General features: G+C 43.4%; 1 protein-coding gene across 1 annotated transcript; it reads right to left on the bottom strand.

Annotated features, from left to right (window-relative positions):
• Positions 1 to 4669: 4669 nt before the first annotated feature.
• C1QL1 (complement C1q like 1) lies at positions 4670 to 117596 on the bottom strand. Its single transcript, XM_083147457.1, has 2 exons — positions 116271 to 117596; positions 4670 to 6877 (listed from the first exon to the last, which is right to left on the bottom strand). Exons 1-2 carry the CDS (start codon positions 116877 to 116879, stop codon positions 6698 to 6700), a joined length of 789 nt encoding a protein of 262 aa, XP_083003583.1. The 5' UTR covers positions 116880 to 117596; the 3' UTR covers positions 4670 to 6697.
• Between the last annotated feature and the right edge of the window lie 26583 nt (positions 117597 to 144179).

Here is a 144179-nt window from a genome sequence, read left to right on the forward strand (position 1 = left end):
GAAGAGCATACCATTTCATCTCGGATGTTATCTATCTTGTCCTTAAAGTAGGAGGCAAGTTCTTGTGCATTGATGGTAGCCGGTGGGGGAGGAGGGGGAGGGTATAGTAGAGTCTTAAATGTGTTAAAAAGTCACTTAGGGTTGGTGGCATGAGAAGAGATGAGAGATTGGTAGTATGTTGTTTGACAGTGTCCAAAGCATTGCAGTAGGAGTGGTAGCTAGTCTTATATATGTGAGGAAATCAGTCATACTCTATTACGGCATTTACGCCATTGATGTTCTACTTTACATGACTGATTTTGTAGTTGTCTTGGAGTGCCACGTTTTGGAGTGCCACGGTTGGCATCTAAGCCTACGTGGGGTGTAATGGGTAGCTGGAGCCACTTAATCAAGAGTCTGGTAGAGGTGGAAAACAGCAGAGTTAGGAGAGGTAAATGTAGAAATTAGTGAGAGCTGTTGTTGCAGGGAGGTGGAAAGTTGTGGAAAATTAATAGCATTAGTATTTCTGCGGGCTAGGGTAGGCTTGCATGATTTCAGTGTCAGTGAGCTTGGGGTAATGGAGGAGAGCGAGAGGGTATTGAGATTGTGATCAGAGAGAGGGAAGGGAGTGTTAGTAAAATCAGAGACTGAGCACAGCCTGGTGAAGACAAGGTCAAGGCAGTGGCCTTCCTCATGAGTAGATAATGGAAATGCTGTAGATGTGATTTTCCTAGATATCGCTAAAGCATTTGATACTGTCCCACACAAGAAATTGATTAATAAAATGGAGAACCTAGGATTGGGTGAAAATATCTGCAGATGGGTAGGGAATTGGCTATGTAATAGAGAACAAAGAGTGGTTGTGAATGGTGCCGTATCAGATATGATACCGGTACTAAGTGGAGTGCCCCAGGGTTCGGTTTTGGGGCCCATTTGGTTTAAAATTTTTATTAACGATATTGGGATAGGGTTACTCAGCAATGTATCCATCTTTGCGGACGATACAAAACTTAGCAAAGTCATCAAATCATCAGAAGATGTCACCATGCTTCAAAATGATCTTGCAATTCTAGATGAGTGGGCAAAAAAATGGAAGATGAGGTTCAATGTAAGGTTATGCACCTTGGGAGACACAACCAGTGTGCAAGTTACAACCTTAGCGGAGAGGAACTGGGTAATTCCATACTTGAAAAGGATCTAGGAGTCCAAATAGACAGCAAACTGGGATGTATTGCCCATTGTAATGTAGCTACAAAAAAGGCCAACAAAATTCTGGCATGTATTAAGAGGGGAATGGAAACTAGGGACTCAAGGGTAATTATGCCACTGTATAAAGCATTGGTGAGACCTCACCTCGAGTACGGAGTGCAGTTCTGGGCCCCACACTATAAAAAGGACATCATAGAATTAGAAAAAGTCCAAAGGCGAGCAACAAAGCTTATTAGGGGAATGGAGAATTTAAGCTATGGGGAGAGATTAAGCAATTTGGGACTATTTACATTAGAAAAGAGACGTTTAAGGGGGGACATGCTCAACATGTACAAGTATATCAAGGGCCAATATAAGGAACTGTCACACACCCTCTTTTCTACTAGAAAGGAATCTAGGACACGAGGGCATGAGTATAGATTAGAAGAAAAAAGATTTCATTCAGCTAGTAGAAAGAATTTCTTTACGGTCAGAACAGTCAAACTCTGGAACTCTCTTCCCAGAGAGGTGGTAACGGCTGGCTCATTAAATGCGTTCAAGGCAAAGTAGGACAAACATTTACTGGAGAAAAACATCCATGGGTAAAATAAGAAATATAATTTGTCTGTAAAATATCAGAACTTACCAAATCAGCAATGGATATCTATACCAGGTTGAACTAGATGGACGCAAGTCTTTTTTCAGCCTTACCTACTATGTAACTATGTAACTATGTAGAGGAGCGGAGCACTGGGAGAGGCCAAGAGATGAGATTAGAGAGAGGAGTTTGGAAGCATGCAAAGATGGTGGACTGTCAATAGCAATATTGAAGTCACCCAGGATGATAGTGGAGATTTCAGAGGATAAGAAATGGGGGAGCCAGGCAGAGAAATCTTCTAGAAATTGAGTTTTGGGAACCCCAGGTGGGCGATAGATAGCAGCAACACGCAGAGAGAAACGGGAAAAACCCCTAATAGAGTGAACTTCAAATAATGTAAACATTTAAGTTGTTTGGTGTGTGGCGGGAGGCATGTAATATTTATGAGGTTAGCTGAATTTCTAAGCTTAGAACCAATTAAATCTGAGTGGGACAGGTGGTTGGGGCCTGGGTTTGGTGATATGTCACCAGCTAATAAGATTAGAAAGGAGAGATAGATATAGGTGGATGTTCGTGTTTTTTGTATTGGTGGTGGGATGTGGATGTGAAAGTACAAGTAGAGACGTAAGTACAGAGCACATGAGTGTTTAGAAGAGGGGAGTGAATAATAGAAGAGGCAATGTGCACTGAGTGTTGAGTGTCAGGGAGATTATAGGATGGTTGGTGAGTATTCCATGTAATGAAATGAAAAGTAGCAGTTTGGTGAGCATGATGTGATTGTGTGTATGTTTCAGACAGGGTTAAGTAGAGTCAATAATTATAGTAATAACGTGTAATAAGTATTGTATTTACCTTGCTTGATGTTTTTCAATGTTTTTTTTAACTGTTCTTTATGAGTAATTTCTACTTCGTATATTTCTAACTTATAGAACTGCCCTGGCAGATAACTGCCCTCTATGTGAAGAGTATACTGTACCATGTCTAATTAGGAGAGCCTACAGCTGAGGTCACATGACCAGCTAATCAAAGGACATAAATTAGCTTGTGTTAAATAAACACTAGCCAAAAGATATACTCAAATAATTATGCCTCACTGAACACAGCTTAAACAAATTGCTTTATTTTACACTGTAATTTATTTGTTGTAATCATCCTGATTTATTATTAACCATTTCCCACTGACTACAGATTCATTGAGCACTCTTCAATAGATGTTTAGAACTTGTGTGATCAGTTTTTCTCTGGCATATCTGTATGTGAGCATGCGTGACTGTGTTGTTATTTTTGCATGCAGCACCATATGGCTCAGCATGAGTGCATGCTTACTATATAAGTGCAGGCCAGGCAGCTACTCCTTGCCAGTTTCAGTGTACACTTCAGGAACAGAGATCACTCTTGTACAGTTGTTCCAAGTGTGGCAGGGACATTATACCTCCACATGAAGGTAATGTGGAGAATTTGGCCCAGGTTTTAGAGCAGCAGCAGCAGCAGCAGCAGCAGGAAAACTGATGTGAGCAGGGTTGGGCTTATTAGCAGCACTTTTGCTTTCTTGATATAAGTGTTTCCAGGGTGGCGGTTCAGGGTTCCTTATGGTGGAATAGCCGCAGAGGTGATAGGACGGGGGTGTGGGCTACAGTAGGGACCACTGGAACATACTGAGGAGTTTGTACTATGCTGTGGCACCTGCATTCTGCAATGCTGTAACCATCCCTGCTTATGTTGTTTACCTGGTATGCTGAATACCTGCTACAAAATAAAGACCAAGACTTCCTCTTACCCAGTGTATGTGATTCCTTGCCAAACAACCTTCTTGTTATCCTCTGCCCATTTTCCATATTTCTTGTGATTTCTACAGAAATATAGTGCAAGTGCCATACTTTTCAAGGAGTCGTTGAAAAAATGTCACTGGCATCAGCTCGATTGGACCTAGTTTTGGGATACAGAGTTTGCGGGCCGGGGCTCTTTTGACACAGCCTGTGTGAACCACACAATACTGTACATACATTATAGATACCCCCTTGCTTATAGCATGTTGTGGCCCATATTTACATTTGTTGTAGCAGTGACATCAGTGTAAATTAAGCTAAGTACATTCATGGTCAACGGATTGTTCCTCTCTCTGGGTCATCCACCAACCAATCTAATAACTGGTATGGTTTATACAAAACAATGCCTGACCACAGTGATCTTACTGTCAGCAGTTCCTGATGCCCGTATATGGGTCAATTTTGGGTAAGCCCAATATATATATAGAATGTAAGCTTACGAACAGGGACTTTGTACCTTTTGACTGTCTGTAAATACCCAGTTTGTTGTATCACGGTCTCCTATTGTAAAACGCAACGGAATATGCTGCGCAATATAAGAAAATGTTAATAAATAAATATATATATATATATATATATCTGCAAAAAGAACCAGCAAATGTGTATCCAACATTAGTTTTTGTTGCTAATAAGCAAACATTTAACTTTTATGAGAGGTCATCAGTTTACTGACAGTATGATTGTAGTTACGTTTTCTAACAGGTGCAACCATGACCTTACCACAGTGGTTCCCAATCTGTGTGCCTAGGCACCCTGGGGTTCCTCAGCACACTTGCAGGGGTGCCTTGGGTTGGTGGACCAGGATCAATTCATATTATTTATTGTCAATGTACCAGGCAAAACCAGTGCTTGTGGCTGCCAATCATAATATTTGTGGACAGACAGAAGCAAATCCTGTCCCTCACAACACAATGCACTTCATTTAATATTTTTTTCTGAATTTCTCGATAAGAAGCATTTGGCCTAGGGGTGCCTTAAAAATATTTTGATGCTCTAGGGTGCCGTGATTAAAAAAAGTTTGGGAACCACTGCGTTACCACTACATGTTACATTGCCAACAAAAGAGAAAAGTCACACATTTTACAATTCCTGGAAGGATTTTATATTTACAATAAATATTTCTTAGATATCCCACATATTCATTACAGGACAAAAGAAAGACACAGCTTCTGACATAGGAAATTCCCAGGAAATACATAGCAGGAAGAACTTGTAGGATCTCAGTAGACAGGGCACATATCTCCTATCTTAATGTAAGATCAGGTATTATTTAATTCTTCAGGTAAAAAATAAATAAGTCTACACTTAAACATGCAACCCATTCTCCATTTACACTGGCAAAACTTCAAACTTCCAACAAAAACAAAATGGCAGCTAGACTGAAGTAAAGTGTTCATGCCAGTCTCTCATTATTATATGACAGAGTCAACTAGGAAAGCAACTGAGTTGATAAGCCTGTCAGAACAGTTTACAGCCGATAGGCTTTTCAATGCAGACTATTTGAGGCATGTGACTGCTAATGACTAGTTCATTTCAGGTCAGTCTGTTATTTCAAGTCTAGCTGAACCCCTTCCTTCCTTGCACCTGTGATGGACCAATAAATTGATTTCAGCTGCTATCATTCTGTGTATTGCAGGTCATTCTGACGCTCAACAGGGTTGCATCTTTAATACAGAGAGATACCTGGAGATGCTGTACTTCACAGATCTAAATGAATTGAGATTTGCAGAATGTAGAAATAAAGTGCAGAAAAAAAACATTATTTTAGCATTACAGTGTTACTGTTTTTTAATCAGCAAGTCTCTAAGTGCGCCTTTGGATGCTGCTGTTAACACTGATTGATTCTGCCTTCAAATGAAGAAAGTCACAATAAAACAGGCCTGTGTGGATAACGAAAAACTTGATTTATGGAAAGATTCTCCTGTATACTGTACGTTATATGGTTCTAGTCTGATGAGTAGATTTCTTTCTTTCTTTAACTCTCTTTCTATATATATATATATAATTACAATATTTATTTGGGAGTGCTAGAAATACATAAAGTGAGGTAGAAGGGAGGAATAAAGCTTGGGAATTAAGGGCGTTCGTCACCATAAACCGATGCAGGAAACTGGAGGAGCCATACTGTAGCAACATCAGTTTGGGGATACAATTAATAGATCTGATAGTTAACTGTAAACATCATAAATAATAAAACTTAATAGGAGCATGTTCTGTATGGTTTAGGGGGAGTACAAATTAGGTGGCATGAAATGTAGTGGGGGAATCAGGCAGGAAGCTTGGCATGAGGTTGATTGAGTGATTCTGAATGAGATTTGGTCAATAAATAAAAGTATTTGGCTTAGTGGAAGGATACACCAAGGTTGTTGTTACAGAGATATGAGGTTCTGCAGTAGGGTGTTGACATGATATTTTGTTAAAGGATACATGGATGAGACTTGGTTAAGGAAAAAAAGCATGATGCTTGTAGGGAAATAGAGCCTAGAGGCATGGGATATGATGAAAATGTACATACATGTGCTTAGCAATATGAATTGAGGAAGTATAACGAGACTGAGTGGGAACAAACCCAGATGGACATAATAAATGTAAGAGTAAGGATTGAAAAATGTATTTGGATTATTGGAAACAATATTATTAAATATTGATGCTGGGGCATAGAGCTGTTTGGCTTATGAAATTAAATCTATTGGTAAGAGACAGAAATGGTGCTCATCGAATTTTCATGGAGCATATCAAGTGTAATGGTTACAAGAGGAATGGAATTACATAGACAAATATGAGAGTGTAGGCTCAATCATAGAAGGGGAAAAAGGCGGTCAGCAATGCAGTACAGGGACGGATAGTGGGAAGAGCAAGGATAGGGCAGGATTACATTAGTAAGGCTTTACAGAACAACAACACAGTGAAGCATGGGAGAAGGTACATAAGTACCAAGGACACGAGAGATGTTTGCTAAAAGATGGGGGCGCGGCTACACAATCCCAAGCACAATGTGCAATCATGGGGTCATGAGTGTTCTAGGAAGCCACCCCATGCTTCTCTCTTGGGCTCCCTGCTCCTTGGCAGGGCAGGCAAAGCAGGGGGCAGTCCAGTTAAAGGGTTCTCAGTCTGAATATATGATGAAGCCAGAGAAGGTACTGTACTTGTTGCTATTTCCCCCATGAGCTTTGCCGCCATCCAGTTTAATGTAGACTTCATCACCTGCATCCAGATGAAGGATAACACTGTTACTGGCATAGTCGTAATTTTGATCTGCATCCTGAGCAATGGCGCTGGCACGAACCTAGGAGGATATAGAGAAGCAGGTTATAATTTTGGAAGGAAGAGCAATTGGAGTAGAAGAGGAGAAATAATGTGAAGAAAAATGTGACATTATTATTATTATTATTATTATTATTATTATTAATAAAAATAATAATAATAAATTATGTAAATTGTCCAAAAACATTTATAAATCAATCTATAAAGGCGTAATAAAAATGTAAAGTCAATATGGTACGGTAACCTTTTTTTTTTTTTATAAAGCCTGCCCTCTTGTGGAAAAATATGTGTTTACAGCTGCCATAATTTCTTTGATCTACAGTAGTTGGATCCCCTGGTATGTGGGATTGCTACAGATTTTTCAAGGGAGCAAGAGCTGAGAGAAATGAAGACATAATTTGCTAGTGTAAAAGGTAATACGTGTGTGCGTGTTGGTGGTGGGGCTCCGTGAATCATTGGTGTGTGGTTAGATGGCAGGAATGGAGATATTTGGTTTGGAGTATTAGTTATACACACAGTATCAAAATTATGTGTGAGGAGACAAATAGATCTAACTCTGCTATATCAATTTGCTCTAAATGTATTGATGGAGCATGGAGACCACCAAAGCAATTTACTTACAATTACCGAAAAATCTTTCAATATTTATTCTTGATTTCTTTATTACAGCAGTGAGCTAAACAATGTAAATGCAATGATTGCACAAAGTATGACATAGATTGAGTAAATAATATCACACATAATCAGTTAATTTATGATCACAAAATAATAAAGAAGATATCAGATGAATTTAACCATCATAAAGTTGTACAAAAAGAATATGGTCTCATTGGAGAAGGGGGAAAGCGAATCAGCAGTGGGGTTTCCACATTAGTGTAATAAAACCACGGGCTTCACACCTTAGGAAAGTAGGTATTGAGTTAGTTATGGTATTAGAATGTATTTTATTGAGTAAAGGAATAATGTTTATGAGAGTTGCATGCTATTCAGTATGGGTCATTAGGTCGACATGGTCTAGATCATGCATGTCCAAACTGTGGCCCTCCAGCTGATGTGAAACTACACATCCCAGCATGCCTTGCCATAGTTTTAGCATTCCCTAATAGCAAAACTGTGGCAAAGCATGATGGGACTTGTAGTTTCACAACAGCTGGAGGGCCATAGTTTGGACATGCCTGGTCTAGATCAACAGTCAAACTGTTGACCACTATTGGTTAACAGTCAAAAGGTTTACATATGGTGTAATGTGTTCAAAAGGTTGACACAAGCAAAAGTTAGACATGAAAAAGATTGATGTGGTCATAAGCGATTTTCATAATTTATTTTTAGAAACCCGACTGTTCATCCTTTACCATACCAGCGGGCATAGAGGGAGATTATAATAGTGTGCCGAACGCAACAAGGCACCGCGCCCAAAGCATGGCAAGCGGACACATGGCCTTTTGACTGTCGATGTAGACACTGTCAACCTAATGACATATACCCCTGCCACCAGGTGTGTACCACTGGACCATCTACAGCCTTTATGCTGTTCTATCTTGCATGTATGCAGGGCCATCTTAACGGCATTGTGTGCCCTAGGCAGAGCAATGCACTGGGGCCCCTACTAAAGTAAAAAATGTCATAGCTTCCAGCGGTGTCTCTCCACCTGCTATTATCATGCTTACAGCCAATAACTGTTTGGCTGCAGGCCAGTAGGGAATGTTTCCCAGCAGCTCTGATATTGTGTAATTCATAAAGCAGCCGGGCAGCAATCTCTACTAGCCTCACAAGAAACTCCTGAGGCACCAGCAAACCCCAGCACAAAGGCCCCTAGAATTGTGGGGCCCTAGGGAAGCTGACCAGTAAGCCCATGGGTTAAGATGGCCCTGTGTGTGTGTACGTTTCTGTATGTGTCACGTAAAAGTTTTTTTTTTTTTAGTACCAGGTGTATGAATGCAAATATTGGTTTTATTAGTGTTATGCTGGGAATATACTAGCGCAGAAAATGCCTGTCAGACCGACAAGTGAAAAAGTGGTGATTTCAGCTAAAAGTTTGACATTGTTCTTTTTCTCTCTGACTTATATCCTAACCATAGATATTATCAACCAAATACCTATATTTCATTTATAATAACCAAGCTATGTAGTAAGTGATTTCTTAACAGCGCAAACAAAAAGCATTTTTACGTTTAATTTAACAACATGCTTAATGTATAAAAGCATATAATACAATCATATACAATTATCCAAATGAGTTTCTTATAATAAAATGGACAATTACTAAGACAGAAAAAAACAATTCACACAAGCTCCGATTAATCTTTTGATCTTTTGCCAGAGGCAGTAGAAACAGGGATCATATTGCCAATAGCAGATTGACCTTAAGAAAAAAAAAAGACCGTTTTTATCCCATAGGTTGACCATTGAAAACATGTTCTTCCAGCTCCCAATCCTGTGAGGTCACTGATAAAAGGCAGGGTAACTGACTGGATTTACATTTCAGTTTTGGGCTTGTCCCAACATCACATTTTATTGAGAAATTCTTTTATACTTTAAATTATTTTTGTTTTAAATCTCACATAATGACACATTTAATCAAAAGAACATTACTTGACACACACACATGTATAATATCATCTATATACTGTATATGTCTAGTGTCCGCGAATCTTCGAAACACTGCCATCTGATAAATGGGGTCAGTTGGTTGATCTTTACAACCTTTCTAAATGTTGAGAATATTATAGCCCGGAGGTGTATTTGAACAAATTAAAAGTGTTTAGGGTTTTTGGAACATGTTTAATTGCCTATATAGCTATTATTAAAATATATGTATAGCAGTACATGAAAACTTTAAAACCCCCTAAATATCTCCATTTATCTCCACTTGTGACCCATGTTAACTCTTGTTGCATAGACTGTATTGTAATAGCAGTTGCCATTCAAATCCCAATGTCCATTTAAGTCTATAAAAATACTGATAACATTTTGCATCAGATGCTAAAGTATTAACATATTAAATGATAAGGAATCAAAGTATTTTGGTGCATGAGATATTATGCATTATGTAGAAAAATGAAAAATGACTAAACTGCCTTTTTATAGGATTACTAAGGGCCTCATTTGTCTACTGGGATACAGTGGAAAAATGCAATGGATCATACAGGGTTAATTTAATGCAAATTTCTAACTGAATAGCAAAAAACAATTATTAACTCATGTTTAGCTCTTTTTGATAATTTAATCTGCCCCTTTATCTTAGTAGTTACAGCAGCAGTGGCTGTGTCATCAAACGGTACTACACAGGCTGTTCTTAGCTGGTGGAGATATTGAGGAGATGTAGGATGATAAGGGAGGAGAAGTGATAAAGTGGCTGTTACTTTATCACCGGCCAATCAGCTCCTGACTGTCCCTTTTAAAACCCAGCCTGCAACTTAACAGTCAGGAGCTGATTGGCCGATGATAAAGTACCAACCACTTTATCACTTCTCCTCCCTTATCACTGCTTCATACATCTACCCCTCGGTGGCAAATTAAATAAACTACAAGATGAAGACAACAGCGCAATACCAGGAAATTTTTTTGCGGGAAAGCAAATTGTCTACGCTGTCTACGCTGCAATGCTCTTGTTTTGGGTACATGGGAATAAATGTATACACTTGCATTTCTACTTCTTCATCATCATCATCTTAATCATCATCATCAGTCTAAGCTGGGTCTAAATGTCAGCATTGCCAGCTCTCCCAGGAAAGTTTTGTGAAACAAAGCAAATAAGCTACAGCAGCTAACACCATTTTCAGATGACGTTAGCTGCTTGGGTTAAACTTAATATATATGACAGCTTTGCAGCCCTCATAGAGACCTGTGTGGGCTGTGGCTGCTGTTGAAAGTGGAGGGACAGCAGCATATATGAAGATATCAGCTACAGTTTCTTCATATTATGTTGGGGTGATACATTGGGCAGTATTCAATGCTCCCATTTCGCTTTTGTTTCTGGCGAGGTATGCTTTCTTTTGGTGAGAAGGCCAGTCCTCTCTCTCCATAAATGTTCCTCGTCCTATTCAGCGCTCCCGGTTCACCCAAAAAAAGCTTTGCCCTGTTTGACGCTTGGTCACCGCCTTTGCTTTCTTGGGGGGTGAACTGAACATATGTACTTATAACACAAATTATCTTATTTTCTCTTTGGTGTCTGCAAGTGTATTTTTTTATTATTTGAAAGATATATATTATTTTTTTTACTTTAGAAGCGCCACATTTATATTTTTTCTTTTTTTTTTGGTAATCACCCACCCCACCATGGTGCATTTTTTTCTCACTGTATATTCTACCCATGATTCCCCTCTCTTTCCTCACTCCTTTCTTTTGAGATACACAGCTTTTCACACAGATTTAGCTGCATTGGAATAGTTTTCTTAAGGCAAATTTGCGTTTTTCTGTATATCTCTGCAATATTTAAACCCTGCCTACAAATGGAGTCATTAACTCCTCGTCCGCCACATTGGTTAATGCTCGCCATCAGGGGTGGTGAGCAGCTGACACGTTGAATAGAGTGAGCAGGAGGCATGGCGAGGGGTAGAAAAAATGGACAGTGCACAGTGAACAAAAAACTCTGTACTGTGCCCCGTTCACAGGAGCATTGAATAGTGCTATTAATGTCCCCCTGAAAATGGGTGTTTTAGGGGTAAGTGCCACAAATATTAAATGATACAATGTGCCCTTATTGCTGTGATAGAAGTAGCCACCCATCAACACGCACAGCATTTCCCTTATATACAGTACATATAGCAGTCCCTCTATTAGCACTGTTCATTTATTCCAGAAAACTGGAGTGCTTATTGAAAAGGCACAAAATGAAACTTGATTTCCTATAAGAATTAATCAAATTAATTTATCCCCAAGGTGCTGGAAACTGTATAAAATATGTTGTAGACTATGTGATCTTTCCACATCTTCGCTATATGTGCCCTCTTCATCTCCGCTCCTCCAAACTACCAGCATTCCTTTGTGTGTGTTGGGTGCCGGATGACTGCCCGACAGGGGGGATTTTAGCAGTCAATATCCTGACATTGGAATCCCAACTGCCGGGGCTCCGACAGGGGGGCTCCCGACTTACAGGGACTATTCTCCCTTGTGGGGGTCCACCTAGCCTGCAGCATGGCGAGCGCAGCGAGCCCGCAAAGGGGCTTCTTTGCACTCGCCCCCCCTGTCGGAACACCGGCAGTCGGGATTCTGATGTCGGGATACTGACCTTCGTGATTCCCTCTGTCGAACCGCCATACCAAACCCATTGTGTTATACCATGTTTTTCTGACACCTTCATATAAGTTTTTCCACAGCAACAACTATAGTACTAGCAGCGGTGGAGCTTGTGAGTGGTGGACCAAGATGCAAAAACATACTTTGGGCCCCCCCTCCTCCGTCCCATCACAAGTTAATAATATATCACATGCGAGTGGGTGACAGGGAGAGACAGGTGAATTCAATACTGTCTGAATTAAAGGCAGTACACCGCTGTGATCAATGCTGATAGGTAGCAGGACTCTACTGTTAGCAGTGCCAGATTAAGGTCTAAATGGGCCTGGAGCTGAAAATTATCAATGGCCTATTATGCGCAATAAAAAGGGTTGGGCCAGCACCTAATAATGTGGGGGGCGTGACCAATGTTCTGTTTCGGTGGTCTGCTCATGGGTGTGTCTCTATTTGTGTGAATACTTTCAACTAATTATATATGCCTGGAAAAGACAGGTGGTTGGCATAAGAAAAATGCAGGGCGATATATTGGCGGGTGCCTTCCAAAGGTGCCTGCTGCATGGCGAGTGCAGGGAGCCCGCAAGGGGCTTTGTTGCACTTGCCCCGCTGTCTGAGTCCGGCCAGTCGGGATCCTGACATCGGGCTAATGACTGGCGGGATCCCGACTGTCGGGACCAAATACCACACCCTCATCCTGTACTTGCCTCTTACACATTATGCCACATGGAATGAGCCAAAATTCACACTATGGTACACTGATTGAGTCAAAATTCACATTTTGCCACATGGATTGAGCCAAAATACACACTATACCAAACAGATTGAGCAATAATGCACAATATGCTTCATAAACAGGGGCATTGCGTGCCAAAGGTTCACATTTACACCATAATGCCCATTACATGTTAAGCCACAAACCATAATGTCCATTACGTATTATGCCAAACACCATAATGCGTATTCAAATTTATGCTACATAAGTGCTGCTTACCTACATGCTCATTGCCATGGGTTCCGTGCTCATTGCCAGGGGTTCCATTCTCATTGCCAAGGGGGAATACATGCTCACGGTAACTTCCGGGCAGAAATGACAGCTATTGACAGCCGGGCAGAGAGCAGGGGGCTGCCCGGCTATATTCAGAGCACTGCAAGTTCTGGCTATTTGAAATAATACCCCTTTCACACTAGAAAATGCAGGGACTTACCCGGGAATATGGTCCCAGGATAATGCAAAGACATCCCCGGCTGGCCCCTTTTACACCAGCCTAGTTCCTGTATTTTCTGGTTTGAGAGGGAGAGAAAACAACCCCCATCCCTTTAAACAACCAGCTATATCTTCTGAACCAACTGACCCATTTACATGTGGGCTTCGAATGATTTTGGTCCTGTGAAACTGCCATAGAAATCTGTCCTCAAACAACATGAACAGCCAGGAAATTACATTTCAGAAATGATAAAATTGGTTTACCCGCAATATCTCTAGTACCAATAAACCCATATGGACCAGCCTGGTATCAGACTCAAGGCCCAGCGATTTGGGTTGGACTGAGATCAACCTCGAGCTTGGCTGGGTGGGGGTCGGAATTAGCAGGTCCCATGTTATCCTATGGGGAAAACGTTCCAGGGTTGCCTGGCAGTATCTCCGGTTCCCGGGAGGCTAGTGACACGGGGTTGGGCTCGTTGGAAAGCCCTGGCCCTCAGCTACAAAATGGGCCTATTTGGAGAGTGGGCCTGGAGCTGTAGCTCCACCAGGCCCATTGTTAATCCGGCCCTGACTGTTAGTCCAACTCAGAAGGTACACTGATGTAACTAAGGGGTAGATGTATGAAGCAGTTCTTCTCTGGCTCACTTCTCGTCCCTTATCACTGCTTCATACTGTACATCTACCCTGCCTCAGTCACATGAGGTGAGCCGTGCCTCCATAAGGTAAGAGGCAGGTTTCTTAGGAAGTGGTCATCCCACATTGTTCAAAATATTCTGATTACCAGCTGTCTTCAATCTAAGGCAATTTTTAAAGTGTACAACAGTTATATGGCATAAAAAAGAGTTTACTGTAAGGTTGGAAAATATTGAAATGAAATAATCCAAGGAATGACTGCGTTTGTGTGCCTAAGAAGTCATTAAACAAGTAAAGCCTAAATAGAATAGCTTTCTCTCCCTTGTAAGTGGGCTAGGACAGACTGATGAGTCACTCCGCATGTCCAGCTTTGGCTGGCATCCAAGTCCTTTAATCAAGACGGTACCCTTTTCCATTGTATTAAATGTTAGAAGTTTTTAAGTCATATAGGATTTTACTTTTCATATTTAAGTTCGCCTTCAATAATGAATGGGAAGGATGCGAAAAAGAAACTAATGATATAGAGGAAGTACCAATTTTAATAAAAAATTAAATAATAAAATGGAACAAATTAGGACTTCTGAGTGATTTTGGTGGAAAGAGTCAAAATGAGAAAAGGTTGAACTTTTCTGTATTTATATTGTACAGTATGTGCTCCTTTTGCATATGATATATCATATGCATTGTCATACCCCGCTGCCAGAAGGCTGCCCGAGTCGGAGGTAGGACATGCTGCACATCCGATCTCCAACCTAATGCACGCGATCGTACATTGGATCGAATGTCAAACACATGCGATTTGGTCACTTTTCACCTGATTTCTTGTCCCGATTCGTCGGAATGAGGTCTAAAGTGGCCAGATCGCACCAGTGTATGTCCATCTTTCGAGACTGATGCTAAGTTTTATGCAAGTGCATTATGTGGATGAATTTTGTGATTTTTCACACAGCATCCTACTGTATGTAGCTAAAAAGAAATAACTAAGGGCAAGTTTAGAGATGCTTCTCAGTACTTGCAGCTGAGCGGTAAAACTGTGCACGTTGGGTAAGGTGGGTAAAGGAGTGCGGTGTCAGATAGGATTTAGCGAGGGTGGAGCTGGCACCACACTTGCTGCCCGCCAGTCTGCCCACGGAATGCCGCCCATCCGCAGTGGAGGTGCAGAATCTCTGACAGCAGTGGCGTAACTAGATATCCGTAGGCCCCATAGCAAAAGTTTGTAAGGGCCCCTATTTAGCAACTGATGGTGATAAATGTATGCAAAACATTAGTTTGACAGCAAAGATGGGCCCCCTTCAGCTCTGGGCCCCATAGCAGCTGCACCCCCTGCACCTATGGTAGTTACGCCCCTGTCTGACAGCATTACAGACACCCTGTAGTGGTGTAAACTCTGTGCCTCCCCAGGTTGATGGGTAGGCGGGCGGCAATTTAATTCCCCCCTGGGCAATGCGCATTTAAGTCCCCCTGGGCAACGAGCATTAGCTCCCCCCTGGGCAATGCTTATTTAACTCCCCCTGGGCAACGAGCATGTAATCCCCCTATGGTAACAAGCATGTAATCCCCCTGGCTCCGAGAATGGAACTCCTGGCAATGAGCATGTAACCCACTATGGCAACAGGCAACGGCATGTAATCCCCCTTGGCAACAGGCATGTAATTCCCCCTTGGCAACGAGCATGGAACCCCTGGGAACCAGAATATAGGTAAGCAGCACTTCAGGGGCATTATGCATTTAAGCAGCACTAGTGGGGACTTTATATGTGTATGCAGCACTAGTGTGGGCATTATGTGTGTAACGCAATGGCACCACAGGGGGACATTATATGTGAAAGCGGCACTACTGGGACCATTATGGGAGCATTATGTGTATTATGGGGCACTACTGGGGGCACTACCTATCCTCCAGTGTTAGGGGTGTTAGGGGTGCTATGAACGGAAGCTTTGATGTCCCGCGGGTGGTAGGGGGTATTATATCAGCCACTCAGCATGTAGGGCCTGGATCAGTAATTTCCACTAATTACCCCTTTACTGCACAGATGGTGGGAGATGAGGTGGGAGAAGAGGGCACTGGGCTGAATGAAGGGGCCCTGATACATAACTTCCAGGGTGGTAGAAGATGTTTAATATGCAGAAGAGGGGTGTATAGTGGAGTGGGCTTATTATTCATAATTTTCTGGTGGGAGGACAGCTTGCTTGGCTGCAGATATCTCCATTTTCCGGAACTAGATTTCTTAGCTTTTAATTAAAAACTAGAGAATCTCACCTACCAAATGGTATTGGGGACTAGGAGATCAGAGTTCAGGAGGCAGAGCAATCCGCCAATGAGTATATAAAACTACATACCAGGTGTGTGGAGCTGGAGCAGTAACCAGCTGCTGGAAGGCTGATATCTCTGGTTCTGGGCACAGTAGAGACAAGTTACTAGTGTCTACCAAAGTGGAAGAGTCACAGCTTTTGGAATATACCCTCAAAAAAACTCTAAGTCAGACAGAACCTGAAATATCTGACTGGGAATAGCAATTAACAGGCTTGGATGGGGACCACTGCTTTGAATATTGTCAGATATTTCCGGTTCCCCAGGGCCGATTTTTTTAATTCTTGTACCCATGGAAAGGAGAGACCCTCAACTTTCAGGCTGGGGCCCATAGGTTCCTGGGGGGTTTCTGGGTACTCAGAAACCCCCCTGAATGCACCACTGGGAAGATTCTTCATGGGTTTGATGTTGCCCATTCATTATTACTATACAATGGCCCAATACAAATTATGTAACTAATTCAGCACAATTTGTGGCATCAGACAGAATTCCCCTGGAGCACTTCAGTAATGCTCTGAAGCTGTTGTAGATGCTCCAAAACGCAGCTGTTCCCTGATCTACAACAGTCACACTCCACCACCACTAAATAATAGTGGTGAATAGTTATACTTCTGGGCAGTGTTACTGAGCATCTATTAGTTTAGGTCACACATGTGCACAGTGAGGGCCATATGAAACAAATTGATCCGAATGGATCCCTCTTTGCACTTTAGATCTCCTTCCAATATGGCTTAGCAATCTTACACTGGGCCAGAGATACTAAGCTTCAAAAGTGATAGAATGGAGAGTGATCAAACACCAGCCAATCAGCTCCTACCTGTCACAGACTGTGTTTGAAAAATGTCAGATGATTGGTTGATGGTTTATCACTCTCCATTTTATCACTTTTGAAGCTTATTGCATCTGGCCCACTATGTGAAGGTGGCATCTGTTCCTGCAGTCAAGCTCTGGAAATGTTTCGTTTTTGGAACTGGATGAATGGATGGAGTGCCACACTGGGACAGTAATGATAAATGGGTTTATTAGAAGTGGAAACTACTGTTGCAGTTTGTATAACAGGCCCATTCACCATGATGAATAGGCCCATAAGTCTATTGGCTGTTTTGTTATTTACGGAAAACTCTTACAGTTAGTATATACAGTGATGGGGACTGTTCCTGAGTCACAAGCTTCTGATGCTGCTTTTCCTTACACCCACAGTATTTTACTTATTTTCCTATACTATTGCAGCTATCGGCCATAACAAGTCTGGTTATCTGACAGTGCATCTACATTAGTATTGGCACTTGCACTAACACCATGCCAGATGCAAGAGGTCCATCAAAGTCAGGCATTTCTCATGACACTCCCCTCAGAAATTGTCCCGCTGAGTGTCTCACTGCCCAGAATCGCCTATTTCATGCAGGACTTAATTCCCACACCTACAGTACTTGCCACTTCAAACACATCACATGTCTGTGTTCACAGATGTTTCCACCTCATATCTCTGATTAACTCCTTGGTAAAATTCTCCACAGAAATCTGAGAAAGCATGTTAGTGGGCTCGGGAAACATTGAAAGGACACGGTAGCAAATTGTACAGAATTCATACTGCGTTTATGGGCTTATGACATTAAAGCTAAGGGTAACCACAGTGTAATACTGTATATTTCAAAGTGAATCAAACCAATAACTAGTAACATCAGAATTTTCACTCATCTGAAGAACATATTTACACTAATATTTAGACACTTTTTATTTTTAAAAAACAGAAGAAACAAATAATGTGCCACCTGTACCACAATCTAGATGGGGTTGCTATAGGTCAGTGTTCCCCAAACCTGATCCTCATGGTTCATTTACAGTTGATATATTAGGGATATCTCTGCTTTAGCACAGTTACGTAAAGGAAAGTGGCTGAGGTAATAATTAAGCCACCTGTGCTCATCAGTACCTGAACTGTGAGTGTGCCATGAGGACCAGATTTGGGAAACACTGATATGTGTGAATACCTCTTCCTTCAAGTGTATGTAGTTTTATGACAATGGGGCAGATGTACTAACCAGCGTTAAGTGCATTTCTGCACTTAAAGCTGCTTATCTGGGGGGCCAGGCTGCCCTGGAGATCTTGAGGTAATAGTGAGATCTTGTGCATGCCCATTAGAGCCGGCCGGGGGAACCAATAAGGAGAGCTGTTAATGCTGGGAATAATGGCTCTCCTTATCTTTTTTTTGGGGGGGGGGGGGGGGGGAGGGGGGGATACATCTGCCCATAACAGATGCCCTGTTCTCCACGTTATGCTAGATAAGCAGGACCTGTTATTTTTAAAATGAAAAAGGCAGGTTAATACATCTCCCCAAATCTGCCAGTCATTGCAGAGTGACTTTTGCTCAGCTGAAGCCTTTCAATTAGCCTCCTATTCATTATCATCCCTACAGCTGGAGGTCTCTAAAGTGAGGCCGCGACTTGCCGGGAGCAATTAATAAAGAAGCTCTCTGTACAGTATGGAAGGGGAGTGTTGCAGATGTTGATGGGTGGAATTTTGAACACACATGTATAGGACAAAATGTTGTATGAAGATGAAAAGAGAACAATGCTGTAGCTGTTTGTATTCGCCACTGGGCTTGATTCAGTCCGGGATGCAGTTCCAATTCAGTTGCTGCTGACCAACGTTTTCAGGACTGTGCATACGCCGGAACCAGAGTGTGCATTTGTCGCGATGGTGCCTAATTGACGGGCTGCATGTGTTTGGGGTGGAAATGGGAAAGGTTGCAGAATATAGACATTTGTCAGCTCAATTTTCAGAGCGTGCCGAAGCTAGCAGCTGCATCTTCGAACACAGATCTACTGGCCTTGGCAGTGTAGTTGGGTCGGCCATTCTCAGTAAGTTGAGGGTTGCTCAGATGTACGATGCTGCGACCAATGGATGTTGATCCTATGATACCTCTTCTGACACAGGTAGCGGATCAGAGAAGCCGTTAGTTTGCATCTTTTTACACAAGATACTTTCTGTGGCATTTGCATATTTTTACACGCAGTGGTGCCAACATTTGCATCCACCTCTGAATCATACGCACCGTCACAAGATGTACAGAAAACCTGTACATTTTTTTTTAATTCCATTATATAAGTCATATCTAAAATCGGGATCAGTTTCTTTGTTTATAACTGTTTCCAATCAGCTGTGCTAGACAAGGGATTTTAATTGCTGCACAGTACAATGAGCTCCTTAAGTTTCCAACTGCGCTTGAGCTTTAGGTGATTAATTTTATACATACAGTTTAATAAAACAGGCAATGGATACATTTTATGATTAAATAAAAACAACCAGTGCAGTTCACTGCAATTTTCTGTGATTTATTTCATGATATTAATTGCCTAAATACAAAACCTTTTCTATACTCTCTATTTGAATTAAGAGTTTCCTGCCTAGAATTTATTATTTATTCTGTTATTTTTAGAGGCAAGATCAATCTCCTAAAACTCATGTGAGGATATTAAATTGTAACATTGAGTGACTGAAGGAAATCATTGACCTAGATAGCGATTAAAACTCTTGTATGTAGCACACCTAACTAGAAACAATAGGCTATAAATCAAACTATTACTTCTAAAACAGTAATCTCTTACCAGGACAAATTAAAAATTGTCCTTGTAGTCTAGCCCTTATGTGATTCATTTCTCAACATTGCATGACTAAAGTATACAAATGTAACATGTCTCAGCACCCAGTCACAAATGTATTTGTGTATACTGATCATTACTGGATGATTTTGCCATGTTTCATGACAACTTTGCAGATTTCATTGCCACAATTTATAAACCTTGCTGAGAAAGGACTGCTTCTAGGGAAGACGCGCCTTGGTGTCCAAATTAATTTAAATGTCCCAATAACATTTTAGGCATAAACTGTATATAATACTGCATAGAGATGGGCAGTCTTGCGAATAGTGCCCTCATTCAGATGTGGGTGGAGGAGCTATCCTAAGACGCAGTATCGGATCATCTCTGACACCATCGGCCACCTGTGTGACTCATGTTGTCACACAAGTCAGCCATTGCAGCTGCTAACTAGAGGCCAGGAAATCTCTTCCTCTAACAAAGATTCTGGTCAATCTTACCTTGTCTGCAACAGTGGCCCTGACAACACACATTTGAATGGAGAAATGGAGGCTGTTGCCACCCCTCCCTGCCCCCAAACAGCATCAGACTGTCAATCATTGACAATCTGGTGGCGTTCTGTGTCTTTAGTTGTAGGACCCATTCATGCATGTGGAGAACAGATCTTACCTTGAGACAAACAAAGCTACGCCAATGAAATCTGAATAACCCCCAATTTGTGTACAGATTATGGACAGGCATCAGAAGCCCATCATCATATGGTGGATGAAGTTCCAATTTGGGGCCAAATGTATTAAAATGTGATTTTTGGTAATGTCTGAATTTTAGGTAAAAAACTACCGAAATCGCACGTTTTCTGAAAATTGCACATGTAGTAACGTACGAATTGCGGTAAAATTGCACCTGTCAAAAAAGTCATATTCATAATCGTATCCAGATGCTTTCGCATAGAAAACATAAAAATCGTAAATTTACAAATGTGTGATTTTTCATATCGCATCCTTAACTTGACCAAAAATTTGAAAATAAATAGACCAGGTTAGCCTGGTGAATTGACAGATCCATGCAATGAGCCCCGGGCTTAAGGAGCCAGTCCTGGTTCCCCAAATATATGCGATTCCCCAAATACTGTATGTGTGATTTTTGAAAAAAGTGGGATTTCTGAGGATTTTTGCCCAAAAAATTGCACATTACCAAAAATTGCGGTACTTGTTTCCAAGCACGGCCACAATCGCGCCCATGGTGTACCTTAAAGTTAAGGTACACCATGGACGCGATGGACCCGATTTCCTTTTAAATCAGGTCCATTTTGCCGGCAAAGGCAAAATCGGGGGCATCGCGTCGGTCGCGTGCATTAACATGACCCCCGACGCGACCAACGCGATGGACGCGATTTTGCCATAGGCTTCAATGTTAAAATATTTTTAACATTGAAATCGGGAGCATTGAGCCGGTCTTGTGCCATTATAATGGCACAAGATGAGATGGACTTGATTAAGTCCATTTTACATAGGAAACAATGTGAAATGGGCCAATATGACCCATTTCACATTGTATATGGCCCCGTCATGGTGAAAAAGTAACGCAACCCCATTGTGAGCGTCACCCCACGATTGACGCCAACCCGAAGCGTGGCGAGTGCAGCGAGCCCACGAGGGGCGGCGGTGTGCGTCCTTCGACCTTTTCATACCCCTACTATCCACGTCGGCGTGGAGTTGAGAATATAAAGTGTGGCGAGCCCGAAACGTGGCGAGTGCAACGAGCCCCGCGAGGCTCGCCACACTTTATATTCTCAACTCCAAGCCGATGTGGATAGTAGGGGTATGAAAAGGTCGGAGGACGCGCACCGCCGCCCCACGCGGGTTCGCTGCGCTCGCCACGCTTCGGGTTGGCGTCAATCGTGGGGTGACGTTGAGGGGGTAAAATTGGGGGTCAAGGGAATACTTTACATTGAATCCAATGTAAAATAGGGTCCCAGGGGCCCTATTCACATTTGATTCAATGTAAAAATCGCGTCAGTCGCATCGCATGCGATTTGGTCGCATGCGATGCGACCGATGCGATTTTTCCGACACGATCACCCCGATACAAATCGGTGTGGCCGTGCTAGGAAACAAGTACCAAAATTGCAATTTACTACATTTAGCATATGCGCTATAGAAACACTCAAACTAGATTTTTAATAATGTATTCAGTTGTAGTTTACATAGGAAAAGCATCACTTAAACACCATTTGACAAGCAAACATTGATGGTTGTAATTCAGCAACTATCGATGTCATCCATAGTGCAGATGGGAATGAAAGCTCTGTGTACAGATATAGCATTGTGTGATGATGAGTGCTATGTGTACACCTAAACCTAAGCCAGGGGTTTAAGTTTTGCCAGCAGTAATTCCAAACTTAAGACAATTAGATGAGATTCATGAATGTAGCTGTTCCGATGTAGGCATGCAGCATGGATCTGAGCTAATTGCAATACAGTACAGCATTGTATTTCATGGGTGCCCTGATTCCTATGGCTCAGCTGGCAACCTACCTACAGACTGCAGCTAGCGAAATAGAGTAATTAGGTGTGTTTGTTTATTTGTCAACAATGGTCAAAGAAGCACTGCAGAGTATGAATAAGAACAAATACAATAAGAAAATAATAAACTAATTAGGCAAAATTGCAAAATGTAGCTTTCACTGTCCTTTAATCTTGTAAAAATCCATCAAAAAATCCTTAAAATTACAGCAATACAGAGAAATCTGATTGCACTTTATAAACCAGAAAGCCAATATTTCTCGCTGCATTATAAAGCATATTGTCTCGCATTTAGACAGACCCTTGACACTTCAGCTTCTGATTCCCACAGATCACTATCGGAAATCAATTACAGTACATAGAGCAGCCTGCTCTCAAGGGGTTAATCACTAATCCCTCTATTTCCACTGGAAGCGCCGAGCCTTACTGACAGGACAAATGCACACGTGAGGCAAGACAAAGACTCATAACACACAACCACCAGCACAGGTGTGTTAATAAGGAGAATAAACAGCACACTGTGCTAGTAATTAATGTCTCAAGTCACCGGCTCGGCTGCCAAGAACTAAGAAGAGATTGGGGAGCGAGAAAGAGAGAGAGAGAGAGGGAGAGAGAAAGAAGAGGAGTATGTGACTCATTAAAAGTGCCAATCCCCCCTGCAGGATAATAAAATACATCCTTGTTGTTTCACTAGACAACTAACAATCCTTCTCTCTCTCTCTCGGGCAGATCCAGGGTTAATTTAGCAGGCTGTTCCCCTCTATTTAGGCTGGCAACATATCCATCTTATTAAATAAAAACCTCTACCTGCATATTTCTACATTGTAGCAAAATACTGTACTATTTTGATGCGCCTGTGTTTAGAATATATATGAAATTTTTCTATGGTTTTGATGTGTCCACATCATAGCTCCCATATTCCCAAAATAAAATGTTTTGTTAAGTCTATTTATCTTATAGGTCAATAATGTAAAAACCATAATCTTGACTAAAGCCATATATACACTAACAGATATGCTCTATCCACTAAATGGGCAGTGTTTCCCTGTGAACTCCCAGGCAAGCGATATTGAGTGTACACACTGAACGATATTGGTAAATGATATCGTTCAGTGAGATCAACTGGACCTGCTGGGTCATTGGCTATATCGCTGAAATTAACCTGCATGTTCAACAGACAGACGGGGGTCATCATTAACGATATTGAGTGTACACACTAGACGAGAATGTAAAATATATCCCTTAGAAGGGCCCTTCTGAGTGATAGATTTTATATTCTTTTCCAGTGTGTATGGGGGTTTAGCAGGGGAGGCTCCAGAAGTGGGGCTGCTGTACAGTTCAAAATTCAAATAGGGAAGGCACACCAACTGCTACCAACTGCCATTCAAAACTAACTGAGCAGTGGGTGTGGTTGCCCTATTTGAATTTGGAACTGTGCTGCAGCTCCCACTGGAGCCCCCACTGGGCTTCAAGCTCCATACACACTGGGAGGTATTGCCCAGCTTATATGGTGCCCAATGATGGGGAAAATCGCTGGGCTGAAAAACGCTCAGTGGTTTTCACCCTGCCCAGCGATTTTCCCCAAGGGTGGGTGGCTTTCCATAGAAGGATGCTATGGAAAGCCGTCCACTCGCTCGCTCATGTGCTGGTAATCCCAGCAAAGGAGCGGCGGCCGGCAGTGATGATGCGGGAGCGCTTTTAACGCTCACCGCTAGTTGCTGCACCGTACACACTAGGCGGCTTTCAACTGACCAGGTTTCAGGTAAAAGTCGACCATTGCATACAGGGCTGTATATACTTATATACTTATGGGCAGTCCTGCATAAGCCTGTGGGGTTACATTGGAGAATCAGCAAGATGAGTTAAAACTTTTAACCTGGGTCGGAATGCTGGTGTGCTGTACCCAGATTTTTCCAATGGTGCTTTCACACCTCGGAGACCTGGGTTGGACCCGGGTTAGTGGTCAATATAGAATAACACCTTAATATAAATAAGAGTGATGTACAGTTTAAAATGGCATGTACTATTGAACTTTTACACGTAATTTTGTAAATGTATGCAAGATTCTAATTTTAAAGTATTTTAATTGTGAAAGCACTTGCCTACTCACAGAGCAGGCAGCCATTTTGTGAGCTGAACCAATATCTCTGAGAATATAGCAAATAAAATCACTAAGACCTTTGTGATATGCTATTATGACTATTGTAGGTCCTAGTGAAGTTTTACCCAGAATCTTACTTTAACCCACAAAGGGAGTAAATGCAAATACTTCAAAATTAGCCTCAAAGTAGATAATGACATTTTACTAATCACTGTGCCACTATGTTGTCCCAATAAGCTTGTGCTACAGAATATATTTTATTACCACAAAATATAATTTTGTTCTGAAACAACCAAATTGATCTTGCTTTGCTCGAATATATTTGTGGTAACATAATATCTTTATTCTCCAAAATCTATCTTGTACTAACAGATTCTAATTTTAAAACAGATATTTATCTTATTTGGAGAAACTGAGACTCACAGTTATGCACTAGCCACATTGTAACAGATATGTATGATTAGTTTAATTGATATCAAACTCAATTTGTAGTAAATAAGCTACAGTGACCAGTTAATATTTTTGTTTAGCTGGAGCATCACTCAGCTGCCCAGACGTTTATTGAGAAACAGAAGAGTTTCTAGTGCTGCAGTGAATAGATCCCTGAATTTTCAATATGTTTATCTGTAACTGGTTGTTTTCAACTCATGGTTATAATACATTGGGGCTGAGTTATCACTCTCTGCATCCTCAGATGTGGATGTGCTGTGATAATTCAGGGTTGCCTACCATGCCGGAATGGCCGGGAGGCTCCCAAATATCGAGTCCCCCTCCCGACCCTCTGGAAAGGTGGGCAACCCTCCCGGATATTGGTGGCCCCCCGCATCTCCCCCTCGGCAGTACTAATTTCCCATGATTTGCGGCATTTCTGGGAGGGGGTAAATATTCAAATTACGTTCACATGGCTCTGCACCATGACAATGTTCCCTTAGTCTGGGGTACATTGATTTGACTAGGCTACATTACAATATTGTTGGCAAAAATGTACATTTACAGATGTAGCCATGCTCATCGCTGCGCATATCACCATGTGTGACATACGTGGTGATTGGCGCACTCCCGTTGCCACACTTGTGCATCTAAGTCACATCCGTGGCTCATAGAAAAGCACTGAGTGGCTATCGTGTAACGGACCGATTCTGTGCCACGGGTGCGACTTTGCTGCAACAAATGGGCATGAGCAGCGTATTGCAGCAACAATAAGCGCGGCTACATCTGTAGTTCAGGCAGCAGTGCAGTAATATTACTCTGAATACAATCAGTGAGCTTGGAAGCATGTGAGCCCTATAATAATATAGCTATGGGGCCTGCCATTTCTAGTTATGCCTGTGTGCTCAACCTCATACCAAGGAAAAAAGTTGTTTACATAAGAAAAATGGGAAAAGAAGAAATAGTTGAACCAAAACAAAAGTTTGGAGGAGGAAGAGGAGGAGTGAGCAGAGGATTGAAAACAAGTGAAGGTGTCTGCAAGAGACAGAAAACATCCAGAACTGCTAAAAGGAGGGATGGAGATGGAGGAGAAGTAGAAGAAGAAAGAGAAGGAGGGGGAGATAAGGAGGAATATGCTGTCACACAGGAGAATGACGAAGCTTTGCCAAGACAAGCTAATCAGAAGCGACATTTGAAGAGGTGGATTTGTCCCAGCAGCTGCCAACGTGTTTATGTGGAGCAGATGTATTCATTTTATGCAACAGGGAAGGAGGGGGCCCTAGTAACAACCTGCCTGGCAGAGCCAAGCACCCCCACCCCCCTTATCACATGCATATGGGGGGTCAGCTGAGAAGAAGCTTGTTGGAGGGAAACATTAGCACTGAAATAAATCAAATCATTTACACAATAGAAGGTGGAATTATTGCTGATATGAGAAAATGCATGAACGGTGGGAGAACCCATTAACAGCTGGAATGAGGGAATGTGAATGCAATGAATGTGAGAGAGTTAATGAAAATGTGTATGAATATTAGAAATGTAAAAAAGGATATGTGTACCAGGCATTGTAAATGGAACATTTAACCAATTTCAATGTATATTTCTTCATAATATGCTATTAACTTTCAATTAGTACCAGCATTCTCTGGCAAATAAATCAGTACTAGAGTGGTACTTATATGTTAGTTGGGCGCCCAATAAGCCATTTGCTTAGTTTTACGCATCCCCTCGCGGGGCTCACTACGCTTCGGTCTCTGTGGCTCGCTGCGCTTGCCACACTATATAAAGTCAACTCTATGCCGACATGGATAGTGGGGGTATGAGCGTACTTACTATAGTGGGCGCCCAACTAACACATAAGTACCACTAGAGAGTGCAGTTTCACAACATCTGGAGAGCTACAGATTTCCTAAGCCTGATCCAGCTAGTAACATTAAGAGAAGCTAGCAGACATACTGGGGGAAATTTACTAAGAATACGAATGCAAAAAGCCTACAATAACTGTCAAGTTAACAGTTATTGAGCAGGGTATGGCAGCATATTATACACAATGATCTCGAGGGTGAAAAACATAATGGCAGCCCACATTAGCCCAAAAGTGCTGGCAGACCCATAGATGTCTGAGAAATTTTTGTGCAAAGTCAGACTGATTTCAGCCCGCATAGGGTGTGAGTTCAGTTGCTGTTGCCGCTGTTGGAACGCTGGGGCAATGGTACATCACCTCCTTCTTTAACAAAAAGATTGTCCTCATTGGATTTTAATAAATCACAAAAGAGATAGAACTGCGCACCCAATGTAGCGTTATTCAATAATACAATTTAATAAAACACAATACATTTTAATAAATGTTACAATAATCAATAATCGATAATTCACTGCAATTATACTGTATCTCATTTTGCAGAAATACAAAGAATTCTGAAATGATGATTGCACCTATAAGCAGAGGAAGAGTACTGTAGAAAAAACTCACAGAGGGGTTGGGGGAATGGAAGGGGCAAATCGTATGTTTTGCTACCCCAAATCCCCTTGGGATTTCAGGCCTGTTCAGACCAAGATGTCTACTTCTATTATTATGACAGCAAACTGCAGCCTCTCCTTTTTTACTCGGAGCATATACTGTATATAATAAACCATAATCTATATGCATGTACTTTAGATACGTACAGAACAGCTACAAACAGGCACTTCACACTTTTGTAGCCTTGGGTTTCCATTGTAATCCAGTGCATCTACAGCTTGTTGTACACATGTAGCAAACAATGGGTAAAGGACAGAAAAGACCAATAGATCGTGCGCAAATAAAAAGCTGCTTAGGGTACACAGACAGTGAAGAACCACTCCACACACGAATACAATACCAATGGGTGTCTGATGTCCCCAGAGCGCTTATAATAGGATTTTTCTCTCTCAGGTTAGGTGAAATGACCCAAAAATAGAGGAGAAAAGATACAATAGTGTAATATTGTTTATAACAAGAGATGTCACATATGGATAGTGGGTGATAAACTCGTACCAAAGCGATATGTCTACGTTTTTAAGGCAGACAAAAGCACTTGATTGAGGGGAGTCTTCAACTCTACCACAGGATTCTCTTTCTCTCGTATACCCAATTGGATGGCAATACACTCCAAAGGATGAGAAACAAATTATGGTGCAATACGTTTTAATAAGAAAATCTAAAACCAGGTAACATCGGGAGATAATAACAGAGGACTCTCACCATGACTTTAGGTCTACAGGTGGAAATGTAGACAACAGAGCATAAACAGATGTAATAACAGGCGTCCCTGGATGCTGATCGTCACGGAAGAGTTCCCTGAAGTCCTTCCCTTGTTCCTGTGTCACTGGCCGACCGGTTTCGATACTAAATGTATCTTCTTCAAGGCGTGTGACTGACCCAGTGTTATAGCACCGGTATATATACCCCCTTCCGGGGGAGTAAAAGAAAAACCTATTTCCAGACACAGACTAACTAACCTCTAAGCAGCCTAACAAAATCCTCTAAAACATTCACAATCCATGTCCTTAGTTTATGGTACGCTTGAGCGCCAGCTGATTGTAATTGTATTTGTCCGTGCAGTAGCGTAATCACGTTTCCTGCTTTCTATACGGTACCGGATGTGACGTGTGCGGTTCACAGCTCCGGCTTGCGTCTCAGACGTATCATGACGTTGTGTAACTCCCTGCTTCATGTATGTTGCCGGAAACGGATATGACGTTTGCGGTCCATGTTCCGATCTCCGGCTTGTATCCAGGAAGTATCTGAGAGTGTTTGCGTTCCACTCATATTTTCCAATGTTTTCGGCTTTTATTTCTCACACAATAGGCGGTGTTGGTCTGATACGATGCTGACCGCATTGCGGAACGTTTTTAAATTGATGAATACCTCAAATAAAAACGGTAATTAGTCCAGGTAATACGGAACATAGGCTATATAAAATACACAATGTAAAAATTATAAAAACCATTTCGTTTCGAAGTCCTTGTTCAGACCATTAGGTATAAGAGTTTTAAAATTGAAAATCAAGGACATCTCACTCTTTGCCAATTTTTCTGTAAAATCCCCTCCTCTTATATTAGGAGTAACCTTCTGTAATACATAAAAATTTTTGATACATTTAACATCACATTGATGGCAAGTTTTGAAGTGTGCCGACAGAGCATGTACTTCTAGTCCCTTCCGCACATTCCTCAAATGTTCTCCAAGTCTGACCTTGAAGGGGCGTGTGGTTCTGCCAATGTAGAATTTTGAGCATGTGCATTCTACTGCATATATTACATTTGAGGAGTGACAGGTCACAAAATCTTTGATTTTATAAGGTTTGCCATTAATTGTGATGTTCTCAATTTTCATCCCAAATGTGTTTGGGATGTTTTTACATCCCACACATTCCCCACACCTGTAAAAACCTTTAGAGGATACCACTGCTTTTTTGGGGGAAGTGGGGCAAAGGCTTTGTACCAATTTATTTTTAAGGTTTGGGGCACGTCTAAAAATTAAGCTGGGTTCTTTTGGAATTTTGTCCCCTATCACTGGATCCTTTTTTAGGAGACCCCAGTGTTTTCTAAAAATCTTTTTCACCTCTTGATGTTGGGATGTGAAATCGGTCGTAAAGGACCATTTAAACTTATCCATTTGACTATTTTTGGTTTGGTCTTTATTTTTGCTCATTAGTAATTGTTTCCTTTCCAACTTTTCAACTTCCACAATGGTTTGGTCTAGTATTGTACTATCATAACCACTATTAATGAAGCTTAATTTCATCTCTTCTGCTTGCTCCAGATAGATTTTTGAATCTGTGCAATTTCTCCGCAATCTGCGGAATTGATTCTTTGGAACCGTGTTAAGCCATTGTCGTTGGTGGCAACTCTTCTTGTTGATATAGGACCTAGAATCCGTTGGTTTAACGTAATTTCTTGTCCTAATTTTGCCATCTTCGACATAAATTATTAAATCGAGATCCTCTTCTTGTGGAGGGGGGATAAAACCACCTTAGATTCATTTTGTGAATATCTCAATGAGAACGACCGTGGTATCAAACTTACATTCGATATTAGCGCTAGTAATGTCAATTTTCTCGATTTAATAATTTATGTCGAAGATGGCAAAATTAGGACAAGAAATTACGTTAAACCAACGGATTCTAGGTCCTATATCAACAAGAAGAGTTGCCACCAACGACAATGGCTTAACACGGTTCCAAAGAATCAATTCCGCAGATTGCGGAGAAATTGCACAGATTCAAAAATCTATCTGGAGCAAGCAGAAGAGATGAAATTAAGCTTCATTAATAGTGGTTATGATAGTACAATACTAGACCAAACCATTGTGGAAGTTGAAAAGTTGGAAAGGAAACAATTACTAATGAGCAAAAATAAAGACCAAACCAAAAATAGTCAAATGGATAAGTTTAAATGGTCCTTTACGACCGATTTCACATCCCAACATCAAGAGGTGAAAAAGATTTTTAGAAAACACTGGGGTCTCCTAAAAAAGGATCCAGTGATAGGGGACAAAATTCCAAAAGAACCCAGCTTAATTTTTAGACGTGCCCCAAACCTTAAAAATAAATTGGTACAAAGCCTTTGCCCCACTTCCCCCAAAAAAGCAGTGGTATCCTCTAAAGGTTTTTACAGGTGTGGGGAATGTGTGGGATGTAAAAACATCCCAAACACATTTGGGATGAAAATTGAGAACATCACAATTAATGGCAAACCTTATAAAATCAAAGATTTTGTGACCTGTCACTCCTCAAATGTAATATATGCAGTAGAATGCACATGCTCAAAATTCTACATTGGCAGAACCACACGCCCCTTCAAGGTCAGACTTGGAGAACATTTGAGGAATGTGCGGAAGGGACTAGAAGTACATGCTCTGTCGGCACACTTCAAAACTTGCCATCAATGTGATGTTAAATGTATCAAAATTTTTTATGTATTACAGAAGGTTACTCCTAATATAAGAGGAGGGGATTTTACAAAAAAATTGGCAAAGAGTGAGATGTCCTTGATTTTCAATTTTAAAACTCTTATACCTAATGGTCTGAACAAGGACTTCGAAACGAAATGGTTTTTATAATTTTTACATTGTGTATTTTATATAGCCTATGTTCCGTATTACCTGGACTAATTACCGTTTTTATTTGAGGTATTCATCAATTTAAAAACGTTCCGCAATGCGGTCAGCATCGTATCAGACCAACACCGCCTATTGTGTGAGAAATAAAAGCCGAAAACATTGGAAAATATGAGTGGAACGCAAACACTCTCAGATACTTCCTGGATACAAGCCGGAGATCGGAACATGGACCGCAAACGTCATATCCGTTTCCGGCAACATACATGAAGCAGGGAGTTACACAACGTCATGATACGTCTGAGACGCAAGCCGGAGCTGTGAACCGCACACGTCACATCCGGTATCGTATAGAAAGCAGGAAACGTGATTACGCTACTGCACGGACAAATACAATTACAATCAGCTGGCGCTCAAGCGTACCATAAACTAAGGACATGGATTGTGAATGTTTTAGAGGATTTTGTTAGGCTGCTTAGAGGTTAGTTAGTCTGTGTCTGGAAATAGGTTTTTCTTTTACTCCCCCGGAAGGGGGTATATATACCGGTGCTATAACACTGGGTCAGTCACACGCCTTGAAGAAGATACATTTAGTATCGAAACCGGTCGGCCAGTGACACAGGAACAAGGGAAGGACTTCAGGGAACTCTTCCGTGACGATCAGCATCCAGGGACGCCTGTTATTACATCTGTTTATGCTCTGTTGTCTACATTTCCACCTGTAGACCTAAAGTCATGGTGAGAGTCCTCTGTTATTATCTCCCGATGTTACCTGGTTTTAGATTTTCTTATTAAAACGTATTGCACCATAATTTGTTTCTCATCCTTTGGAGTGTATTGCCATCCAATTGGGTATACGAGAGAAAGAGAATCCTGTGGTAGAGTTGAAGACTCCCCTCAATCAAGTGCTTTTGTCTGCCTTAAAAACGTAGACATATCGCTTTGGTACGAGTTTATCACCCACTATCCATATGTGACATCTCTTGTTATAAACAATATTACACTATTGTATCTTTTCTCCTCTATTTTTGGGTCATTTACATGTAGCAAACAGAAGTTTAAGTTCATCCCAATCGGCCGGAGACAAGTTGGAGTTTGGTGTCCCGTCCCCCTCTTTAAAAAAAGTGAAAACAAATATTATGTGTGTGTTCCAGGGCCCAGAGATAATTGGCAGGGCTCCAGATACACTGTGTGAGAATGGCCAGTGATCAGGATCAGACTAACGAGCATGCAGAATCAGCATTCACCAGTGGGTCACATCTTACAGTCCACAGTGCACAGTTGCTTGCTGCAGCACAGGTTAAGTGGTACCAGGCACGAGCCATCCTGTCCCCTATTGCAGGTGTTAGTAGGGCTATTGGGATAGATTTAATTAACTATGCACCAGCAGTGAGTGTGCACTGCAGAGAGTAGACACATTTAGATCCCACTGTGAACCACACTGGTGCTGATGTGTTTGCAGGTGCTTCTTCAGGTCTTGGGGTCCAGAGGCAGATGACTCCATTGCCTCTGGGAATTATGCCCCTTGTAGGAAAATTTTCCTTTGCTTTTTCTGAATTGCCTATAACTTCAGAATAATAACCTCAGTACTTTTCTACTCTTCACTGAAGGCAAGATACCGGTTTGGGGCTCTCCTCCCTCAGAAATCCATAGCACTATATTTATGATGCTGATTTCTGGTAACATCATTAGAGTACCTTGGTGTGGGAACAGTATATCAATAATTGTTCAGTTGCGTAAGGGTCATGATATATCAGCCATTCACCTGAATAGTCGATATATCGGATAGTGTGTACCCAGCTTAAAAAGGTGCAGATTTTTACCAGCCACTTTCACTATATGTCCCATAACAATTACAGTGTTCTGTTATCAACTGGAGATTTGAGGCAGAATCCCTCATTTATGTTTCAGGAGTTACATGTGCTTAATTGTGATATTAATGATTTTAACTATACAACATGATTGTTAGGTGTATGGAGCATTGATGCTGCATGTTTTCAGTAAACATGACATGAACTGACATGGCCATTTTCTCAGGCTATTAAATAAACATTGTATTATATCCATTGACAGCAGTGACAACCCAGATGGTCTTGCACACAAATGTTCTTCATCAATGTGGGTGATGCCCTCTTGTTATTTCTGAAAATGCCGCAATGAAATAGGCACAGACACTAAGTTTTTTTCTTTCTGTATAAAGAGGCACAATCCAACAATGGAATGTTGTAGGTCCCAGCTAATCGGGTTCAAGATTTCATCCCTGCCCAAATAAAGTAAAAAAAAAACAAAAAAACAAAATGATCTAAAGCTGCATTGAAAGGTTGCTAGGAGATATTGAATTCTGCCACTCACCACGTTCTCGTTTGCTGTATTCTGTTACTGCTTTTGCCCTCCCGTAACATCACTTGTCACATCACAGACATAGCTGATGTGCAGGTCTTGGAGCAACAAAAGGGAAGATAAATGAGTCTTCCTTCATTTAATCATTATATCTCTTAATTGATTAGCAGAGTCGTTGCACTTCAGCAAGGCTGGAACTATTATACATCACCCTTCTCTATATCTGTCCTTATTCCTTCCATCAGCCACAGAGATTGTATGTTCTGCAAGGCCGTGAACCTTTTCTTAACATGACTATAATTACTCAGAACTGTCTGTACTTATTTAAATCCACTATGCCACTCTTGTCTCATTTGTAGAGCGTTTGCAATATATATTGTTGTTTTCTATAAAAAAATATGTCCTTACATAGTATTCTCCTATGGTAGGACCAACACAAGCAAAAGTCACCTTCGATGGTTTATATATGTCCAGGCATAATGACCCATTAATGACGCCTATATCATCCAAGTTTGTTACTTCAGGCGGATTTCTCCCTAGTTCTGCCACCTCCATATAATAAAATCTCCCATCCTTTTTCTTCCAAGACATCTGTTCTTTGGAAATGTTCCTGCATTTTTTTAGACATATAACCGGAGAAAATCTCCAGGCATGGCATGTTTTGAATCCCACGCCCCCAGTATTGGAAACAGACGCCTGTCTTTGGCTTAATTAGCTAATTACTTGTTCTTAACTACTAGGAGGTGTTTTCAATATTTGGATGGTTTTAAATCTTCATGGCTTGAGACTCCCACCTATTATTCTTTTATTAAAACTTTTCCAGTTCTCCATCCTGTTTTTCTCTGTATTTCACACTTATTCAAATAACATTGCCATCCTTTCGATTTTACATTAGTGGTATATATATATATATATATATATATATATATATATATATATATATATATATATATATATATATATTTAATGGTGTAGGAAGTAGTGCAGAATATAATGGTTCATAGTACACATACTGTAGATAACAATTAGGTATCTGAATTCGGTTCCTATACATTATGCAAATATCCTAACTGACAGAATTTGAATGCAATTTCCAAGGGAACTGCTGCTGCATAACAATGTGTTAAATCTATTAAGATCTGGGGATACAGAGACTGACCCATGACCCCCATTTTATTCCCCAATTGGAATGTTAAATACAGTAGGCCTAAATTTGTTATTAAATTATTTGTGTGATTTTTGTGCTATGTTTAATCTGCAGTATTTATAGTATCTTGTGTTTTATGCTAATTTGCTACCCATAAATCTGCATAAATGTGTGAGGTGTCTGTAAGAAAAGATCAGGTTAGTAGCTGCAAAAAGGTTGTATGGAAACCCTGGAACATTGTGCTTCAATAAACATTGGACTATTCCCATTTGCAAATTTAAAGCAAGAGTAAAGTAACTATTTGACATTTATATATCTAAGGTTGAACATTACTGAGCTGAATAATATACCGGAAGCAACGGAAATGTTTATGCGTAATCTGTCCCTAATGCTCAATACATGAGATCACAATGTCAGAAGGAAAGTGTTTGTCTGAGTCAGCAGATTATGAGTGACAGGATTACTGGCTTGATCTGCAGTGGTAGGTCTAATGATGTCAATCTGAAATGTCTGTTTTTCATATGTATCAGGCCAAATTAGAAGACGATTCTAAAAAGAATACTTTTTTAATTAAGTAGTATATATTTATTGTGGGTTTTAGTTTTTTTTTACATAAAAAACAATATTCATCTTTCCACACTGTAGTAAAATAATACAAATATAAGATAATATATAAACTATTCACCAAACATTTTAATTATGTTCAACTGTATAAGTACCTGTTTACTCACATTATATGGGGTAATTTCAATTAGGTGTGATGTGTGAGTTATAGCTATTATACATTAATTTTGCAATTCAGTTAGCTACTCACAGTGAACCAGTCGATTCAAATTATATTAATTGGTGCAAAAATTAGTGTTAGTTTTAGGGTTTAAAAAAAACAACGATCTCATGTTGGGTGAGATGTACTTAGCTTGAAAAGTGATAAAATGGAGAGTGATAAACAACCAGCCAATCAGCTACTACCTGATATTTTTCAAGCACAGCCTTTGAGATCACAGGTAGGAGCTGATTGTCTGACTGTATATCACTCTCCATTTTATAATTTTTCAAGATTAGTACATCTGGCCCATTATGCATGCAACAGAAAATGCTTTGCTATATAAGAAACTGTTAATAAATAAATAAATATTACCCCAAAATCAATTTATGCACCCCAGATTGTCTTATTTTAAATAAATGCATAAATAATTGTTTTATCTAATTGTATTGTTTTATTATTTAATTTACACACACACACACACACACACACACACACACACACACACACACACACACACACACACACACACACACACACACACACACACACACACACACACACACACACACACACACACACTCAAACACACATACACACATATATAAAATTGTTCCTATTTTTTTAAAATACACAAATCACCCATTTAACATAATTTAAATACCTCCAGTACTTTCCTTATGACCACTAACACCTCACTTTTTCATGCACTTCTCTCATATCACATATGGCTGACTATTCACATGCCACCACGGCATTGTATATTGAATAGACATTTTTTATTGGAGTGGAATTCTTGTGAGAGCACATTCTTGTGAATGTGTGTAAGTTTCATGAAACATTTTGCAACTGGCATCTAATAGGATTGTTCCCTATATTCCCTGAATATTCTACAGTAGTTGTAAAAAAATGTTTTTGTTTTTTATCACAACCACAGTGGAAAACAGGGGATATATCATTTTGGCAAATGATATTGCTTTAACACAGCCAATGGGGCACAATAATAGCATATAATGGTTTTTATTTGCTTTGCTACTGTGGGGTGGGCTTGCTGCAAGTATATTTTGCACCTAATATAGGGTTTCCAAATGCATGCAATTCTCCATTTAGGAGAATAGGCATACTTATAATGGATCCAAGGTGAGTGATGCAAATGGGTATGGGTGCAGGGGGTCCCCGAAATTCTTATCTTGTACTCATGCATCATCATCCTGAATATCACTGGGAAGATGGCACACACTTGCTGGCACAAGGTAGGAAGTGAAGAGGCGGTTTCTCTGTGTGGGCCCAACCAGGTGCTAATACGTACAAAATAATATACAGATGGAGCACCTCTCAGCCAGCACCGGGCTCACCAGAATGCCCCCTTTGGCAAGATGGCGCTCCATCTGACTGGAACGCATGTCCCAGTTTCTGGACGGGGGGGACGCGAACCCTTCTCCGCTTCAGGGAGACGGGCAGGGTTATGGGTGGGTGGGATCGAGAGGCGGGGACCGGCGGTGAGGCGCCAGTGATCTACATTGTAAGGGTGGCTGGCGGGGGCTGGCGGTTGGCGATCCGATCGCCAGACCCGCGCTGAATGGAGTGCGCTCCTGTATGCATATGTTCATTCCTTGCTTCTTTTTAAACAAAGGCACCCAGTTTAATTCCATCTCTGCATCCGGTCAAAACTACTAAAAATAACTTAAGGAAATGTGTTTTCTTGAAGGTTTTCATTTACTAATAAATATGGGATAATCTCCAGTTTTTTATTATCTGATGACGGTCTTTTATTCAGGGATGCAGATCCCATGGGTATTTTGATGTACAACTACATTTTCTATGTATCTAGTTTCTAAGACAGAAATGTCTTAGAAACTAGGTTGGGACAGCCAATGATTTACCAGCAGATAAGTGATAGCACACGCAAAGTGTCTTAGATTGTGGATGAACCTTAATTCCTGCAGAGTACAGACATGACAGCCACCGCGTCTTGCTCCTTGGGAGCTGTGATTATAATGTTGAAATCTCTCACGTTATTTGTATTAAAATGATTAAGAAGTGAAGGGAAGAAGTTTAACAATAGAGACATAATCCAAAACCCATTGAAATTCTTTATATTTTTTTTGTTCAATAAACACTGAAGTATTTAAAACACTGAAGGCATTCAGTCAATATTTTTTAATTCCTTCAAAGACGCCCCGAAAATGAGTATGATCCACTAAGTGGAAATAAATGAAAAATTGAATTTCTCATTTTCTGACAATGGAGGAAGGAGCGTATGTTTACAGTATTTAAATTGAGCTGCTGCTGCACAAATCAGGCTTCAGGTGGCTACACCTCTATCTCTCATTCGCTGTTTTTCCTCGAAACCCTCTCTCTGCCCCCTCCATGATCCATTCACCCCCCCCCAATCTGTCTCTTAACATCCTCTTTGTCTTTACTTTCCTCACTCTCTTGCCCCCCTAAAGGGCATTGAAGTGATAAAGGGGTGGGGGGCTTTCAAGATTTTGCTATGGGGCACACAAAGTTCTATTTACGCACCCGCCTTTCCATTTGTTTGTCCCAAGCCTTCATCTGATGTCATGAAAAAGATGGTGGATAGCAGATCGGTAGTTCTCTGCAGTTAACAGAATGACATAAAGTTGCTGGCATATACACCTCACAAGGTTGCACTGAGGTAGATGGATGACTATGCCAAGTGACACAAATGGGCGGCACACTGGACTGATATGGCACACTTAGTAGCACACCTGGACATATTAGGCACATTTAGCATCACCCCTAGACTGATACAGCACACCTAGCATCACCAGTGGATTGATAAGGCACATGTAGCATCACCCCTGGACTGCTACGGCCATAGGCGTGCGCAGCCCATTTTATTAGGGGGTGCACCATTGAAGGGGCATGTTCTGTGCGGGTGGCAGTGGCTCCTCCACAATCCATGGCTGGGCGACGATGTCCTGGGCTGGGCAGGTCTGAAATGCCTGCTGGAGCTGGTCCCCAGCTGGGCGAAGTGACATCAGACACAGTCGAACACCAAATAATAAATGACAGTCTCCTTTTGACTGTCCCTTTTATAATTTTCCCTAAACTGCTACTGCTGGATGCTTTGCTCTCTGCGGCCTGGGCCAGTCGTTTGGGGCCTGGACGCCACCCAGGTGCAGTGGCTTATCCCCCAGCACTCAAGTACCAGCTCACTCCTGGCTTATCCCCAGCACTCCAGTACCGGCTCACCCCTGGTTTATCCCCCAGCACTCCAGTACCAGCATAACACCTGGTTTATCCCCCAGCACTACAGTACTGGCACACCCCCAGGGCCCAGATTATCCTCTGGCACTCCAGTACTGAATCAACCCTGGCTTATCCCCCAGCACCTACGCTCACCTGGCTTATCCCCCAGCACTCCAGTACCTGCGCTCACCTGGCTTATCCCCAGCACTCCAGTACAGGCACACCCCTGGCTTATTCCCCAGCACTCCAGTACCAGCGCACCCCCTCCAGTACTGGCGCATGTGCGGTGTGGGCAGTGGGAGAAGAACTGAGTGTGTCCGCCCGCCTCCCTGCACCTCCACTGACTACAAGTCACACTCCTCGTCACGCCTGCGGGCGTCACATCACGCAGCGCCGCTGGAGCAGGAGGGCACATCATAACACACATTGTCCCTCCTCCCAGCGCGCGCCGCAGTGGTGTGTGTGTGAAAGTCACACTGTGTCACAGACAGTGCGGACACTGCGGAGGGAGCAGTGCGTAGGGTGTCCAGGCTGTGGGCGGGTGGATGCTGCGGCTGCCAGGAGGTGCTGCAAGCGTGCGGGGGGTGCCGGTCATTAGGAGGTGGCTGTGCACCCCTGGCACCCCCCGTGCGCACGCCTATGGCTACGGCATATGTAGCATCACCCCTGGACTGATACAGCACACCTAGCATCACCCCAGGACTGATACAGCACACCTAGCATCACCCCTGGACTGATACGGCACAGGTAGCATCACCCCTGGACTGATACAGCACACCTATCATCACCCCAGGACTGATACAGCACACCTAGCATCACCCCTGGACTGATACTGCACAGGTAGCATCACCCCTGGAGTGATACGGCACAGGTAGCATCACCCCTGTACTGATAAGGGACACCTACTGTAGCATCACCCCTCGACTGGTACTGCACACGTAGCATCACCCCTAGACTGATACGGCACAGGCAGGGCAGGCGACAGGAGGGGTCAAGGGGGACACCTGTACCGGGCCCCAAGCTTGTGAGGGGCCCCAAGGTTCTGAGGGGTCATGAGCTGTAAGCATAGCTGCGGCAGTGCCTAGCAATGGGTTTATAAAGGCACGTGCCTGGATTCCTGTAAGAATACTTGTCTGGAACCCCCTCCGGTATTAGTGAATATTAATTATGTTTCTTTTGTAACAATAAAAAAACACGTTCAATATGCAGTGTACTAAAAATGTTCTGCTCAAGGGGGCGGGGTAGTGGGCCCCCAAGATATATCAGTGTACCGGGCCCTGAGATTTATGTTGCCAGCCCTGGGCACAGGTAGCATCACCCCTAGACTGATACCACATACGTAGCATAACCCCTGGACTGATATGGCACAGGTAGCATGACCCCTGGACTGACACCGCACACGTAGCATCAACCCAGGACTGATACCGCACCCGTAGGATAACCCCTGGACTGATATGGCACACTTGGCAGCATCCCATGAATTATACGGCAAACTTGGCTCAACTCAGGAATTATACGGCAGACTTGGCTTACCTCAGGAATTATACGGCAGACTGGGCTCACCCCAGGAATTGCCCCGCATTTTCAATTTAAAAAATGGGTGGCAACTCCCCTGGACTGATATGGCACACTGGGCAGGACAGCTGGACTGATATGGCACACCTACCTTGCAGTAAAAACAGTGGCGTAACTATAGCACCGCAGCCCCGCCACCGCGCGCACAGGGGGGGCGCTGTGCATATGGGGGCGCCAGGGGCTGCGGTGCTATAGTTACACCTCCCCCCAATCCCCTGCAGGCTTACCTATTTCGCTCGTCCCGGCGGCTCCGTTCTTCTGCTGAGGACCACCACAAAATGGCCGCCCCCATATAGCACACAGTTCTCTGAAACTGTCTGTTGTATGGGGGCGGCCATTTTGTGGTGGTCCTCAGCAGAAGAACGGAGCCGCCGGGACCAGCGCGAAAGGTAAGGCTGCGGGGGATTGGGGAGGTTTGAATGGGCAGCGGGGGGCGCCCAAAACGTAGCTATGCCGCTGAGTAAAAAACTAAAATTATACAGCACATGTTGCTCACCCCTGGACTAATACAGCACTCCTGGCCTTAACAGCCTTTGCAGTTAAAAACAAAACAAAAAAAAAACCTTTATTATTTTAATAAAAAAATGGGTAGCACCCCAGGACTGATACAGCAAATAATATGGCACACTTGGCTCACCCCTGGACTGATACAGCACCCCTGGTATGACACTTAACACCCCTTGCAGTAAAAAAAACCTCAGTAGTGCCCCCATAATAGTAGCCTTAGTCATAAGGCCCCCTTAGTAGTTGTACCTTCAGTAGTTCCCCCACATCTGTAGTTCCCCCATTTATTTGTCCACCATTAGTTTGTCCCCCATAGTTAGATTTTATCCATGCTGCTTTCATCTCTCTGCCTGCAGACAGCATGGACATAATTTTAACATGCGGACTGAAAATGTCGCCGATCTCCTGGACTTTTATAGAGTCTGGGACTTCCGAGAATCCGACAGCGTGAAGATGACGATTGGCCTTGTTTTCGACTCCGATTATTGGCAGGACAGAAGCACGGAATTGCCTCGGATCAGGTAAGTTCGGATCCGAATGCTCATATCCCTGACGTGAATCTGCAGATAATTTTAGATTTTACAGTCCTTATAGATCTGCCTCATGTAATAGGTTCAAACTGCATTTTAGACTACTTTTTATTGTGTTTCTGTAAAGTAGTAGGGAGTAATAGAAACAAGGTAGGGTATGGGAAGGCTAACATTGTGGAGTAGTGAAATATTATAATCACATCATCAAAAATAACAACATTAATAAAAATATGAAGTGCAGCCAATATAGAAAAAGACAAAACATATTAAAGATCAGTACTAGAAGAACAAAACAGGGAGGGGGGATTCACATAAAATAATCTTATTGAGCTTGATGTGGAGTTTAATACAAATCAGCCGTGACTGCTTCCACACTGTGCACACAGAAATAGATGCACATATTCGCCCTATGCAAACTTATACGCATCACTGGAAACAGGCATATTTGCACTTCCATCCAACTATACATAGCCCCCAATTCCATTCATATGCCCTCCCTGAACTTGCCTATGTGAGACTGCCCATTATGCTCCTTAAGCTGCAATTAAATATGTTCAACTCTGCAACGCCCTTACTTATGTAAGCCTGGTTCCTGAGCACGCACAGTAGGAAATAATACACTCTGGTACACTCTGCACACAGATGTATCTAATCCAGTGGTTCTCAAACTGTGGGTCCCGACCTTCTCAGCATGGTGTCGCGACTCCATGTTGCTGACCATCAGGCTGATGACATTTCTAAATTCAGTCAGTGATCCAAAGAGTCTGGAAAATCTGTTGAACTGTCTGTTATTTTAGACTCCTCCCATCATTTTGTGCCTCCAAAATGCTGCGTACACATGTGACGTGATGACCATATGCAGTAACTTGCTGGGGGTCCTGTCATTATTTTTATAGTCTAATGGGGTCTTAGAGCAAAATAGTTTGAGGACCCCTGATCTAATTAATCAGGATTTTCCACAGACTTTCCATTAGGACACTTTTCCAAACATGGGACATTGTGGGGTATATTCAATGCTGTGGGCGAGCAGGGCTTCCTGCTCGCTGTCACCACTCACCCTGTCAGTATTCAATGCACCCCCCCCTCCGCCCCCCCATACGCCAATTCCCCCTTGCTCCGTTTTTTGAGCGAGGGGGAATCGCATATGCGGCTCCAGAAGCAGCGAGACTCACGGCTAAATACAGCGGGTTCACTGCATTAGCCACGGGTCTCGCTGTTTGCGGGAATCCTCGCCATCCTGTGACGGCGAGGATTCCCCCAGAACGTTGAATAGGGCGAGCGGCTGGTGAGGGGGTTAAAAAGCGAGGATCGCTGGTTTTCTGCAATCCTTGCTGTTTAACCCCCTCGCCGGCCGCATTGAATACCTGCCTATGCCCTCATAGGCACAGGCAATTCAACAAAGTAAGCACAGGTATAGCTGCAGTAGGCAGACAGCTCACTGGTGTTGATAGATGAGGGTTGGTCAGTGGCAAACGCAGGATTTTCAGAAGGGGGTTTCCAGAGGGGCGGAGCAAAGCACAGAAATGGACACAGTATATGCCGGGTCAGTTAAAGTATTATAGATAGACCAAATGTATATTAATAATAATATATATAAAAAAAAAAAATATATATATATATATATACATACAAGGGCGTCAACAGCAGTGTAGACCCCTGGGCATAGCAATGTATTGGGGCCACTACTGATCCTCCAGCGGTAGGGGTGGGGGAAGCTTTGATGTCCCCCGGGTGGTAGGGGGTATTATATTAACCGCTCAGCATGTAGGGCCTGGATCAGTAATTTCCAATAATTACCCCTTTACTGCACAGATGGTGGAAGATGGGGTGGGAGAAGGGGGCACTGGGCTGAATGAAGGGGCCCTGGTAACTTCCAGGGTGGTAGAGGATGTTTAATACGCAGAGGAGGGGTGTATAGTGGAGTGGGCATATTATTCATAATTTTCTGGTGGGAGGACAGCTTGCTTGACTGCAGATATCTCCAGTTCCCAGAAATACATTTATTAGATTTTAATGGATTTAAAAACTAGAGAATCCCACCTACTAATGGTACTGGGGAATAGGGGATCAGAGTTCAGGAGGCAGAGCAATCTGCCAACGAGTATATAAAACTACATACCAGGTGTGTGGAGCTGGAGCAGTAACCAGCTGCTGGAAAACTGATATCTCTGGTTCTGGGAACAGTGGAGACAAGCTTCTAGTGTCCACCAATGGGGGAGAGTCCCAGCTTTTGGAATATACCCTCAGAGAAACTCTGAGTCAGACGGAACCTGAAATATCTGACTGGGAAGAGCAATTAACAGGCTTGGATGGGGACCACTGCTTTGAAGTCAGATATCTCTGGTTTCCAAGGGCCGATTTTTAAAATTCTTGTACCCATGGAAAGAGGGGACCCTCAGCTTTCAGACTAGGGCCCTTAGACTCCTGGGGGGGTTTCTGGGTACCCAGAAACCCCCCCTGCGTGCGCTACTGTTGGTTGCAGCAGGGAAGCTTGAAGAAGAATCCTCCTGCTGAGTAGTAAACTGCTGATCACAGGGGTGAATAGCTATTAAAGTAGTAGGGGCACTTTGAAGGCATTATACAGTAGGTAAACTGTTACAAAGTAGCAGCAAGCTCAGGAACAGAGTGTTTATTATGGTACATGAATCAGATGAGGACTTGAAGTCGAGTTGGACTGGAAAAGCACATGTTGTATATGAATTGTTTATGCTTGTCACTGCTCCACAATTGTACACTGCACTTATGTGAGAAGCAAAAAACCTCCACTGGTTACTACGGAGGGGATGGAGGGGGTGGAAGGGCATTGTGGGGGTTATTCTAGTTCACTCTTTCTGACCAAATCCTTCTTAGATGGACAAAACCATGTGCACTGCAGGTGGGGCAGATGGTACTTGTGCAGAGAGAATTAGATTTGGGTGGGGTTTTACTTCAGAGTGAGATCTATATTGCAGTGTAAAAATAAAGCAGCCAGTATTTACCCTGCACAGAAACAAAATAACTCCCCCAAATCTAATTATCTCTGCACATTTTACATCTGCCCCCCTGCAGTACACATGGTTTTGTCCATCTAAGAAGGATTTTGTCAGAAAGAGTGAACTAGAATAAGGCCCTATGTTACTACAGAATGAAGGAAGGACAATGTGTTGCTACTAAGATGATTGAAGGTAATTGTGTTGCTAAAGAGATAATGAAAGGGCATTTGGTTTTCTACAGAGTGAAGGAAGGAAAATGTTTTACTACATAAGTGATGGAAGGTTATTACTGTATGTTACTACAGAGGTGATAGAAGTGAAATGTGTTACTACAGAGGTGATGGAATGGAATTATGTTACTACAGATACGATGGAAGAGAAATGTGTTACTACCAGGGCCGGAGCTACCACTAGGCAGCATTAGGCAGCTGCCTAGGGCGCTGGCCGCTGGAGGGCGCCACTTATTTATCATTTAACCACTTAAGTTGTATGCCCGGAGATTTTCCGGGCTCAGCTGCGCTGCCGCAGCGGGCTGTCCCGGAAAATCTCCGGGCATACCACTAACATACAATAGGTGTGCGCCAGTGGTGTCCAGGTGTGCACCACTGGCGCAGCACCTCTAGTGCCCACCCCCCACCACAAACCTTGTCCCCGTCCCCCATCACATTTGGTCCGGCGATCCCCTGCCGCCCGCCCCGCTATCCGCCCGCCCCGCTAGCCGCCCGTCCCGCTAGCCGCCCATCACTCATTTTACAGTGACGTCGGCGGCAGGCTCGGGGATGGTCGGCGCGGCTCGGGGGGACTCGGGAGCGCTCAGGCACCCAAATCCTTCCGAGCCGCCGCGATCATCCACCAGCCTGCAGCCGACGTCACTGCTGAAAGTGACAGGCGCCGGCAAAGGCAAGGGGGACAGCGCAGCGGCGGCATGGAAGCTCTGGCGTAGAGGTGAGGGGGGAAGCCTACAAATTCCTGCCCTGGTAGGTTTGTCCTGCCTCAGCAAAACCCACCACTCAAGGGGTTAAATGAAGCAGGGCCAGCTGGTCCCAGGAGCGGCTGACACTTTTCTCTCATCATCATTAAAAAAACTTCCGCGGTTACCTTGATTTCCGGAAGGCAGGAGGGGGACCTGCGGCACTGTAATAGAACTGGCGCCTCAATTAGACACCAGTCGCCCGCCCAGCCTTCCCTCACAACACCGACTACCCCTGCCTCTCAGAGTCAGCGCACAACATCGGCGCTGTGGAGCCCGCAGAACAAACAGGGAGCAGGGTCTCCCTGCCAGCAGCAGTGTCATTCCATCCGCAGGAGGGGGGACCCACAGTGCTGTACTAGAACTGGTGCCTCAATCAGACACCAGCCGCCCCTGCCTCTCAGAATCAGAGCACAACATTGGCGCTGCGGACCCACACAGAACAAACAGGGAGCAGCGTCCCTGCCAGCAGCAGTAGCATCCCATCCAGCTGAGCAGTAAGACACAGCCCCCACACCAACAGTAAGCTAACTTTCGATGTAGAGATGTGGTCCTCGCAGTAGTGGCCCGTGGCTGCCTGGGGGAGTGGGTTAAAATCTATGTGTCTATAATGAGTCCCTGAATGGCTGTATGTATATATACATTATATATATATATATATATATATATATATATATATATGTGCGTGTGTGTGTGTATGTACATGCACACACACAATTTGTAATGCTTCCTGTATGTTTGTTCCATTACCCCTTCATCCCTCCTTTGTCTATGGGTGCCCTCACGGAATAAATAAATAATTGGGGGGGGGGGGGGGGGGGGGCGGCTGTCAGAGGTTTTGCCTAGGCTGCCAAAGACCCTTATACCAGCCCTGGTTACTACAGAGATGATGGAAGGGCATTGTGTTACTATAGAGGTGATGTAGGTAAATGTGTTGATAAGGGCAATGTATTACAGGGTTGGGAGTTAGTAGGCAGGGGGAATTGTTATTACAGAGGTGAGAAAGGGATAATGTTTCTGACGAGAAGGGAGAATTGTTACTACAGATATGTTGGAGGCTTGGGGCCTGATTTTGAGTTACATGCTATCCTCAAGCAATGCAGATATAGTTGTGGCTGGCTGATGCTTTATGCAGAATTAATTTGAATGGTGGGAGTGTGCATTTTAGTGGAATTCCCCTTTGTTGTAGGTAAAAGGGGCTTTCTAGGCAGAACAGGCTTGTAGCTGACAGGCGTAGAACCTTTCACATGGGACACCATGTTCAGACAGAGAAACTGCATTTGCTATAGAGCTGTGCAAGTTTCAGTGGTGCAGCTCCCCAAAAAGCTACTAAAATTTTCAAACTGTTTTGTGATCTACTTAAAGCTCATATACACTATGCCAAGCATTCATACTATGTTACACTATGCCAAGCATTCATACTATGTTACACTATGCCAAGCATTCATACTATGTTACACTATGCCAAGCATTCATACTACTGTATGTTACACTATGCCAAGCATTCAAGCATTCATACTATGTTACACTATGGCAAGCATTCATACTATGTTACACTATGCCAAGCATTCATACTATGTTACACTATGCCAAGCATTCATACTATGTTACACTATGCCAAGCATTCATACTATGTTACACTATGCCAAGCATTCATACTACTGTATGTTACACTATGCCAAGCATTCAAGCATTCATACTATGTTACACTATGGCAAGCATTCATACTATGTTACACTATGCCAAGCATTCATACTATGTTACACTATGCCAAGCATTCATACTATGTTACACTATGCCAAGCATTCATACTATGTTACACTATGCCAAGCATTCATACTACTGTATGTTACACTATGCCAAGCATTCATACTATGTTACACTATGCCAAGCATTCATACTATGTTACACTATGCCAAGCATTCATACTATGTTACACTATGCCAAGCATTCATACTACTGTATGTTACACTATGCCAAGCATTCAAGCATTCATACTATGTTACACTATGGCAAGCATTCATACTATGTTACACTATGCCAAGCATTCATACTATGTTACACTATGCCAAGCATTCATACTACTGTATGTTACACTATGCCAAGCATTCATACTATGTTACACTATGCCAAGCATTCATACTACTGTATGTTACACTATGCCAAGCATTCATACTATGTTACAATATGCCAAGCATTCATACTATGTTACACTATGCCAAGCATTCATACTACTGTATGTTACACTATGCCAAGCATTCATACTATGTTACACTATGCCAAGCATTCATACTATGTTACACTAGGCCAAGCATTCATACTATGTTACACTATGCCAAGCATTCATACTATGTTACACTATGCCAAGCTTTCATACTATGTTACACTATGCCAAGCTTCCATACTACTGTATGTTACACTATGCCAAGCATTCATACTATGTTACACTATGCCAAGCTTTCATACTACTGTATGTTACACTATGCCAAGCATTCATACTATGTTACAATATGCCAAGCATTCATACTATGTTACACTATGCCAAGCATTCATACTATGTTACACTATGCCAAGCATTCATACTATGTTACACTATGCCAAGCATTCATACTATGTTACACTATGCCAAGCATTCATACTATGTTACACTATGCCAAGCTTTCATACTATGTTACACTATGCCAAGCTTTCATACTATGTTACACTATGCCAAGCTTCCATACTACTGTATGTTACACTATGCCAAGCATTCATACTATGTTACACTATGCCAAGCTTTCATACTATGTTACACTATGCCAAGCTTTCAAACTATGTTACACTATGCCAAGCTTCCATACTACTGTATGTTACACTATGCCAAGCATTCATATTATGTTACACTATGCCAAGCTTTCATACTACTGTATGTTACACTATGCCAAGCATTCATACTATGTTACAATATGCCAAGCATTCATACTATGTTAGACCTGCTCTGACCATTCAGTGGTGGTTTCACCTTATGGGAGCTCCCATTAGTTAACTAGCATGAAGACTGAATGAAAATAACTAAATTGCAAACTACTATGGCAACTATAGTAGACTACTTTAATATTTTATACAACCAGAACCATTATCAATTATAACCCAGATCAATTATAATGATCCCAGATCAATTATAACATTGGAATCACACAAAAGGCAGTAATTAGAGGGAAAATTATTAGTTTCGCTTCACATGATAAGAGAGCAAGAACAGATGGTCGAGTCCTTAAGTAAATGTCTACGCTCATTAGAAAGAAAGCATTAGCAGACACAGTGCTATTAAAGATGAGAGAGATAAATGATGTCATGGACTCAAGCTAATCAATTGAATATTTAAATCCTCCTACCATACCATGTAGAACATACAGCGGATAACAGGGCAAGAAACTTCCGGGGAAATGCCAGAAGGGCCAATGTCCAGATGGGCAGGGCTGGTTGAGAAATGCAGCCGTCCAGCTCTCTGATAGGCTGCCCACCCTCCCTCCATCTTATCAAGGCAGTTATACAGGGCATGCCATGAGGCCAGGCCCCACTGAGTTGCGGCATGCCCCCATGAGCAATGGCTACAGCAGGGTTGACGACCCTCTTGGAATGGCAGGGAGGGTTTCAGAAATCGTGACTTCCTCCCGGAATCCAGGTTTTCTCCGTAGATGGGGGGTCCATGGGCGAGGCTACAATGACGCGAACAGCGTCATTGTAGCCTCGCCCACCTCTGCGATGCCTAAATTATTGGCATTGCATGACAGAAGGCATAGCCATGAGGACACGGTTGCGCCGGCCAAGCCCCCAAAATGCATTGCTCCTCTGTTGCTCTGCTCCATGTCCCACCCCTTTCCCATAACTTTAGCGGCACCATCCCCTGAATCAAGGAACTGGCTGTCTGTTCCTAGAGAGGGCAGCCACAAATTAAGCAACCCTGGGCTACAGCACCCCTTGCCATCCTTGCAGTACATTGCCAGGGTTGCTTCATGGCCCCAGTCCTTCACTGGTGTATAATACACTATGATCAGAATGTCTCCTTCTTGACAATTCCAGAGCCAAAATAATTTTATCCCCAAGCAAAACAAGATGCTATGGTTACATGGATTTTCAAATAAGGTTTCTAGTGGCCACTTATACAGTATGTAACCACATGTGTGTACAACCAAATACAGAAACAAAATCTGAAAAGTGTGTTTTTGGCAAAAAGTAGATCTTACTGAGCAACAATGCCCAGGTATAGCAGTACATGTCCATTTTACCACTGCACTCGTAGGTGTTGCTCTACAATCTCCCTGAAATGCTTTTTCAATTGTACGCAAGTATGGTATCATGTTCTTCTATGCATCCAGGTGTGGGTTCTCTTCGACTAAGGCTAGGAACTGCATGAAGCAAGTAATATATGGTCGAAATTTAGGGGGAAATTTACTAAAGGAAATTTGTAAAAAATAGATGTATTTGTATCCAGAAATACACTTATTTTTCACATTTACTATCCCGAAAATACGGCAATTCGTATTCGTATTGATAGCACATCAATATGAATACGAATTGCCGTATTTTCAGGATAGTAAATGTCAAAAATAAGTGTATTTCTGAATACAAATACATCTATTTTTTTTACAAATTTCCTTTAGTAAATTTCCCCCTATTATTGTCTAGAATAGATACTTAAGTTGTAGCCTAGAGCTGATTCTGAGCTGAGAGCATAGCAAAAAAAACTTTTGGCAAATTTAAGCTAAACGGAAAGCTAATGTTTGACAGCAGTGTGTCCCATAGGTGGGATGCAGTGTAAATACCGGCGGTCGGGATCCCGGCGCTCAGAATCCCGACGCTGGAATCCCGACTGCTGAAATCCCTCCGTGCCGAGCGTAGCGAGGCACCGGGCCCACTGCATGGCGAGCACAGTGACCCCGCAAGGGGGGGCGATCCATGTCCCCCCCTTGTCGGGATTTCGGCGGTCGGGATTCCAGCGTCGGGATTCTGAACGCCGGGATCCCGACCGCCGGGATTTAATACTGAATCCCCATAGGTGTCAGAACAGGGGGGTAAGGGGAAAGTTAGTCGTCGTCCCCCCCATAAAAATATTTGTGAGGCACCATAACTTGGAGGGGCAACTCCCTCATCCCAAACATGATAGCGAAGCAGAGATGTAGGGAATGAGTGGTTTGCAGCTGTGCCAAGTTCCTACTCCTTCCTCCTTTCCCCACAATCATTGTCAGGACTCTCGGCTTCCTCCTAATGCACAATGCTGCCTCCTCCACCCTGTGGTACTGGCACTGCCTTCTCCTCCACAGAGGCTCTGCCACCCCCAGCGCTCTTTGAGAACTCCTCACAAGGTATGTACTGCAGAGCTTAGCAGGCCCAGAAATCTGGTTTCCCATGGCTGCAACATAGCCAGTGACAAATGCAGAATTTTAATAGGGGTGTTTCCAAAAATTACTCTCTCTCTATCTCCATATAAAGAATGCCCCCCTTTTCCCCTTCCTGGCTGCAGCAGCATCTGTTGACCCTCAGGGACACACTTCTGAATAATACTGGTGACTCACACATGATGAGTGTCCCTGTCCTGCTGATTCAAACACTACACCATGGGTCTTCAAACTGTGGCCCTCCAGATGTTGTGAAACTACAAATCCCAGCATGCCTTGCCACAGTTTTGCTATAAGGGAGTGTTAAAACTGTGGCAAAGCATGCTGGGATTTGTAGTTTCACAACATCTGGAGAGACACAGTTTGAAGACCCATGCACTAGACAGTGATTACTGTCCAGAGGTGGATTTAGACCTCATGGGACCCTAAGTAAGATACCGATTTACGGCCGCCCAAACTCAAACAATCCATAGTAGCACTATATTTTCAATCCCAATTTATACCCCTTATATTATTTGGTGTTTTTCCTCCTTATGTTCTATTACAGTATAAAACTTTCCCCTTTCACTGATTGCACCAGGCCCCCATACCTCTCATTTCCATTTTTATACTACTCAGATACTACATTTTGGATCAGTGGTCCCCTTACTGAATGTAGCAGGTTCCCATAACTCATTATTACACCCTCACTCACTGGCTGCAATGTATATGAGTGACCCAGACTTATTGTAGTATGCCACAGCGCCTAAAATAATTATTAATACTGACTGCATTTTAGAATAATGCAATAATGTGAATAATAAGGAATGGATGATGTGCCACAATCTGTGTGTGTGTGTGTTGGGGGGGGGGGGGGGGGCACTGATATATACAGATAGAGTGCAGGCAGCCATACCTTATAATACTTATTACAACCAAGCGCCTTGAATCCTATTGGAAGAAGAATGCTTGACTCCATTATATATGAGCACCACCCCCTTACTAATTGTAGCCTCCTAGCAGGTCCCCCAACCCTTGCAATACCATACCCTCCAACATGACCCATTCCATTAGGTACAAAATGCTATGTTTCTGGACTTCCTTGCAAGTGGCAGATACAGATGGGAGCCTGCAGCACAGTCCAATATTCAAAAGGGGGAGCCACACCTACTGCCACCCCAAACATCACTGCCCTGGACTCACTGACAGTTGATTTGACCAACCCTCTTTGAATATTGGACTGTGCTGGAGCCTCACCTCTGTAACTGCCACTGGCAGGGAGGTCCAGGAACAGAGCATTTTGTACCTAATGCAATGGGTCATGTTGGAGGGTATGAAATACTCATTATTACACCGCTCAGTTGTGGACTAAATGCAAAAGCAGCCAGTATTTATCCTGCATGCAAAACACGGAAAGTATTTATAAACAACATGGTTTGCTTCTGCTACAGTACAAAATCACATGCATTTATTGCTTTCCTCCCAACGCCCCTCTATGTCCAGTTATTATTACCATCTAAAACATGTATACGGTAATAGTAAATGTTTTATTAATAAACTGTTTTAAAGTTATGTTACATTAAGCGTCCAATGTTTTCCAAACTTTTGGTAGGTAGAACAAGAAAATGTTACATAATTTCTAAAGAGGTACTGTAATCTGAAAATGAAAACGTTAAATCTTTGGTGAAACTATGAATAGATGGTACTCCAGATTGATAGGCTGAGTTATCAGCAGAATAACCTTCAATCATCCTTAATTTGGGGTGTAGTATACTATTGTATTCACTGCTTTTATGTGTTTTCATTAAACCGGGCAAAGTGCTCAAATTGTGTATCTCTTGGACACAGCATCTGCTTCACTATATGGGTGAATGCTTAAAATAAACAAAGTCAAGGCAGAAAATAGAAACAAAATCATTTATCCCAAGGGGAACAAAGTTGATGTGACATAACATCTACAATACATTAAAATAATGTAGAAAAAATGTATATTTTTTTGTCTTGCCCAAGGCTCCATGTGTCACTTTAGTGTCATTTTGAGAATTATCCTTTACAATTCCTAAAGTATATTACTGAAACTCTAACTTCCAACAAACAGTGTCAAATTAACGTAAGGGTGGTTGGGGCGGTTGCCCAGAGGACCAAATAGGTGTTACATCACCAGCGTGGGTGGCATAATATGAATGGGGAACTCTACACATTTGCAGTGTTAGGTGCATTGTCACATTACACTTCTTAATAATGCCAACTGTATATAATTTTGTAAGTTTATTTTTAGAGTCCACTACATGGTAGATGTCTGAGGCCACCCACAATCCCTAACTAATGCTGCTTTCCCACTGCAGAGCCGTTTAAAGTACCGGTATTTTTAAACGGTATTTAAAACGGTAGTAGCATTCACATTGCACTAGATTACCGTTTTAAATACCGTTTAAGTACTATTCACATCGCAGTGAACCGTTTAATGTGCTCAGAAAAAAGTGCCTGTCTTTTTCACAACCCCCCCCCTCCCCTGGTACCTTTCCTGGACCCCCCCTCCCTCCGCTGGTACCTGCCCTGCACCCCCCCTCCCTCCCCTGGTACCTGCCCTGCTCCCCCCCTCCCTCCCCTGGTACCTGCCCTGCACCCACCCCCTCCCCTGGCACTTACCTGCGTGGGGGATCCGGGCAGCGGGGTCCGACATGGGCACAGCACTTCAGGTCACTCCCTGTGGCTGATGGATGCAGGGGAGTGGGGAGGCAGCGCGGTGGGGTCCATTTGGGATCCGGGCAGTCCCTGGGGCTGATGGTAACTAGTAGTTCCCACTATGCGCATGTGTAATGAGCTCCGTGCATATAAATAAGCCACTCATTACATATGCACATATGTAATGAGCGTCTCATTGTTTTATTTCTTGTTTTATTTCTTGTAAATAAAGTGTTTAAAAACAATTAAGGGGCATACACATGGAGCAATTTTGTGCTCTTTTCTAATGATCTGACTAGTAAGCACAGATTGCTCCATGCAGTGGTGTAACTAGATACATGTGGGCCCCATAGCAAAAGTTTGTAAGGGCCCCTATTCATCACATAATGCTAAAAAATGTATATATCACATGGCACTTTGACAGGCAAAGTGGGCTACTCTCAGCTCTGGGCCCCATAGCAGCTGCACCCCCTGCACCTATAGTAGTTACGCCCTTGGCTCCATGTGTATGCCCCCAAGCGATGGAGATGCGCAGTCCCACACGTCGCTATCGCCCGCTAGTTAGTGCATGCAGTCAAAATCAAATCAAATTGCTCAGCAAGTGACTGCAAAACTCTCTGTGTGTACAGAATGAGTGTTAGCAATCGCGTACTACGCCCTCTTGAACCAGTACCCTGCCTTCTTGTTTGCTTACGTAAAATCACTGCATGTGTATGGGCCCTCTATGAGTGATCTAGTCTAAATAGCTTAGCAAAAAAGCTTAGCACACATCTTAAAGTGTATATGCATCTTTATGCTTTTAGATTGCCTAGCAAACATTGTCTGCGGGGAAACTCTCAGTGAATGCGGGGGGACTTTGTGAACTTCCTGTGTATAAAACCATAACAAAAAGCAAACAAATTAATGGAGACTCTATACAAGGAAAGCACATAGTAAGATAAAAAAAAAACCTGCAGATTTTATTGGAGTATGAGTAATGAAAACAACTTCAAAATTTACATTAAAAAGAAAAAAACATCCTATGTAAATATTAAGGAAGTCAACCATTAAACCCCCCCCCCCCCCTCCCTATTGCTAGGATACAACAATGGTGCATCAAGGATAAAATGAATGCACAAACAGTTTGTAATGACACCTCATCAGTCAAGTGTTTCTGCAGTAGTCACTCTCCAATTGATTTAAATAGATTCAGGTTCCTAAATAAAGCCTTAGGGGTATGATTAATACGAATAAAAAATTTCTATACAACCTATGCTATTAAAGTTAAGTATTTATTTTGCCACATTAATAGCAATATCTGACATGTTCAGTATTCACAGCAAGAACAGAGGGACTAAGTAAAAGCCAGAACCGAACTGGACACCGGAACTCCGGACCGCACAGACTCCATTTATCAAACTCTGTATTGCAGAGCTTGTAGCATTCTGGGGTGCCTGTTCGGGGGTGTCCCATTCGGGGGGTGGAGGAGATACATTTAAGATAGCTAATATTTTCCCAGCAAGTCAGGGTCAGGAGAATCATTAGGTGAGAGGTCAGTGGGAAGGTCAAGACTCAAGGAGAGACCTCTATAGAGATGGGGAGGAAGCTATCTTCTATGTTAGTCCATTGTTTGTCCCTCTCACCTTTAGACCACTCTGCCACTCCACACTATGGAGGAGAACAACGTTATAGTAGGTTTAGCAAAACAGCTTGGGATATACATACGTAACATTTGTAAAGGTAAAGTATCTTGGGCAGCATATTAAGGTATATAATTAAAGGTGAAGTTTTTATTTTAGAGATGGAAAATTAATTTAACCAGATGAGAATTATCTTGCTTAAAGTAGACTCACATAGTTAATTAGGGATTGGGTTGCCAGATAATGATAATTGCTTGTAAAAAAATAAAAAATGTTGGCAATATTGACCCAAGATAAAACTGAACCTAGTCAACCTACTGTGTGTACAGTAAGTATACAAATATAGCCACGCTCATCTATACTACCTATGGCGATTGTATTTCTTCACTAAGAACACTTCAACATGTCAGTGTAGCGCAATGTGGTTTAGTGCGACATATGGAGTTGCCAGTGAGTCTTATGCTTATGGTAATCTACCAGATGTCGCTTTGGAAAATCAACACTGCGCATGCGTGAAGTCTCCAATATTACACAGTACAGTAATATAGTGCAATAACTACTTCATTGTATGTTACATGTATGTTACATGCAGTTTAAAGGTGATGCGGCAGACAAACAGTGACAATATGCTTTACAGAGGAGTGCTGGGCTACAGGATCGCTGAATACAGATCACACACTGTAACTAGAAATATAAATATACAGTACAGTACCATCTGCATTCCACATGTATGCAGGGCTGCAAATTGCTTTATATAGTACTGTAAATGCACAAGGATTGTTTCACTGATCCACTCATGCTTTAATTTCTCTTGGTCAAAAAGTGGTTACATTTTTTTTTTGCATAGGATACACTCGCAAATCAGTTCACACAATGAGCTCAGCTGCATTAGGTGGGAGTGAGATGACAGGACTTTGGTACAGTAGCCTACAACGTGCTATGTGCCGTGCCTAGGGTTCAGATTCCACTCATATTTTTTTCACTGCTTTTTTTTTACATGAAAATGTGTATATACAGTATTTATTTATACTCCAACTTTGTAAGCAGGCACAGTTTGGGGTGCAACAAAAAAAAGTCAGCTTTATACCATCTCCATAGCTAGGCTCCTACCCCCAAACTTTCATCTCTGTGCTTTGACACTCAGCTACATTGGGCGCTAAACTGCTATTGACCTCACATTGCACCACACTGTAGTAAGACACAAACTGCTTGATCAAAATGTGGTAACAAGACCTCATTTATGTGGAAGAGATACTAGTAAATCTATTCATCACTCACTTCAATCCCCACAGAACCTGAGGGCTTACTGAACAGGTCTGCACATCTCCACTCCATTGGCCTCTGACTATTCACTGCCTCTTCTAATTCCACGACACATACTGTATACAGTACAGCGCATGTGTAAGAGCTCCAATGAAATACAGAACAGTCAGGTGGTGGCTGGCAACATTCAGCCTGGGGGGCACATAGGGAAATGGCCCCTCTTCTACCAGCACATGCAATGTAAGAATGGTTGTCAAAATAGAACAACATGCTAGTGGGGGGTGGGGGGCAAAGGACCCAAATAATATGCAAAAAAGCCCAAGGGTCAGGCCGAGAAAGGGGGGAATGGGTTTAGACACTAGGGGTTTAGGGTTAGGCTGTGGAGGGAGATTTGGGGACATGCAAGGCAGGGGTTATGGTCAGGCTGTGGGGTGGGGAGGTTAGGTTTAGACACAGCCCAGTGTATTAAGATGCAATTTACTAACATGTGAGTTCTATTGAAGATAGAATGTTGCCCATAGCAACCAATTGGAGTCTATCTTTTATCTTGAAGAATGTGATAAATAAAAGTCAGAAATCTACAAACTCCATAATAGATCCATTCATACAGATACACTTAGCTCCCCAACACACATGTTCCACACACTCACATACAATCACATGTACATTTAAACAAATATAATAAAGAAAAATAAACAGCCCCCATGTACTGCACACACACACACACATCAAATAAATAAATACACAAATGATTGCCACACTGACACTCCATATATACAGTATTTGCCTCTACCAAAGCAATTACCGGTACTTGTTTCCTAGAACGGCCACAATCGTGAGTGATCGTGGCTCTTAATTAAGGGACACGATCCTCACGATGTGGCCGATTTTTTACAATTTTTTCCCTTTGATTGACAGAAATCGGGTCAATCGGTCGGTCGCGACCAATTAAAATCGGCCGCGATGCGACCGACCGATTGACCCGATTTTTCCATAGACTTCAATGTTAAAAAATCTTTTAACATTGAAATCGGGAGGATCTTGTCGGTCTTGTGCCATTATAATGGCACAAGATGAGATGGACTTGATTAAGTCCATCTCACATAGGGAAAAATGATAAAAAAGGTGAAATGGGCCAATATGACCCATTTCACATTTTTTATGTGCCCGCCATGACCCCACGATAGACGTCAACCCGAAGCGTGGCGAGCGCAGCGAGCCCGCGAGGGGCGGCGGTGCGCGTCCTCCGACCTTTTCATTCCCCTACTATCCACTAGGGCGTGGAGTGAGAATAGAATAGTGTGGCGAGCGCAGCGAGCCACCGAGCCCGAAGCGTGGCGAGCGCAGCGAGCCCCGCGAGGGGACGCGTATACCTGTGAAGTTATACGCGTCCCCTCGCGGGGCTCGCTGCGCTCGCCACGCTTCGGGCTCGGTGGCTCGCTGCGCTCGCCACACTATTCTATTCTCACTCCACGCCCTAGTGGATAGTAGGGGAATGAAAAGGTCGGAGGACGCGCACCGCCGCCCCTCGCGGGCTCGCTGCGCTCGCCACGCTTCGGGTTGACGTCTATCGTGGGGTCTAGCCCACTTAGTAACATTTGGGGGGGCAATTGAAAATAATCAGGTGAAAAAAAAAAAAAAATCGGGTGAAAAATCGGTCGGTCGGATCGGTCGCATCGCATGCGACCAAATCGCATGCGATGCGATCGATCCGATTTTTTATCTTACGACCACAACGATCTAAATCGTTGTGGCCGTGCTAGGAAACAAGTACCCAATTACCTGTATTCTAACTTAAAGGGAAGATCTTGCAGGATGCTGGCTGGGAGGAGACGACTGCTGTAGAAGGGAGGAGGTCAGGAGACAGGAAAGGAATTGCAAACCTGTAAATGAGCTCAGCTCATTGGTGGCTGGTCCCAGGGGAGGGGCTGGACAGCAGCTGTGTAAATCAGGAACTGCTCTAGCCCTGAACCTCTGCTTCTGAGGACATAGACTGGGCAGGTGTCAGAGGTTCAGAACAGCCAGGAGAGCACTCTTCTTCATTCCTCCCGGCCGCTTGATATGAGCAAGTGCAGTGCGCCTGTGGCCCAAAACAGCTGCACTGTACTGGCCCGGGGGCAGATGGCACCCTGCCCCCCTGTCCAGCCCACCACTGAGTAAAGTAATATAGTGCAATAACTACGTTTTTATATTCTAAATCCAGTAAACAGGTGTGGTGGCAGACACGTGAATAAATTCGAAAAAAGTATACAATACGTATCTATGGGCGCTGTCTTTAGCTACTGCTCGAGAGGGACTTGTGGGAGCCCTCTAAGAGTATCAAAAGTGGAAAAAAAGGGGGGTTTGAGCAGCGCTGGGCTTCAATGAAAGAAGCACTAATATTTAGATACATTCAACAATTTATTGTATACACAAATATTAATAACATATAAAATGAACATGAATATTAAAATTATTTAAAAAAAACTGGTCAATGTTGCAACAATTCAATCCTGCATGCTTAGTGAGGAGGAGGGGGAGAAATACTCTCCTGCATGTGATCTGGTCTCTAATGAGGCCTTTGGAATCTCCAATCTCTATTGGTGTAATTGGGTCATCTTGGAAGTTTGGTAGATATAGTTCCGGAATATTAACAAGCTTGGAATAGTGGTTACCCTGATCTGGCCGATGAACAGTCCGTCTTGAGTGGTCCACAACGCGCGAATGGCACTTCGCTGGCAAAGGTGAGTCCTGTGATGTCTTTTGGAATGCTGGTCTGGAACAAGTGGTGGAAGGATGGCTCAATGCAATTGCGGTGCCCAGGTGGCACCTTCCTCAGCACACTGCTCCTGAGGAAGTTGCCATCTGGGCACCAAAATGCGTTGAGCATCTTTCCACCACCTGTTCCGGACCAGCATTCCAGAAGATACTGGGATGTCTCCAGGCTATATTAGACGCTAAACTGCATGAGCAAAAAGTGGTACAGAATCCGCTATTTGCGGAGGAGATACCAAGTGCAACACAACAGTACACAATGGTAGTTTTGGATATGTGCATTGGTTTTGCTATACAGTCAATTTCAAACTCTGTCTTATTCCAGTTTCCTTAATTCCATGTACTATGGCAATACCAAGTTTCTCTAAATTATAACAAATACCCCACTGAGGTAATATTTTTTTTAAAGCACAGTTACTCTGAGATGCAAGGTTTATTATCATCACAGCAGCTGATAGTGTTCCTGGAGTTCTAGCAGACATCATTTTTTTTTACCTGTGTAATGCTTAGTAACCTACTTCACAGCTTTCCTAGCCAGGAGATACCCAAAGAGAGGAGAAGCAATTGTGAGGCAATGGGGGCGGGTACAGATCAATTGCATCATAAAGCCCTGCCCCCACATGAGAAAAATGTTGTTAATTTGCATTGAGGTGGGGCTAAAATTAAGTGATTAGCATAGAATTGCCTCATTAGCCCCCAACCCATCCCCTACTAGACTGCAGGTTAGCACCCTGTTCTGAACCACTTCCCTGCAGGATCCAGGCAAGTAGGTAAGTATGGTGTGATGTCCAGTAAAGGTATTGGTACTATTTAGTTTCACGGCGGCCGCGCGAGGATGCTGAAGCTATGAATATTGGCAGCTTGCCAAACTGCCTTAAGGTACGCTATCAGCGTAGCAACTGTTTGAATTCTGGCAGCTTGCCAGCTGCTTACTTGTTTAGTTTCAGGGCGGCAGCGCGTGCCGCCTTACTTCTGTAATGTTCGTTATCAGCTTCCTACGCTGACTCCTCCAAGGCAGCCCAGCGCTGGTACTCCTAAGCTCCTGTGAAGCCTACTGAATGCCTCTCACACAGCGCTTGTGCCCGCATGATATTCTCTCTCCTGTAGAGAGGGGATCATGAGGGCGCAGGCGGAGAGGCGCTCCATCTTTGTGATACGTAGGAGCGTCTCAGACACTCCAGCAGCAATGCAATGATACACTCTGATCTGTGCGCTGACAGGTCATTTTGGCGCCACAATGACCTGTCAGCGTAGTGACTCGGCGGCAGCTCAGTGCTGACAGTGTGTCTGAATTTTGCGTCTACTGCTTAGATGCTATAGTGTCCAAGTAGTAGACGCAAAATCGGCTACTGCTTGGACGCTATAGCGTCCAACTAGTACACACAAAATTTAATCGGGTATAGGGGTACATAGGGGTGCAGTCTGCAAAGCACTATTAAACCTGTTCACAATGACAGTAGTCAACGTAAGAGCTGTCAACCTTGTTTTTTCCACCATCCACGCCATCCCAAAGCGTGGCGAGCAGGGGCGTAACTACCATAGGTGCAGGGGGTGCAGCTGTTATGGGGCCCAGAGCTGAAGGGGGCCCATCTTTGCTGTCAAACGAATAAGTTTTGCATACATTTATCACCATTAGTTGCTAAATAGGGGGCCCTTTCAAACTTTTGCTATGGGGCCTACGAATATCTAGTTATGCCTCTGGTGGCGAGCGCAGCGGTACGCATCCTCCCGACCTTTTCATACCCCCACTATCCACGTCGGTGTGGAGTTGACTCTATATAGTGTGGCGAGCGCAGCGAGCCACCAAGCCCGAAGCGCGGCGAGCGCAGCGAGCCCTGTGAGGGGACGTGGATAACTTCACATGTATTTCGCGTCCCCTCGCGGGCTCGCTATGCACGCCACGCTTCGGGCTTGGCAGCTCGCTGCGCTCGCCACACTATATAAAATCAACTCCATGCCGACGTGGGTAGTGGGGGTATGAAAAGGTCGGGAGGACGCGTACCGCTGCGCTCGCCACCAGAGGTGTAACTAGATATTCGTAGGCCCCATAGCAAAAGTTTGAAAGGGCCCCCCGTCCACTAGCCACGCTTCGGGATGGAGTGGATGGTGGGGGTCTTTCAGGAACACATTCACACCTGCAAAATCATACACCTGAGACAGTAATGACGACATGTGTTAACTGTTAACTGTTTTTTTAGTAAAAGGTAAAGATGAACGAGGAAAAAATGGATTACATGAGAATACAATAAATCAGCAGAACAATAAAAAGACAGGAAAAACAAGATAATCTAGGAAAAAGTCATTATTGAGAAACAACAGTGCCGTCATCAGCACTTGCAGAGGAAGCAGCTGTGGACGTGGACGCTGTAGGCTCAGGCTGTGCGGCGTCGACTTTATCGGCCTGGGGGAGCAGGGTTAGCACCTGAAGAATGCGCTGAAAGGGGTCCTCCATGCCAAAGAGTCTTCCTCCAGATAAATTCCTGGAGGTATGAGTCCAGGTGATGGCACGTGGTCCCCCTTTAGCGCTTTTTCCGCCACTTACAGGATCCCCACAGCCTTTCTATGTTCTGCGTATGCACGCCGCTCTCTGGATCCACAAAGTGGAATCGATGATTGACCCTGGCAGTCTGGTAGGCCCTCCAGCAGTCGCTATATATCGTGGTCCCCGGGAGTACGTGCCTCTCGATGGCAGCCATGAGCGTGCTGGCATCCCGCCTCTCAACTGCCATCAAGAAGCACTCTCCAGTCTGTCTGGAGATGCCCCCAAAGACCCACTGCTGGGGCATTAGGCATCCAACATTGGCCTTTCGGTGGGCAAAAAGGCTCTCATCGACCTCCACTATGGTGCCTGGCCCGCCAATCTTCTGCTGAGGCTGCGACAGGAGGTCGACAGCACAGGTCTCCCTCAGCAAACTGTTGTACTGGACAGTGGTGGCCTGAGACATGGAGAGGTGGCGTTGGCAGAACCGCACACTGGCCAGCTCCTCAGCCCAGCAAAATACAAGATGCAGGCGCATCACAAAAGTCAAGATCCTGCAAACCACTGAGCAGTCCTCAAACTGACCTTTCTGCCACAGGCCCTGAAATGGCAGCCCACATCCACTCCCTAACAGAGAGCCTCATCTGGTGCCCATTGGGGCAGGTCTGGGTCTCAGGCAGGAAATGCTGCCCCTGTAGAAATAACACTGCCCCCTCCTCACTTTGAGGCAGAGTGAATATAGTGAGCCTCTCTGCAGCCATCTCTGTGATCTAGTACGTCTGTCTCTGACAAAATACAAGAGCTGACTGACTATGTACAGTGACTAGGCAACATCTGGGCGGTCAAACATCTGCGCGCTCATACAGTTACTAGGCAACATCTGGCAAGCTGCCACTATTCATAGCTAGAGCGGGCTCGCGCTGTCGCCGCTGGAGCATCTGAGACGCACCTACGTATCACAAAGATGGAGCGCCTCTCCGCCGGCACCCTCCTGATTCCCTCTCCACAGGACAGAGGATAGCTTCAGCTAAGGTATTTGATTGTATAGTGCACATCTCACAGGCAGACATGAATTTATTTTATATACTGTAAATCCTTTCCTTTCACAAATGGCAACTGCAAACTTTATCTGTGCTCATTCTTCTCATATTTTTGGTCGGATTTAAATGACAATAAATGATTTAAATTGCATTGTCACAGCGGATGACAATTCTTTGCACTTATTTGTAATCCCCATCCTGTGGCCAGGCAAGAGAATGTTGATAAAATGTCAAAATAAAACATGTCTTATTGCCACAATATGCAGCAATTTGGGTTTATTTTTTAAGCAAAACTGTGAATATATATATAACAATGGGAATACCCCAATCCGCGCCCGATTGACCTAAAGCAGCTACTCTGATGGATCCCCTGTTAGACAGGACCCAGGGTTTTTAGAGATGAAGAAAAGGGAGAGTTCAGAGTGCGCTATAAGAGACAAATATACATATACCTGTAGTCAAATATTTTATTTATAAAAGATTTGCCCTTTGGGCATAATATTGTATATAAACAAATTATAAAAAGTATACAATGCAATACAGTTTTGTGTGTGGTTCTTTCACAACATATGATCAAGCATTTGTGTCAGGCCCAACACGTTTCGTCAATATAGTGACTTCATCGGGGGCGAAGAGAACCGCATGTCAATTTTAAATGATACTTTAAAGCATAATACATTATTGTCAAATTCACATAATATTATACGATCAAATAACAGTGGTAAGTATAAAAAAAAGGAAGAAGTACATCGTAAATCAAGAACAGTCATGGAAGGGAGGATGAAATGGATATGATTTCATACTTTATTAAGAATAGGAAGGAAGAGATAAATATGATTTTATGCTATAGAAAGAGAAAGTAGTCTATCTATTAGACCTATTAGGATATTACTATCCCATTAGTATAGAAGTAGCAGTTGTATATGTAAATAAACATACCATAAAGCAGTAGATGAAAGCGTCTCCTTTTTAAGAATTTTATCAAATAGAGGTCCAATATAACTAATATTATAATTAATATAATTATAATTTAACCGGAGATCTAAAGGTTTTTACTTGATTATATACGCAAAAAATGTTGTTTAGGAACATTTTTTCTTTTACATACCATCAGGAAATATTCCTTGACAAAACAGGGAACTGATACTCAGCTCAATGCTAACGTTCAGAGAAATTCAGATATCGGCAGACAAATCTATCAAATAAAAGATTTTTGATAGCCATAATTCAGTACAAGTACAGACCATAAATTTATATGACTGTGAATCAATTGCCGAAAGAATGGTTTAGAAAGTACTTATAATAATTCTGTGAGGATGTGTCTTGCTGGGATCCAAAGCTGGAATAATTCAATCAGGGGATCCCAGGGGTTTATTTAGGACTATGACTGTGATGTAATTTCCTGTGCCAAAATTAACTTTAAAAAGCTGAAAGTGAATTAATCATGGTGAATCTTGGGTGTATGTGCCCCAATTTAACTTAAGAAGTGACGCTAATGAAGTGCATAAAAAGTGTAAAAAGATTAGTTACTTATAACTATCCTGTGCCTAAATCTAATTCTAATGGAATGTGGAATGCATGGTAATCACGCCATGCGCTCCAAATGGGCGCCATGATTTTCCAGGAAGCACTAGTGTTATTAATTCCCCTTTTAGCAAGGGCGGAAGTGATATGCCGGTTTTAGCGTGGAATGGAACGTATATTGCGCTCCCCTGATAAACAAGGAAGTGACAATATAATACTATCCCCCTTTAAGAAGGGCGGAAGTGATACAATGGCTCTATAGTAGGCGTGGAACGCATATTGCGCTCCAATAGTGGAAAGGAAGTGGCTATATATTTCTCAATCACCCTCTAGAAAGGGCGGGCATGATACAGTGACTCAATCAGCTCCAAAGCGGAAGTGATGCAGCGGTCCAAAACGGAAGTGACCGCTACTTAACAATAATCCAATGGAACGTATGTTGTGCTCCAGAAGTGTGGCAGGTCCCGGATGTGTACGAGTCTTGTCAATTAAGTGGTGTGGAACGCACGTTGCGTTCCATCTGATAGTAACTAGAAGCACCTGGAAATTAAGTGTGGAACGCACAATGTGTTCCACTGGGCATACTAATGGATATTCTAAGACCATTAGTTTCCTTACAGATCTAGATAATTGTGTTCTATTTAATTATTTAGTACGAATTTGTTTGTGTGTGTGTATATATATATATATATATATATATATATATATAAATAAATTATTTGTTGGCTTAATTATAATGTTATTACTATGAAAAAAAACAGTCTATTGGCTTATGATCACTGTCATATTTACAATATCCAGAATTGCAATTTACTCATGAGGACATTTGATGATATTCAGCATTAAGCATATAGGCTAACAATATAGAATAGCGTCCTTAACATGTTGTAATAAATAATTAGAAAAAGATCAAATTTTAACAAAATAGAAGAATAAAGGGGATGTGTACCACTGTAAGAAAATACGAAGACCCTTTGTATTAATAATACTCTACAGGACGAATATTAGATTTATGAAAAAGCTTAAATATAGTCAAAGAAAGAGATTAAAGTAGGTAAAAAACATTGAAGGTTTAATCTATAAGGGGATAGAAAAAAAGAAGGAAACTGAATGGAAAAAACGTTGTGGTTTATAGAAAAGCTACAATATCCAGCCCTTCGTTGTGGCCTTTAGGGGTTAATGAATCTAACATATAAATCCAGTAGCTTTCTTTTTTAATAAGCTCTTGACCTCTATTACCTCCACGTGGATTAGGAGCTACTCTTTAAAGGATGGTCAATTTAAAGTTTTCATTTGTAACTGTTGAGCTGTGTTTATCCATATAATGTCTGGGCAAACTGAATTTTTACTTTATTTTTGATGTTTCTCATATGTTCTTGGATGCATATTTATATATATATATATATATATACTACACAATAGTGGAGTGGCGCCTTTCACACAAATGTAAGATAGTCCTGATATAATATCCAAATTTCAGATCCAAAGAAGCAAGAAGGGAATTCTTCCAATATTAATTTATTATTCTTCAGTGGATAAGAGTATAAAACAACGAGTAGATAACATCCCAACGCGTTTCGTCTCACAGAGACTTCATCAGGGGTATATGTTGTATCAATCTACAAATGTACATGAAAAAGCTTTGTTTCAATAAAAAATAATTATTGAAATAAAATACACATTTAGTTATTATAAAAAAGGAAGATGAAAATAAATGAAATGAAAACAAGGAATAGAGAACCAGGTGGTGGACTGGAAGAGAACAGAAGAGTGGGTATAAAAATAGAAAAAAAAAAAAAAAAAAAAAAAAATGGAATCTAGGGATTATGGCTAAAAATCTCTCACATACCCTAATACATCCCTTAGTATGCATCAACCAATGCATTAAACCTTAACAAATTGTGGGACAAAAACTCAGTGGTCTACCCTCAGTGGGATATTAAATGGCATACTTAGTAGTCATTCTTATCTCTTAATTAAATAATAAAAATTTCATAAGGAGACTAAAATCCCATTAGTTATACTTAAAATATTCTATGAATATATGTTATTACATAGTAGACTTTGCATTAACATCATATTCCACATAACTGTGCACTATATTGATTTTTAACACAATCCATTAATTCTCAACAGTCCATTACTAGAATATAACTTAGTTATAACATATATTTTTACAATCAAAGAAATGTAGGAAATTACCAAATAGCAAATCAAACTAGTAAGAGTATATGGGGACATTTGGGATACGGTCATTAGGTCTACAACTAGGTAGACAAGCATTAGGTCAACAGGCAGCAAGGTTGACATGGGTCAAGGTCGACATGACATTAGGTTGACACAATCATTAGGCCGACATAGGCTAGGTCGACAGTCAAAAGGTCGACATGGGGGGTTTTCACTGTTTTTTGAGCTGACATGTGCCAACAAGCGGTATTTCATGCCCATCCGAGGGGATGCGGTGCACTTCAAACTTGGTCCATGTCGATGTCTCACAGCAGTGTACGGACACCCGATACCCTGCGAGCTGCCCGGGACCTTCCCGGGCGGCAGGGACGCATGCGATCTGTCACAATTTGTTGTGATGGATCGCATGCATCCCTGCTTCCTTCCCGTCTCGCTGCCAGTATGGAGGGACAGCTGATTTGGTTCCGATTTAACGGCCCGATTGGTCGCAATCAGCTGAAATCAGACCAAATCGGCTCAGTGTATGGGGGCCTGAAGGGAGGAGGATTTATATCACCGGGATGGCGTTGGAAGTTGCCCTTTTTTCAATTATATTCAATTGTAATACCTACCTATTATTCCTTGAGACATGAGGTCTTTAAACTCTCCGACTAATTTATGAAGGATGATATCCACATAGTATCCGAGTACACTGTTATATTTAGAAGATAACACAAATGGTTGATTTCTAAGGAGATCTATGTACCCCTGATGAAGTCTCTTGCAAGACGAAATGCGTTGGGTATGCTACGTCTGTGATTACAAACAACTGTTAAACATTGAAAAAAATGACTCCAGCTACAAGGCGTCATCATTTTATTGTGTACTTTTTTAATAAATGTTTTAATGTACACAATTTACTGACGTTTGTAAATTTGGAATGATACTCCATTCGATTATTGGGCGCCGATTACACTATTGCTTTGTGACATTTGGAGTTGTGAGTTCCTACTGGTAGGGAACTTAGGGCCTTATTCTGATCGGTGCGGATTTCTCCGCATGCGGTCGTCCCGCCGATGGTTATCGTCTGCGCATGTGCAGAGGTCACTCTGCGCATGTGCAGGCGATTTCGCCGCACGTATTCTTTACACGCCGCACAGGGGGCGTAGAGGGGCGTGAGGGGCTACTTAGCCTCATTATCCTATGCATACGCCCCGCGTTTCATGGGCGTTCCCATGCAAACGCGGGGCGTATGCATGGTAATGAAGCCGTGACGCGTGTGTAGGGGGCGGGCATCTGACATCGCCGGATGTCAGCTGCCCGCCCCCATACATGATTTCACACGGACAAGTGTCCGTGTGGTCTTGGGTTGCGGGACCTAGTGGAGCGTGCGGCCCTGCATTCGATGTTCGGCGACCATCGAATGCAGGGGCTGCTCCCAAGACGGAGGAGGCGTATCCCCATCCACTTTCATGCGGATCGCCACATATCCGCGTACGGACGGAGGTGGCGATCCGTATGGAAGGCGGGGATTCGCCTGCACGGTCGTGGCCGCATATTCTGATCGGGCCGCACCGATCAGAATAAGGGCCTTAGTGTTAATAGCGACCACCATAAGAAGCAAGTGCAATTTTGGAGATATTGTTTCTTGCTTTCATAAATGCAACAGTTTAACATTGCTTCAGCATTAGAACTAGAATTATTATAATTTTATTTATAAGACGCCACAAGTGTTTTGCAGCGCTGTACAAAGGAACAGTAGAATAACATTGAATGATACAGATGCTGTTCCTGATATACATGAGAGTACACTACATTACTTAAATATATGTGTGTAGAATTTTAAAGGATATGTTGATTTTTGTACAGTACAGTATGTTTCAGATTGTGTGTGGGATGATCAAGCACATTTACTACATGTGAATGACGTAAGACTGGACACTGTTTGTTAAGGTTGTTAGGTCAACAATGTCCAAGGCAATAGGTAGACCACTATTGGTCGACAGGCAAAAGGCCAGCATGGTCAAAAGGTCAATATTGACAAAAGGTCGACACAAGAAATATGTTGACATGGCAATGTTCAACACATGAAAAGGTTGACAGGAGTTTTTCCTTTCTGAAAACTTTTGCATACTTTAAAATCCACATGGATAACTATTGAGAACAGCAAAGCGTGCTGAGCGAAGTGTGGCACCATGCCAGAAGCATGGCGAGTAAAGACAGCCATTTGAGGGTACGCATTACACTAATTGGGAGTCCATGTTGACAGATGTCTACATAGACCAATTTCATGTCAACCTATTGCTTGTGTCAATCTTTTCTCAATGTCGACTTCGTGCTTGTTGGCCTTTTTCATGTGTTTACCTTTTCACTGTCGATCAATAACGACTGTCGACACTGGATTACACTAGTAATTCACACCGGACACTGCTGTACACATATGCATGCTACTGTATATAAGCAGTCCAAGTTAGGACGCAATGGAGTTTAAATAGAGTCTGATATGTGCAATCTTCAGCAATACATGCAACAACAATTACACTGTATGAATTTCGGCGGGTGCCATTTCTATGAACCGATCGGGGCCTCCATCCCTTAGGAGGGTGCTCATCTCTGTCTTCCACCAGCTCCCGGGGCATGCTGATAAGCAGCAGTTCCCACTGCATGCGGGACATGGGCTCCGCCATTGTAATGGTGTCAGGTTACCTCACAGTAATATGGATCTAGCCAATCAGAATTGCCTTTATGCTTTATAACAGGGATGGCCAAACCAGTCCTCGAAATCTACCAACGGTCCAGGTTTTCCAGATCACCTAGCTGGTGCACAGCTGTAGTCATTATTAACTGTCACATTTTCAAACATGCTGCAGTCATTCCTTCTATAGATCCACAGGTTGCCTGAAAAAGATGTTAACTGTTGCTAGATCTTGACAACAGGTTTGGCCACCCTTGCTTTATACTGTAAGTATTCTTCCCAACATGCCAAGACAGCAGATCAATGCTTTCACAGCTAGTTGGTGTGTGAAGTGTCCTGAGCACCTTCTCTTGTGCTTCCCAGTGTTTGGTAATTCTTCTGAACTCTGGCCCAGTCCTTCTGGTAATTCTTTAGAACTCCAGTCCAGTCCGACTGGTAATTCTTCAGTGCTCCGGTGCAGTCCATCTTGTAATTCTTCAGAACTCTTGTCCCATCTGTCTGGTAATTCTTCAGAACTCTCCAGTCTATCTAGCAGTTCTTCAGTCATCTGGTCCAGTCTGCCTGCTAATTCTCCAGTCCCAAGTATTCTTCAGTTCTTCAGTCCTCCAGTCCAGTCCCCCTGGTAATTCCTCAGTCCCAAGTGTTCTTTCATCTTCAGTAGTTCTGCCAGTTCATTCAGTAGTTGCGGGTTCTTCTGTATCCAGTTTCAGGATCCGTCTTTTTCTTCAGTATTCTATTCCTGTCAGATCCAGCTTCTGGTCCAGTTTCCCTGTGTATTAAGGAGGTGATTCAACACTGCTGGTTAAGCAGCGGTCATTTGCTGCTTAACGGTGGCCACTGCCCTGTCGAACACCCGCCTGCATTACCATGACTACATTCAGCTTTTTCATGGGGATGCCCATAAAATTAGATTTGTTCGCATGGGCAAGTCCCCTCCCAACGCTGTCTGCATCATACCTCCATCCCCGCAATGAATGGCCCAGTGAGAGTGTAACTCGCTGAAGCCATTCCTTGCCGGGGTCTAAACGTGTGCAAATATGCGCTTGTGCATGCGCACACCCCCAACCATCGGAACAGGGCAGAATTCGCCCTGTTCCGAATGGTGTTTAATTAGGCTAGAAGTCAACAGAGATAAGGAGACTTTCACCAATAGCAACTAATGACCTAGTGAAGGGACTCAAGGGGTGTGACCTGCACATCGGTCTCCACAAAAGCCCATACCTCTTTGCGGGGGTTACTGGGGAATACCCCCGGCATGTTAGATTCTGTGCCCCTGTTCTGGGTAATGTCAAATTATCTCACTTTCTTGTGGTGCATGCATGAACAATATTTTAAGCCTGCAATATTTCAGCCTCCTAGAGCTACTTCTGCTAGTGCCCAAAGACCTCTGTTAGAACAAAAAACGCCTGGTCCTGTGACACCGTACACACTAACAGACTAATTGAGCAGCATGCACAGATGACAGGAGGGGGTGCTTTAATGATGCACAGAAGTGTGCATTGTTAACGATATTGAGAATACACACTACACATTTTTTTTTAATGATTTGGCTTTGAAGGGCCGTTCTGTACGATATCTTTAAATAAATTGTGTAGTGTGGATGGTGTGCTACACTAATACACCTATTCAGGGGCAGAACTACCGCCGTACAGCGGGGGCATTGCACTGAGGCCCGCAGCAGTGAAGGGGCCTGCACCTGGCAGCATTGCACTGCTGGCGTGGGGAACTAATCTGTCAGCAGTGAGCTTCCTACTGCCAGGTCCTCGTCTGCCATCGCTGGAACGCACCAGCGGACAGCTTCTCCCGACCTCCCACCCTCCACAGCACCAGCTGACAGCTTCTCCGCTTCTACTGACCCCCATACCCCTGGCAGCAGCGGACAGCTATTCCCCCCCTTCCCACCCCACAACAGCTGTGGAAAGCTTCTCCCCCCCACCTTCCCCTTCCTGCAGCAGCCATGGGCAGCTAGGGATGGCCATCGACCATCGATGATTCGAAATCATCGATGGTTCATGGCCGATGTTGAATACTTTTGCCATCGGTGGGGAGAACCAGATGGTTTCCCTCCATCGATGGAACAGCAAAACGATGTTTTGCTTCTTTTATTTTTCAAAGTGGAGGGACAGTGAGCATAGCTCCGCCCCCGACACCCGTGAAGCCCCACACCCATGTTTTGATTGGCCCACAGGCCAATCAATCAAACACAATGGATGACCATGGATATGTAAAATATATAAATCCATTGCATACTTTTGCATTATCGATGGCCAGTTGCAGAATTACCATCGATGGCAACCATTGATGGCAATGGCAACGATGGCCATCCCTATGGACAGCATCTTCCCACTGCCCGCCTGTTCTCCCCCTTCCTCCCAGGAGCAGCCATGGACAGCATCTTCCCCTCGCCCAGTTGTTCTCCCCCCTCCTCCCTGCAGCAGCTGTGGACAGCTTCTTTCCCCCTCCCGGCTGATCTCCCCCCTCTTCCAAGTCATGAATCAAGAGAAAAAGCATTAAGGTGCCCACACACGCACCGATCCCGGCATGCGTTGTGGGCTTAACTAGCACACATAGCATCGCATCGTATGCCTTGTGCATACGATGTGCATGCGATGCGATGCTATGCTAGAAAAAGCTAGTACAAAAAGTATGTGCAGCACATACTTTTTGTACTGTGCGATGGGGTGCCGCGGGAGCGCGCACCCCATCGTATAGCATCGCACCGCCGGGATCGGTGCGTGTGTGGGCACCTTTACAGGAATATTTGTCAAAAGGTTTCATAATAAATAGAAAATTAGCATTATATGTGAACAATTATCAGCGATATGTCATGAATACACAGAAAAAGTATCACATGACAATTTGTTAAGTGGGTTCAAAAGAAAAATACATTTTTTATATATGTGAACAGTCTTCATTTAATATAGACAACTCCTTTTATAAAGTATTATTATGTTTAAAAGTATTCACAAAAACTAAGTAAAAAGAAAAATATAGAAGAAAGGAAGAGGAATGAAAGAGAGAGAAAAGATGGAAAGGGAAAAGGGGGGAATCAAGAAGAATGGAGAATGGGATTAGGAAAAGGGAACCAACCCGGCTGGAGAATGAAACCATTACATGGTAAGCAATAATGATTTTGAGAGGAAACATTAGATTCAACTTCAACCCAGATTCTCTCTGATTTGGGCCTATTCCAAAGGATACATTGCGACAATCTCGCAGCTAGGTAATATGATCTAATGTTTGGGACCCCAAGGCCACCCTCTGATGAACGTCTTTGAATAACCAAACGATTTACTCTTGGTTTTTCATACACCAAATAAAATTCATAATATTACGTTGAAGAAGCTTTAAGACACTTGTAGGAACTCAAAATGGTGAGGTTTGAATATAATAAAGTTATCGTGGAAGAAGATTCATTTTGATTGCGTTAATCCGGCCTATCCATGAAATATGATATGAAATATAAAAAGTTTCCAATTGTTCTTGGTAATGGAGACACCTAAATAAGAAATATGTCGTCTTTGCCATTGAAAATCAAAGGTTAGTGCCAATATATCTTTTTGTGGGATGTAAAAGTCCAAAATCTCAGTTTTTTGCTTAGTAATTTTATAGCCAGATCTTGCTCCAAATTCCTCAATTTCTTTGAACAAATGGAAAAGGGATAGAATTGGATCTGAAATTGTTAATAAAACATCATCTGCATAAAGAGCGATTTTGTGTTCTGAATTACCAATCTTGATCCATTTTATATTTGGGTTTGCTCTTATATGTGCTGCCAGTGGTTCAATTGATAGTGCTAAAATTAATGGAGAAAGGGGGCATCCTTGACGAGTACCAATAGAAATTAAAAATTGAGGAGACCTGACCCCGTTGGCCAACACAACCGCTTTTGGTTTGTTATAAAGGGACGACATTCCTTTTAGAAAGCGACCAGACAGACCTAGGGCGGGATGTATCAACGCTTACCGTCGCGCTGACATCCCGTTTTCGCTTACGCCGACTGTTCGTGTGATGTATTAATAAAGTTTTGTTTTCTTGGGCGGGATGTATCAACGCTTACCGTCGCGCTGACATCCCGTTTTCGCTTACGCCGACTGTTCGTGTGATGTATTAATAAAGTTTCGTTTTCTTGTGCTTGAAGAAACTCCGCCGGCTTCAACTATCGCGGAGTTTCCGGCACGCAAGCTGATTCCATTGTAGTCTATTGCAGCTGAAGCGCTGTGTTATGTATTAGCTTTTCTTGGACATAATTCGCCTTGTATTGCTGGCGAACTGCAGTTGTGACAGTTCAATTATTAAAGTATAATGTAATTCCAGTGTTGTATTTACCTTATTAAAACAGGTTGTGCTGTGGGATGTATTTTACTTGTTGTATGGGAGGCAAGATTGGTTCTTTTTTGGAAGGTGTGAGGCACAGTGTGCCTCACACCTCACTGCCTCCTCTGATGATCTGTGCCTCACACCTTCCAAAAAAGAACCAATCTTGCCTCCCATACAACAAGTAAAATACATCCCACAGCACAACCTGTTTAAGGTAAATACAACACTGGAATTACATTATACTTTAATAATTGAACTGTCACAACTGCAGTTCACCAGCAATACAAAGCTGAGCGCTGCGAGCCGGGGAAAGACACTCGGGAAACCCAGCCAGCAGCAGGACGCATCTGCGCATGCGCACCAAAAAAAAAACCTACGAAATCATTACGACGGAGGTCTGCATTACCGCGGACCGAGGAAGAGAAGAAAAAATTCATACATAATGCGGAAATCTCCGCAAAAATCACGCGAAAAGTGCACGAAAAAAAGGACTCCACTTCACTACAGAAATGCGAGTATTGATAAATCCCGCCCCTATTGACTGAATGCCATTGCACTTGATCAAAGGCCTTTTCAGCATCAAGCTGTTGTTGACCAGTTATGAAGCCTACCTGGTCTGGGTGGACCAGGCCAGGAAGCAAAGGACCCAATCTGTTTGCCAAGACCCTCGCATAAATTTTAATATCTACATTAAGTAAGGATATAGGTCATTAATTGGAGACTTTAAGACCTTTAATGACAGATAGAATTTCTTCTTCTGGGATATCTACATTTAGCTCTAAAAATTTTTGATCATCTAGGGAAGGGAGTAATCCGCTATAAAGGAAATTGGAGAGAGATGGATTTTTTAATTATTTAAATCTAAATTAGAGGAATTGCCATTTTGGTTATATAGTTTCTCATAATTATTATAAAATTCTATTATTATTTGTTGAGAGTCAAGTAATATCATTTGAGTCAAGTTTTTTGATCCTGGCAATCAGACTGGACAATTTCTTCTTTTTAAGCTTGCTTGCCAAAATTAAGTCCGATTTATCTGATTTATCATAGTATTTTTGTTGTAGTTTTTTAAGAAGATTAGATCTACGGATAAGATAGTGTTAAGCCTACCTTTTAAAGAATTAATTTGAAATAGTAATTCTGGATTGGGATGTTTTTTTGTGTTGATTAAGGCACTTAGGGCCTTATTCTGGTCTGTGCGGACGGAGCCGAATATGCGGCCAGGACCGTGCGTCCTAAACCCCTTCTTTCGTACGGATCGCTCACTCCGTCCGAATGCGGTAAGAAGCTGTCCGAACGGACCGCAAGTGTATTTCTCATGAATACACCTCCTCCATCTCAGGGAACCTCCCCCATCATTCGATGGTCGCAGACCATCGAATGCAGGACCGAGTGGTCAGGCAGCTCCCGCAACCTCAGACCACACGGGCATTTCTCCGTGCAAAAGCAGGGATCTGGGCGGGCAGCTGACATCCGGCAATGTCATATGTCCGCCCCCTACACGTGCGTCACGACCGCATTACCATACGTACGCCCAGCGTTTTCATGGGAATGCCCATGAAACGCGGGGTGTAAACATATGGTAATGAGCCCAAACAGCCCTTCACGCCCCTCTCCACCCCCTGTTCGTAGTGTACACATTTTATGCGGAATTTGGACGTGCGTCCCGTTCGCACATGCGCAGAGACGCCTCTGCACATGCGCAGACACAAAACATCGGCGGACCGACCGCACGCGGACATTACCGCACCAACCAGAATAAGGTCCTTAATGATTTCTTGTTCTAGATATAACATTTCTTTCTGAGCCTGTTCTCATCTAAAAGCTGCTTTACTAATTAGTTTGCCCCTTATTGTGGCTTTAAGTGCTTCCCAGATTATCCCTTTTGAAATTTCCTCTGTAATATTTAACTCAAAAAATTCTGCAATTGCAGATTTTATATCTTGAAGTAAAGAAGGGTCTAAAAGTAAGTTATCATCCAAACGCCATGACCTTGCTTTATGCTGAAATGTAAGGACTGCTATGCTATTACTGATGCCTGTCCTTGTGTTTCCCTCCTATATCCCTATAGATTGTAAGCTTGCAGCAGGGCCCTCTAACCCCCAAGTATGTCTGTTGTTACCCAGTTTGTTTTATCACTGTCTACTATTGTAAAGTGCAACGGAATCTGCTGCGCTATATAAGAAACTGTAAATAAATAAATAAGTGAGTCTATAAAGATGTAGGGGCCTGCACGATCAGTCCATGAAAAAGGGGTAATACCCACTGTTATAACCGAAGAGGCAAATGATCTCGAAACCAGAATCATATCTATTCTGGAATACAATTGGAGAGGGCCAGAGTAGTGAGTGTAATCTCTGACCATAGAATTTTTCAGACGCCATGGGGGAAATTTACTAAGAATACGAATGCAAAAAGTTGCATTCGTATTCTTAATACGAATTAATATGACAGCATACCTCGTATGCTTTGTCGTGTTCCGGAGGAGGATTTACAAAGCAGTCAAATACGACTGCTTTGTAACCCTCCGATGTCGTATTAATTCGTATTAACGGATGTATATACTGTATGGCACATAGGGGGGGGGGGGGGGGTGTAGTGGAATACGCTGCTGTGACAGAGAAGTTTAAGGCTTTTGGGGCACACTGATGGCAATATCATCCAATAATGTGCATAATAATGTGCCTTGCACCAATTTCTTCAATACTAATGTCTCTGGATTCCAGAGGCAGGCTGGGGTGGGGTTCAGGGTGACAGATGCACCCCAGGCCATTCCCATGTTCAGCAACTTGCACCAGGCGCTGTTATCTGCAGTGCTGCACAGTGCCTGGCCAGTAATACAATGACCAATTGCATGTGCTTAAAAGCACATTCAATCGGCCCCCAATCCCAATTGATCAGACTTTCAGCACATCTGATCGGAGGACCTATTCTCCAACCCACGGGACCACGCATTGCATGATTGTGTGCACAAAATCTGCACACAATCCATCATACAATCACTCGAGATTATATGATCAGGTTTTGCTCATGGGAACGGCCAGCATTTCATGTTGGTCCCCATGAAAATGCTGGGCGTTCCCATGGGAATGTGGGTGGGAGGAGGTGTGTGACAGGGGCGGGCATCTGACATCACATGACATCAGCCGCCCGCCTTGTCTTTGGCGGAATGGCCACAAATATAAGTCAGTCTCCACTGACTTATATTTGCGTGGCCTGAAGGACACGCGGGACATGTGAGGGGACACATTCCCTTGCATGATTGCAAGGGGGTGTGGCAGCAGCGAGGGCATACAGCGGTGGCAGGGGCCGGCGATTCGGTGGGGCGGCAGGGCAGGCCCTCTTGAACTCGGTAAACTGCAAGCTTCGCAGCTTAACGAGTAAACCAGAACCAAGACCTACATGTGTAAATATAGGTATATATCCAAGCTGTCATATGTATTTAGCAGCTGTTTTCATTTTTTAACCAGATGTATAAATTATGAAAGAGCATTTAATAAAATGTTTTTTTTTTTATATATAAATAATCTAATAATAAAAAACATGTATAAGCCAATATTTACTAAATGCCCAATACAATATTTAAGCTCCTTTTGGAAAGAGTAGGTGTATGTGGCCAGTTCTTATTAAGACAATAAACAGGCAGTTTCTCTCAGGTTTCACCCTATGGGTGGTTTCACACACTCCAGCTGATGCCAGGCGGGGAAACCCTGCACGGCCAAAAGCCGTGCCGTACACAGTAGTTAACAATGGACAGCATGGTGTCCATTCACATGGGACGGTCTCGTGGCCATCCCCACCTTTGTAAACTTCTGTGTGCGGCACAGCTTCTTGGCCGTGTGGGGTTTCGCCGACCGGCGGCTGCCTGTGTGTGTGTGTGAAAGGGGCCTATCTCTACCTAACTCAGATGTGGCTGTCTGCTGATAGTTCTGGGCACCTTCAGCCGCCGTCTCTCTCCCGAATGGAGAAATTGTCTCTCACACAGCCCACTGCCGTACTGTTTTTTGCTGTGGACAATGATGTCACTCGGTTCCTGGCAGGACCAACGCCCTTCATGTACCATGTAAACTTTTGCAAGGTGACCCGAGTGACCACTTGTTTATTGTCTTCATAAGAACGGACCACAAACAAGGGGCGGATATAGACTTTTCTTCTAGGGGGGGGCGGTTTGCTGTTTAATCTTGCCCCCCCCTCCAGTTCAGACCCCTCCCCTTCCCAGTCCTGACTCCTCCTCTTCCCAGTCATGACTCCTCCCCTCCCAGCCCTGACTCCTCCATCCATGGATCGGTATATACACAGTTGGTAACAGGGAAGGTATTAGGGTATACATAGAAGGGGGGGGGGGGATAGGTGTAATAGTGACAGGATGAGTATAGATATAGAGGAGAGACCTGCGCTGATATGTATGTGAGGTGTGTAATAAGCAATGCTAGCAATTTGAAACAGAATGTAGTTTGGTACTCTTTACCTAGAAGGGCGCCAGCGATTGAAATCGCGGTCGTCGGGGGTAAAAATCGCGGTCATCGCGGGTAAATCGGGATGGCCGCGATGCCCGCGATGACCGCGATGACCGCGATGACCGCGATTTTCCCATAGGGAACAATGTTAAAAAGGCTGATTGACCGCGATTTGACTGTTAAATGCCTCAATGGACCCGATTTGGCCCTAGGAATCAATGTTAAATGGGCCACAGAGCCCAAATAAGCACAATGAACCCTTAAATGTCCCCCCCAATTTTGAACGCCACCCCACGATCCACGCGAACCCGAAGCGTGGCGAGCGCAGCGAGCCCGCGAGGGGCGGCGGTACGCATCCTCCGACCTTTTCATGCCCTACTATCCACTAGGGCGTGGAGTGAGAATATAATAGTGTGGCGAGCGCAGCGAGCCACCGAGCCCGAAGCGTGGCGAGCGCAGCGAGCCCCGCGAGGGGACGCGGATACCTTCACAGTTATACGCGTCCCCTCGCGGGCTTCACAGGTGTCCGTGGCGACGCCGACACCTGTGAAGCCCGCGAGGGGACGTGTCTACCTGTGAAGGTATCCGCGTCCCCTCGCCACGCTTCGGGCTCGGTGGCTCGCTGCGCTCGCCACACTATTATATTCTCACTCCACGCCCTAGTGGATAGTAGGGCATGAAAAGGTCGGAGGACGCGTACCGCCGCCCCTCGCGGGCTCGCTGCGCTCGCCACGCTTCGGGTTCGCGTGGATCGTGGGGTGGCGTTAAAAATTGGGGGGGACATTTAAGGGTTAATGGGCTCTGTGGCCCATTTAACATTGATTTCTATGGCCAAATCGGGTCCATTGAGCCATTTCACAGTAAAATCGGGTCCATCGCGCCTTTTAACATTGATTCCTATGGGAAATCGGGAGCATCGCGTCGCGGGCATCGCGGGTACATTTATAGCCGGCCGCGACGCGACCGACACGATTTCCATGTTTAACATGGGTTTCAATGGGAAATCGCGGGCATCGCGTCGGTCGCCTCGCGGCCAGACATAAATGTACCCGCGATGCCCGCGACGGGCGCCCTTCTAGGTAAAGAGTACCTGTAGTTTTATTGGTCACAATGCCACAATTGCAAACTGAAATTTAGAGAATTGTAAGTGGTAAAGTGGACGCAGTTCAGTCCAGCACTATATCAGTGCTTATATGTGGTGCATTCAAAAGGGGTATTTAAATGGGAAGTGTACTAAGCGGGTATATGGAAATGAAGGGTAAGGTGATTAGGGGTATAGTAGTCTAATTTTTTATTAATTTGTATTTATTAAGAGCTCTTTCATATTTTTTTATATCACATTACATCTGTGTCTGATTAGACAAGCCAATGTAACCACCTCGGACTGCCCAACACATTTCTAACACACTTCCTGCTGCAGGTATCTAAATCTGTATGAGCATTGTAGCAGGGACAGCAGGATTTTGCTGTTTAAGCATAAAAAAAAGTTGCACATGGATCCAGTGAAGGTTTTGGTTGAGGTCAGGAATGAACTGCACACAAGTTGATTAGTTGCAGGTTATCTGTCTTTAAGAATGCTGTCTACACACATAGGGATAATGCTCCTGATGCTGAATATTCCCAGAATTCATGGGTCCGTGGGAGGGAGATGGAGTAAAATGCTGCGAATCACATCATTTTGCGTAATTTTACCCCCTTCTTACCCCTCATTGTAGCTCCACTGATGATCCACAATATCTACAGCTCTTACTACCTATGCCCCACCCAAATCCCCCTGGGATTGGGGGCCCCATCTATTTTGGCAGTCCCAGGCCCCATCATTTCTGATGGCAGCCCTGGGAGGGCCTCCTTATTCAAATACATTCCCTTCTAGAATGAATGATTTCTTGATTTGATATGCAGCCAGGGCAAGTCTTATCAGAATGTCACATGATTTTATGGTTATTTGAAACACAGGAGGAGTTGTAGATAGACATTGAATACAGTAACAGAAGGAGATGTGCATAACTGTTTCTCTTCTCTGTTTCCCAGCTCTGAGATCCCGCCTTCACATCACTGAAATAAGGCAAATCTCCCTCCTGAGTTTCAGCAGAGATCAGCATGTATCTGCTCTGCCTGTCACATCTCTCTAACACAAGAGGGGTTCTATGTCTTTATCAAACAGACACAAGTTCCTGCAGGCTATCCTTTTCTTGCCTCTTAATTTTCCAAAATGCTGGCGTTGCATACATAAAACTAAAAATGATAATATTTTTTTATACAGAAGTTGCCGGACTCCTGAGGCCCAATACTTCCCCGCCCAGCAGTGTTTACAGTCTAAAACATTTTTGTGACAATTAGGAACATAAGTGGACTCCTGATTACACCACTAGAAAGGAAAATATCATCAGACCACTGATTTGTAACCAGCGGCACAGCCGTGGGCCCTGTTGCACAATATGAGATAGGGTTGCTCAGCTCTCTCCATCACTATCAACACACACATTACACATACTTTGTTCATGGAGATTTCTCTCATGTTTCCCACTTCCCACTAAAGGCCCCACACTGGGCGATTCCCCTGCATATGGGGATCTTTTTTTGTGATTGTGGCTATCAATTGTAGGATAAGAGCCCAAATTGCAGGTGAATGACAGAAAGCCCGATGCAATGCGTGGTCCTGTGTGCATTGCACCGGACCGTCTGAGTCGCCCCAGCAAGAGAAGCAATCTGCAGGATTGCTTCCGGATTGCATGCAATATTTTGCATGCAAAAGATCACATGCGATCCTGGCAGCCGGGAATGTCCCAGGCGGCTCAAGGAGCATTGCATGTTACTTCTCAGAGAGGAAAAGTTGTTGCAATGTAAGGGGGGCTTAAGAAAATTTCCTTTGTTTCTGGTCTGTCCTCCTCATAACCTTTCCTCTTTGTCTCTTATCAGACCACCTAATCCCATCCCCTGTCTGCCTTGAGCATGCATTGAACAAAGGATTTACAGTTGGGCCCCGGGGCCAATAATTGGCAGTACTTCTGTTTGTTATGCCAGCATGTGCAATCATTTTGCTGATTGACTGACACATCTACCCAGAGTGTTCTGGTTGTGAGTAAAAGCTTCCTTTATAGAGAAACTATAGAAACAAGTGAAGACTTAGAAGATAACTCAGGTGTCTATTAATGAAGGTGAGATAAACGATTTCTCTGATATTTTCATTCATTTTTCCTATGGTCAATGGTGGCTCCAGAGGATGGGCTGCGGCACAGTTCAAAATTAAAATGGGGAGAAACACCAACTGCCAGTGAGTCAGTTTGGAATGGCAGTTGATGGCAATGGGAGCTGTACTGTGCTGCGACCCCCCTGCCTGCAATAGAGATTTTTATGCTGCTTGCCGCCATTCACATAGACCCCTAATATAATGTCAGTCTATACGTTTCACCACTAGCTAATGCCTTCTCAAGAAAACTAAACATGTTAACAAAGGAGAAGAAGGGTTGTTGTAAGTACTCACTATATCACAGTATAGACAAGAGCCTCTATAACATGCATGTCCAAACTATGGCCCTCTAGCTGTTGTGAAAATACTGGTCCCATCAGTGGCGGATTCAGGGGGGGGGCACCCGGGCACGTGCCCCCCTGTCATTCATTTTGTAGATGAGGACCAGAGCTTTCCAACGAGCCCAGCCCCATGTCTCTAGCCCCCCGGGAACCGGAGATATCGCCTGGCAAAGCTGTAACATTTTTTTCCCATATGATAATATGGGACCCGTCAATTCCGACCCCCACCCGGTTCCGACGGCTGCCAGTTCCCCCCCTGGCATCACAGGAGCTTGTAGTTGATGTCATTCAATTCCAAATCGCTGGGCCTTCAATATGATACCAGGATGGTCCATATCGGTCAATCGGTTCCAGAGATATAGCGTGTAAATCGATTTTTTTTATTTTTGAAATGTAATTTCATGGCTGTTCATGTACTTTGAGGGCAGATTACTCTGGAACCAAACGTTCCAGTTTCACTGGACCAAAATCATTCAAAGCCCACTCAAAAGTTCTTCAATATGAGACTTGTCTCATGTAAATGGGTCAGTTAGTTCCGAAGATATAGCCGGTTAAATGAGATAACTGGTTAAAGGGGGGGAGGGGTGGTTTTCTCTCCCCCTCACACCAGAAAATGCAGGGACTAGGCTGGTGTAAAAGGGGCCAACCTGGGAATGCATTTTCTGGTGTGAAATGGGTATTATTTCAAATAGCTGGGACCTGCAGTGCTCGGAATACAGCCAGGTTCTGCCACTGTCAGTGGCTATCACTTCTGCCTGGCGGCGGCTGTCCCCCATTTACCACAAGCATGTATTCCCCATTGGCAATGAGCATGTAATCCCACATGGCAACGAGCATGGAACCCAGTTGCGTAACTATAGCTCCGCAGCCCCCGCGGTGGCGGGGAGGCGAAGAGAAAGTTTGGGCGCCGGGGGTCTGCGGGACTAGTTACCCGCTGCTGTCTCTGCTGGTACCTGCCTGCCGTGCCCGGTGCCGTCACGGTCCCGACTCCCGTCTCTCCCAGCGCTGGCTAGTGGCTCCTGCTGCTATAATGAAAACGGACACTTAGAAAATGGCTGCCCCCATACTGCAGACAGTTTTCTGTCTGCAGTATGGGGGCAGCCATTTTCTAAGAGACTTTTCATTATAGCAGCAGGAGCCACTAGCCAGCGCTGGAAGAGACGGGACCGTGACGGCACGGAAGGCAGGTACCGGCAGAGACAGCAGCGGAGGTCGGGGAGGGGGAGTGGGGGCGCCCAAAAAATTTGCGGCGGGGGGGCTCAAAATTCGTAGTTACGCCTCTGATGGAACCTCTGGCAATGAGCATGTAGATAAGCAGCACTTACTGTAAGTAACATAATTTTTAATAGGCATTATGGTGTTTAGCATAATACATAATGGACATCATGCCGTGTAACTTAACGTGCAATGGACATTATGGTGTAAATGTTTAATGCGCGCCTTTGGTGGACAATGTCCCTGTTTATGAAGCGTATTGTGAATTTTGCCTTAATTTGTGTGGCATTATGTGAATTCTGGCTCAATCCGTGTGGCATTATGTGAATTTTGGCTCAATCCATGTGGCATTATGTGAATTTTGGCTCAATCCATATGGCATTTTATGAATTTGGCTCAATCCGTGTGGCATTATGTGAATTTTGACACAATCCATTTGGCATTATGTGAATTTTGGCTCAATCCATTTGGCATTTTGTGAATTTTGGCTCAATCCGTGTGTTATTATGTAAATTTTGGCTCAATCCGTGTGGCATTATGTGAATTTTGACACAATCCATGTGGCATTGTTTGAATTTTGGCTCATTCCATTTGGCATCATGTGTAAGGGGCAAGTATAATGGGGTCTAGTATTTTGTAGCATAATGTGTAGAAGTTGTATATGGTGTTGTACACTACACTCAAGGACATGCCCCCTGTTGAGTGGCCACACCCCCTTTTCCAGAGCGCGCCTTCGGCGCGCGCACAACTACATCCTTCACTTTTGTTGCTATGGTGGGCCTATTTTTAATCCCATTCCCACCCTCTCTCTGCCGCTCTCTTAGCATGTACACTGGCACCACTAACACTGGCCCTTCCCCACCTAAACCCTCTTTTATCATGGTGCCCCCCCTGTCATTTTATCCTGGATCCGCCCCTGGGTCCCATCATGCCTTGCCACAGTTTTGCTATTAGGGAATGCTAAAACTATGGCAAGGCATGCTGGGATGTGTAGTTTCACAACAGCTGGAGGGCCACAGTTTGGACATGCCTGCTCTATAAGATGTGTATCCTGTATGTGCTGGTGTCCATATAAGATAAAGGGATGATTTGACAAAAACACAAATTAGTATAAAATGAGGAAAGGAAACACAATAGATATTGATAGTAGAGATAGGAGAGAACGAGTGATGGGGAGGCAAGTGTGTATGTGTGTGTGTGAGAGAGAGAAACAAAGCTGCAGGGAGAAGAGGAATGTGACAGATGTGAGCAGGCAGACGGAAACGGACAGATAGAGAGAAAGAAACAGAGAGAGAGAGAGAAACATAGAAAGATAACAACTGACAGAGGGAAAGGAATGAGATAAGCAGAATTATAGAAGGAGACAGCCGAATATGCAGCAAAGTACAAGAAATGGAAGCATTAACTCTTCAGTGGTCATATGGCTGCACATAGTTGACCTCAGTGGCATAGCCCTATTGGCAGAAAGCATAGTTAGCTTGTGAATAAAATCTGCCCCCGAGGTCATTACATATTACACTAGGAATCCTGTGCTGGTGCTGATCTTACAACTCCTGACTCAGCATATGCACCTTCACGTGTGAACACATATCATTAGAAGGTTCCAGTGGCCACTCCCACTCTCAAACATGATTGGTTTTATTTTAATATCGAGATGTGTAGAGAAGACTAGGAGAGTGTGATGACCTCAGCCCAAATAATACAAACACACAGAACCATAATGGTGTGGGCCCTAACCCAGGCGCAAATGCTATCGCTGTTATTTCTGCACCATTGGTTATTCTCTATCACTCATGTGCCATCCATTTTGTTTACAACTATACTGTAATCCATCCATTCATTGTTACCAATTATTTATAAAATGCCACAATTTTTATTGAACTGTACAGAGTAAAGGTACAAAACAAAGGTAAATAGTGCAACAAAGTGACATTTTATATACCTGTAACTACAAATGTAGGCATAGCTGAAGTGTAGGTAAATTGGTTGAGATAGATGGCCTTGGAGAGGGATAAGACCATATTGCCTGCACTCCCTCTGTGAGCTGCTGGCATGCCCTCAGTCCCTCTGTTTTCCCCACCATTGGACACTGTGGTTTGCAAGTGGGACAATGATAGTGTCCCCAAAAAATGGGACTGTTTCCCAAAATATTGTGACAGTTGGGTTATATGTAACCTCTTATTACTCCACATTATCTAGCACTGTAACATCTACTATTACTCCATTTAGCCTCCCTCAAAAATTATACCATTAATCCACATATCCTCTCCCTATAATTTATCCCATTACTCCACTAAGCATCAACTTTTTACTTTTGTTAATTGATCAAAAAAGCAATTAACAGCAATTGAACAGTATTATGCACGGGTGTGGGTAATATATAAACTGTATATATATATATATATATATATATATATATATATATATATATATATAACAAGTCCCAGGGGGGGCGGCACTCCAAGCAGTGAAATTAAACGTAAGAATGCTGTAATAGTCCGGTGCCCTCCACTGACAGTTTGTGACTGTCAAACTCTATGCGTCCTTGTGGTGTCGGCGGCACTCAGAAAGAAACACAACACACCCCACTGTGATGCCAACGTTTCGAGGCGCGGCGGCCTCTTTATCAAGGTGCTATGAACAACAAAATACAATCAACAAAGTGCTTAAGTACCTGTACAGATCCTGTCTGTTCCCGCGGCTTGGTCCGGCGTCTCCGGCGGCTAAAGATGACGTCACCCGAGACCCGTCACAGGCCGTGGGAACGAGAGGTAATCACACATCAATAAACATTTGCGCTGTGAAAAAACAAAGTGCAGAACAGTATAAGGTCACTGTGTGAGAATCACATAATGTACATGCAGTAGAAAAAACGGTTTGATTAAAACAAGAGAATGAGTCTTTTCATTCAGTACTAAAGTGACTAGTGCATACGACTGACGTCTTGTTATTTAAAGTGACAGTGCTAATAAAGTGCATATACATAAAAAGACCTACAAACATATACAATAATACATAAAATTAAAATAAAATTGCTACTGCTGCACTTCCAACATAGTAAAAGCAACCTTTGATGCAATGCTAGAATTAATATATGCCACTCTGCGGGCCCTGTGTCAACACTATGAGCTGTCGATGACTGAACTGGGCATAACCAATCACAAGATGAGCTGGATGTTAGATATAAGGGAACTGTTAAGGCGCTGTACGTGTACTGGTGTTATAGAAAACACGACAACCCTGCATGCTCGTTCAGGCCTCTGGGGGCCAGGGTACCCAAACGATGTATCCAGCGGCACTCCAATTGGAGTAACCTCAATGACCTGTCTCCCCCCCTAGACAGTGGGGGTACATGGTCAATAATCCGATACCTCATAGATGTAAGGCTGTGTCGTGCCTCCACAAAATGTCTGGCGACCGGTTGGTCGCTGTGTCCAGTGGCTAAAGCTGACTTAATGGCCGACCGATGGGCAGCAGCCCTCTGTTTGAACATGCAATCGGTCTTGCCGACGTAGTGTCGACCACAGGGACAGCTTATAAGGTATATCACAAATTTGGTGGAGCACCCGACCCTGTGAAATATTCTGAACTTTTTTCCAGAATACGGGTGATGGAAAGTGTCACCAGGGATTAGATAGCTGCATGTAGAGCATCCACAGCATCTATAACAACCCCCCTTGGGCTTGCCCAAAAAGGAGGGGGTGGCTGGGAGTGGGAACACCACATCATTTTTAACAAGGAAATCTTTTAGGTTTTTACCACGAGTGTACGAACTCATGATTTTTTTAGAGTGTAGAGAGGGCAACCCCGCATCCGTAGTGATGATGGGCCAGTGGGAGTTGACAATGCGTCTCATCTCTCCACTGGCAGGATGGAACTTGTTTACCCAGATGATTTTATCATCAATTTGTCATTTGTTCGTTCTGGGTAAGAATGCCTCCTCTCTAGACAAATTCAAAACCTTAGTTTTGGTTGCTTGTATTTCCTGGGCCGGATATCCCCTTTCAATGAATTTGTTGCCCATAATAGTAAGGGCTTTATCAAGACCCTCTGGTTCACTGCAAATACGGCGGGCCCGCAGCATTTGGGAGAAGGGTAATCCCTTTTTCAAGGGCAAGGGGTGAAAGCTTGTAGCCAGGAGAGTGTTATTCCGGTCCGTGGGTTTTGAAAATAATGTTGTTTGAATGCGACCATCCACCAGTGAAATGTCCACATCCAAGTACTGAACCGAGGTTTTGCTCAGCTTGTATGTGAACTTCACTGGGGAATCCGTCCCATTGTGAGTCACGATGTGGTGTTCCAGTTGTTCCTGATCTCCTGACCAGATGATCAGGAGATCATCTATGTACCTGGTGTACAAAATAAGGTGATCCTTCACCAATTTGTTGTGTGTGAATAATTGCTGCTCAATGATGAACATGTAGGAATTGGCGAGCGATGGGGCCACTGAGGATAGAGAAAGCCTCCTAACAAAAAAAAGCAATTCTGCTACAAATAACAACAAATTTGAGTGGGCATTCATAACGGGATATAATATACAACACAAAAAGATAGAAAAATCTTTCCACAAACACTGGAATATCCTGAAAAAGGATCCAGTGTTAGGTGAAGCCCTCCCACTCAAACCATCCTTCATATATAAAAAAGCACCCAATTTGAGGGATACGCTAGTTAGGAGTGCATTCCTCCCGCCACAAAGAGATGGCAATATTAGAACCAAGGGCTTTCACCGATGTGGAACCTGCTTGGGGTGCCGAGGGATAAAAAGTGATGGAACAAAAAAAGTTGAGAAAATTATGATCAACAATAAAGAACATACAGTGCGAGAATTTATTACTTGTCACACTAGTAACATCATCTATATGATTGAGTGCTCTTGTGGCCTCAATTATATTGGTCGCACATCCAGGCCATTAAAAGTCCGCCTGGGAGAGCATCTCAGGAATATACGGAAAGGCCTGGAGACACACTCTTTATCTAATCACTTTAAAACTGTGCATAATAGTTCCACATTGGCGATAAAAAGATTTGTAGGATTAAAGTTGGTTAAAACCAATATGAGACAGAAGAACGTCTCCACTCTCCTGGCTAAAAAGGAGATGGAGATGATTTACGAGTTTGACACCCTGATCCCGAAGGGGTTAAACTCGGACTTCGAGATTAAATGGTTCTTGTAATCCTGCACTTTGTATTAACTCCTTTTCTGTATATATGGTCTATTTCTTCTCTGCACTAACATATGGTGTTAGAGTGTCTATTATGTGAAAGTTTTTTCATTTTAAAGAAACGTTTTTCTCTTTTTCCACTAGATTCTATGGATACCTAGGAAAACTGTCAGATGTGTTTATAAATGTTCAATGCACCGTGCGATCACGTGATCGCGCTGTAAGGGAGCTGTCAGCATAAGAACCTGGCATTTACAGCGCTATGGGCGACAGGAAGCACGGAATCCGCCATTTCTGTTAAGGGCGCCAGGCTATCAGGGAAGCCTGTAATCTACAGCGCTGCGTGTGGGCGGAAGTATGGATTCCGCCATTTTGATTAAGGGCGCCAGGACATCAGGAGAGCCTGTAATATACAGCGCTGTGTATGGGCGGAAGTATGGATGCCGCCATTTTAGTTAAGGGCGCCATGACGCCAGAAGTAAGATGAAAACACTCCCAGTCACCGGATCACGTGACCGCCGGGAGCACCAATGATAGGCCGCCTTGTACGGCAATAGAAACAGCTGATTCAGCTTAGGAACTGATTGTTACCCTTTTTAAACGAGTGGACACTAGCGATTTTACTACAGCCTTGAAAAAGACCACAGTAGTGGTTGAAACGCGTTGGCAGCGACACTACAGCCACAAGAGGAGTCCTATAACTTCTGGGGAGGAAGACATCAGCCAAGAACCTGCTGCAGCGGTCCAGGACTGGTAACTTGAACATCAAGCTGCTCTTTTCCTGAAATGCTTTATTGAGAACTGATTACATCTAGTTCTCCACGTTTTGGGTAATTGCAGACTTTTCCCCTCAAGATGTATGCTGATTCTAAGGCTGTTATACATTTTATGCTTGTATGAGAACTCTTTTCACTAAGGTTCTCATTTTATTCTGGTAATTGTGCTTTGAGTTATTTATCATCCCAGGAGGGAGCTTGAAGTAGCATACCGGATTTTATTGCATTATATTAAATTTTATTTTATTGTGTTACGCTATGATCCACTCTCTGTTTATTTTCATATGAACTTGACATCCGCATGATGAGAATACAATTGTGATTCTGTATCGGAGGTTCCCCCTACAGTATAGCTGTGGAAAAAGGGTTGTATTATTCCTCTATTTATACATGTAAAGGTGGAGGCGCAGACAACGTTTTGGTGTTATAACTTTTCTTTCTATGCACATTCTGTTGGGGTAATTTGGGAATACCCCTATATCACCATCTACGTATTTGTCGACTCCATCTGAGGCGCACTGTGTCTACACTATTTTTGCTCTATATCTATTGTCTTTTCCCTATTCAGTAAAGATAACGGTGTGACGACATGTTTACCTACAAAGACCGCAGACGCTCCATTCTAGATAATATCTTTAAGAATGAGGGTGAACATATAGATTTACTGGATGTAAGTCTAGAGAATATAATGAAAAAATTAGAAAATACACTGCTTAAGGAAAACCGAGTGTGGTGGGAAATCGCCACACTTGAGAAATATATATCCCACCAGATTGTCCCTAGAGGCCTAAAAATAGATAAAAAGGCATCCTTTGACTCTTCCACTGAAGAATTTAAAGTAGAATGGGACAGAATTGTTACAAACTGTTCTTTTTCTTTAATGAAACTGATTGTCGAAGAGAAAAGTAGGGATTTAGAGGACCTTAATGTTGAAATAAAAAAATATAAGGACCTAATAGAACCCTTTTCAGACATGACAGACTATAAAGAAATGGAAAAAAGAATAGAAAGTAACATTAAAAGTAAAGAAAAAATTCTAGTGGACAAAAAAATAAAAAAATTTATTAGGGATAAAAAAGAAAAAGAAAATGAAGAGAACGACGTGAGCCCACTGGATACATCTGTGGTTGGTTCCGTATGTTCAGATTTGTCTATTAATACACCTGAGGTTCTGGTTAAAAAGGTTAAAAAACGGAAATTCCGTAATAGAGAAAATAATTCCCCACATATTCAATTTAAACATAGGGAATATGAGAGAACCGAACGTGAACCCTATAGACCACCATATAGGAGACAACAGTACAATAATAGAGATTATAGGAAAGACCATGAGTTTGACCAGAGGCCCCGTAGTTTTAGACATAATAATGATAATTCACAGAGGAGAAATTGGTACCCACCAACTACAAATAGGTACCGCCCATTAGAAGAAGAAACCCCTAGGGCACATTTTTTAGACAGGGTGAGGACTCACCCCCCAAACAAAGAGCGGAGATTCAACCACCGGGGGGGCTAAAAAGAAAACATAGGGGAAAAAGGGGCGGGCTTAAAACTAAAAAGATCAGAAAGAAGGACCCCACAAAAATAAGAAATAGAAAGAAAAATAATAAAAAACAACTGAATATAACAGGTATAGAAGAAGCAAATAACTCCCTAACGAAAGATAGTGGAGGGATCAAAATCTTCAATATAAGTACCCATGTTTTGAGTAAAAATGAAGAAAAAGTCCTCGAAAGGGGCCTGAAGTATGCCCCCACAATCCCTGTTAACAAATTTTCTACCTTTGTGGACATTCACAAATTTGTTAGGAAACTATGTATTAAAAAATTCTACATGACTAAGGAGACAGTGACTGATCTGGGAAATACAGAATTACCACCTCTGACTCCGTTTAAACCCAAATCAGTATTCTTTCCAGCTCATATGAAAAGTGGTTATATTGAGACATTCTGCACTATGGTACAGGATGATCTGAAAGACCTGAATAATACCGGGGTTAAATATAATCTCAGTTATAAAGAACGTTTAGCCTTAAAGGATCTTAAAAACAATTCCGAAATCATCATCAAACCCGCCGACAAAGGTGGGGGCGTGGTGATCATGGATAAATCCTGGTACGAGATGCTAGTCAAAAATCATCTAGAAGATAATATGACATACAGAAAATTAAAAGCTGATCCCACAATTAAGACAATTGAGAATTTGAAACAGTTGATAAAACGATATGTATCAGACGGCACCCTAGGAGAAAAGGAAGAAAAATTCCTATTAAATGAAGATGTCACTACACCAGTGATTTACATGTTGCCAAAGGTTCACAAAGATCCCCATAATCCCCCTGGACGCCCGATAGTATCGGGAGTGAACTCGGTAACTGCAAATTTGTCTGAACTAATCGATTATTTCCTTCAACCTTTGGTCTTGACCAATGATTCGCATCTGCAGGACACGGGGGACGTCCTAAAATTCCTACCCACGGTCCAGTGGGAGGAGGGGATGTTCCTCGTGACTGCAGATGTGAAATCTCTCTATACTATTATAGATCATAATAGAGGGATAGAATCAGTATCCGAATTCCTGACAAGAAGTGATATTGATGGTGGAGCGCAGGAGTTTATAAAAGATGGAGTACGTTTTATCCTGTCAAATAACTATTTCCTATTTGGCGATGGTTATTATATACAGCAAACGGGGACAGCTATGGGCACCAGGTTCGCCCCCAGCTATGCCAACTTGTTTATGGGCAGTTGGGAGTTACAACACATATGGCCACGGGATCGGCATGGGGCGAACCTGGTGTCTTGGAAACGATATATAGATGATATATTGTTTATCTGGCAAGGAGACAGAGAATCACTGAACTCATTTTGCTTAGCACTTAACGAAAATGATTGGAATATTGAACTTTCATATAATATTAGTACTGTAAGCGTTGACTTTTTAGATCTAACCATATTTGTGGAAAATGGCAAATTATGTACCAAGACCTACTCTAAGCCAACCGATTCAGGGACGTACATCCATTATGACAGCTGCCACCACCATAATTGGCTGGATTCAATACCCAGTGGCCAACTGAAACGGGTAAAGAGAAATTGTACTGAGAATGAGAACTATCAGTTACAGGCCACAAAAATGGTTAATAAATTTGAAAAGTGTGGATATAGAAAGGAAACCATAAAAAAAGCCATTACACAAGTAGAGACAATGGATAGAGAAAGCCTCCTAACAAAAAAAAGCAATTCTGCTACAAATAACAACAAATTTGAGTGGGCATTCATAACGGGATATAATATACAACACAAAAAGATAGAAAAATCTTTCCACAAACACTGGAATATCCTGAAAAAGGATCCAGTGTTAGGTGAAGCCCTCCCACTCAAACCATCCTTCATATATAAAAAAGCACCCAATTTGAGGGATACGCTAGTTAGGAGTGCATTCCTCCCGCCACAAAGAGATGGCAATATTAGAACCAAGGGCTTTCACCGATGTGGAACCTGCTTGGGGTGCCGAGGGATAAAAAGTGATGGAACAAAAAAAGTTGAGAAAATTATGATCAACAATAAAGAACATACAGTGCGAGAATTTATTACTTGTCACACTAGTAACATCATCTATATGATTGAGTGCTCTTGTGGCCTCAATTATATTGGTCGCACATCCAGGCCATTAAAAGTCCGCCTGGGAGAGCATCTCAGGAATATACGGAAAGGCCTGGAGACACACTCTTTATCTAATCACTTTAAAACTGTGCATAATAGTTCCACATTGGCGATAAAAAGATTTGTAGGATTAAAGTTGGTTAAAACCAATATGAGACAGAAGAACGTCTCCACTCTCCTGGCTAAAAAGGAGATGGAGATGATTTACGAGTTTGACACCCTGATCCCGAAGGGGTTAAACTCGGACTTCGAGATTAAATGGTTCTTGTAATCCTGCACTTTGTATTAACTCCTTTTCTGTATATATGGTCTATTTCTTCTCTGCACTAACATATGGTGTTAGAGTGTCTATTATGTGAAAGTTTTTTCATTTTAAAGAAACGTTTTTCTCTTTTTCCACTAGATTCTATGGATACCTAGGAAAACTGTCAGATGTGTTTATAAATGTTCAATGCACCGTGCGATCACGTGATCGCGCTGTAAGGGAGCTGTCAGCATAAGAACCTGGCATTTACAGCGCTATGGGCGACAGGAAGCACGGAATCCGCCATTTCTGTTAAGGGCGCCAGGCTATCAGGGAAGCCTGTAATCTACAGCGCTGCGTGTGGGCGGAAGTATGGATTCCGCCATTTTGATTAAGGGCGCCAGGACATCAGGAGAGCCTGTAATATACAGCGCTGTGTATGGGCGGAAGTATGGATGCCGCCATTTTAGTTAAGGGCGCCATGACGCCAGAAGTAAGATGAAAACACTCCCAGTCACCGGATCACGTGACCGCCGGGAGCACCAATGATAGGCCGCCTTGTACGGCAATAGAAACAGCTGATTCAGCTTAGGAACTGATTGTTACCCTTTTTAAACGAGTGGACACTAGCGATTTTACTACAGCCTTGAAAAAGACCACAGTAGTGGTTGAAACGCGTTGGCAGCGACACTACAGCCACAAGAGGAGTCCTATACCTTCTGGGGAGGAAGACATCAGCCAAGAACCTGCTGCAGCGGTCCAGGACTGGTAACTTGAACATCAAGCTGCTCTTTTCCTGAAATGCTTTATTGAGAACTGATTACATCTAGTTCTCCACGTTTTGGGTAATTGCAGACTTTTCCCCTCAAGATGTATGCTGATTCTAAGGCTGTTATACATTTTATGCTTGTATGAGAACTCTTTTCACTAAGGTTCTCATTTTATTCTGGTAATTGTGCTTTGAGTTATTTATCATCCCAGGAGGGAGCTTGAAGTAGCATACCGGATTTTATTGCATTATATTAAATTTTATTTTATTGTGTTACGCTATGATCCACTCTCTGTTTATTTTCATATGAACTTGACATCCGCATGATGAGAATACAATTGTGATTCTGTATCGGAGGTTCCCCCTACAGTATAGCTGTGGAAAAAGGGTTGTATTATTCCTCTATTTATACATGTAAAGGTGGAGGCGCAGACAACGTTTTAACATTATTTTCAAAACCCACGGACCGGAATAACACTCTCCTGGCTACAAGCTTTCACCCCTTGCCCTTGAAAAGGGGATTACCCTTCTCCCAAATGCTGCGGGCCCGCCGTATTTGCAGTGAACCAGAGGGTCTTGATAAAGCCCTTACTATTATGGGCAACAAATTCATTGAAAGGGGATATCCGGCCCAGGAAATACAAGCAACCAAAACTAAGGTTTTGAATTTGTCTAGAGAGGAGGCATTCTTACCCAGAACGAACAAACGACAAATTGATGATAAAATCATCTGGGTAAACAAGTTCCATCCTGCCAGTGGAGAGATGAGACGCATTGTCAACTCCCACTGGCCCATCATCACTACGGATGCGGGGTTGCCCTCTCTACACTCTAAAAAAATCATGAGTTCGTACACTCATGGTAAAAACCTAAAAGATTTCCTTGTTAAAAATGATGTGGTGTTCCCACTCCCAGCCACCCCCTCCTTTTTGGGCAAGCCCAAGGGGGGTTGTTATAGATGCTGTGGATGCTCTACATGCAGCTATCTAATCCCTGGTGACACTTTCCATCACCCGTATTCTGGAAAAAAGTTCAGAATATTTCACAGGGTCGGGTGCTCCACCAAATTTGTGATATACCTTATAAGCTGTCCCTGTGGTCGACACTACGTCGGCAAGACCGATTGCATGTTCAAACAGAGGGCTGCTGCCCATCGGTCGGCCATTAAGTCAGCTTTAGCCACTGGACACAGCGACCAACCGGTCGCCAGACATTTTGTGGAGGCACGACACAGCCTTACATCTATGAGGTATCGGATTATTGACCATGTACCCCCACTGTCTAGGGGGGGAGACAGGTCATTGAGGTTACTCCAATTGGAGTGCCGCTGGATACATCGTTTGGGTACCCTGGCCCCCAGAGGCCTGAACGAGCATGCAGGGTTGTCGTGTTTTCTATAACACCAGTACACGTACAGCGCCTTAACAGTTCCCTTATATCTAACATCCAGCTCATCTTGTGATTGGTTATGCCCAGTTCAGTCATCGACAGCTCATAGTGTTGACACAGGGCCCGCAGAGCGGCATATATTAATTCTAGCATTGCATCAAAGGTTGCTTTTACTATGTTGGAAGTGCAGCAGTAGCAATTTTATTTTAATTTTATGTATTATTGTATATGTTTGTAGGTCTTTTTATGTATATGCACTTTATTAGCACTGTCACTTTAAATAACAAGACGTCAGTCGTATGCACTAGTCACTTTAGTACTGAATGAAAAGACTCATTCTCTTGTTTTAATCAAACCGTTTTTTCTACTGCATGTACATTATGTGATTCTCACACAGTGACCTTATACTGTTCTGCACTTTGTTTTTTCACAGCGCAAATGTTTATTGATGTGTGATTACCTCTCGTTCCCACGGCCTGTGACGGGTCTCGGGTGACGTCATCTTTAGCCGCCGGAGACGCCGGACCAAGCCGCGGGAACAGACAGGATCTGTACAGGTACTTAAGCACTTTGTTGATTGTATTTTGTTGTTCATAGCACCTTGATAAAGAGGCCGCCGCGCCTCGAAACGTTGGCATCACAGTGAGGTGTGTTGTGTTTCTTTCTGAGTGCCGCCGACACCACAAGGACGCATATATATATATATATATATATATATAATATATACACTTAACATCGGCACTCACCTTTCCTAGTTTTGGGGTGCCCCATGGCTTGTGACCACATTGTTTAAACAGACATTGTAGGGGCTCTGCACACACTAAATTAACTGATAATAAATAGTGGAGATTTGGTTCATGAATTGAACAATGCATTTAAGCCTGCAGCCCCCATCAAGGGACACCACTTTTCTGCAGGTCCTAACACTATCGCTGAAAATGGCTACAATACACATAGCTATCACATCAATGTTTGATTCCAGGCAATTCATGAACCAAATCTCCACTATTTATTATCAGTTAATTTAGTGTGTGCCCATGTTTAGAATATTGCTGCTTGTGACATGTCTTTCGGTAACACAGCAGTCATATAGTTAATGTACTTAACACCGGACACACAGCATGTGCCGGTTTGATCCAGTTGCCGCCATTGTCCATGTTGATCTTTTTTTCACATTTAGTTTTTAATCACATGTTCATTGTAAACCTGCTTTACTAACAGCGCATTCTCCTCTCTTAAACAGAGTGACCGTCTATGCCAATACCACCGGCGGCCAGAGCAATTCACTGTGAGGACTGGCTCCCACGATATGTTTACATTACCATGGCTACAATAAACAGCGGTGAGACCACGCCCCCTGAGCTGTCAGGCCGTCGGCGCTGATGCGCAGTGATGACGTCACCTGCCTCTGGGAGTGAGCGTGGCTTGGTGAGGGGCACAAGTTTCTGTAAGTACTTTGTCTTCTATATATACTTGTATGCATGCACTATATTTCATGTCTTGATAAAAGGGACAAGATCCCTGAAACGTTGACCATCATCTGACTCCTGTTGGTTCATTTATTCTGAGTGCCATCCGCTCATTGGACGTATATACAGTGGTCGAAGTGGGGCGGTATACGGGGGTATGGCATACCCCCACTTTAATCTGAAGATAAAAAAAAAAAAGTTTTTTTTCCCCCTCAGGATGCTCTCTGATCACTCAGCAGCACATATTGTGCTTTTGTAATACCCCTGTACAACGGGGCAGTCTGGCAGGGGACGTTGATGGACAGGGGGGTGTCCGAAGGTGCGCACTATATTCACTCTTTACTTTTCCATACCCCCACTTCAAAATTTCCATACCCCCACTTCAAAATTTCCACTTCGACCACTGCGTATATATATATAGTGACAAGGAAGCACTGGATCAGATGAAGTCTTTGTCTCTAGCATTGATTACAGCATGCAGCATACAGGTTTCACAGCATAGTACAAACACTTATGAAAGCTCCAATGGTCCCTACCATAGCCCAAACTTGGGCAGCTATTCCTCTGTCAAGAGCAATGATCCTCTGCCCTGAAAACCCATATATCAGGAGAACACAGGTGCTGCCTAATCAGCCCAACCCAAATGATATCAATTAGGAAACCTTGACTGCATCTACTTCACATTATATCTATATCTATCTATCTATCTATCTATCTATCTATCTATATATCTATATATATCTATATAATATATATTTCTATATATATATAATATCTATATATATATATATATATATAGATATTATATATATATATATATGAGATATATATATATATATATATATATATATATATATATATATATATATATATATATAGCAAAAAATTAGAGGCCAGCATAACACAATGAAGTAGCAAAAAAGTGAAAATATATTTAATAGTCATATAGGTGGACACACCAGCATAGTAAAAAAGTCCATATACAAATTTCCGAATCCAAACAACAGCATGGCAGATGTAGCATGGTGGTCCACCTAATATAAACAGCAGAGATGGCGGTGGCACTCTCAGGTCTTGTACAATAATGCAAGGAGACTGGAAAGTCTGAAGCAAAGTTTTAATGACCATTGACAACAGTCATTAAAGCACCGAAATGTTGCTTCAGACTTCCTAGTCTCCTTGCATTATGCATTCATTGTCACATTCCTTGCATAAAGGTATGCCTTTATTCCATATGAAAAATATATGTACTACATATTTAATGCTAGAGGCCCATGCAAACTAGAAGATTATCTTTCCAATCTGGCTGGTTGGAATGAAAATCTGGACATTTTTGGGCGCGAATGACAATTGACCATTTGCTCCAAAATATGGAAAACAAAAAATGGTGCTACAGGCAAATTGGTTCAATCTATTTATGCAGATGACTGCTTTTGTCCATTTTCCAACTTTTGGGAACAAACGGTCGATTGTAATTTGTTCCCAGAAATTTCCATATTTTTATTCCAACCAGCCAGATTTGAAAGATAATCTTCTTGTGTGTATGGGACTTAGACATGAGGCTTATTTGTATGGATCCTATATTATGTTCTTTTTGATAGGCATTTCAATTCAGTTTTTATTTGAGTGTGAAAATTCCTGTATTGTCTCATAGGGAGGTATTCAATGCTGTGGGCGAGTGGTGACAGCGAGCAGAGCTTCCTGCTCGCTGTCACCACTCACCCTGACAGTATTCAATGCAGCCCCCTCATACGCTAATTCCCCCTCACTCCATTTTTTTGAGCGAGGGGGAATTGGAGTATGCGGCTCCAGAAGCAGCGAGACTCGCGGCTAAATACTGCGAGTTTCCTGCATTAGCCGCGGGTCTCGCTGTTTTGGGGAATTCTCGCCGTCCTGTGACGGCGAGGATTCCCCTGGAACATTGAATAGAGCGAGCGGCCGGCGCGGGGGTTAAACAACGAGGATCGCTGGTTTTCTGCAATCCTCGCTGTTTAACCCCCTCGCTGGCCGCTCGCCGCGGCATTGAATACACCCCATAGAGTCAGGCATATCTTCTACTCTATTTAATTTCCAAGCTAATAAACCTCAATTATTTTGCTTTATAAAACGTAATAGTATTTTTGTGTTCACCCTTCATAGTAAGAAACTCTGTCCTACAGTATGTTGCCAATGAACACATTAACTGTTTCAGCAAAAGCTACAATGTTACCATGCAAAAGAAACACAGAAGGCTGATTAAGCCTGAGGTGACATAAACCACAGAGGGTTCTCACAGGGTACACTCTGCTGTTGGTCACATGTTATTCTAATGAGGATGGGCACAAGGCCTATCAGAGCAGGGGGAGGGTTTAGACAGGGTAGGAATGATCACGAGTTTAGAGTGATCACCCTCTGTCCAAGAAGCCCCACCCACCCTTCCCTATTTCTCTTCCTCTTCGGCGGCGGTAAAGAACGGTCATTCTTTAAGAACTCTGTGTGTGTGTAGGTAGAGGGGTGCACTCCCCCTCGACATCGATTGTCATGGGCCATGCTTCTGTATGTATGCTTAGTGATCTTTAACCCCACCTTTCCTATAGTGACCGTTATTTAGTGCCGCCACCATTCATAGTCTTAGTTAATTGTCAAAATAAATTTGACATTCTTTTTGAAACACCAGCACTTTGTGTCGTGTCTTTATTTTTAAGTTAAGTTATATAAGGTTTAAAGTTAGGTTTGTATTTAAGTGTACCAACCGACGGGGTGGACCAGGGGGATACCCGATGGTGAGTTTATGTTTGTACAATCCTGTATACTGAGGTGTGCAACCCACAAATATCAAATCATTACTTTACATCATAAATTTAAGTTCAGCCATGCGGCAGATTTGCTCCTTAAATGACCTATTATACAAAATATTATGATGTTTTATCAAAAATAAAACTCAAGCAATAGCAAAAATATAGTAAGTGTTTCAGGTAGAATCTGTGTTTTGGTACAATTTGCTGAATTAGCAGATCATCCTGATACAGTCTCTTGATCTTTACAAAATGTCAGCATAACATTTCTAGGTATAAAATAGTCAACATACAGAAGCATTATATGATTACACCTTGGGGCCGATTCAGATAATCAAACGGCCGTGCATTTGCATGATATGCTGTGCACTGTATGCCATGCACATGCATGAGCCGTCTGCACCAAGAAAGCGAGCGAAGGCTAGCTGTTCGAAGGTTGATTGAAACCCTTCTGATGTTTGGGGGGATGCTGCCAGCGTTTTTGGGCATTCCCAGCCATCGAGGGGGAGGGCCGCTGATGTAATCAGTGAATCTTGGCTCATTCAGCGCTGCAAGGAGGGTGAAAATCATTTGATGGTAAATTAATTTCCCAGCGTGCATCGCTGTGTACGCGCTTGCAACTGTGTATGGCTGTGTATGCATTCGCAACTGTGCACAGGGGCAGGGAAGTGCAAGGGGGAGGGGGGGTTGCGTTTGATGGGGCGGCAGAAATTGTTGGACGAGGACTGTCAAATAGGCAGGACCCCTTCCACCTTTTTAAACCTACAGCGGGCCATGAGGCATGTGAGACCTCCATTGCCAAATACCATGATCTATAAATTGATACCATCCTGGTTGCTACCCCATTATTATTATATATTTATTACTGGATTGCCCGACAATAAGGTCTTTCTTGTCTATATCTATTGCTGTATTAACTGGAGAAGTCTGCAGTAGGTTGTCTAAACTATAAACAATACTAACACCTAGTTAATGCTTATATAGTGCTTATATGGTTACTAACTGCTTTATAGCCCACTAAAAAAGAACGAAAATTACAGGAGACAAAAGCAACTCCACCAGAGAGACATTTATTTCACAATAATACAGATTAAAAAGTGGATTAGGACGATTAAACTGAAGAAGAAATTGTGCAGCAATTCAATGACATTGCCCTAAGCTCTTCTCAGAGATGCAATTGAATCAGGTCAGGACTATGGATAGAGGCTATTTTGTTGGGACATGCAGTTCAATTCAGCAGCTGGTCAAAGTGATTCCCAAATATTTGAAAAATATTAGTACACCAATGAGAAAGTACAAGTCTGGTTTTATATACATATATACACCCAAAATTATGTTTATATAGATCTATATGTATACCCTGGTACACATACTGTACAGTATGTTTGTATTCTAATGTATTTCCTAGTACACATACTGTATGTTAAAATTTTAATATAGTTCCTTGAGTTTAGTCCTATTATCATGGTATACTTACAAGCCTATGCTGTCTTTTTATAAGGTGCATATGCTGAATTATTTTATGTATACACAGTGAATAGTGGGTTGTGGTCAATTTTTGTGTGTTCCATGTCCTCCCTCTGTGGGGGGGGGGGGGGGGTATTCAACCTCTTTTTGGAACATTCGACAGTTGGAAATATCGTCAAATTTGACCAAAATGATTCAATCCCCTACAGTGTTTCCGACTTCAGATTTAGTAGGTGTGTGCAGCTATTTCCGACTATTGGCACACATTCAATACCTCTTACAGTAAGTGTTTATTCTAGATGATCTGATAGGGTCGGGTGCATCGGGTTATAAACTAAGCTGTTTTATCTGTTTTGTATCTCTGGAGACAGTATGAATTTGATATTCTGAAATCTATTTGCTTGTATATTGTATTATTGATCAGATTGCCACTTGTTTGCTTTGTCTTAATTGATTCTATTATAAAAGGCATTGAACACAGATATGTCTTTGCTATGTGCTTTGCTGTTAGTTGTATAGATATGTACAGTATATAGCGCTAATAAACACATACACTAATATACACACACACAGTTTCAATACATACAGATGGAGCAGCTGTCAGCCAGCCTGCCCGATCGCCAGATCTCATGTGCTGATGCAGCTCCATCTGACTGGGACGAGCGAGTGTCTCACTCGCTCCCGCATCCCTGTCAGCAAGGCGGCGGGGAGCGGCTTCCGTGCTGTCTCCACATCAGGAAGATGGGCAGGGAGCGAGGGCAGGCTGGGGCAGCGCGGACAGAGGAGCAGAGGGGCAGAGCCAGGAGGAAGGCTGCTACAGCCTCTGACAGAACGGAGGCATACGAGCGCCTCGTGCGGGTGGGACGGCAGCTGGTGGTGGTTGGCGATAGAATCGCCAGGTGCAGCTCAAATGACAGCTGCTCAATCTGTACAGTACACACACATTATATACAAAAAATATAATAACAGTGCATGATTAGTTGAGCTGCTACACACTCCCTTTACCATTGTTATAACTCATTGGGGAAAATTTACTAAGATTGAATGGGTATGAATGCTGCCATTGGCACCCATTCAATGTGAAATACGTATGTATTAGCTATCAGCCAATTTACAATCACCCGAATTCATAAGATTTGAAATTTTTACAAAGGCAAGCTCATACTAATTGTTATGTGGCGTGTATTAAAGTTTAATTTTTCCTGCTGTCAGTGTCTGTTATTTGGCTATTGGTTCTGTTGTGGGACTACAAGAACCAACAGGCCCATTAATACCTCGCATGTTGGGACTTGTGGTTCTCCGAGTCCCTGCATGCGGGGAGGCTTGCTTAGACTTGTTGTTTCACAACAGAACCCAATATTTTATTCATCTATTTTTACAGTTCACTGGCATCAGCATGGTGGCCAGTGGCGTCAAGAGGGGGGCAGGTACTTTTCACCTAGTCCCGGGTCTGCTGGTGGGGCCTGCTTCCCCCTCCCATGTTGCACAGATCCGGGCAGTAGGAAGAGTGACAGCCGCAGCACAACCTCTCTACCCAGCTCAACGCCCACACTGCTCGGCGCCATGTGCTGAGCTGGGGAGAGAGGCAGATGAGAGGCAGTGTGTCATCTCTCCCCCTGAGCGGGTGTCCCACCCGCCAGATGGTCAACCGCCTGCACCTGGCCTGCACCCCAGCTTGTTGTTTTTTTTACAGGGGCATGGCGATGCCTCATCTGTTGGTTACGCCTCCTTTTTTTACTGGGAACTGGCAGCGCAGTCACCGCCCCTGCTGGTGCCCACCAAGGACAGCCTGGGGCTCCAGCTCAGGCTTGGGGTGCCCTGAAGGGGGGAAGGATCCCTTTATTGGGGGGGGTCCCTATTCCCCCATGGACCCGACCCAGGCTGACCAGCTACAGCTGTCATGTTTTGTCTGTGGGACCTTATATAATGTGTCCCCCGGCTCTGACAGGACACTGCTGGCTGTTTGAGCCTGGTGCTGGTTGCCAAAATACGTGGGACCCCTAGTCATTCTGTCCCCTGTATTTTGTGAACTAGGGCTGGGCCAAGAGCCTGGTGCTGGTTGTAGAAATACAGGGGGATCTCAGCTCCCCCTCCCCTATATTTCTGCAACCAGGACCAGCTCAATGAGCCTGGGGCTGGTTATAGCCAGACGGGGGACCGCACACCATTTTTTAAATTATATTTATGTATTTTTCTATTTTTTTTTGTTACACAGAGAAGCCAGCACCTATCTGACTGATCCATACAATGCTTCATGCTTGTACGTATTTTGGTTACCGTTAATTCGGCAGCCAAATAAAATTCGACTTCACCACCGGAAAATACGAATCCTAAGAAGACGAATGCTTAGTAAATTATATGTATTCTCCATTCGTATTTTCAGGCCGATTACAGGTGATCAAAGTTGTACCCGTTCTTACTGCAGAACGTCCGTAATCTGCAATTTTAGTAAATTTCCCCATTGTCTCAGATGACAGTTGTCTTTTTGAAGCAGTTAAACTCAACTTAGATGCATCCATTGTATGTTATTGTACTTGGTTTAACAACTAGACTTTCAAAGTGGATCAGTAATTATTGTTTAAGTGCAATCATACAGGGAATTAAACCATCTCCACATGAACATTATTTTGATGCAGCTTAGTACTTCTCTCTTTTTTCACACCCGATACCTTCTCAATAAAGCATTTCCACTACATTTACCACTTCCTACTTTGCTTTTTTTCTTTCATTAATAAAGCAGACTGATCGTTGCTTTATGACTGAACTCAGTTTGAATAATGAACATCTTGGTCCTGATTCAGAGATGGATGCTGCTGTGAGTGCTCTTGCCTCTGAGACAGTGGGGTATTTATAAAGGGTGCAGTATGCACGGGGCTCAAGGGCACTTGAGTCCCAGTGGGGCCCACACAGCACCCATTTTGTTAATACTTATCCTCAAGAGTGCAGTAGTGGCATCAGTAAAGCTGCCGAAATCGCTGGAAAAATGCTATTTTTGATGAAATTTCGGCAGTGCTCTTGACCAGTGCATGAGAAGTGGAGTCTGATCATTCTAGTGCTCAGACTCCACGATGCTGGCAGCAGCAGCAATGCGAAAATTGCTGGAAAATTAGCCACCATTTTTATAGAGATCCACACACTCTAATGCTCAGACCCTACTACACACTGCGCTGCTCCAGGCAGAGAGTGTGCACAGCATCTATTCTGCAGCCTGATTGGCTGGGAACATAGCTAGCAGCTCAGAGAGCCACTAGCCATGCCCTCACAGCAGCGAAAATGGGGCGAGGCCTTGTGGGAACAGGCCACACCCCCAAAATTTTGGACGCGCATGCTAGATGTCCCTTTTCCCGCCTGGCTGATGTTGGGAAGTATGATTTCAAGTATATAATTGCTACCACAAAATGAAACTCATTTCCTAACTACAGTATGGGTATACAGTATGTGCTGTAACAAATGTCTATGCGATTTGACTATCTCACTTAAACAAAATTGATGAAAGCTAATTGTCAATTTTCTTGGGCTACTGCATACAGAGGAAGCAGCTACAATGGGCTAGCGCCACTTACAGAAGTTGGCCGCTGCGGGAGCCAATAATGGAAATGCTTTGCATTCTGGTTATATTGGTAAAGCTGGCAGCATCGCATCCTCTGTAGAAGTCTACGGGGGAACACCAGAGATATCTGCTACAGTCCCTCCAATGGATATTTCATATTTGTGGCTAAACACCAGTTGACTACTAATTAGTGGCATATTTTTTTTTAAATGGGCTCCAAAATCTTATAAGGGTTCTCTGTAAGGGATCTTTGTGGGTCTAGCGATCTCCTGCCTGGGCTGTAACTGACATTGCCGTTTAAATCTTCCCTGCTGTAAAGTATTGCATCTTCTGCAGAGCTGGACATGCTTGAAAATGTTTTAATTTTTTATTTTTAATTGTTTAAATAGATATATTAACATACTTTAGAAATGAATATTCCTGGGTGTACATTTTATAATATCCATCTTTTAACTTGTCCATCCCAATCATCTTTAGGTCTTAGAATGATGCTCTTATCAATGACAATTAAACTTTTTTTAAATTGCATGTTTTTTAATTGAATTTTATAGAACATAAAATAAACATTCAAATAACAAGAACAAAAAAAGGCAAAAACGAGTGTGTAATGCATTTCTCGGACCATAGCAATAGCTCAATAAAAATGAGTACTAAGGGATACATAACAGATACATCAGGTAATTGAAGGCAAGTCAAGTGTGTGAGGTCGGGGGACCTCATCCCGACAATTAAACTTTAAACAAAACAAATATCATCACGTTGGTCTGATTATACAGGTTGAGTATCCCATATCCGAGTATCCGTTATCCGAATTATTCCGAAAACCATACATTCCAGAAAGTGAAAGTATTTTTTTTGCTAAAAACTCACTGGGGACATTTGTAACAGCACTACTGGTGACATGATATGTAACTGGCACTATATATGTGCAAGAAAATGATTGCTTTCAATTCAAATTCAATATCTGAGATAGTACACAAATTTTGTTTCATGTTTTGAAACCTTGTTTTTTGAACAAATAAAATATATTTGTGTGTATTTTATATGGTAATAAAATATATTTGTGTGCATTTTATGTGTTTATACAGCATACATGCAAGATACTTCAAAATACATAATTGAATTATTAAAATATTCCGAAATACGGAATAATCCGTTATCCAAAATTCTCCTGGTCCCGAGCATTTTGGATACGGGATACTCAACCTGTACTTATACAATGAGAGATAATATTTATAATGCAAATGAAATGTCTTTATGATAACAGTACAGAATGGAGTAGTTTCAGTTGCTTGACAACTGCTACAACTGTCATTGGCAATTCTGCATTGAGATTCTATGAACTGTGAGAAAGCCAGAGGAAAATCCAGAGGATAGGAAGATTCTAGCTGTAACATAAGATATTTTATACTCCATTGTTTTCATGTACAAAACTCAATGCCAATATATGTTAAGCTGCTGTTGCTTACTGCACATTTATCTATCTATGCTACTGTACTATCCTTTTTTATCTATAATTTATAGACTCATTAAAAAAAGAACAATTTTTGAAAACTGGTACACAGAAAATGGAGTATAATTCATATCACCCAATCACATTCTGGTACTACAGATGTAGTTACATTTTCCCACAGCTCATAGAAATGCATTGAGCACGACTTAGCGTGGTGTTTAGGCACCACCGGTGTAGTTTTGGCCTGCCAAATGGGCACGAGCTGCCATATTGCGACAGTGATAATCGGGGCTACATCTGTATATAATGTAATGATGTTTGAAATCAAATCTATGATTGGTTTCTTTTGGGTACTACCAGTGCGGGATTATCAAATAGGCAGAGTAGGCACCGGCCTATGGGCCCTGCGACAATGGATCAAAATAATATTGAATTGATCCTGAAACAAAATTAGATTTCTTAAATTGTTTCCAAAATATAGCAAAAAATGTATCAACTCAAAGAAATAGACACGTTACATTAAGTACTCTATACAGTACTCTCTCCCTAGCAATATCTGTCAGAGGACATCGGTAACGGCACGCATTGTTGCCGATGTAGGGCCTGATTCTGATTGGTTTGCAAAAGCAAACTCCTTCTTTAATGGACAAATCCATGTGCACTGCAGGTGGGGCAAATGTAACATATGCAGAGAGAGTTACATTTGGGTGAGTTATTTTATTTCTGTGTAAAGTAAATACTGGGTGCTTTATTTTTACACTGCAATATACATATCATTTGTAGTACAAACCCCACCAAAATCCTAGTCTCTCTGTACATGTTACATTTGTCCTCCTGCAGTGTACATGGTATTGTCCATTAAAGATGGAGTTTGCTTTTGCAAACCAACCAGAATCAGGCCCATAGTGCCTACACATTACATGATCGTTGCTACCACCACTGCTGGTGCTCCCTTCCCTTCACGACAAATCCCCCCACGCCGCAACCAGCACACCACCGATTATATTTTTCTGCCCCAGGGGTTGCTGAGTGAAGCTCAACAGGGCTGCTAATCATCAGGGCTTCTGTGACTTCAAGTTCTGGCTCTGTAAAGCGAGCTTCTATTTTGCAGCATCACTTTACTGCACTGGGGTCACAGGAGCAACAAAGGGCCTCGATAACTGGCAGCCCTGATTGGAGCACCAATCACCGGTCCGTGATTAAAAAAAAATTGAGTGAAAACACCCTTTTCACATTATATTATTAAAAATATTTTTAATAAATTTACCCCATTGACATCGTTTAAGTGTGTGTTAAAAGAAACCAACATGTTCATCTTTATAAGAAAATGACAAAACATAATAAAATGTGCATGTTAATAATTACTCATAAAAACCATTGATCAGCTATATCTTCAAAAAAAAAATTATTACCTAATTTTATTATAAAATACCAAATAAAATATGTCATTAACCAGCACATAAGGTATAGATTTCACATGTTACACATACAATAATAATAATAATATTAACATTTTTTATCCACAGAGCTTGCAAAGAAACATTATACTGAGATTTCACTGAATTGATTCTGTTTTACGCGCATTGACATTTTTGGATTAATTACACAAATTAAAATTTGGTTTCATCTTCTAGGAGTTGTTTCCTTTCTGGAGCTTAGCACCAAAATAAATGTTTTATTACAGAAATAAGAGCTGTTTCTAAAACTGTGATGACATGAATCATCAAAGTGAAAGAAACAAACACTTGCTGCTTTTAGGATTTTATCATTTTTGCAGGTTGAAATGAAAGGGAATTTCAAATACCTGTAACTGCACATCGGTCCTAGTACTCTTTATTCCCTTCTCCTTTCTCATTGCATTATTAGTGGTGTCCAGTATGCATATTGCAGTATTTATTAAAGGGACACCAAGATAACTCAGGAAATACTTCTCGGAACCATACATTGCAGTGTTTTCTTTAGCTTAATCGCTTAATTTACTAACATGCTGGCAGAATAGTTACTGGAACTATGCATGGAGCAGTATAATGGATGCAGGGGAGACATTGCACTGGACCCAGGTTTTATAATTAAATACGAATTCCCAGGTTTACATGATAAGAAATTGGGTCTGACAGCCTGAATGGAGTGGCAATCCATTTTCAGTGAGTGGTGTGTGTAGGGGATGTTATAATGGCAAGGGGGCACTGTAATGTGGCATAATCTAAACTGGACACTGTTATGTAGGGTTCATTCTGGCGCTTTGCACCTTTCAAAATATGTGCGGTTCCTCTTCCCGGCCTGGGGTGTCGCTCTCTGCTCTGATGTTTCTTAGCACACTCTGGTTTGTATATAAGCACTAAGATACAGACCACAGTGTGCTGAGAATCACCAAAACAAAGAGACACCCCAGGCAGGGAAGTTGAACTGCACTGCATATTTTGAAGGGTGCTAGAAGGAACACTAGTTATATTGCATAACATTAACTAAAAATAACTGGAGTGCAATGTAATGGGGCAAAATCTCACCAGCTCATTGTAATTATTATAATACTCACCATAATGTTACATTATATAATCTGGGGCACTGTTATAGGCCACAATATTAAACCCTATAGTGAGTAATAATATGAACTGGGGGCACTGTAAGGTGGCATAATATCTATTGGGTACCCTGTATGCGAGCCCGAAGCACAGCGATGCACGCGTATTACTTGATGTGTATTCCGCATCCCCTCGCAGGGTTTGCTGCACTTGCCACACTTTATAAAGTCAACTCCAACGCCAATGTGGATAGTGGGGGTATGAACAGGTCGGGAGGATGCGTACCGCATGCGCTCGACACACTTCGGGCTGATGTGGATAGTGGGGGTTTGAAATGGAGGCCTTTTTCCAGTATAGAATAGAATAGAATCAACTTTATTGGCCATGTGTGCTTACGCACACTAGGAATTTTTTGTGGATTTCAGTGCAGCATCAAGCAGGGATGAAGGGGGGAGGGGGGGATGACATTACATACGTTACATTGGGACATTACATATGCTGGAAACATGCCCGCCAAGCTGCACGGCACCTAGGCAGCCACCAGCAGCGCCACTGGTCATTGCAGCAGCCAGGTGGGTTACAATATAAGAAGGGACAGTACCGTTTTCACATGGGGACACATAACCGCCGAGCTGCACAGCGCCTAGCCAGCCATTCAGCGGCACCACTGGTCATTACAGCAGCCAGGTGGGAACAATATAAGCAGGGACAGTACAGTTATCGCCCAGGGAACACATTCCCACCAAGCTGCACAGCGCCTAGGCAGCCATTCAGCGGCGCCACTGGTCATTGCAGTAGCCAGGTGGGAACAATATAAGCAGGAACAGTACAGTTATCGCCCAGGGAACACATTCCCACCAAGCTGCGCAGCGCCTAGGCAGCCATCAGCGGCGCCACTGGTCTTGCAGCTGCCAGGTAGGTAACAGTATGAGCACAGACAGCACAGTTGTAACAGAGACAGTACAGTTATCACGTAGAGGACACGGGATACATATGGCTGAGTGCACAGTTCCTAGGCAGCCATTGCGGTACCATCTTGCATCTTCCTGTAGGGAGAGCCGTGGGTGGTGGTGGTGGTGGCAGCAGCGGTTGGGGGAGAGACACTGAGGCCTGGGCAGAGACATTGAGGCCTGGGGCTGGAGTTGGTGGGGGAGAGAGAGTCAGTGAGGCCTGGGCAGAGTCAGTGAAGCCTGGGGCTGGAGTTGGGCCCTTCCTGGGCTGAGATCCATGCCACAATGTCTCCTGGGGGCACCGCTGGTGCCCTCCCATAGCTTCCCCTCACCTCTACCACTATGGTCGATGGGAGCCTGGACGCCGGGGTCGCGGGATAGATGCCTGCAGACTTCTGTGTGGGTTCCGCTAGGCCGGACTGCCGCTGCCTGGGGGGATCCCGGCCCTCTCTCCTCTTCACTCCTGGTGGCTGTCTCAGCTCGCGATCCCGCAGTGAGGCTCTTCCCTCTCCTTCCCTCTCCTCACCGCCACGCTACCTGCTGCACACCATCCGCTGCTCCGGAGGCCGGGGATAGTGGAGCTCCGTGGATGGGGGACCAGAGCTCCACGGGCATGTGACCATCCCCGGCCCCACCGGAAGATGCCAGTGCTCCATGTATGTCACATGGAGCACTGGCAAATGCATCCTTTATTGTATATTAGACGCACTTGTGCACTACACCCCCCCTTTGTGCACGAGACGCACGTGCGACCGAACCCCTAACCCTGTCCGTGTCCCTGAAGCGGACACGGGCAGGTTTGCCTACCCTGCCGCAAGAATTACTGAGACGCATAAGCGTATGAGATGCTCGTATGTCTCAGGCAGATGGAGCGCCTCACTGCTGGCACCTGCATGATGGCCTCTTCGCTGGTGTCCACCAGCGCAGGGGATCTGGCGGTTACCGTCGCTGTGTGAGAGGCACTTACTAGGCTTACCAGGGATGCCGGGGACAGAGCTGCAGCTCGCGGGGATAATATGGTGACTACGCTGCCTGACGGGGACACTATGCTGACTATGCAGGGCTGTCCATGGTGACATTACACTGACTACGCTAGGCAGCCTTTGGGCTACGCTAGCAAAATGTACCAAATGTTGTTTGCCAATTTATCACCTATATTGTAAAATTCACTTGGCACTCAAAGGGTTAACATAATGTGAACTAGGTCACTACTATGGTTCACAAAATTTACAAGAAAACTACTATGGAGAATAACATTAACTAGGGCACTATTATGGGGCATTAAATTAACAACTTTTGCAGAGAGGTATTTCTCCAGAAGCATTGGGACAGGGTCTGTTCAAAATGTTGCTATAGGTCCCACAAAGTCTGGCTACACTCCTGACATTGAGCAAGGCTTTTTTTAACTGCAAATTCTCTAAAAATGTTTGAATTAAATGCCTACAAGGTAAAACTTCTCTAGGGAGAATTTGCCACCTTTTATGTATAAACTTTAAGATATACAGTATCATGTACTATACACACAACCTCTGTTTCATTTATCTTCAGGTTATGTCTACAAACTAATCACAACACCTCCCACACACGCAGGGTTCTAGCATCTCATTTTGCATACTCCGTGCACTGTTATTCAGTTCTGCACTCCATTATACAATGATAACAACAATGAAAGTAAAAATAGTAATACATATTTGGAATTGATAGATGATATATACTGTATATATATGGAAGGAGATGAAGTAGCAAAAAACCACATTTATAAAGATGACTGTTGAACTTTTGTAGCATCACACTTTTCATTTTATACAGAATATGCCTTAATGTAGTCGCATTATTATACCCCTTTCACACTGCAGCTCTTAAATGGTAAATTGGCAATTTTTTTTGCCTTTTAAAATGGGTAGAGCTGCAGTGGGTAAGCTCCAGGGAGCTTAACCATTTAGGAAATACCGTTTTTTTTTTTATACGGTTAAAAAGCAGTGTCTTACCCATTTCAGAGCCGGTTTTTATGCAGTGTGAATGGCTCTATTTCTATGGCTTGAAATGTGTTCTTTGGGGGTTAAATGGGATGAATGTGAATGGTACTTAAATGCTATTTAAAATGGTTTTCACCTGCAATGTGAAAGGGAAGGCTCAGACCCGTTTTAAATACCATTTAAACGTTTAGGCAATGTAAAAGCAGCATTATAGAACTGAAACTGTTTTACTCAATGATTTTGTTTATGTTGCTTATTTCCATATAAGTCTGTAGTACTGTATACCACTGTATGTGTCAGAAAGCAGTGTATGTCCTGGTGTGTAAACAAATAGAAATTGCTCAGGGAAGTTGTGAGAGAATAAAGGGGAACATTATGAAAATTCGTCATTTCAATTTAAAAGTTTAATTTTGTCATTCAAAACAATTAACTGGATCTTCGGTAATTATTTCCTATCTTACAGAACAGCTTTCTCACATTCTTTAAGAATGTTTCTATTGTTGCATGGTTCTGTGGTCACTCTCTTCTACTGCCTCTGAGCTGGCTTCATCGCTGTTTGACACTCACATTGCCCCTGGGCTGGCAGAGTCTCCCCATCACTAGGTTACACGCATTGATTTCACCTGCTCTGGGCTAGCTGACTTCACACTACCTTTAGGCAAGCCATAACGTGTTTCCTTTAGGCTAACAGAGGCTTCAATAAATGCTCTTGGTTAGCTGCCTCCCATACTGCCTCTGGTAAAGCCAAGTATTGCCATGTCCAAGATCTCTCGAGTCTTACCTCATTTGGGTGATATGACCCTTTCTCACTGTGATATTCCTCTGCTCTGGGCTAGCTTTTCCTGTCACTCTGTAGGTTAGATTCCCTTCCTTGTCCTGTCCCACACCAGTGTTCCCTCTAAGCTGTGCGCGTGTGTGCACACACACAACTCGACGAGCGTGCGCACAGACATTACAACAGAGCGCACAAAGCAGCAGTGGTCAACTTTTTGCAGTTGTGGACTCAATTACTGTGTGTTTCACCCATTAACTACATTGTGTGCTGTGTTTTAAATGTTTAAATGTATTGAATGTTTAATATAATTTTGAAGAAAAGTTAACACAAATGCTGAACGTCATTTTCCAGTTATATATAGAAGTGACGCACAAAAATAAAAATTTCCTTCCAAAGTTGCACAGCCAAAATCTTTTGCCGCACACAGCCTTCGTAAAATTAGAGGGAACATTGGTCCCACACCACCTAGTCCTTTTACCAGATGAATTCCTTTTATTCACCTCTCTTTTCTTCAGTTAACCCATACTTATTGCTCAGTCTTCCCCCATTCTTCTGTCACTAGGCTGGCTCCCCCTCAGCAGTACTGGGCTAGTTCTCCATGTCCTTTGGATAATTAGTCTTCACTGTCATATGTTAGGTTCACTCTCCCTCTCCTCCTCTAGGGATTTCTCTATCCTTCTCTGAACTAGTTAACATGTTATTTGTCATTCTTTGTACTATAGCTCGTTATGCTCTGCAGATTGGCTATTTTACCTTTTTTTTTATTGTCTGCTATTTTCTTGCATTGCCCTCCAGTGATATTGGTCACCCTTTGTGTTCACATTAGTCCTGTATTAGCCACCCTATCTCTTTTTTATAGACATTTACCCTCATCTGGATAAAAGAATACTTTCACAACTGCTTTGGTAGTTAAGTATCCAACAACAAGTTACTCCATCATCTGGTGCATCTGGCCTGGATAATAAATAGGCCATTACACGTAATTTGTTCTGTTTATCAACAGGCAAAATACCATTATCTTCATCCTCTTTCTGCACTCAGTAGGTTAGCTATTGGTCTTCCAGACTAAGGCTGCGTCTACACATTGCTTTTGTACAGTTCTCGTTTAAAGGGACCTGTTTGGCAGTAAGGGGCCTGCACATGTAAATCTATGGCAGCGTCTATGGCTGCGTCTGCGTGACCTCTTTCTCCTACAAGTGTGGTTCTGGAGAAAGAGGCTTATTGGAGAGGTTTATTGTTGTCCTTACCCATCTTCCATGGAAAACCTTTCATTAATGTCCTGGCGATTATAATTAGTCTCTTTGGAAGTGACCAATTAGGTAACTCTGTATATTTCACGGACTTTATTGAACCATTTTGGATAAAAGAAAGGAATATTTCAGTTCTATTCATTGTGAATTTTCCACAGTGGCCACAAGATTATATCATAGTACCCCTGATGAAGTCTTTTTAAAGATGAAACGCATTGGAATGTTTCTTTATGCATCTGCCTGTACTTGTGACTTTCCATTGAAGGACAAAATAAAAATTAATATTGGATGAAATCCTCGTTGCATCATTGAAGAAGGATCATTACATATGGACTGTCTTTCTATATTTTAGGCGCCTTTCCACATTTTGTGGGCTTTATTACCTGAACCCTCTGGGAATTTTGTGGTCAGGCAGTCAAGTTACGACTGTTTTATTTATTTATCTTGTATAATTTGTATATTAGCATTTATCTGTTATATATATATACACACACACACATATATATATATATATATATATATACACACACACACACAAATTGTATTCAAACTTAACCATTGCCTAGTAGGCAGGCAGAAGGCACCTTATTATTAAGAACCCAAAGGGAGCCACTGAGGCAGACAATAAGTACACCACTAAAGGGAGAGGGGACACAACATTTTGGAAAGAATACAGAGGGGGTGTCACACAGGAGTAGGTGGGTGATAATACGTCCTGCCCAGTGTCTGCCAGGCAAATGTGGTTTGTGACAGAGTCTTGTCTACAGGGCAGATGTGGTGGGTGACAGTGTAGAACGTATGGCTACAGCACCACTCCCCACCAGCCCCTTTAATGACCACCTCTCATACAGTAGCACTCTTTCCCAAGAACCCCCAAAACTCTATCTTTAATTCAATAATCACACTGCACACCAACCCTCCCCCTCCCCCCATGAAATGCACCTTCTTGGATGATGCTTTGTCTGCAGTGGTGCGGCCCTCAGCTACATATACTCATGTTGTGTGATGTTATGATTGCGCACCTGAGGCTGTGAGACAGCAGCTCAGGAAGAAGTCTATAGCCTTCGAGTGCCCAGCCGCCGTTCTCTCCCTGACTCCTGCAGTCTCCAGCAGCAGCATCAACGTGAGAAACCATGGGACTTAAGGGGGCGGAGCTTGCAGAAATCGCTCATGGAGGGGGCAGTCCTGGTTCCATACCCTGCTGGTCACAGGCGCATCGGTGACAGACAGCAGCATCCCGGCGCTTTGGACCATTATTATGCCACTACCTGCGCCCCTGTGGAGATGGCTCCCCTCCCCCGCCACCGCTGGGGCTGCGGACCACTAGTTACGCCACTGGCTGCATCCTGATAAAACGTAATGTGTAGATGCAGCCTAAGGGGCTAATTCAAAACTTCACACCCCAGCGATTGGTTAGCTGTTACCCGTCCGAGTTGTGGGGAGATCGAGACCACACTTGATGTCAGCTTCCCTCCCTCCCAATGCCTGGGAGCCATTTTCTGGGGCACTCCTAGAAAACGCTGACGCGCCAGCCACAAACAGCCCCCTGCTGTCAATCAGCCAGCGTGCGGCCTGCAATAACAGGCTATCGGATGGCTCATGCGAATTTGCAGGCTGCAAATTCGCAACCCAGCGAAAGGGGCTGGATGGACTCTCATCATGGACTGTTTGTCTTCATCTTTATCTTCCCTAGTGCTAGCTTTTTCTCCATTGTTTGGCTTATCTATTCTTTCCACTTTACGTTGATTGCAATGTCATGTTTCAAAAAACTTAAACATAACTTTAAATGTTTTAAATAGCATCTATTATTATTATTATGCAATCTCATTTTGTTAGTCATGGGAAAGCCATACAATGTGACCTTATGGCATTTTGGGCCAGATGTACTAAGCTTCAAAAAGTGATAAAGTGGAGAGTGATAAACAACCAGCCAAATAGCTGTTAACTGTCATTTTCCAACCTGTAACATGACAGATAGGAACTGATTGGCTGGATTTTTATCACTCTCCACTTTATCACTTTTTGAAGCTTGATACATCTGGACCATAGAGACATTGAGAAGAGTATTAAAGTCTTTGTAATCTAATGAGAAACCTTTCTAATTGGAATTTGTCTCTTGTTCTTTCTTCCTCTTACAGCTCACTTACTGACAATATAATTTTTTCTTCTCATACCATGCACTTCCCATTCCTAACTTTCACTCCCTTTGCATTGTCCAGGCTATGGGTCTGATTCGGAATCGCAAGCATCTCTATTTTGCAGATGAGTCTTGCGTTTTCTAGCTCTGCACATGCTCTGTTACTGTGCGTCCATGACTGTGAGCAACTACGCGCGATGCCGCACGTATCTCAGTTGCATCTCCACTAGGCTAAGTGTTCTCAGGGCATGTAATGGCATGTAGGCATACTTGAGGGCTATCCTGAGTTGAGCTTACATCAAGATCAGTCTGGTTTCAGACAGATTTCTAGCACCTGCAAGGGGTGAATTTACCAAGGTAAACGATGGAACTGGGCGTGGTATGAGGTGCTTTCAATTAGATTAAGATAAGCAGCTGCCAGTAAGAGGTTATAGTGAGCCACTAGAAGGTACTACACAAGACAACAGAAATGCGCTGCCTTATTTCTGTTGTCTTGTCTAGATTACTAGCACCTGTTATAGGGCCGGTGCAATTGCGGCTACTTTTCTGGTTGTATGGATATAGATGTGCGCAGCGCTGCATACAAGCAGAGATCCACATTTATTTCCACATGAGATGCAACTCTGGATTCAAATCTAAATGACCTGAAATCTTAGAGCTATGTATTGTTCCTTCTTATGTATGTCCCTTTATTCTGGATAACTCACCTCTCTCCTTAGTCAGGTTTGCACGCTTCCCTACCATGTGCTAACTGTCTACCATCCTTTAGGCAGCTAGTTTTTTTTCTTCCTCTGGGTAAACTCATTCTCCCTGCTCCACTGAGTTATTTCACTCGTGTCTGTGGGTGATTTAACGCTTAAACGTTGGTGTAGTGATGAGCACTGTCCCTTAGGCATTCAGTTTAATAAGCCATCCATTGTGATGATTGCGTCTGCACCTAAGTGATATGCTAAGCTAACAAAAGCATGTAACTAGGCAGGCACCACAGTCCATTATGTGCTATGTGCTATGAGCCGCAATGAGACCCTTTAATACATTATGACGGCAGATATCTAGCTGCCCAATGTAAGTTCATAGCCCCCTTAGTTATTCCTCATTACTCATTCTCCCTCTGGGCTAGCTTGCTTTTTCATGGTAATTAATTCTGATAGTGCCAATCAGGGCGCTACTCCAGAGCAGATCATACAGAAGTTCAGTTTGGGATCAATGCTCATTCTTCTCCCTTTATTTGTATATTTTTTTTCGCTCTCACAATGAGTTCTTTATTCTAACCACCAATTAATTTAACTTGTATAGAGAACCTTATATTGTATACAGAACCTTATATAACACTACGTAATGCCTATTGATTATAACAGATGATTTATTCTTAGTATTTTGTACTTTTTACATGTCAATGTAATTGTCTTTAATCCACATTTTAAATAAGGGCTATTATTTTTTCACATTTACATTATCTCATTACAGTACATTAACATGAAGAACGCTGATTAAAATTTTAGTAGAAGGTTCACATTTACTCTTCTAGGAATCCTCTATTTCTGAAAGGTTTCCTAACTCCAAGTCACCAACACCAGCATTTATATACACTTATATGGTTAATCTAAAACACATATAAAAAGTTCAGTCTTATAACAAAAAGCTTAAATACAGTATCTACATGATACAAATCAGCCAATGTGATACAGTTATTTATAGAAATGTAACCAGTTCTTTCCCTTCACTTATCAATATATGTATTCCTTTTTGTGATTCATTCATTAACCCTATACAGTACCTCATTCCATTTAGAATAATTCAGCCATCCCAAGACAAAAATAGTAGAAAGCCAGTGGTGGGACACTCACCTGTCCATTTTTGCAGAGGTCCGCCCACATGCTGGTGCCATCTCCACCTCTCATCAAGACATGGTAGGTAAAGAAATATGTGCCAGGCACTGTACAGCTGAAACGACCACTTGCTGCATCGTAGTTGTTCCCAAGGTTGGTCACTACATCATCAAATTTGAGGACCTCATAACCTTCATGGGGGTTCTTTAAACCGGCATAGAAGGCCACACGAGGAAAAGTGGTGTATGTGGCTGTGCTGATGGCACCATTCACCCCTCCTCCTGGCAAGCCTGGTGGTCCAGGTTTACCCGACTCTCCTCGTTCTCCTGGTGGACCTACTGGACCAGGTGGACCTGGTAGCCCAGGTTCTCCAGGTGGACCTGGTTTACCAGGACGTCCAGCTTTTCCTTGAGGTCCTTGCACCAAAGTTGATGGGGCTGGTTGTCCTCTGTCACTCAAGGGCTCAGCTCCAGTGCCGGCTCTGATGCTGGTACTGGTGGTGGTTGCCCCTGTTTTGCTGAGGTAGGGGTCGCAGACCATCCGACAAGTGCCCAACATCTCATAGTGGCCATCAGAGCCCACTGAGTTGACCAACACTGGAATTAGGATTACCAATATTAAGACCATCACCACACCAATCGCCACGGCCACCAATGTTTTTCTCCCAAGGCCGAACGGGGCCAAGGGACGGGGAGTTGCACGACTGGGGGGAGCTATGATGCCGAAAATACGGCGGCAAAGGGAGAATGGCCCCTCCGGAAGAGAAGGAGATAGATGGTTTTAAAGAAGACACAGCACGTAACGTGTTAGCAGAAAACAAACAGTCTAAAAGAGAAAAAAAAAGCAGATGGGTGAGCAAAACAATGAGAGAGGAAAGGACAAGAGTGAGAAAACAGTTATCAAATGTAAAGACAGGTGATAACTTAGAACAACTTCATGGCAGGAAATATGCACATAATAAAAAATAATACTAATAAAAAAAAATAAAAAAAATAAAATGGATTTCAGAACAAATGGGAAAGATGTGAGAGAGATGAGAAATGTGTGACACAAAAAGTGAATTGAAAATATGTGACAGAACAGTGGAGAATGCAAAGATTAAGAATACAGTCAAATAGAATTGTATGAGAAAGATAAGAAAGGTGGTAGGACAGAGTAGGAGGGGGGAGCAGGTAAGTGTGACTACTTAAAGAGAAGAGGATTAAAGTATGAAGGAAAGCGAGAAACAGTAGCAGTGTCGGAAGAGACTCAGAAGAGAGCTGAAAAGGAGAAGATTATGAGAAAGGGTGAAAGCTGCTGAGGCAAGGCAGAAAGGCAGCAGGGAATCTAACTTGTGAGAGAATGGTCTGTGGAGTCTGAATCTTATATATGAAACAGAGCAGTGCCCCCTGAAGGAGGAAGCCTAGTATGCAGCTATTTGAGGAGGAACAATTATATGCAAAAACAGGTAAACACACCTTGTGTGACATATAATATGCTAAATACTAGGATGACACACAGGAATCTCAGATATCTCCATTACTGCCACAAGAATAAGTTAAATGGTGAACTGCCACTCACAGTGTCACAATGAACACAGTATATTTAATATAAAACATGCAGCCTGGGCTATAATGTTATTAACCTTTATTTAGATAGTGTTAGCATATGCCATTGCAGTAATATCCAGTGCATATGCATACAGCATGCAAAGTAAGTATAAATATATCTGTACATGTATTTTCCGCACAATAGCTCAGGAAACAGATATATTTAATAATAAATAGTACATTATTACCAAAGGCAGACAAATGTATTATGATGCCAGTGATAATTTGATTCAGAAAGACCCCAAGTCAAATGTAGGGGTCATAGTGCAGTGAGGATGCCTCAACTCGCACACCGCTAGTAACGGTGCTGGGGGACATGGCTTTAAGAGACTGTGATTTTACTTTGCACTTCAAAAATACACAAATAAACTTACATATATCTGCAAGCCCTAACACTACAAAACCGTCCCTTGTGTTCTTCTGCTGTGCCTATTAATGTACAAGGACTGAGAAGCCCACTTTCAGGGGTAGATGTAGTATATCCTCACATGTCATGCGAGTATAACGCTTCTTGTTTTGCCTCTTTACTGAGGTGATTAGCTCTACAGTAAAAAGGTTGACAGTCAAAAGGTTAAACACTATTGGTCGACAGTAAAAAGGTTGACACTTGAAAAAGGTTGACATGCATTAGGTTGACATTGTTAAGCAAAGGTCGACATGGGAAAAGGAGTTTTTCACTTTTTTTCTGTGTCTATGGGGGTTATTCTGGTTGATTCGCAAGGCTGCGAATTCACAGCCTTGCGAGTCCACCAAACCCCGCCCGGCGAACGACTGCCCCCCCCCCCCCCCCTCAAAGTGCGGCTTCGCCCGAACAGCTGCGAATGGATGTTTTGCATAAACATCCATTCGCATGGCTCGGGTAACCGCCCACATCTTTCGATGGTCACCGACCATCAAACCATCAACCACCGACCATCAAATGATGTTTAGCGCGCACACCTATATAAGTGACTTTTTAATTACGTACATTTGCGCGCACACTGGCGTGGATATGGGCGGGCAACTGATTTGCGCGCACACTGGCGTGGATATGGGCGGGCAACTGACATCCGGTGATGTCAGCTACCCGCCCCCCACACCTGCGTCACTGCCTCAGTATCATGAGAATGCCCAGCGTTCTCATGGGAACGCTGGGCGTTCCCATATGGTAATGGGGCAGCCCGGCGCCCCCCGCCCTTCTCCGCCCCCCCCCCCCCCCACGCCGACATGGGTGCGGCGAACCGAAAGGTCGTCATGGGTGCACGCACCATACGCCTGCACATGCGCAGATACCCGCCTGCGCATGCAAAGACGCGCAACATCGGTGCTGCGTGCGAATGCACGCAGGACCGATGTGATCTGAATGAGGCCCCATGTCTATAATGCACTGTGTCTCACCCTCTCACCTATGCTGTGGTGTATGCTACAGCTTTTGAAATTGATAGTTGCAGGTGTAGGAATGGTCAGTGTCACTGATCATTCATACATTGCCCCCGCATATTGGCATGCCAACTTGTAGCTATCAGCAGCAATTTAGAGAGGGGTGCAAAGCCCCCCTGTCACTGAGCACATTCATACATGGGGGAGCAGTATCAGCTCACATAACATCGCTGATAATGCTTCTCCCCCATGTCTTACATCTACCCCTCTATGTTTATAGGCGCTATGTTATTGCATGCTGCATCTTTAGACTAGTGATTGCACCATGGTACTTGTACCAGCCCCATGTGAGTGCAATCTTTCAGTTCCTTCATCCAATGTGAACAATTGTGCATCTGTGTACACAAACGCATCAGCAATACACCCACGACACTCCCCTACCTCCCAACTTGTAAACCCTCTGAAGAGGGGACGTGGCCTATGTAAACGGGACGTGCCGTCCGGTCACGCCCCCGTTTTTCACCCTCTGTGCCACTGAAAAAGACACTGCGCGCATGCACACACCATCTACACCCTTCAGGCTGGGGCGACTCCCAACTGCCCCTGCCACGGGACACTGCCAGCCGCTGACGGGGGGGCGGGACTGTCCCAAAAAAACAGGACGGTTCTGCGAAAAATGGGACAGTTGGGAGGTATGCACTCCCATAACATAAAAAGATGCCAGATGCGAACGCAGTCTATAAGGGCCAAGCGCATTGATAATGAATTCTGTAGCAATAAGGTATAAAGACAATACCTAGAACATGTAGTGGATTTGGTACTTGTTTCCTAGCACGGCGCCCATCGCATCGAATACCATAAGCCTTACAATGGTATGCGATGCGACACGATGGCACCCGATGTTATACAATTTAAAATCGTATACCATTGTATATGGCATACAATGGCATGCAATGCAATGGTATACAATTTTAAATTGTATAAGCACCCTAATGGGTGTTTTCAATGTTAAATGGCCCCCCTATAAGATTATTAATTGCATAAGCACCGTAATGGGTGCCTACAATGTTAAAGCACCCCCACGTCACCCCCAGTATCAACGCCAACCCGAAGCGTGGTGAGCGCAGCGAGCCCGCAAGGGGCGGCGGTACACGTCCTCTGACCCCCACTATCCACGTCGGTGTGGAGTGGACTTTAGATAGTGTGGCGAGCGCAGCGAGCCACTGAGCCCGAAGTGTGGCGAGCGGACGCAGAATACATGTAAAGTAATACGCGTCCCCTCGCGGGCTCGGTGGCTCGCTGCGCTTGCCACACTATCTAAAATCAACTCCACGCCGACGTGGATAGTGGGGGTATGAAAAGGTCGGAGGATGCGTACCGCCGCCCCTCGTGGGCTGCTTAGGGTGCTTATACAATTAAAAATCGTATAGGGGGCCAAAATCACAACGCAGCGCATGCGGCTATATGGCATGCGATGCAATACAATGCATAAGATGCCATACGATTGAAAATCGTGGGCGCCGTGCTAGGAAACAAGTACCGTGGATTTATATCCATGCAGCAAATTTATCACAGAAACTCTGTAAGGAAGGCTGGATAAGGTAGCCAGTATACTGTTCAGGGCCAAGTGGCAACAGTGGGCTCAGTAGCCTGGCTTAATTTGCCTGAATTTAAGAAAAACTGCATCCATCCATACTTATTGCTTATTATGTTCAGGAAACTTCAGCATTTTGGGAAGTACCTACAGTCTTCAGGGGGAGAAAGTCACACCATCTTAGCCCTGTCCCAAAATAATCAATTACATGATCCCAAGATTGTGTATGAGGGGGAGGGGGTGGTATATTTGGCCAATGACACAAAGTTCCACATCCCACATTCCACACTACCCAACAGTTATCACCTGCATCTCCATTGATAGGGGGAGGTCAGAGGCTCTGCTGTGGATAGTCTAGGAATATTTGGGGTCAGCCATGGAAGTCAGATCTGGGTACTATACAGTGGCGTAGCTACATTTTGGGCGCCCCCCGGCCGTTAGGGGGGGGGGCGCCCCCCCGGCCATTAGGGGGGGGGGCGCCCCCGCCCATCGCCGCCCCGCCGAGCACCCCTACCCCGCCGAGCACCCCTACCCCACCGCCCCGCCGTCCATGCAAACCCCCCCTCAATCCCCCACAGCCTTACCTATCGCGCTGGTCCCGGCGGCTCCGTTCTTCTGCTGAGGACCACCAGAAAATGGCCGCCCCCATACAGCAGACAGTTTCAGAGAACTGTGTGCTATATGGGGGCGGCCATTTTGTGGTGGTCCTCAGCAGAAGAACGGAGCCGCCGGGACCAGCGCGATAGGTAAGTCTGCGGGGGATTGAGGGGGGGTTTAACTATAGCACCGCAGCCCCCGGCGCCCCCACATGCACAGCGCCCCCCCTGCGGTGGCGGGGGCTGCAGTGCTATAGTTACGCCGCTGGTACTATAGCTACGAGTACCAGCTGTACAAAAGCATAGCAGCTACTTACTCCCAGAAGGAGGAGTAAGTGCAGTAGGTGGCCTAATTATCAATGACTGCATTTTTGCTACATTTATTAACATATGATAAGGATGCTACTTGTAATGTGAACTGATTAATTAACATGGCTATTTATCATCAATGCAATGTTGGTACTTTGCATCTAATAAATTTCTGCCCCAGCAATGACTGTCCACTATTAAAACCTCCATCACCACTTATACTTACATCTCATAGGGGGAGAAACTCAAAATGCGGTAAACACCCCGTTATCAGGGTTTTTACCGCATTTTGGGATGCTATAAGCATCCCCCACCAGCAATGTTCCCTCTAATTTTACGAAGGCTGTGTGCGGCAAAAGATTTTGGCTGTGCAACTTTGGAAGGAAATTTAAATTTTTGTGCGTCACTTATATATATATAACTGGAAAACTACATACAGCATTTGTGTTAACTTTACTTCAAAATGATATTAAACATTCAAAACACAGCACACAATGTAGTTAATGGATGAAACAGACATTAATTGAGTCCACAACTGCAAAAAGTTGACCACTGCTGCTTTGTGCGCTCTGTTGTAATGTCTGTGCGCACGCTCGTCGAGTTGTGTGCGCGCGCACACGCGCACAGCTTAGAGGGAACACTGCTCACCAGGTTACCGCGACGGGGGGGCATCACCAGAAAAATGTGGCAATGCCCCATAGAAGCCTATGGGCTTCTTCCATGACCCACAGCTGCCCCGCACCGACCCACCTTCGCCCCGCACCGACTCTCCCTCACCTGTGTTTGGGCAGCACAGAGATGTGCTGCTTGGACTGTGACCTCTTCCCTGCACTGTAATCCCTCTTCCGGGTGCAGGGAGGAGGAGAGCCCGGCGCAGCAGCAGCAGTGCCGGGTAAGGGAGGGAGGGGGAGCCGCCAAGACCCGCTGACTCACCGCAAAGGACAGCTCTTAACGCAAGAGCTGTCCGTTGCCATAATTATTGCATATGTTAGAGCATATGCGATAATTATGTATGCAATGGGCGGCGAAGGGGGGGCGGAGCTGGGCTGCGGATGTTAGAACATCCTGTCCACAGTCACTGCTGTCATGTATAACGTGTACACAGTGTTTCAGAGGAAACAAGAAAAAAGATTGTCCCTGGTGTGGTGCACCTGTTACAAAAATGATACAATAATATTTAACTTTTAATTCATCATTTAAAAACTTGCGAAATATAAAACACAAAAAGACTAGATAGAAGTGATAGACAAAAAGATAGAGTAAGTGTGTTTAAAATAAGGTGGCTGGAAGGCGACGCACTATCACCTGTTCTATTTTAATTCATATAAGGATATGTCCTCACAGGTTTATAGTGATGTGACACCTCAGAAAGAGAAATGCCCGTATCTGGCTATCTGAATAGTGAGTCACAGGCACTGTATGTCCCGTGTACCCTATTTATCAGGATAGATGCTATATTGCTTGTCGCTATCCTAAAATAGGGATCTCACGAACCCAGTGTCAAATTGTGGCAAAATATGACAGTCTCAAGTTTGAAAGAGCTAGAGTTACCAAACCTGTAAATCAAATGCAGAGTGCTTTAAATGTGCAAATGTTGTGGTCTGCAAATATATTTTGAAGCATCCACCTATTATTCGCAATGCTATGTCCGTCTGCCTGTGCTGTGTCCAAAAAGCTGTATATGTGTATCACCAAAATAACTGTGTCAGCATGACTCTTGGTTCATAGGGTCACTCCAGCATTAACAGTGTATGAGTATCACTGTATAAGGGGGTGGTTATAATTCCACACTAAAAGGGCCCTAGTTTATAGGGTTACCCCAGCGAAGTGGTTATAATTCCACAGTCAATTATATCTGGGAGTGGTCTTAATTCCACAGTAACAGCGTGATGTTCAGAAAATTGTAAAACAGTTCAGAATAATGCTGAAATTAGTGGTTTTAATTCCACTTTATAGAAAGTCAAGGGCTAGCGGTGTGCTGTTTGGCGACGCACTCTGTTAGAAATGTATTTTGATCTGTAATCTTTTCCCACAGGCTATTAGGTAAAAACCCGATTACAGGGCTTTACCTGTAACACCTTAGACTTACAAGGTGTACTGCCTCATTGCAATATAGAATCCTGGTCTACCCAGGCGGCAGTATTGACATATACTCATTGATTGAGTGACCTCAGCCCGGGCATTTACTATATTTACCCATAGAATATGGTAAACTGTGGCACTGATTCATAGCAACGGTGCTATTATTGATAGCAGCTTTGAGCCATTACCAAGTTAAATGTCGACACTGCATGGTCGACTGCTGCTATATCCCTAGGGGGTTATTTGAATTTTTCTTTATTTCATCCAGACAGCAGATCCGACATGCAGTGTGGGCTACTATACAACTGAATATATACAGTGCTGTAAACACAATATTGATACTGTTACCATATTATGTGTCTTGTACAAATAAACACAGTATAACAATTACTCTGAGGACTCTGCAGACACAGCCACGGTGCTGAAATCTACAGTCAGTTGCGAGTCCTAGCGAACTTTGTGTTAGCCCTGTTCAGATCTGTAAAGCAGATACATAACTGCAAACCATTTGTAAATCATTACTGGTACCTGAGGTGGCATCACGTGCACCTACCCACACTTGAATACTAAATATATATGTGACCGCGCCAATACTCTAAACTGTGCTCTATCTATGACTCTCTATATAGTGGAATTAAAACCACCAATTTCAGCATTATTCTGAACTACCTTGTAATTTCTTGAACATCACGCTGTTACTGTGGAATTAAAACCACTTAAATATCAAATATATATGTGACCACGTCAACATCCCAAACTGTGCTCTATCTATGACTTTCTATAAAGTGGAATTAAAACCACTAATTTCAGCATTATTCTGAACTGTTTTACAATTTTCTGAACATCACGCTGTTACTGTGGAATTAAGACCACTCCCAGATATAATTGACTGTGGAATTATAACCACTTCGCTGGGGTAACCCTATAAACTAGGGCCCTTTTAGTGTGGAATTATAACCACCCCCTTATACAGTGATACTCATACACTGTTAATGCTGGAGTGACCCTATGAACCAAGAGTCATGCTGACACAGTTATTTTGGTGATACACATATACAGCTTTTTGGACACAGCACAGGCAGACGGACATAGCATTGCGAATAATAGGTGGATGCTTCAAAATATATTTGCAGACCACAACATTTGCACATTTAAAGCACTCTGCATTTGATTTACAGGTTTGGTAACTCTAGCTCTTTCAAACTTGAGACTGTCATATTTTGCCACAATTTGACACTGGGTTCGTGAGATCCCTATTTTAGGATAGCGACAAGCAATATAGCATCTATCCTGATAAATAGGGTACACGGGACATACAGTGCCTGTGACTCACTATTCAGATAGCCAGATACGGGCATTTCTCTTTCTGAGGTGTCACATCACTATAAACCTGTGAGGACATATCCTTATATGAATTAAAATAGAACAGGTGATAGTGCGTCGCCTTCCAACCACCTTATTTTAAACACACTTACTCTATCTTTTTGTCTATCACTTCTATCTAGTCTTTTTGTGTTTTATATTTCGCAAGTTTTTAAATGATGAATTAAAAGTTAAATATTATTGTATCATTTTTGTAACAGGTGCACCACACCAGGGACAATCTTTTTTCTTGTTTCCTCTGAAACACTGTGTACATGTATACTTTGTTGTCCAGTGGTAGCACACCTCCGAAGTCTAGACTATAGACACAGTACTTTACATATTACGTACGGGGGTCCTAGCAGTGTCCCTTTAATATTAGAGGACAGTCCTGTGCGAGTGACAAACAACCCTGTCTCTCTGTCATGTATAACGTCACTACTGAAAGATAGGTTCTAGTAAGTACGGACAATTGCCGACAAGAATCCTACTTCCCCACCGCTGGCTGTTTTGAAATGCTCTAGGTATTTAAAAATTTGAGAGTTGGCGAACTATAGGCACCAGTCAGCGTAAGGCCAAGTAAACCTGTATGCATGGGGGGTGTGAGACAACCTGGGACGTGCGGTGAGGTGAACGACTGAGGAGTCCCTGGCAAGTACCAGAGCCAGATTTGGACACAATATAAGGGTCATGGAGTACATGCCAACATTATACACATGTGCAGCAGTATATACTGCTGAAAATTTGCTGAGTTTTGATGCCACTGGAGACAACAGACGTATTCTCTGCTGCTGTGAATGATGTGAAACCTGTGAAGAACTACAGGCTCCAACCGTGAGGGTCAGAGGAAGAGGAGAAGCTTGATGGAACAATGTTTATGTTCTTTAATGTTGTGTGCAGGAAGAGAAAAATAGTGGTGTCATTTTGTGAAGACGAAGGTCTGGCACCCAAGTTATACAACAAGTATGTACATGCGCAAAGTCAGCATTGACAAAAGTTCAACACAAGCAAAAGGTCGACATAGAGAAGGTGGACACATAAAACAGTTCGACATATGTTTTTCAGGTTTTTTGTGTCATTCTCGACACCTGCGTACATGGATCCACAATTAGTGTACCGCGTCCCCTCGCATGGCTCGCTTCGCTTGCCATGCAAGTGAAGCGAACCATGCAATTGGAGTCCACAGGGATGGTAAAGTAAGAAAAAAAAATCCCCAAAATTCGAGTTGACCTTTTCAGGTGTCGACCTTTCCCATGTCAACCTTTTGTTTGTGTTGACCTTTGTTAACCTCTAGTGTTAAGCTATTGATTGTCAGCCATCCGGATACCCTATACAGGTTGAGTATCCCTTATCCGAAATGCTCCGGACCAAGAGCATTTTGGATAAGGGATTTTTACAGATTTTGGAATATTTTTTTTTCATACGGTCCCAGGGTTGCATCCCCAGGGTTGCATCGCGACAGTGCATGGGCGTGCCGATCACATCACAGAAAAAATGTACACATATACATTTGTACAAACAGTGCAGTTGTTGGAAACTATAATGACAATCAAGAATTGTAAGAGAAAGACAACCCCCTCCCCCCCTTCCCCCATAATTTAGGCTTTCTGGGCTGGGTTCTACTGCATCCCTCTTTCCGCCTTTGCCTACACCACCCCTGGCACGGACACTTCTACGTGGCGGCGTAGTTGGTGAGGTACTGATAAGCGTGCTTGACATACTGCTGACAGTTGATAGGGCAGGAAGAATTATATTTTTCTGATTGGGTGGAAAGTTGGGTGTGAGCACCAACACTCTCATTGAGTGTTCTAAGTCAATCAGTTTGTGCCCTTAGTGATTGACTGATTTCTCATACTCGGCTATCGATAGTGGCATCCATTCGTATTTTTGTGCCAGCAGTTACACGGGTGGTGTTGGTTACCCTACACAATTGTTGGCACATATTCCTAAAATAGCCCTGCATGTTTTGCATCTGATTGGTTTGATTAGACATAAACTCCACCTGACTCCAAATGACCTTGCCAACTCATCATCACTAGGTACTGTAGGGGGCTGGTTGGGTAACTGGGGTATTTTGAGGTGGCCTGAGGCTTGTTGGCCTTTGCATGACATCTGGCTGTGTTGCTTCCTCCACAGGTTCAAAGGACTCTACTGTCTCCAGAATAATTTCGTCATCGTCCTCCATCACTTGTGGTGGAACTTGTGGCTGGAGCGGTTGTGTGTATGTTCCTGTGAATATGTTGACATATTATGTTAAGTGTGCCATTTTATGCCAATTTTAGGATATATAGATTCATAACCCTCCTTTATAGTGAGTTTTTAACATCAGCATACAGTTTAACATGATGTGATGATGAAATATATTGATGCGGTTCCATTCTTAATAATTATATTATGATTAAGTAATGGGGTGTGGGTTTTAAAAGCAGTTTGCACATCATCGGCCAAACTAATTGGGCCACATTAAGGCACCTTTGTCTTTTATTCTGTGCCTGTTTCACCAAGGGAAACAGGGCTTACCATGGGGCGTTGGGTTATTTATTGTAAAATAATTGGTCTAAAAAAATGTGATGGAGTGTTTTAGGTGTGCTGGAGTTGTTTAGCCTAAGTGTTGCATGCATGTGTACATAATAAAAGTGTGTTTGTAAATTGCTAGCGATGTTCAGGGTTTGGGGGGTGCTGGCGGTGGCAGGCCCGGGGGGGAGGGTGGTGCCGGTGGCGGGGGGGGGGGGTTGGCGGGGTCGTATGTAATGCAGGGATGCAGGGGAGAGGGCGGCCGCTGATGTAATGCCGGGGGGAGCTTATAATGTGGGGCGGGGGGGCTCACCTGCTTCTTTCTGCTGCCTCCAGGTGAACAGGAGCTGGGAGCCCGCTGCCGCCGCACATGAAGGTCAATGGGAGGTGGTGTGCGCTATCGAGCCCCGCGAGGGGACATGGATTACTTGACGTGTATTCCACGGCCCCTTGCCATGCTTTTAAGGGGACGCTCGCCACACTTTATAAAATTAACTCCATGCCATTGTGGATAGTGGGGGTATGAACAGGTCAGGAGTATGCGTATCACGTCCCCTCGCCGTATCACGTCCCCTCCGTTCACAAAAGGATGCAATTTCCTTTAGGGTGGGCAGATGGACTTCAACACCAATACAAAAGAAAATTGGGTATCCCTCTGTTCACAAGTAAATGCAATTTCTAAAAGCGTGTAGACCAAGTATCACAGGGTCTCCAGGAGTTAATGTGCAAATGGCTGGATAGGGCACCAGAAAAACGTGTCAACCGAGTATCACGGAGTCTCCAGGAGCCTGTGATAATAAATAGTGGAGATTTGGTTCATGAATTGATCAATGCATTTAAGCCTACAGCCCCCTACATTACATTAATTTTTTTAATTAGTCTTATTGTGGTCACATTCTCTCATGCACCCTGTTTTTAACTAAGATTCCATAGCTTGTGTTAGCCATTTCCCTAGATGATTAGTGACAGGTGTGTTGGTAGCTGCTCACCTATAAAAGCAAAGTCTGCTGTGAGCTTTAGACCTGATAGCATGCCTGGAATCAAACATTGATGTGATAGCTATGTGTATTGTAGCCATTTTCAGCGATAGTGTTAGGACCTGCAGAAAAGTGGGGTCCCTTGAAGGGGGCTGCGGGCTTAAATGCATTGATCAATTCATGAACCAAATCTCCACTATTTATTATCAGTTAATTTAGTGTGTGCAGAGCCCCTCCAATGTCTATATATATACATATATATATATTATAAAACATTTGACAATGAAAAAGAAAAACAAAACAATTTCCTTATCTTTTTGAAGTAGCAAATCAATGTGAGAAACCCTGCATGTTTCGTCCATAAGACTTCTTCAAGGGGTGAGATATGTAAGCCTGCATATCCTTGTTCTATCCTTTCTTAGCTGATCTAATACTCAGCGCTTACCTACACACAGTCCCAGCAACAGAGGAAACTAGGGAGATACCTATGCTGTGTCCTAAAGCAGTGGTTCCCAACCTTTTTTCTCTCCCGTACCCCTTGATTAGGCTTTTCATTGATGAGTACCCCCTCCTCGAAATATAAAATATAGACAGTACTTATGAGTGGAGTGGAAGTGAGTGGTATGCGTATCCTTATGCATGTCCTTATATTAAGGAGTAGCGGACATGAATCGTGCCCTTCCATGTCTGGTCGCTGGCTGTGTATTGTCTCCAGGGTTCCCACAAACACCTGTAGGATTAATGCCGCTGCTTCTTCCACCCATGTCAGTGCAGGGCAGATGATCGCTGATGTCTGAGGGCAGCATGGGTAGCTCCTATTGGATTGCTGGTCAGGCAAAAGCACAATGAGACGCTGATGATGCTGAAGACAGAACCATAAGTGACACAACATGGTTTTTCTCCATAGCAATGGGTCTTCTTCTTCTGCCATCAAAATACTTTTTCATCTTCCGCCATTACCAATATTATTTTCACGTACCCCCAACTGTTCTGCAGAGTACCCCCAGGGGTACTAGTACCCCAGGTTGGGAACCACTGTCCTAAAGCATTGAAGGGCACTGGCAACTAAGGATCCCATATACTCGATCTGATCACTAAATGCTCCCGTATTGCTTTGCCAGACACCTGTTTTTCTACTGTGCTGCAGTATACAGCCAGGAGTGGAAGAAGCATATTTATACACCTGTATATATACCTTATATACAGGTGTGGACTGGGGAGTTCTGTGCAGAATGCCAGATTGCTGCTGTAAACCTCATTATTTGGATCACGAATGCAAAAATCTGATTTTATTTTATGAAAGAAAACATTCGGTGCGTAACCAGAACTTTATGGGCCTCACAGCAACATTTTGAAAGCTCCCCTATCCTAATGCATCTTGACAGAAATCTCTCCACGGCAGTTATTGTTTTGCCCCATTTTAATATCCTAATTCATTTTCTGAACCACTCTAGTGACCTATTTAATATTATGCCCAATATCCTAGTTTATTTTATGAACCATTAATTCCCTAGTTTACATGATATCAAATTGTAAAAATGTCATTGCCCTTTCATACATAGCCCCCATTTCTTATTATGCCACAATACAGTTCCTCCTGTATATAATGTGCTATATTAGAGTGTCCTCCAGTTCTTATGCCAAATTATACTGTGTTAACAAGCAGTACAGTGCTGGTGCCGGTCATTGCTAGGCCAGTGGGACATCTGGTTACTTACATCCGGTGGCTCCCCGCAGGTTGCTAGGCAACAGAGAGGCCTATCAGCTGTGGGAAGAGCTGGGACCATAGGTGCCGATTCTGTGGGTGCTCAAGGGCCCGAGCACCCACAGGAATGAATGAGCACCCACGTGCCCGTAACACCAGAGTCCCAATGCCTGGCCACTGTATTTGCTTATTGAGCCTTTCAACTTGCTAGAGCACCCACCAGCAAAACATAAATCGGCACCTCTGGCTGGGACTGTGCAGCTAGGAGCCTTAATCAATGATGGTTGCTTTTAATCTGCCTTTCCGATTGTCTGTTTTTCATTTTTATTGCATTCTCCCCTGCCAGGACCTACTGGTTATAGTTGCTGTGTGACCTGCTGATTCCTACTCCTGGTTCCGTTTGTTTGTCTGAGCTGCACCTTTCAGTTAGATCCTGTATTCCTGGCCTGTTCTAACACCTGCCAGAACACCTGTTTGGCTGAGTTACACTCTCCAGTTGAATGTTGCTAGGCCACTCTGTATTCTAGCTTGTCCATGTATTCTGCAGAAGTGGATCTGCTCTGAATTCCAGCATAGACGCATTTCCTGTGCTTCAAATTACTAATCTGGAACTGTTGTATCCAGCTGCTCCTGGCTGCATCATCTGGTAAGGTAGAACCCTGACTATTTATTTATTTCTTATTATTTATTTAGCACCTTCTAGAACAGGGATGTTCAAACCGGTCCTCAAGATCTACCAACAGTTCATGTTTTTAAGGTAACCTGTGGATCTGTAATAGGAATTAATTTATTTAGCACCTTCTAGAAGATAATAGATAAATGTACCCCTAAGGGAAGAGTGGGTGATTGTCTTAGTTATTGTGACTCTATAGCTGGGTACACACTAATAGATATATCTGCATCTGGATTGGGAAGCATGTCCACCATCCACACTGGCCGATCCATCGGGACTGACATCACAAGTGGGCGGACACATTTGCATGCACCTGCCCACTGAGCTGTGATTACTAGAGGTTCCCTGCTCAGCTGTACGAGATCGCCCATACACACAGCACGATTCCCCAATATATTTCTAGATGCATTGGGCATTGGCTGACGCAATATATCTGTGAACGATGCTTTTCACAGATATATTGCTCATAGAGATTGGATGTTCAATCGAAAGGCCAACATATCGGTCAGTGTGTACGCACCTTTAGGGTCTCATGCAATCAGTTCTGGACTATCATAACCCAGTGCCCCAGTTCATAGTATGCAACTTTACAACTATATTGTACAATATTAAGTGCCCCAGTTGTTATTATGTAACATTATATTGTATGCAACTTTATAACTTGGGTCCCGGACCCCTTTCACATAGCAGTGGCACCCCTTGTTACACCCATGTTCCAGTGGTTTGAATACCTTTTATGTATCACATTTATTTAAATCGTTCCCTATCAGCAGAAATCTTTAAAGCCTTATTAACACATATTCCCAAGTAAAAAAAAAAAAGCAAATAACAGACCTGGAACAAACCACGGGCTTCATTCAGATACCGATGTTCAGTATTTTGCACATGCACCAGACCTGTATTGTGCATGTGTCTGCGTGTCAATGGGTCTGCGATGTAGGATGCAGTTCGGCGTTTTAATAGTCTGATGCGGTATGGCGTGTTGCCCCCTTTGTGAGGGAGATTTCCTAGTCTGTGTGTTGTATCTGCTGTGGCCGCCTTGCATAACCCCATAGTGCCGCAGATGATCTGATGATGCATGACTACTCATGCTACATTAGCATATTGTGCTATCACTGCTGCTCCCATGCTTCCATCTGTATATGAATCAGGCCTCATGTTGCACTACATGGGGTGCAAAAACATGTATTTTATTTGACGTTTTTGCATGCAGGGTGATACTGGCTGCTTTTGCATGTAGCCAACAAATCATGGACATTTTTTTTTTGCATTGCAATTGAGGTTTGAGTTTGGATACATCCAATATCAAATCTAAATTTCTCTGCCCCATCTGCAGTGCAACATAGGGGCATATTCAGACCCATTCCGTGAGTTTCACACCCGCTGAGCCGTTCACTCCCGAGTGGGGCAGACACTGGGCCGGAGCAGGGTTTTATGGGGGTCCGCCCCGTTTTCGCCCATCTCCGGCTGAAATAAAAGTCGGTTTTCACTGAGGGAGAGAAATCATTCGATGGTCGGCAATCATGGAATGGTTTCTGTCCCCTTCGGCCAATGCGAGGGCATGCTACAGAGAGGATGTGGGCGGGGGGAAGGGGGGGGGGCGTTCATCGGGTCGAGTTTCAACTGCCTAGAGAGCCGGTCTGAATTGGGCCCATAGTTTTCTCCAGGTGCAAAATCACTTGCACTTTTTAGCTTTGCTCCCAATACAGCCCCCAAAATATTGACAATAATAAACAATTGGAGTTGCAGAGCGCTCAAGTCACAGAACGATCTGATGTATGTACACAGTGAATAAAGATGTGTTATTAATATTGAAAAATGTGCTGCGCCCCTGCATTTATTTTTGTGCGGTTTGTAAATGACCCTCTTCTGCGTACATCTACAGCATTTCTCTCAAGAGACGTAGACACACAAATCAAACAAACTCCTCAACTTGAATTTCAGGAGCCTGAAGACTGGGCAAGTGAGAGCATAAACTGTTCAAACAAACAAATCTTCCAGCTGATAGGGGAAAACAGTGTTCCATAACCTCCGCTGTAATAGGGAGGATCTGGGGTTCTCATGGACACAACAATAAAAGTAAAACTGTAATGTTGTAGTAAACCAGAGACTCACAGGAGCTGCTCTCTAGAGCATTATCATCAACTGCAGGACCTGTTGACTGACCTATGCAAGGAGAATAAAAAATATAAAACCACACAGGAGTGGTAAAATAAAACCAAGCCTGTGTAATTATTGCTATACAGGCTCCAGAGTGCAGAGAGAATGTCTTCGAGAAGCATTTTTTATAACTGGCTAAAATCAAATAAAACAGAAAACAATAAAAGCAAAGTATAACATCTAAAACAAAAATGCCTGAAACACAAACTAACCAAAAACACTTGTATGTCATAGTTCTGGCGTGTATTGTCAGGAACGTGGTCAAAGTTTCCAATTTAAAAAATGTTTTATGCTTTCTCTGTTCAACGTGCAAGAATCAGGTCCTACTTGGACCATAATGGGGTAAGCGAGAAATGACCGACACTGGTAGAAACCATGTAATACACAAAGTATTTGTGTACTATGGCATACAGTAAGTCAATACTACCCTGGTACCACGGCAATATTTTAAATGCACTTCTGCACTACCATTGAGATATCCAAAAACTCAGGGAGTAAAAAGCAGATGCAGATGTAACGTCCCTGCAGTATCACCATTATTCTTTTTCTACAATACTTCATTTACATATGTTGCCAGTGGCACTGAAGTTAAAGTTACATTAAAATTGTGAAAACATAAAAAAGAAAAAATAATTGAAACATTAAGCTTTTTTCATAATGGTGAGAGGTCCCCGGGGAGCTGCAGGAGGAGGGAGCCGTGCGGGGTAGTCTTCAGCGGGCGGGGGATGCCGGCTATAGAGAGCCGAGCAGGGGGAGGCTGCATAGGGAGCCGGGCAGGAGGAGGGTGACAGCGGGAGCAGCACGCTGGGCAGGGAGGATGACGCTGGCTGCCGGGCAGTGGCGGGAGCCGGGAGGAACACACAATCAGCGATTGGCTGAGAGAGGTCTCAGCCAATCAATGGCTTGCTAGTCATTCTGTATGGGCTTTTTTTTCAAGTTATCTGTGTTCCTCCCAGCTCCCGCCACTGCCTGGCAGCCAGCGTCATCCTCCCTGCCCGGCGCGCTGCTCCCGCTGTCACCCTCCTCCTGCCCGGCTCCCTATGCAGCCTCCCCCTGCTCGGCTCTCTATAGCCGGCATCCCCCGCCCGCTGAAGACTACCCCGCACGGCTCCCTCCTCCTGCAGCTCCCCGGGGACCGCATATGATAAATCCATGCGATTTATCATATGCAAACCTTGGCACATCAAGTGCCTACTCGTGTGTCCCCCTCCCGGGGAGCTGCAGGGTGAAATCAGGTCCGACTTGTCCTTAGGACAAGTCGGACTAATGTATGGGGGCCTTTAGCATCCCCCGCCGGGTTACAAGGGCAGGGGGGCATCACCAGAAAAATCTGGCGATGCCCCATAGAAGCCTATGGGCTTCTAACACCACCCCCCCGCCACTCCGACACTCCACATCGCCCCCCCTCACATGTGTCTGGGCAGCACAGAGCTGTGCTGCCCGGACCCTGTGACCTCCTCCTCCCTGCACTGATCCTCTTCCGGGTGCAGGGAGGAGGAGAGCCAGCCCCGCTGCTGCTGCAGCAGCAGCAGCCAGGTAAGGGAGGGAGGGGGGAGCCGCCAGGACCTGATGGGACCCGCTGACTCACCGCAAAGGACAGCTCTTAACGCAAGAGCTGTCCTTTGCCATAATTATCGCATATGTTAGTGCATGTGCGATAATTATGAATGCGATGGGCGGCGATAGGGGGCGGAGCTGGGTGCGGATGTTAGAACATCCCCTCCTAAAGCTGGTCTTTGTTCTCACCTGTCACCCACAAATTATCTTCCTCTCTTCTGTGCCACCAGGCATGCCACATCTGTCTTTAACAATTTGGTTCCCATCCTTTTTATCTTCAATTTCCTGCATCTCCTAGCCATTGCAGTTACTCCCACCAGTGCATACCTCCAGAACCTTCCCTTACATTGTCTACATTTGAGGTCCATGCTATATGCCTTTTCACCTTCAAGAGGCTGCCATTTACTGTCTCACTGGCATTTCCACTAAACTCCTTGATCATTTTGCTTCCTCCATTTCTTCCTCCATTAACATCCCAATCAATCTCCCCACAGAATCTTCTGCCTCTAAACTTTTTCACCTCACATGTTACATAGTTACATAGTAGGTAAGGCTGAAAAAAGACTTGCGTCCATCTAGTTCAACCTGGTATAGATATCCATTGCTGATTTGGTAGGTTCTGGTATTTTACAGACAAATTATATTTCTTACTTGTACCCATGGATGTTTTTCTCCAGTAAATGTTTGTCCAACTTTGCCTTGAACGCATTTAATGAGCCAGCCGTTACCACCTCTCTGGGAAGAGAGTTCCAGAGTTTGACTGTTCTGACCATAAAAATATTCTTTCTACTAGCTGAATGAAGTCTTTTTTCTTCTAATCTATACTCATGCCCTCGTGTCCTAGATTCCTTTCTAGTAGAAAAGAGGGTGTGTGACAGTTCCTTATATTGGCCCTTGATATACTTGTACATGTTAAGCATGTCCCCCCTTAAACGTCTCTTTTCTAATGTAAATAGTCCCACATTGCTTAATCTCTCTCCGTAGCTTAAATTCTCCATTCCCCTAATGAGCTTTGTTGCTCGCCTTTGGACTTTTTCTAATTCTATGATGTCCTTTTTATAGTGTGGGGCCCAGAACTGCACTCCGTACTCGAGGTGAGGTCTCACCAATGTTTTATACAGTGGCATAATTACCCTTGAGTTCCTAGTTTCCATTCTCCTCTTAATACATGCCAGAATTTTGTTGGCCTTTTTTGTAGCTACATTACAATGGGCACTACATCCCAGTTTGCTGTCTATTTGGACTCCTAGATCCTTTTAAAGTATGGAATTACCCAGTTCCTCTCCGCTAAGGTTGTAACTTGCACACTGGTTGTGTCTCCCAAGGTGCATAACCTTACATTTATCTACATTGAACCTCATCTTCCATTTTTTTGCCCACTCATCTAGAATTGCAAGATCATTTTGAAGCATGGTGACATCTTCTGATGATTTGATGACTTTGCTAAGTTTTGTATCGTCCGCAAAGATGGATACATTGCTGAGTAACCCTATCCCAATATCGTTAATAAAAATGTTAAACAAAATGGGCCCCAAAACCGAACCCTGGGGCACTCCACTTAGTACCGGTATCATATCTGATACGGCACCATTCACAACCACTCTTTGTTCTCTATTACATAGCCAATTCCCTACCCATCTGCAGATATTTTCACCCAATCCTAGGTTCTCCATTTTATTAATCAATCTCTTGTGAGGGATCTTCCTTTTTTCCTTTTTTGAATATTGGCACTACCTCTGCTATTCTCCAATCTTTTGGTACTATACCTGATGATAGTGACTTGCTAAAGATATAATGTAGGGGGGTTGCTAGTTCATCCCTTAATTCCATTAATACCCTCGGATGAATCCCATCTGGCCCTGGTGACTTATTTGTTTTGAGTTTGCTTAGCCTCAGTATTATTTCCTTCGGCGTGAAATCCACAATGAGATCTGGCTTATTTGTCCCTTTTGTGGTAAATGTTCGTTCCACAGTCTGCTCTCCCTTAGTAAATACTGATGAGAAGAACTCATTTAACAGTTTTGCTTTTCCCTTGTCCTCAGTAACACTTTTTCCACTAGTATCAGTTAGTGGGCCTATGTTTTCCTTAATTAAACGTTTACTATTTATGTATTTAAAAAACTTCTTTGGGTTGGTTTTGCTTTCAGTGGCTATGCACTCTTCATATAATATTTTAGCTGCTTTGATTACCCCTTTACAAGTTTTGTTTGATTCTTTGTATTTTGCGAACGCCTCCTCATTCAAGTTATTTTTATAGAATTTAAAGGCTCTGGTTTTATTGTTGATAGCTGACCTTACTTCTTTGTCCAACCATGGTGGCTTTTTTTTGTTGAATTTACCTTTAGTTACTTTAGGAATGTATTCAATAGTTAGTGAATCAAGCACCTTTTTTAGAGTATCCCACATTTCCTCTGCATTTTTTCCCTCCATAACCATTTCCCACCCAATTCCTGTTAGGGCTTCCCTGAATAATTCAAAGTTCGCTTTTCTGAAGTTTAGTATTTTTGCAGATCCTTTTTGATGTCATTTACTGAAGTTGATTTCCAGTGAAACCATATTGTGATCACTGTTCCCTAATTGTTCAATTACTTTTGTGTTTGAAACTAAGTCTGTGTTATTTGTTAATACTAAGTCCAAGAGCGCCTCATCACGAGTTGGAGTTTCTACCGTTTGTGTAATAAACTGGTCTTTAAGTAAGCTTAAGAACCCATTGCTTCTTGCTGATTTACCTGTTTCGTTTTCCCAATCAATGTCGGGTAAATTAAAATCCCCCATAATTAATACCTGACCCTGATTTGATGCTTGTTTGATTTAGTTTAAAAGAAGAGACTCTTCCCTTTCGTTTATATTTGGTGGTCTATAGCATACCCCTATTATAAATTTGTTTTTTGTTTTTTTATTATTGTCGGTTATCTCTGCCCACACTGTCTCCGAGTTGTCTTCTACCAGGTCTGTGCTCATATTTTTCTCACATGATGTTAAGTTATTATTTACATATAGGCACACACCCCCGCCCCTTCTATTTTCCCTGTCATTGCTCTAATATTGTGATTAGTTTCACCCCAGGACCCATTTGAATTCTTTACTAGCTTACTAGTGGGAACTCACTTGGGGGAAGGGATGCTCTAAAGCAGAAATGCAGTAATTCCCCCGTTATCATATTTTCTTTTACGCATTTTCTTATAAACTAAAATCTGTCTTAGTGCATATGCGATTATTATTGATGCGTTACCCGGCAATGTAGGGTGGTGGATGATAGTGCATCCCCCTTGATCTGGTCTTCATGTACTGCTGAGCGGCAATGGAGGAAATCACACAAATGGATTTACTTCATTTCAAATTTATACTGATATCCTACAGTGCTGCCTTTACTGCATCTAAAAAAATCATAGTTCAAGAACCTCATCTTCTCCATATGTTTGAACCCCCGGCGTCATTTTGCCACCATTGGCTCCCTCTGCCCACCCCCACCTCATTTCCCTTTTGCCCACCCCCACCTCATTTCCCTTTCTTACTCTCTGCCCTTGATTTTGACACCTATTTTATATCTAAAATTGACTCCATGCGCCAGGACATCATATTCGAAGACCCTAAAAAACATTTCCCTAACCACCCCTCCCCACCCATCTCCCCAACTGTGACTTTTTTTCCCCTGGAGATGAAGAACACTTATTTACAGTCCATGTGATGAAAGATATAAATTGACACCATAAAAAACATGAAAAACTCATGTCAACCTTTTCACGTGTTGACTATTTCCATGTCAACCTTTTGCTTGTATTGACCTTTTGTCTATATCGACCTTTTGGTGTCGGTCTATTGACTGTCGACCTAGACATTGTCGACCCTCTATACCAGCGGTTCCCAAACGCTGTGCCGCGGCACACTAGTGTGCCACCAGCGGTAGTCCAGTGTGCTGCGAGAGATTGTGCTGCCTGGCTGCTGGCATTGGTCTGCAGGGCGCACTTAAAAAAACAAACAGGCTACCGTCAGTGATGAGCAGCAGGGTCTGCTGACAGTGTGAGGCAGAGCGCCCGCATCCTGAGAGCCATGACACCCTGCAGCTCTGTGCTGCACTGCTGATGTAACGGTCCTCCCATTAAAGGGTATCTAGCTGCTACTAATTTGAGGCGCCGAGTAGAGCACCGATCAACATCCCTATTAGGTGGTCTGCTAGGTGGCCTGCTCTGGTCATGGACGTGACATTACATAGCGTCCCGCCATCCACGACCCTGGCCAAATAATGGAAGAGGGCTATGCACTGTGTGGACTAGAGAGCACCTCGGGAAGCAGAAGTGACTGAGCCTGTGACCCCGGCAACAAGCATGTAACAGCATGTAAGCAGTGCCGGTGCCAGGCACCAGAGCGCCCCAGGCAGGGGGGCGCCCACCCGCTCCACGGGTGGGTGGAGGATTAATATGGCCACTGTGCTGCTTTGGGGGGCGCAGCGTGTGGGCGAGCTGGCTAGCTCAGCGGGCGGGGCGAGCTGGCTCAGCACGCGGGAGTGAGGAGGTCTCGCTTACTGGGCAGGAGGGAGCAGGGCTCACTGTGCTGTGTGTTCAGTCCCGGCGCAGACAGGCGCAGACATCTTCCGCGTACAGCTGGGCAGCGTCTGAGGGTGAGCTAAGTGCTCAGCCCTGCCCAGCATTAACATGTGCCACCCGGCCGGCGCGCTGATCCAGGGGGGAAGGGAGGCTGCTCCCAACTACCTTCTGGGGGACCCTGCTCCCAACTACCGCCCCCCAGTGGCCGGCACCCTAGGCAAATGCCTAGAACTGCCTAGTGGTGGCGCCGGCCCTGCATGTAAGACCTTCTAACGAGCATGTAACCTTCGACAACGAGCAACAAATCCTTGACAATAAACATGTAACCCCTGGCAATGAGAAAGAAACCCCTGGCAACTAGCATGTAGGTAAAAAAAATCACTATGGGGCAATATGTGAAATTACTTGGGGTGCCAAGGTATGAGACAGGGGGGCCTGTATGTTTTATTACTGTGGGGACCAGTGTATGTGTTGTTGTTTTTTCATTGGGACTAATGTGTGTGTTTTTGTGTTTTGATGTTTTATACCCGTGGGGGACTGATGGTGTGCCTTTGCAATTTTAAAGTCTTGCCCAGTGTGCCGGTGTGAAAAAGGTTAAAAATCACTGCTCTATACCATAACCAATGTAAGATGGTTAAATAAAATTTTCTAATAGAACCTTGTTAAATTAATGTTTATTCAGTTACAAGATCAGGCTATTCACATCAATTTGTGAACACCATTTAATATATCATGCATGTTTACGTAGGGATTAGTAGTGCTTGTAAATCAATGCCTCACAACTACCATCTTCAGAAGGCTTTCTCATGTATTTACTTACCCCCATTCATCACTGCAAAGAAACTAATGCTGCTATTATCTAAAGCTAGTGGAATTTAGTGACCTTCAGCACTTCAGTGAGTCTCCACTGCATTTACTGGTTTGTAGCTTGTTAGATATGTTATTGCAAGTGTAAAGTTGAAGAAAAACTAATTACCACCGCCTCCCCATCACCCTCTGACATTGGGCCCCACCCCTCTACTCCCGACACACGTGCCTACTGACGGGGTCCTGAGCCTGACACGCGCCCCCCTTCCCTAACCACCATGGCAAGGAACATGAAACCCCTGGCAAGGAGCATGCAACCCCCAGGCATCAAGATGTAGCCCCATGGCAATGGGTATGTAACCCCTGGCAACGAGCATATAGGCAAGAGGCAGTTAAGTGGCATAATATGTAATGGGCATTATGGTTTGTGGCATAGTATGTTAAAGGATTTATGGTGTGTGGTATAATGTGTAATAGGCATTATGGTGTGTGGTTTTATATGTAATAGGCATTACAGTGAGCGGCATAATATGTAATGGGCATTACGGTGTGGGGCGTAATATGTAATGGGCATTACGGTGTGGGGCCTAATAAGTAATCTGCATTATAATGTGCTGTGTAATATTTAATGGGCTTATCACGGTGTGCTGTATAATATATAATGGGCATTACGGTGAGTGGTATAATATGTAATGGGCATTACGGTGAGCGGTATAATATGTAATTGGCATTTTCAGTGTGTGACAGTGTGTCATTTAGGTTTTTTGTTAAAATGCAAATTGATCATGCTATCACTGAGGCACCGAGTAGTGGGGTGCAGCCAAAATATCTGACTAAAATATTTTGTTAAACAATAGGTATTGGAGGCCCTTCCAATTTTGTCAGTCCTGGGCACCACAATTTCTGATGGCAGCCCTGCTCATATACCGAGGACCTTATTCAGGTCCGTTCGCAAAGGGCGTTCATTTGCACAGGGACCAATGTTTTGTAATTGCGCATGCGCATTTCTGAGGATGTGCATATGCAGAGTACATGCACCGACTGCGAATTGTTGGATTGCTGGGTGCACGCACCCAGGACAGTGGGCAGGGATCGGAGAGGGGTGTGGGGTGGCGTGCGGCCCTATTAGCATATGTGAACGCCCAGCATTTTATGGGTGTTCCCATGAGAACGCTGGGTGTTCTCATGCTGAGGCCATGACGTGGGCGCTGGGGGCGGGATGTCAGCTGCCCGCCCAAATCCTTTTGAACATGCATGCATATGTACGGGTGCCTCCCCTTACATATGCGTGCACATTCCACATAAATCGATGGTCAACGACCATCGAATGATGTGGGTGTTCCCCTGCACGCTGCAAATGGATGTTTATGTAAAACATCCATTCACATGCTGTGCAAAGGAACACGCCTTGTGAATGGTTGGCCGGCGTACCACCATTCGCAAGGCAGGGTTAGGTTGACTCGCAAGGATGCAAATACGCATCCAAGCAAATCAATCAGCATAACCCCCCTAGTCACAATACGCCATATGCTGTTAGATGTCTGACATGATACACCACACAATGGGCTAAATGTATTAATCCTTAACAAGTGATGAGGTGGAGAGTGATAAAGAGACCAGCCAATCAGCTACTAACTGCCATGTTGCAGGATGTGTTGGGAAATGACCGGAGCTGGTTGGCTGTTCTTTCATAACTCTTTATCAAGAGGGGCTGTGTGGTGTGTCTGAAATCACAGTGTATAAGGACACATATAATTGTTGTACATAACTGTGCAGGTGGAGGAGTTTGATAACATATAAAGGGTGATGGCATATAGGGGGCTAATGGAGCAGTCTGATGGCATATGGGGGAATCTTATGGAATTTAAAGTGCATATAATGTTACCTGTCATTGGATTAGATCTAAAACATAAATTAATTATGTGTGTAGTGTCAAGCACATGGTGATGTGTGTTAAGCAAACATGTGTTTGACTTACGCTACTGTGCAAAAATGTAGGGTCATTTGGGCTTATTTTTTATAGAAAAGCACTGTTTTATTCAATGAAGATTAAAAATAATCAGAAATACACTCTATACATTGTGGTAAATGACTATCCTAGCTGCAAACATCTGGTTTTTAAAGGAATATCTACATAGGTGTATAGAGACCCATTTCCAGCAACCATCCCTCCAGTGTTCTAATGGTACATTGTGTTTGCTTATCACATTAGAAGACTAATGGATTATTAGAAAACCCTTGAAAACCCTTGTGCAATTATGTTAGCACAGCTGAAAATGACTGCTCGTTAGAAAAGCTATAACACTGGCCTTCCTTTGAGCTAATTGAGTATCTGGAGCATCATATTTGTGGGTTCGATTATACTCTCAGAATGGTCACAAAAAGAGAACTTTCATGTAAAACTCTACAGTCTATTCTTGTTCTGTGAAATTAATATTCCATGTGAGAAATTGCCAAGAAACTGAACATTTCCTACAGTGGTGTGTACTACTCCATTCAGAGAACAGGCTCTGACCAGAGTACAAAGTGAAGTGGGAGGCCCCGGTGCACAACTGAGCAAGAAGAAGAAGCATATTAGAGTCTCTAGTTTGAAAAACAAACGCCTCACAGTTCCTCAACTGCCAGCTTTATTAAATGGTACCCGCAAAACGCCAGTGTCAAAATCTGCAGTGAAGAGGCGACTCCAGGATGATGGCATTCTTGGCAAATATAAAGCCATATCTGAGACTGGTCAATAAAAGGGAAAGATTAATATGGGCAAAAGAACACAGACATTGGACAGAGGAAGATTATAAAAAAAAGTGTTATGGACAGATAAATGCAGGTTTGAGGAATTCGGGTCACACAGAAGAACATTTGTGAGATGAAGAACGATTGAAAAGATGCTGGAAGAGTGCCTGACGCCATCTTTCAAGAATGGTGGAGATAATGTGATGGTCTGGGGCAGGGCTGGATTAAGGGCGCAGGGGGGGCTCAGGGGGTTAGTACATTTATATATGTATATTAATCCCCCCTGCAGTTACCCATTGGCCAAGTTTATACTGCCTTTACTCTCATGGCCGGTGTAAGGCTTTGCAGCACCTTTGGCAAAACTTCATCCTAATCCCCCCCCATGCTGCTACCTATACCCACTTTCAAACCCCTTAAGGCATACTTGACTAACATTCCATAATGGCAGGGAGGCTGCCAAAATCAGGTGGTACTCCTAGCCCTTTAGGAAGGTGGGTAAGTCCCCTGCTTTCCCTGGAGCCTCCCTTTGCCACCCACAACAGAGTACAAGGAGGAGTGGGCAGCAAAGTACGGAAGTAAGCCTCAAATGAAAGTATGAAGATGAGGTCTTGAAGTTCCACAGCCGCCCTCTGCATTAAGTACAACAAGGCTCTTCATAGACATCCTTGATTTTTTGATGGGCATATTTGGTGGCACCCCCAGATTTTGGCATCCCAGGCAACTCCATAAAGCTGCCTAATGGTAGGGCCAGCCCTGTTTACTCTGTGTTTTGACAGTGTAATCTTTTCCCATGCAGTTTGTGGCCAGAAATAGAAATGACAAGAGGGAGGGCCCCTGTCTAAAGTGACCCGAGCCCCCAGAAGGCTTAATCTGGCCCTGGTCTGGGGCTGCTTTGGTGCTGGTAAAGTGGGATATTTCTACAAGGTAAAATAAATTTTGAATAGGGAAGGTTATCACTCCATTTTGCAATGCCATGCCATATCCTGTGGGCAGCGCTAGATTGGAGCCAATTTCCTCCTTCAACAGGATGACCCAAAGCACACCTCCAAATTATGCAAGAACTATTTATGGAAGAAGCAGGCAGCTGGTATTCTGTCTATAATGGAGTGGCCAGCGCATTAACCATATCTCAACCCCACTGAGCTGTTGTGGGAGCAGCTTGACCGTATGGTACACAAGAAGTGCCCATCAAGCCAATCAAACTTGTGGGAGGTGCATCAGGAAGCCTGGGGTGAAGTTTTTTCAGATTACCTCAATAAATTAACAGCTTGAAAGCCAAAGGTCCGCAATACTGTAATTGCTGCAAAAGAAGTATTCTTTAGAAAAAGCAAAGTTTGAAGGACAAAATTATTATTTGAAATAAAAATCA

The sequence above is a fragment of the Crinia signifera genome, chromosome 6 (genome assembly GCF_055691185.1).
Source record: "Crinia signifera chromosome 6, ASM5569118v1, whole genome shotgun sequence".
In the NCBI taxonomy this organism is placed as follows: domain Eukaryota; kingdom Metazoa; phylum Chordata; class Amphibia; order Anura; family Myobatrachidae; genus Crinia; species Crinia signifera.

What these genes read in the sequence shown, in the direction of transcription:
- C1QL1 (XM_083147457.1), bottom strand. Translation starts at nt 116,879, where the DNA reads ATGGTCTTAATATTGGTAATCCTAATTCCAGTGTTGGTCAACTCAGTG. An exon ending in ACCTCTGCAAAAATGGACAG is followed by an intron (nt 6,878 to 116,270) that starts GTGAGTGTCCCA and finishes ATATCCTCCTAG; the next exon opens with GTTCGTGCCAGCGCCATTGC.